This window comes from Cibotium barometz, chromosome 6 (assembly GCF_041138505.1).
Source record: "Cibotium barometz isolate CiBa-2024 chromosome 6, ASM4113850v1, whole genome shotgun sequence".
In the NCBI taxonomy this organism is placed as follows: domain Eukaryota; kingdom Viridiplantae; phylum Streptophyta; class Polypodiopsida; order Cyatheales; family Cibotiaceae; genus Cibotium; species Cibotium barometz.
The window spans coordinates 44,827,072-44,971,250 of NC_141051.1; positions in this window are offsets into that span (position 1 = coordinate 44,827,072).

Below are 144,179 nucleotides of genomic sequence, written 5' to 3' on the forward strand. Positions count from 1 at the left end.
TGGGTGACCTCCACCATGTCAATGACATGGATACAAGAGCGAATAAGAAAAGGTGAAAGGAGAAAGGGTACAAGTTACATGTGAGGAGTTCGAGCTCAATCTTGGGTGTGACAAGGAGGTAAGATATGGCATGGCCCACACGTCCAGTATTCTATGTGTCACATATCTACAACATCCCTCTAATGTGAGGTCCCTCTAAGTAGAAGAAGACCAATGCAGAAGCAAAGATGATGTCACAACTAAAGGATAGTGGGTGATGAAGGCTCATGTCGATGTGAGGTAAAGGCACTCTAAGAGGTAGTAGTGGTGGGCAGCGCAAGGTGAAGTGGTGCTGATGTCGATGATGGTGTAGACTCTCATGAAAAGGGTGTTGTTGTACCTGAATGGTGATGAAGAATAGAGATGCCTACCATCCTAAGTGGTGGCTGTGCAAGCTCTAGTAAGACAAGGGTGATGCAATACCTGAGTGGTGGTGAGCAGAGAGGGATGCCGTCCGGAGTGGTGGAAGTGGTACAAGCTCTGGTGACAAGGGTGCTGCAATACCTGAGTGGTGGAAGAAAAATCACGTCCCTCCTAAATTATCAAAAGAGGTATTATGTGGAAAGGGACTTCTAATACGTCTTGATCATGCCCAATGAGAGAATTTAAGTATTTTTGTGATCTACAATTCAGAATATATGCAAAAATAGATTGAAGAGAATGATAAAGAATGGCAAGAGAATATGCGAATAACGTCGAAGAGGAAACGGGTGACCCCCATCATGTCAATGACATGGATACAATAGCGAATAAAAAACGGCGCAAGGAGATGGTGCTCAAGTTATGCATGAGGAGTTTGAGCTCTCTCGGGTGTGACAATGAGGTAAGATATGCCATGTCCTGCACTTCTAGTATTCTATGTGCGTGCTTTTGTGATGTTAATATTCTCTATGCTTGGGACTTTAGGTTTGGGAATATAGCAGTATGTGGGCCTATGGACAAGATCTTCGAGTCAAAAGGATTGATGATATGTGTCTTACTCAAGACTCGTGCATTGTTGCATCATTTCAACAATAATCTCGTGCAAGTGTCTGTGACACAAATCTAGTCGATGATGAGCTAGGTTATGTCGAGGATCTAGAGAGAATATATGAAGTGAATTATTGTTTTATGAAATGGGTATAGTCATTCTAGAAATTTATTCTTTCTCTCACATGGTATATTTGGTGCTAATTCGAGAACATGTTTATTATAGGTCATTTTGAAGGCTCGCTGGTTCCATACACAATACAGAGAGGCAAAGATGTTACCATGAAAAAAGAGCCCATGGGTTTTTTGTCTATCAACTCCTCCAAGTTGCTACGAGGTAGAAAATAACCTTACCTTCTTCTAATGCATTGTGAACAAGTATTCTTTTACAAGAATCCAAATGGCAATCGATGGTGGCAAATTGTGCAAGTCAATCCTTAAGGTTGATAGATTTTTGATAGCACACTTTTCTCCAAGGATAACAACCATATTGATATCCATGAAGATACATCATTGTCCAAGGAGGCATATACACATGCCAACCTCACTGTGATGGTGCTTTCGCAAGGAGAAAGACAAAGGAGCATCTAATGTGAAAAGAGAGTAGGAAGACGAGGACGAGGGGGATAAAGACCTACCTGAGTTTGGCAGCATTGAACAGGCAATTGAGCTTGTAACCTCAACTTTCCCTATACTACCTCGGCTTGACCTAAGAGGAACTACAAGAAGCAAGCAAGGACAACGATGAACCACTCTTTTACATTGACATTTTTCTCGAGTCTATAATCCTACTTCCTACCCTCCTACATTGAGATTAGATAGGTGAGTGAATCTATATATAATCGTGAGTGAACATATGTATAAGAGCCCTCTAATGTGAGGTGACTTTGAGTAGAAGAAGACACTACAAGACAATGCTGCCATACACGCATTTCATACACGCGATAAATTACGAGCGCGTGTATGGTCGCGCCTGTATTTGAATAGAATCGGGCTCGTGTATTTTATCATTTAAGTTCGCGTGTATATTTGCATTTATCAACGCGTGTATAAACGCGTTTATATACATGCATTTATACACACTACCATACACGGATTAATACACGCTACCATGCACGGATTAATACACGCCACTATACACGGATTAATACACGCATGGTAAAGAAAAACTGAAAAAAAACTGAATTCCTTTATAAAATTAAGAACTATTTTCTTTAAACCATCTCATAGTACATTACAGTATACATCATTACACAATCCCACTACATGCATTTACAACAATGAAATATATTCAAAAATAAATCATGCATATGAGATGATAGAAATGTCATCAATTTAGAACATACAGTGATGGATTGGTTAGGGTTCGATCTCATCTTCAATAAGATCCATCCTTGCCAAACGATCAACATCAATATCCATTTGATCAATTTGTAAGGCTACGATTAAATTTATTCCACTATCGATATTCTGTACTCCATTGATAATGGTATCGATGTCCTGATCATCCTCATCAACATCACCATCATCCTCAATGGTAGGGTCATTCTCATGATCATGAGAAATGGCACGCTCATCCTCATTATTATCATGATCATCTCTTATTTCTTGATCATCGATCACAACATCTTCATTGGCATGTTCGACATCATCTTCATTGCGGCTTGTTACATCCTCCATATGCTCCATATCAGTGAATGTATTATACATCACTTTGGAACGTGGTGCAATAGGGATGACGTACCACCATTTAATGTCATGCACCATTGGTAGATAGATAACCTACTCAAATACACATAGTACAGTAATTAATTAGCATATCAAAAGTCAAGGGGTACGCGAGCTTAGATATATATGTACATGAAACACATTAGTAAAAAAATGCATACCTGCTCACATTGTTGTGGCAATACGAGCCTATCTTTCTTTGTTTGCCAAAACTTTGTAGAGTCAATAGTTACATAGCCACTTGCATGGCGTTTTATCGTTGCATCAGGCCCTTTTTCCACCACGTTCATTTGCCATTTGACATCCAAAACATACACAAAGAAGCGACGAAAGTCAAGCCTAAATATGTCTTGGATTATGCCACAATAATCATCCATTTTTCCATTAGCTCCCTCAAAGCTACTAATGACACCGCAATCTTGTGTATTTCTCTTTTCATCAATTCTTTGTGTTCGAAAATGCTTGCCTTCACACCATATAGCATTGAACATAGTGCACTGGACCAAAATAGAAGCAATATTTGTGTAAGCAATGTGAATAAATATTAAAAGCAAATCACTTACAACTAATGCAAAACATTAGTTCTATGTACCTTTAACATGCATCCTCGTGCATACTCCCATTCTTCCGCCGTGATATGCAGCCCCTCGTCGCTCTCTGCTCTCTCCATTTCCTCATGCAACCAATCAACATGGATATCATTCGGAAGTGTTGCTAGATGCTTAGGGTACGCCTTCCGAGAGCCATGTTGCCTCCGAAAGAGAGCTCTTTCTGCTTGCCTTTTTGTCTTTGCATCCTCATATCTTGTAACCCATCTGCTCATCACATCACTATTAAGGATACAAGTGAAATTGAGATCATCAATCAATGTTCTGTCAATTACTTTACTCTGTCCTTTTCCTTGAGGCACAATAGAGGTCATCCTCAAGTCCTCTTCATTGCTCCATAGTCGTGGCAAAGAGCTGTCCACCTGACCAAGAAATTCTGAAATATATACAAGAGACTCTTGTATCAACCAACCCTCGGCCATGCTTCCTTCAGGCCTTGCACTTTGCCTCACAAAGTCTTTTAAGGTGTTCATGAAGCGCTCTAGGAAGAACATCCAACATGCATGCACAGTACCACATAAAGCGATTTCGTCCACTAAATGCACAAGATGTCCCTTCTTGATCGCCATTGATGGTGGAAGGTTGTAATTCACCAACACAACTGGCCACACGCTATATGCGGCGCTTTTGAAACCAAATGGATTCACTCCATCCATACCTAGGCCAAGTCTCAAGTTTCTGGGCTCTGTTTTAAAGCTGGGCCACTCATCTTCAATATGCTTCCAAGCAGGAGTGTCTGCGGGAATTCTCCACATGCCATCATCCGATCGATGTGAGGAATGCCATGACATGAGCTCTGCTATGGATTTGCACTTGAACATGTGTTTGATGCGAGGAATTATAGGAAAGTGTCGCAAGACTTTACGAGGTACATCAAAACTCTTCATATCTGTTCTATACCTTGCTTCACCACAAGTGGGACAATGTCGAGCCTCCTTATGAGTCCCACGAAAGAGAATGCAATCATTGACGCATGCATGTATGCGATCATAATCCAATCCTCCAAGAGATGTCACATAGCGCCTTGCTATGTCTCTTGAGGTGGGTAGTCTATTTCCCTTTGGAAGCATGTTTGATAATAGCCTGCATCCAATATCATCAATTATAATTAGTCTTAAATCTTAAACCTTAAACCACTAATTCAAATTTGTAAGTTAGAATGCTTACTTCAATAATGCGTCAAGACTTGCATTGCTCCATCCATAAACTGTTTGTATATTGAGTAGTTCAAGTGAAGCACGTAAAACAGAGAATGTGCACCCTTCAAACACCGGTGTCGATGAAGCCTTGTAAAGATGCTCTTGTTCCATATCATCGTCGTCCATACCTTTGGGATCATCCTTAAAAAGATTCCGCACCATATCATCAAGCACCTCCTCTTCCACAACTTCGTGGGGTGCAGGGCTATTGTCGTCCCTTTCCCACTCATCTCTGACAATAGATCCCAAAGCTCCAGCATCATCTCGTCGACGCTTTGCGTGCTCTCGTCGCGCGTAGGGCACCATGTTAGGGTGTGGTACTGCATCCTGCTTCAATTAGAGTTTATATATTACAACTCTATTAATTTAATTTGGATACCATGAGTCATTTGAATACCATCAATTTACATCTACTCACCTCTAAACCTGTTTGATTCCATTCTCCATACATGGAGATGTGATTCAAGGTAATTCGACGTGCTCGTACAATGCATCCTTGACATCGATTACACATACATTTGATCCGTTGTCCCAACCACACATCGCGATTACGATGACGCATTGTCTCATCTTCCCCAGAACTGCTTGAAGAGGTTGATGACATCCTATGTACAAACCAAAAAACACAAAATCATAATATGTTTTTAATGAAAGTATAAAAATCGCGTGTATTAACGCGGCTATTTCTTAAAAATTACGTGTATTAACGTGGCTATTTCCTAAAAATTGCGTGTATTAACGCGGGTAATTCCTGCAAAACGCGTGTATCATACACGCGAACATACACGCGTTTATAAACGCGACGGTCTGTTTAAACTAAAAATAGCCCGCCTTCCCCAAATATAGATTTTGAACTAACATATCAACACTGCTTTCGTTTTTGCCTCTTCCAACAGAAACAAAACCTAAGTGCAAGGAGGGAGCAGAGAAGGAGCACACACGGGAGGAAACCGAGCAAGAAAGAAGACTCACTTTTTCAGAGGTGAGTCAGTTTGTCCTTTGTCTCCTTCCTCAGATTTGTTTATGCTATTTTCTCTTTGCTTTTTGGGTTTGTCTCCGTCGTTTTGCTTCTATGCACACGATTGGGTGAATGATTCTGACAGGGGCGACAGTGGACCTTTTATAAGGACACTTTGTCGGAGGTCGGTCCCTTTGAAAAAAAATTTTCTGCAGGTCGCGTGTAGAAACGCGTGTAAAAGCGCGTGTATCCTGTCTGCAGAATCTGTTCACGCGGATATACACGCGTTTCTGGACGGATGTATACACGCATTTTTTGACGGGTGTATATACGCGTTTTTGCACGGGTGTATACACGAGACTGCGTTTCCTGTTTCTATGGTTTGCACACAACACAACTGACTTAAATGATGATATTTGTGTGAGTCAAGAGACAGCCCATGATGTACGTGAGGATTATTTTTGCAGGTTCTTCATCCGATCCATTTGCGTACAGCAATTGGCTGATGGAGATGCTGAATCATTTTGGGTGCCATCCTGGTCCAGTTGAGCTTACAGAGTATATATATGCCCATCCCCCTCCTTCCCTGCCTGGTGTCTATACCCCTACCGTGAGTGTCCAGGGCACTCCAGTGCCGTCTATGCCTACGAGTCCGACGAGACGGCATGCAGCTTCTCCTCTTCCACGTCCACCGAGGAGACATACCTCGTCCCAGACACACTCACGCACACCCTCACAGCCACCATCACGTGCTCCCTCAGAGCCACCGTCACGTCAAGGCTTACAGCCACCGTCACGTAGACAATCCCCCAGTCGTGACTCCACCCGCACAGCAGTAGGAAGAGTGGGAGTGGAGGATGCGGCGGGTGCTTTGGTGGGGGAGGTGGGGGAGGTGGGGGAGGTAGTAGGGCACGTGGTGAGAGAGGAGATAGAGAGAGAAGAGTTAGAGGAGACAGTTCGGAAGAGGAGGAGATGAGAGAGGTGGAGAGAGTGATCTGCTATGATGTGACGGATAGGGGCGGGATAGTGATGGATGCGAGGGGGAGGGAGGTAATGGAATACATGCGTGGGGTAGTATCAAACTCATATAGAAATTGTTTTATTAAATTTAAAGATCAAAATAGCCGATTAGTTGGGGAGGTGATAGAGGCTGTACATAGTCGGTACCCCAATCCCCCACATGCTACATTCTCGGATGTATGGGGAAGGACGCGAATAAGGGAGATCTTAAGTAATAAAAGATCTCACCTTAAAAAACTCGCGTACAATGACCGGCTAAATGTAGCTGCGGGTGGCTATCCTGCCGAGAAACCTGCCTCCTTCCACTGCGCACAAACGCGAGTGGAAGGAGGCAAAGAAATGAGCAGAGGGTGGCGTGAAGAGCAGGCAGCATGTGGAGGCACGACGGATCCAGATGGAGACCATTGGATCTTCGCATTTCGGATCTGGCGACGTCGAGTCATGGGAGGCAGAGTTCGTAGGTATCTTGCCACTTTATTTGATTGTTTACTTAATTCATTGATTCTATGATTGTTTTAATCTTACAAATTGTGTTGATTATGATACAGCGACGGGTTACGGGGAGGAAGCCCACAACCCACGATACTGCGTATGCTCGCCGGCATAGCAGACGTGACACGTGGGCCATCTTCAGAGCCGAGGGACGTATTACGGACGCGCAGTTTGAGATGGCCATGAGACCATACGGTCGACAGGTACTTGAAAATTCTAAACGAATGATTTTGGTTTATTGAATTACATATATATATACTTATATACTATATTATACTTGAACAGGCACAAGCTGCTGATGATCCACCCGCCGCCACTGCAGAGGGTGGACGTGAGCACTACTAATCGGACATTCCAACCGATGTGAGCTCATCTGAGCATGGAGGGAGCACCGAGTCATCATCTGGGTCTAAGTAGTACTCAGACTTATAGTATCACATTCCATATTGAGGATGTGGCTATATATATTTTTTTGTAAACTGAAGCCATGGGCTACTTCGAGATATGGACTCCTTGTATATATGTGTGAAATTTTGATAGTAATATTGAATCGTGAATCGATAGTATTATATTCATGTCTGTCTTGAATCGTGTATTGACAATGTATGCATTCATGTCGTTCTTGTCTTAATCTCCCTCGTGCATATGTTCTTCGTGGATGGTCTAATGCACCAAAAAAAAAATCCAGAGAGTGTTATTGGGTGTTGGAATGCTGGAACAGTATTCAGGCACCAAATAGCACTCTCTGGATTTTTTTTTTGCTCTCTGTTCGCGTGTATAAACGTGTCAGAACTGCTAAAAATCGCGTGTATATACGTGGATAATCTGTAAAATACGCGTGTATAAACGCGTCAAAACTGACAATTGCGCGTGTATAAGCGCATCTAAATTAAAGAAACGCGTGTATAGACGCATGTATCAACGCGTCTGAGTACATCTGAACTGAACAGAACGCGTGTATACACCCGTGTATAAGCGCATCTGGGAGGTCCTATACACGCGCTTTTACATGCATGTCTGTGGCCGCGATGATACACGCGCTGATACACGGGCCCGCTACTTTTTTTCACAAGTCATTTTTAGCGGCTAGGAGTGCGGGTATGAGCCCGATCCCTTGTAGTGAGACTAGTGCTGCAGAAGAAAATACTATGTCAAAGCTGAAGCAAAAAGCTGAAGCAAAGTCGGTGATGAAGGCTCCGTCGATGTGAGGCAAAGGCACTCCGAGGTAGTAGTGGGTAGCGCAAGGTGAAATGATGCTAATGTCAATGCTAGTGCAGAATCTGGTGACAAGGGTGTTGTTGTACCTGAATAGTGATGAAGAGCAAAGAGGGCTCCCATCCCAAGTGGTGGTGGTGCAAGCTCTAGTGACAAGGGTGCTACAATACTTGAGTGGTGGTGAGGAGTAGAGAGGGATGTTGTTTGGAGTGGTAGAAGTGTTGTAAGCTTTGGTGACAAGGGTGTTATGATACCTGAGTGGTGGAAGAAAATGATGATAAATTGTAACAGAGAGTGGGTTGTTGTCCCAAGTGGTGTACTGCTGATAAAACGATGAGGTGTTGTACTATGTAGAAAAGAGTGGGTTGTTGTCCCATGAATTAAACATAAAAAACGTTGATGTGCTTTGTGTAGCAGAGAGGGATGTTATCCCATAAATGAAGGATAAAAACACTTATGTGTTGAGTGTAGCAGAGAGGGTTGCTATCCCGTAAGCTGAGGATAAAAATGCTGATGATCTTTAGTAGCAAAGATTGGGTTGTTGTCCTAAGGTATGCTGCTAAATGAAAATGCTACAGATATGCTTTCAAAACGAAGAAGATGTGAGGATGTAGGGAAGGCACTGGTAGCAGCAACAAGAGCAGCAATAGCCTCACACGAGACAAAATATAAGGCAAAAACTAAAAACTCAATGTACTTTTCAATTCTGCATATGGATTGCTATAGCGCTTCTTGAGAAGAGGACAATGAGCTGGTCGTTTTGAGTACTAGAACACCGAAAACAGACACCATATGTAATAAGTATGACCAAAAATGTATCAGATTGTTGTCAAAAATAGAAACACTGTATCACACCAATGAGAGGTTTCAACCCACAAAATGATATTGATTCTATTCAGAGATACGACAAGATGACAAATTGGTATAATGTGATTAGAGAAAGCTTATGGGTGTCCGAGGCACAGGATTCCTTGCCTACAAGCCAACAGGTATCTAGACGTAGGTAGGATAGGTCAGGCTAGCCAATGCATGCTAGGTGCTACCTAGGCATGCCGATTACTTTCAATGCATGCTGGAAACTCCCGACATGCACTGGCCAAGTGCTACATAATTATGTCAGTAGCTATGTGTTGTTGAGATATCGAGCTCAACTAGTGCTACGGCGAACATTGATGACCCGCCGCCTAGGGCAATTTTAGATTACTAGAGACTGGCATAGTTATAGCACCAGCTCATTTAGTCAGATTCACATCATTATGGACCGACCCTTGTATGTTGTAGTAGTTGAGTACTAACCCATATAGTGTGTACTCTTATGTTTACATTATGTTGGTTGAGTAGAGAAGAAGAAGATAGAAGAAAATTCAGCTATCCATCTCTCTCATGTGTCTTGATCTCTCTTGTGTGTGTGTGTTTCCTTGCTAGGGTTTGAAGCTCTCCTTCTCCCCCACATTCTCTTTATGTTATCAGAGCCTGGTTTGTGTGAGAGCTAAGGAGGCAAGCAAGAGGCAAGAACAAGCAAGGAATGAAGCAGTACTACATGGGTAAGAGCACCATTATCTCTTTTCCCTTCTTGGTTTAGGTACAAGACCCCTCAATAGCTCTGGGAGCTACACATCTCCGATTGAGGAGTTGTCTTTGCAGGGGCGAAGCTATAGGACAGGTATATTGTACTATAGGATAGGTTTTTTTTGCCAGATTCATGTTTCGGGCACGTTACAAGCCCCGTCTTGTCGTTGTAGGGTATTTTCAGTAGTTTTTTTGAAGTTTTGGTAGAGAGCTGTCTTTGCTCAAAATCTAGTTATTGCAGTGCAACAGTGCATTTTGAAACTGCAAACAGGGTTTGCACATGTATTGTTGATACTAGGTGTATGTACATGTACTCTGATCATATTTGGTGACACAGGCTGTGCTGAAGTACTGCTACTACAACAGTTACAAGAGATACTACTATATTACAGGTTGCATATAGAAGTTGTTTGTTTGCAAGTTATTTGATTGCTACAGGAAAACACGTCTAACGGAATTAATCAGATCGTTAGTGATAATCTAGATAAGAATAACTTCCATGCTTGGAAGTTCAGAATGACCAATTTCCTAATGGGTAAAGGATTTTGGGAATATGTTCTAGAAGAAGACAATGAGGATCCTCCAGAGTTATCTGAGGAGAATGCAACTCCTGCAGATATAAAGGAATCCAAGGATTGGAATCAAGGTGTAAGAAAAGTCATGTACTGGCTTTGAATTAGTGTCACAGACACTACGATAGAACACATACAGGATGCAAACACTCCGGTAGTTGCATGGCAGAATCTGGTTCAGATGTTCCAGACAAACACAAAGGTAAGGAATTTGCAGTTAAAGAAAGAGTTGCATACTATGGAAAAGAAAAGCATGTCCATCAATGATTATGCCGCCTTAAATATTAAGGGCATTATTCAATCCCTTGGTTTTATCAATGTATCAGTGGAGGCTAATGATTTGGTGAGTGTCTGTCGGAATGGGCTTGGCAAAGAGTACAAGCCATTCAAGACCTCCATTGCAGTTAGGGAGAATATTCCCAACTTTTAGGACTTGATATCTATGCTAATCATAGAAGAAAAGGCTTTAGGTGAGGATTCCTCTTCACATACAAACATGCCTTGTACTCTAATTCAAGTAGAGGCAGAGGAAGAGGTTGTGGTTGAGGCCAAGGTGGTTGGCCGACAAGGAAATTAGAATTCTGCACAACAGTCCAATGATTCACAACAACAATCATACATAGGTGGACGAGGCCAGTCTAGAGGCAGGGGGAACCAAAGAGGCCAATGTGGTTGGCAAAGAAATCAAAATGCAAATAGCATAGAGTGCTATTATTGTGGCAAACCAGAACACATGGGAAAGAAATGCTACAAAAAGCAGAACGACATTAAAAGTGGAAAGTTGCAGCAAGGAGACTATGCATCATCTAGAAAACATAGAGGTGATGACAGAAGTGAGCAGCTGTTTGTGATGCAACACATGCTTAATTTCATAATAGGTGATGTGTCAAGATCTCAAGATATATGGTATGTGGATTCTGGTGTCTCTAACCACATGATTAGTCATGCTAAGTGGTTTAGAGATATGCACAAAATGGAAAAACCAAGTTACATAGAAACAAGTGATGATAATGTGCATCCCATTGTGCATATTGGTAAAGTGCCATTGTCTATTCAGGATGGCAAAATGAATTACTTGGCTGATGTACTTCATGTTCCAAATATTACAAAGAACGTGGTTTCTGTTGGATAGATGGTTGATCAGGGTCTCCTAGTGAGGTTTAATCCTTAAGAATGTTTTGTGAAAGACTTCAAAAATAAGTGTCACTTGGTTGCAAAGGGTAACATAAATGACAGGATGTTTACTTTGGATGTGAACATGCCTGAGATAAAGGCAGCCATGTTTGCACATGAAACAGGTGTGTCATTATAGAGATATTCACAAATGGCACAAGCGCATTGGTCATGTGAATGTACAGCGACCGAAGTCTATGCAGGCGCACAATATTGCAGGTTTGCCAAAGTTTTAGGTTGATGGTAATCATAAGGTATGTGAAGCATGACAACTTAGTAAACAGGCCAAATGTGCTTTCCCACATGAAAAGCATGTCAGTGCAAGACCATTAGATGTCATATATTCAGATGTATGGGGACCAACAAGATTGCAACAATTGAGGTTGCATGTACTATGTTACATTCATTGATGACCACACTTTGATGACCACACTAGGAAAGTGTGGGTTTATTTCATGAAGAAGAAAAATGAGGTGTTTTCTCACTTTCAGAGATTTAAAGACTTGGTGGAGAAGGAAAAATGCATGCAAATAAAATGCCTAAGATTAGATGGTGGGGGGAAATATTTCTTCAATGAGTTCAGCGATTTCCTGAGAAAGTAGGGAATCAGGTACACTCCGCAAAACAAAATGGTGTTGTAGAAAGGAAAAACAGGCACATTGCATAAGTGGCACGTGCCTTGATGGCTAAAAAGAATATGCCACATTACTTTTGGGCAAAAGCAGTAGCAACTACTATATGTACATTATGAACAGGACAACCACTGTAGTTGTTCATGATATGACTCCTAAACAGAAGTTGTGAGACAGGCATAAAACCAGATGTGTCTCACTTGAAAGTGTTTGGGTGGTGTATTGCATATGTACATGTTCCTGATAAAGTAAGAACAAATTTGGATCCAAAGGTAGATAAATGCATCTTCATTGGTTATGCTATGGATCAGAAAGGTTATAGATGCTATAACCCTACCACTAGAGATATGGAAGTAAGGTTATAGATGCTATAACCCTACCACTAGAGATATGGAAGTAAGCAGTGTTGTTATCTTCAATGAGATGAGTAGCTGGTATGCACCAGTGTTTGGGTGGTGTAATGCATATGTACATGTGTTCCTGATAAAGTAAGAACAAATTTGGATCCAAAGGTAGAGAAATGCATCTTCATTGGTTATGCTATAGATCAGAAAGGTTATAAATGCTATAACCCTACCACTCGTGAGATGGGAGTAAGCAAGCAGTGATATTGTCTTCAATGAGATGAGTAGCTGGTATGCACCACTAGTGAAGGCAATAGAAGATGCATATGTAAGAAGTGTTGATGTTGCACCACATGTAGAGTAGCAATCATAGGTGCTGAGTGGACCTGGGGAGTTCTCGAGCAGTGGATCCAATGTTAGCCCATGGTCAGGCAGGTTAAGAAATGATGCAGGTACACATGTATCACAGAAAGGGAAGGAAAAGGTAAATCAAGATTTTGTGCCTGATCTATCTCAGCAAGTGACTCATATGTGGATGGTGACTCTAGTGGCTCTGAGTAGAGCCTTCATAAGGAGCTTGGCATTCTGCCTGTGATTATGCCTAGTGTAAGGAGAAACACGGCTGTTTTGAGGACACCTAGCCAATGCATGCCAGGTGTCTGAGGCACAGGATCCCTTGCCTACAAGCCGACATGTATCTAGACATAGGGAGGAGAGGTCAGGGTAGCCAATGCATGCCACGTGATACCTAGGCATGCCGATTACTTTCAATGCATGCCGGTAATGCCCGACATGTACTCGCCAGGTGCTACATAATTATTTCGTTAGCTATCGGTTGTTGAGATATCGAGCTTAACTAGTATTATGGCAGACATTGATGACCCGCCTAGGTGATAGTGTGACATGAAAAATTGACATCTTTCATTTTCAATTTTGTGCATATTTTGATGGTTTCTCAATGGTAATAAGGTGGAAGCTTATCCAAGAAGATTGCGACGTCCACAATGGAATAATGGCGTGGTGATACGGCGGCTTGGCGACTACCTTGATAACAACATTCTATCTTCAAATATAATGGTTTTACTTGATTTAGGGTGCACACATTGTAAATGCCACAAGTATGCTTGATAAATACTTTGGTATGGTAGATAGGCTAGTGATGTGGAAAATAAAAGTGGGCCTTCATGCTCACATGGACTTTTATTGTATTATTAATATGGTATTCACCATAAGGCTACAAGTTGGGGAGTGTGGAAGGCATGTGGAGGAGTGTGTGTAGGTGCATAATTGGGAAGGATTCTTATAGAATGCCTACATGGAAGAGGATAATTCCGCCATGTGTAAGTGGGATCTCCACATACATGCCACTTAGACTTGGCTATTATCTCATCACACTTTCAAAGTCAAAAAGTCTTCAATTTAATAATTAATAGAAGACTTAGCCTAAGAGAATAATTGATGGTGACATCTACCCTTATGTCACTGAAGGGTTGAAGATTTTTATGTTGTAATTTGTAACAATGGAAGAGAGGGTGATTCTCCACCTATAAAAGGAGCCCTCCTCTCCCTTTCAAATCAAGGAATGAGCCTCCTCAATTGAGCATTTTGTGTCATTGCCATTCTCTTATCTTTCAAACCCTTATTTCAAATACTCTCTTTACAGGTGAATATCTCATTTAGCATTAGCTCCTCATGCTTAACCCAATTTTGGACCTCTTTGATGATTCATGATAAGTGGGATAAGGAGTTATTATCTTGGTGGGCCTCTGACTTCTCAAGGTATCCCTTGCCTTATTGCCGCCCTCCTTTGGAGATACCAATGGTTTTAGCGGTAATGAGCATGTGGAAAGACTTTGGGGACCGTAGGTAAATCTTTACGATTGTCCGCTGAGCAATGTTAACCCTTACCCTCTAGCTTGAATCATGAAAGAGATGAAAGGCAAGAGGCTATGTGTTTCATGCAAAGAGAGGGAAGTGCAATTTTTGTGGTCCAATACCCAAATTTCAACCCGGTAATTACTCATCACTCGGGTATTGATTCATAAAATTGATCATATGGCTAGGAAGCTCTTTATATGCTCTTTCCACTCGTGTAACTAATTTCTTAATCCTTTACTTCATTGATGATCATAATTTCTCCCAAAGTTGCTAACTTTTAAGCAAATTTTGGCAGTTTTATAGTCTTGTAGTAAAATGCTCATAACTTTTCGCTCGGTTACCTGTTTTTGAAAGTTTTTATATAGGCGCGAAGCTCTCTTCAAGCTCTACGCATCTATCTAATCCTCTCTTGCACAGCCTATATGGATTTAAAATTGCAATTCTCTGTGTATCTTTTTTTTATATAGAATTTTGGCAGTTTTATAGTCTTGTAGTAAAATGCTCATAACTTTTCGTTCGGTTGCCCGTTTTTGAAAGTTTTTATATAGACGCGAAGCTCTCTTCAAGCTCTACGCATTTATGTAATCCTATCTTGCACAGCCTATATGGATTTAAAACTGTAATTCCCTGTATATCTCTATTTTTATAGACTTTTGGCCATTATTTCTTCTTAATCATGATTAATTCCTCCTAATCTCTTATCAAAAGGTAAACCCCATGTGTCTTATCCTCTTGTAAGTGATTACTATATTCATTTTCTTTAATATGTTCCGTCCAAATCGCCCAATTCGAACGGATGAACCTTACCAATATTCCCCGTATGTTTCCATTCACATAATCCTGAGTCGGAAGATTTTCTTCCAACAAAGAATCGCCCTCTTGTTTGGAGCTGCAAGACTAGCAGAAATTCTTGCTTCTCCTGAGCCTTTCATCTTTCTTTCCATGAATTATGATCTCACCTTTGATGTGTATATCTTTATCTTAACCTAGGGAGAGAAAGGGAGGTGAGGAGGCTGTGAGGTTTCATACAAGTGTGTTTTGACTCTAAGAAGTGACCGAAGTCCAAACCCCAACTTCGTGTCACAATAGCTTCCACATCTACACCACTGGCATGGTTAGTGAGATTATGGATAATATGCGGCCAATGGGATGATAGGCTATGTGAGAAATTTTGGATTACTAGAGACATGCATAGTTATAGTGCCAGCTCATTTAGTTGGATTCACATCATTATGGACCACCCTTGTATGTTGTAGTAGTTGAGTACTAATCCATATAGTGTGTACTCTTATGTTTATGTTATGTTGGTTGAGTAGAGAAGAAGAAGATAGAAGAAAATTCAGCTATCCATCTCTCTCGTGTGTCTTGCTCTCTCGTGTGTGTGTGTATTTGCTTACTAGGGTTTGAAGCTCTCCTTCTCCTCCACATTCTCTTTATGGTATTAGAGCCTAGTTTGTGTGAGAGCTAAGGAGGCAAGCAAGAGGCAAGAACAAGCAAGGAAGGAAGCGGCACTACACAGGTAAGAGCACAATCATCTCTTTTCCCTACTCTGGGAGCTGTAGGAGCGAAGCTATAGGGAAAGTATATTATACTATAAGATAGAGTTTTTTTGGCTAAATTCGCGTTTCGGGCATGTTACGGGCCGCGTTTTGTCATTGAAGGGTATTTTCAACAGTTTTTTGGAAGTTCTGGTAGAGGGTTGTTTCTACTCAAAATCTAGTTCTTGCAGTGTAGCAATGCTTTTTGGAAGTGCAGACAGGGTTTGCACATGTATTGTTGATAATGAGTGTATGTATTGTTGATAATGAGTGTATGTACATGTACTATGGTCACATAACCTGCAAACAAACTTCTATATGCAACCTGTAATACAGTAGTATCTCCCATAGCAAATGTAGTAGTGGTACTTCAGCACAACCTGCAGGAAAACACGTCTGACAAAATTAATCAGATTGTTAGTGAGAATCGGGATAAGAATAACTTCCATGCCTGGAAGTTCAGAATGATCAATTTTATAATGGGTAAAGGATTTTGGGATTATGTAAAGGGAGACAATGAGGAGCCTCCAGAGTTTTCTCAGGAGAATGCAACTCGTGCATATATAAAGGAATCCAAGAATTGGAATCAAGGTGCAAGAAAAGTCATGTACTGGCTTTGAGTTAGTGTCACAGACACTATGATAGGACACATACAGGATGCAAACACTCCAGAACTTGCATAGCAAAATCTAGTTTAGATGTTACAGACTAACACAAAGGCAAGGAATTTGTAGTTAAAGCAAGAGTTGCATACTATGGAAAAGAAAAGGAATTTGCAGTTAAAGCAAGAGTTGCATACTATGGAAAAGAACAGCATGTCCATCAATGAATATGCCTTAAATATTAAGGACATTGTTGAATCCCTTGGTGTTATCAATGTATCAGTGGAAGATGATGATTTGGTGAGTGTCTGTCGGAATGGGCTTGGCAAAGAGTAAAAGCCATTCAAGACCTCCATTGCAGTTAGGGAGAATATTTTCAACTTTCAGTACTTGATATCTATGCTAATCATAGAAGAAAAGACTTTAGGTAAGGATTCGTCTTCACAAAGCACGAACACTTCGAAACATGCCTTCTACTCTAATTCAAGTAGAGGCAGAGGTAGAGGTTGTGGTGGGGGCCAAGGTGGTGGCCGACAAGGAAATTAGAATTCTATACAACAACAATCCAATGATTCACAATAATCATACACAAGTGGAAGAGGCGAGTCTAGAGGCAGGGGGAGCCAAAGAGGCCGATGTCGTTGTTGGCAAAGAAATCAAAATGCAAATAGCATAGAGTGCTATTACTGTGGCAAACCAAGACACATGGAAAAGGAATGCTACAAAAAGCAGAATGACATTAAAAGTGGAAAGTTACAACATGTTAACCTATGAGACGGACATTGAGACGTACTATGTTTTACATCATTAATTTAAATATTCTGAGTCATGGGCCGGGCTTGTCGGCACCATATGTTAAGGATAAAGGGATTGGGTGATCGCCGATGAGAGGCGCACCTTGAATATCAGTAAGGTAAGGGTTAGGATCGACCGACCATGTATGGACGCCCATGTGTGAACGGCCAAGTCACCAATAAGAGTCAAATGTAATCCTAAAACTCTCATTCTCATGTGTTGAATACAAGAGTGCTCTTGCCTGATCCTCTTGGTTTCCTTCTTCTGCGTGTGTGCAAGAGAGAGAGAGAGTGAGAGAGCAATCGAGCACTGTGTAGCGGCACGGCGGCGGCGAGGCGGTAGAGCGGCGACGGCGGCTCCTCCTTCACGGCTGCGACGCGGAAATCCTTCACGGCGACGGTTTGAGCGGTGAGTGACACACCTTTGCATTCTGTTTGAGCTTCCTTTCCTGGTTGTATGCTTGTAGCCATTCGTGGCTCGCATACGATGTTCGGCAAGTCTTGAGCTACGACCTGTGCGGCAAAAGCACACATTTTTGGAGCCGCTGCCGGGGAGATGCCCTGCACCAAGCTCCAGTTTGCAGCTCGGGCTGCTGCGTGAAGTGAAATTTACACTATAGGAAAGGCGATTGTGTGTTTGTGGTTGAGGTGTTTCCGTGTTCTGCAATCTGTTTCTGCAATTTGTCTTCTGTATTTCTGTTTCTTTTGTTATTTTTCTGCTCCGCGTGTGGGCGCGCGTTCTACTCTCTGGTTTTCTGCGTGTGAGGGGCTGAATCCCCAGGCCTGTGTGCAAATTGCGCTGCGGCGGCAAAGTCTGAAACCTAGAAAGAAACCCTAGAAAACTTATCCCAAACCAAAAAAAAAAGAAAAAAGAAAAAATTAATTTTAAAAAAATATAAAAATAAAAAATAAAAAATTAATTTTTTTAAAAGAAAAAAACCAAACGTGTGAAGAGGAAAGATTTTTTATTTGGAGAAAAAAAATTTGAAAAGAAAAACCCCCAATTGACCCCGACCCCGCCGGCCCCGGTCTCGGTCTTTTGATATATATATATAGGAGAGTGAGCCTCCATAGCTTTCTTTCAAGTGAGAGCTTATGGGAAGTTGAGCCCTATATGTAGCCCACTTCCCAAGGAGTGAAGTGAGCATATGGGATAAAGCCTTCACCCTTTCCTCCACAAGCAAATAGGCCTTCACCCCTTTCTCCACAAGAAAACAGACTATTTTGAGGACCACAGGAGCTTTGGATAGGCGAACACCGTGCTGTAAAGCATGCTAGGACCCTTTAAATGATACGCTCATTTTGAGCTATCACACGTCCTAGTTCAGGTTCGACTATAAGTAAGGGGGTTAGAAACAGGTTAAAAACAATACAAAAACAAGTAAAAACGGGGTGTGAAACACCTAAGAAACCACTTGTGTGGACTTCAAGGGTAGTTACCAACGCCCGTAGGGTACCCACGTCACATGCATCTACGCTCTGGTCGGGTGCTAGAGTCTGAGCCACTAGAAAGCGTTTCAGTTTACGCAGGCTCACACCATCCCTCCACGTTAGCATCTTGGCCTTCCGCTGGAACCCAAGGAAGTGCAACCCAAGATCCACGAATAACGGCTAGTGACTCGTCCTCTGACTCAGAAGCCATGGAAGGGCACCCTACCAAGAACCCTGAGGAGACAAGCCAAAACATGCTAGTTTGGGCCCCTCAACCCGGATCTAGCATGTTTAGTCGTCTAATAGAGACCTTTAGTAGAGCTACACGCTCTGAACATGTGACAAGCGAAGTAAATGAAGAAGGAGGGGTAGTGGATTCGCCATTCACATCTCATGTAGACCCTACCCTCCCAAAGAGTGTCCATGTGGATATTCTACCCACTTCGTTTAATGAGGGCCCTACTGAGCTACCACCTTCCGATGCTCTTCCTAAAGTAGAGGTCTCTAGAAGCCAATCCATAAGAAGTGACATTACGACCACTTCAAGAGAACCGTTTGGCACACCAAGTCTAGATGGGATATTTCTCAATGAAAATTGGGAATATGATCTACACACAGAGACTTTAGCTGACCTATACACGGGTTACACATACCATGTAGGTTGTTAGAAGTCCTACGATCTACATCTAGCGCCACTAATCTAGAGGAGCAACAACAAATGATATGTGAGGTTATTCATAGAATTATCCAAATTGAGAGGCAAAATAGGGGAGTGAACTTAGTTTCCACTGGCCCTATGAGATTTTTGGATACGGGCAAGGCCAAACAACCAACCCTATCACAATTGGAGACTCCCTCGGTGAGTCCCATAGACCCTTTGTATGTTGTTTCGCCTAGAGTCTCAATGCAGGTTGAGCCCACGAGCAGTAACTTTAGCTTTCCAACCTTGGCTCAACTTTCCATTAAGGAATCCACAATGCCTACCCCAATGATGAGTATGATGGAAGGCGCACCTGTTACCGCTATAGTTAGTACGACGCCGCTACCTAGTGGAACAGTACCTACAACAGTGCATGCGAGTGCCTATCAACCATATGTACGTATCGCTACTCATGCTCATGTAGCTCCTACGCCTCTTAGTATGCCAATGGCGTATGCTCCACGACCGCCTTATCACAACCCTTATCCAAGAGGAGCTAGGCCTAATCACATATCACATCCTACATCAGCTGCCTACATACCAAGACCAACGCCAACTCCTATCAACCAAGCTATCCCAGAAGTGCCTCCACCAGCTATGCCTGCTCACCTAGGTGATCTCACAGTGTTTGCTCAGACGATCGGGCTCAGATGATCGGACGATCTATTGCAGAAAACATGCGGGGCATGCCTGAGAGAGAACCCAGAAGCAAGGCGGTACAAGTGGCTAAGCTCACTCAGAACTTCATTGGTAACGAAGATGTGAGGAAGCACATTGAAGTCTTTGAACACGTGTGTGATTCCTTGGAAGAACACAATGAGCTGCATAAGTGTAAAGCCTTAGGCTTAACCTTGAGTGGGAAGGCCGGAGATTGGTATCAAACCTTAAGGGTTGAAGAGCGTACTCACTACCCCACTCTCAAGAGATTGTTCTTAAAAGAATACATACATGAGGGTGTGCTTTGGGAGTAGCATCTCAACTCCAAAAAGCTGAACGCGAGGAAGGGGAGTCAGTGAGAGACTTTATAAGTCGATTGAAGCATCTAAATTCTCGCTCCACTCCCGACGAGATGAGCGCTTCAATAATAACCAACTGCTCGATAGATTCATCCGAGGATTGCGCCACGAGGACATATACAATGGCTTAGTCATTAGAGGTCTTACAACGTGGGAAGCAGTCACTGCCAATGCAATCCAGTTAGAAGACAACTTGATGATTGCAGGTAGAAAGGTGTCTTCGGAGACAAAATCCGTTAGTTCGCAAGTATCTGGGCACGAGCCAATGACGGTAAAACCTATTGCCAAGGAGCCCAAGATATCCGAAATGTCTGTGACCGACCTTACTCTAAGGCTCTCCAAGAATACTTTAGGGGTAATCGAGCTCCTCAAAATAGCCATATGTACCCAAGAAGAGAGCAACAATGGTGTTCGGTTTGCTTAGGACCACATAGCACGAGTGAATGTCACACATTCAGAGTCAAATTCAATGGGAATTGCAATGCATGTGGTAAGTATGGCCATCAATCTAAAGATTGTCTAGTACTTAAGCGAATGTTGGCAAATCAAGCACCACTAGCCTGGTCAAACACACCTCAAGTACCCGCGCTGATGCCTGCACCACCTATCGAGCAACCATCACAGCACATAGTTCCAAGGAACCCGAATGTAGTCCAGTCTGTGCCGTTACCACCGCCAGTGCTAGGACCACAACCTCCACATCCAAGGATTACCCCTGTAAACAAGATGGGTTGTGAGTCACATAGTGCGTGTGGGGATTATGAAGAGGAGATAGAGTCCACTGCTCCATACGGGATTGATACGTTTGAAATGACTCCTCAGTACTACATGGAGGATCATTTCGGGCAAGTCAAGCCTGTATATCAAGCGGCTGCTCTCGCCACAAGAGGGCAAAACCTTAATACCTTGGCGAGGAGACCACCTCTTCAATGCTACGAGTGTGGTGGACCGCATCATGTAGCGGAGTGCCCTAATAGGCTACAGAAGATCGCTACTCAGATGCAACCAAATCAAGGGAGCACATCGGGAATGCCAGTACTTACATGTAATTGTTGTGGCATAGATCATTTGATTACTCAGTGTCCACATAATCCTAATGCACCCAAGATTACGCCATTGAATTTGGTTGAGGTCACCAACCAGGCACGAGGAACCATACCTGCCGTACCCGCGAATGCAGTTACACGGTCAATGCTTCAAAATCAAAACTACATTCTCAAAGAGAGGGATACTGCATCGATTGCTCGAGCAAAGAAAAAGAAAACGCGGCAGAAGAGATCGCTTAATGCCACGAGCTCCAAGCCTAGTTCAAAGACTAACATAGGGACAGGAGATGACCCCGTGTATATGAATGATCCTGAAGATGATTCCGATTCAATAGAAACCATGGGGACCGAAGCCACTACCTTAAAGGAGGAACCCACTCGGGAGCTCAACGAAGGAGAATCAAGCGAGTACATAAATAAGGGGAAACATAAGGAAACTTCCTCGGCCCCACAACCAAGTCAGTTAATGCCCTCTCGACCACCCAAACTAACTGAGACTCCCCAAGACAAGCCACGTGGGCCAAAAACCCTCAAGAAAAAGATTAGAACTTATCCAAACCCAGTTGAGGAGATTGAACAAGTGCAACACTTAAGGGGTTTAGTGGAAGAAACACAAAGAGAACTGGAGCCAAACCCGAGAAAAATCAAAATTCCAGACACAGTGTTTCCTACGTAAGTTCAGCCTCACAGGAACCATAAACCGTTAGCTATACCTAGTATCATTTGGGAAGAAAGTGAGGATAGGACATCAGGAAGTGGGCAAACACCCTTTTTGCTTGAAAGAATGTTTAGTGAGGGAATGCCTGACCCCATCGAAGAGGAAGTGATTCCATCTTCACCAGTCCCTAGTCAAGGGGCGATGTCTCGAAAAGTACTGTTGAATGTGTCTAAGCTAATGGATTTCATGTCCTCTGAAATCAGAACCACGATCATATTTAAATTATACGGAGATCCTAAGCTATTCTTAGCTCTTCAGGCATTTCTCAATGGAGAACTAAAGGCGGGGCTACCACAATTTGCAAATATGGATAGACCCGACACGCTTCAAGATGAAGGGGAACATTGGGATCTACAACCCAACCTAGATGAAGACTCGGTCGTTGAAATACCTGTGAACAAGTTGGGACAGTACTTTGAAGGTGACGAATCTAATGCCACCCTCCCCATTACTACCAAGGGATTAACTCTAAAGGGAATCCTTGATGGTGGTGCTGGAGTGAGCATTGTGACTAAAAACTGTTGGGAATCTATGGGGAGACCTCACCTCGAAGTCACAAACATAGTGGTTAAGATGGCAAACGGAACTATTGCTTAACCTATTGGAATGTTAAGGGACCTTAAGATCAAGGTTCTGGGGTACAAGGTAAGACATATCTTCATTGTAATGGATTTCTCCAAGCATCCTATGTCATATCAAATGATCTTAGGACGTCCTTTCATGAGGGAAGCACAAATGGTGCATGATTGGTTGAAAAACCATGTCTACCTACAATTCCAGGACTCTGTCATTCGAGTTGATCTTGAGAATGGTCGTGCACATCCTTTAGGAAGCAATGTTATCATTAATAATTGATCGGATACCACTATTCACTCCGCCCCATTAAGGTATTGCTATACATGCAAAAAAGAGACTGATGATGGGAAAGATTCTCCTTATATGGATGTCCTACCGGGTATGACTGAGTCGGATAACGTGGACTGGGTACACCTAGCGGCAACCATAGACACATGGGGAAATAGAGGCACAAGTTGGGTAACACCTGAGGGGCAAGATATTCCACCGTTAGTGCCAATAAACATGATAGGTGTTATGCACTTGACTCCTGATGGCGAGAAAGCGACAGACTCCACTGACACTAAAAGTAGCGAAGACTCTGACCAATGTAACTCTGAGTCGTTTGAATCTCAAGAACAAACTGACTCTGAGCCTGATGATGGGGGGGATGAATCAAATATTCACCCAAATGTGGAAGCAAGGTGCTCAAGGCCTAGCACAATGACCTCCTACAGTTCATCTGAGAGTGAGGGGGACACAAGTGAAGATCGACCAAGTGAGTTCGAATCTGATAAAAATAAAAATCAAAAACTTGGTAAGAAGAAAATGACACATAAGCGCCAACGCTATCGAGCTAATGTACGAACTGCAATACACAAGGAGAGATCCACTACAGAATGGCTTAGTTATGTAGGAGCTATTGACGCTCATCGGAAGTTAGTGGATAATTGGGGACAATACCTCCAAAGTGTCATGTGGTGTATTCCGCAACCTCATGACGTTGCCCAATTAAAAATCGAAGAGAAGCCAAAACTAAGTCGTACTGCAAGAAGGCGGCAAAACCAAGAGTTAGCTTAGCAACAAAAGGAGGCAGAATTAAAAGAAAAAAACCGAGCACAACAAGAACCAGTAGACTTACACCCCGCACCCGAGCATTTCAAATCATTCACCACAGGGGAACGTAAAGTGGTCTACACAAAAGCCCAATGAACGCCTACCAATGGGAGTAGCGGTGTCTACGATGGCCCTGCGATAGTTAAGGAGATAGACTTAGCAGATCCAGGTGAGGAGTCTAAACCAGTTTTTATTGCTCAAGACCTCACCCAGTCAGAGGAAGCTGCACTTATGAAGCTTCTTAAAGAATTCAAGGACATATTTGCTTGGACATATCATGATATGAAGGGTGTTCCACCCTCTGTGGTGCAACACACAATTCCAATGATTAGCACTGCTAAACCAGTCCAGCAACGTCCCTACCCAATGAATCCTAAGTATGCAAAGATTGTACAAGAGGAAATTGAAAAGCTTGTAAAATGTGGATTCATATACCCTATTGAGAACTCAGAATGGGTTTCTCCGATAGTCATCGTACCAAAGAAGAATGGGAAACTCAGAGTGTGCGTTGATCTCAAAAAGGTTAATGGAGCCACTAGAAGGGATCATTACCCCTTGCCATATTCTGAACATGTCCTTGAAAGAGTGGCAGGCAAGGAGGCATATAGCTTTTTAGATGGGTACTCGGGTTACAATCAGATCACAATTGCAGTCAAGGACCAAGCTAAAATAGCATTTATCACGGAGTTGCGAGTGTTTGCCTTTCGCGTCATGGCTTTTGGCTTGACCAATGCACCTGCAACATTCCAACGATTGATAAACATGGCCTTTAAGGAATATCTAAGGGACTTCTGTGAAGCTTTCTTAGATGATCTTTGTGTTCATTCCTCTTGGGACGAGCACTTGATGTGTTTACAAAAAATATTTGAAAGGTGTAGATTATATCGCATCTCATTGAATCCTTTCAAATGCCAATTCTGGGTTAAACATGGAGTTATCTTAGGCATATAGTGTCCAAAAATGGGATTTCCACTGACGAGAGTAAAATCAAGGTCATTTTGGAACTACCCCCACCCACCAACTATTAGGGAGTCCAACGCTTTGTGGGCCACGTTGGTTATTATTGAAGATTTATTCTATTCTTCGCCGAGATAGCTCGACCATTGTATAAGCTTCTCATCGAGTTTTTTTGGACCGAAGAATGTGACCGTGCCTATGAGCTATTAAAGAAGGCCTTGGCGAGTGATCCAATCTTGAGAATGCCTAACTAGGATTTACTCTTCCATGTGCATATTGATGCATCAAACTTTGCTATTGGGTGTGTGTTAACTCAACCTGGAGAACACGAGCTAGACTACCCCATTAGCTTTGCCAGTCTCGCCACTTGAACGATGCTAAGATGAACTACACTACTACGGAGCGAGAAGGGTTGGCAATGATATATGTAGTAAGGAAATTTCGTTATTACCTCCTTGCCACCAAGTTTGTTTTCTATGTGGATCATCAAGCATTGTTGTATCTGGTAAACAAACCATGCTCCACAAGAAGAATCACACGATACTATTGATTCTTCTTGATTTTGATTTCACTGTTGTTGTGAGACCTGGAAAAAAACATGTTATGGCTGATCATTTGTCTCGCATACCTAATGGTGAGGCTCCTACGGGGGTTGATGACTTACCTGACACTTCCCTGTTCATGGTGGAGACAATGCCTGAATGGAGTGAGAAGATTGTTAACTTTTTGGTTAATGGCTTTCCACCCAAGGAGCTTCGTAAAGATCTAGCTCGAAAGCTGATCAAAGAATGCGAACCCTATTGCTTGATAGCCGAGACTCTTTATAAAAGAGGAAAGGATGACGTTCTTAGGCATTGTGCCCGAGAGGATGAGTATCTATACATTTTGCAAGAGGCACATATGGGTGTAGCCAGTGGTCACTTCTCAGGAGACTTAACTGCGCGAAAGATCTTACAATCGGGGTATTGGTGGCCCACTATGTTCCAAGATGCATCACTCTTTGTGAAGGGTTGCGATGAATGCCAACGATACAAGAAACCCCAGCGGAAAGATCAGATGCCCCTACATCCAATCAAAGTAAACCAACCATTTGAAAAGTGGGGTTTAGACTTTGTAGGTCCAATTAGCCCAACGGCCCACAACACACAATCTCGCTATATTATTGTGGCCACGGACTATATGACCAAATGGGCTGAAGCTAAGGCGACACGTAAGGCAAATGCAAGGACAACAGCCAAGTTCCTCTTTGAAAATATAATCACACGCTTCGGTGGTCCTTTTGAACTTGTGAGCGACAATGGTACGCATTTTATAAATGAAGTGATTAAGGAGCTCACAACAAATTTCATGATATCCCATCATAAATCTACTCATTACTATCCGCAAGCGAATGGCCAAGCCGAGAGTATCAACAAGACCATAATCTCTGTTTTGACAAAGACAATTGAAGCTCGGAATCTAAAGCTTACAACAGCTTTATGGGCCTATCGTACTGCGTACAAAGTGGCTATTAATTGCACACCATTCAAAATGGTATATGGCCAAGAAGCGGTCAGGCCGTGGGAATTTGTCATTCCTAGTCTTCGTGTTGCTACTCAAGAGGGTTGGGATGGTAATCCCTTAGTAGAGCGTCTATATATCCTTGAGCGGCTAAACGAAGAAAGACAATTGGCTATATACAATGCCCTTATGGAGAAGGATAGAAGGAAAAAATGGTTTGATCACCACCTGAAGGACAAGGACATCAAGGTTGGGGATAAAGTCCTGATGTATGGAGTGCGTAACGAAAAGAAGCAGCTCAAATATGCTGGTAAGGGACCGTATACAGTATGTGAAATTACCCCGCAAGGTACCATCCGAGTGGAGACTCTCGACGGAGTTGAAACCATTGGATTCCTTAATGGGAGTAAATTCAAAAGGTACTATAACCCCCTGAACCAAGAGGAGTTACATGCAATCCATCAAAAGAAGGCAGCTAAAGAACAAGCTGAGCTTAAAAAGATACAAGCAAGAATTGAAGCCAAAGAATGTCAACAGCGTGCTAGGCACCAACGAGAAGCCAACTTGGGAATTACACAAGCATTTTTCGAGAAGGCAGACGAGGATTCACTGGAATCTGACCCACCTCTAAGATACCCAATTGAGTTACAGAGTCCTTACGGGGAGGTGCTGTATAATGCATTATTGGATATAGGAGCTCAACACAATTTGTTATCATATGGCGTGTGGTGTCAACTTAGAAAACCACCTTTATCCAAGAGTGCTATCCAAGTTCAAGGAATCAACAAGAAGAAAACCCCTGTCTCAGGAATTCTGCACACTCCGATTGCCTATGACAAGGGGACCGTAATTCAAAGTTTTTTGGTTATGCCTGTAGGTACCATGGAAGGCACTGTAAACTTAGGGCGCAAATGGATGATGGCCACCAAGTGCAATATCGATTGGGCAACCAGACGAGTCACAACACAAGAACCAACACTAGGTCTGACTGCTCAAAATCCCGCACCTAAGTCATCCACTCAAATGTTAGATAATGAAAAATCACAAAGTCCAGTGGCAAAACCATCTTTGATCGTTTGCCACCCCTCTAACGCTTCAACGCCAAGAGTGGAAACGTGCAGGGTGGTCTCTAAAGCTCCGCTTACTATGCCAAAAAATACATACAAATGGGTCCCAAAAGCTTTGTTAACAGCCTACTTCCCCTGCTCAATCTCGTTCAGACAAGAAGCCTCGAAAGAAAATAGCTACCCACCCGAGAAAGGGCAATGTAACATCACGATGGATCCCTAAAAGAATTTTAGTAGCCCAAGGGTACTACGAGGGGAATGACCAGATTTGGGTCCCTAAACATAAGCTGAATCCCTCTACATCACCTGTAAAACCTTGCAAACCAATTGTTGCCACCCCAATGACAATTCAAGATCGTGGTAAGGGAAAGGTAACAGAGTGCTCCACACCACTTCTTCCAGAGTTAGTTTAGATTCCCAAACGATATCGATCATTACCACCTAGCTCAGGAAGGGGGGAGCCACATGAAGCTTCTAGCTCCTCATGCCAGGCACACGCTGATATAGAAGTTTCTACATGCTCTACACCTACTCTTGTCAACACCCAACAAAAGACCGATGAGTCTACGTCTCCCCTTGTAATAGTATCGTCGGAAACCATTTCCTCCATTCGTCAATGGGAGCGTACACTAACATCTCTGCAATTGGATGTGGCCACAAGGGTCATAAAAAGCTATCTGCCCATATCACAACCTATGACCCATTGGACAAATTGGTTCCAAGAGGCTGCAACATCATTGCAAAAAATATGATCTACCCAAGGAAAGGGGGAGCATGTACTCACGCTTGACATTCTAATGCTTCCTCCTTAACCTTCTCCCCTGACCATGTAATTGCCAAATTCAAGGGGATGTATATGTATAGCTTCATACACAGAAAAGAAAAGAAAAGCAAAAGCAAAAAATAGTAAAAAAAGAAAGAGCACGTTAAGAGCAGAAATATCCGTATATACAATCAAGAACTAGATTGACCTATCATAAACCTACTGATGCTATATCTGTGTTTGCAGATATGGCAGATGCACGATCATCATACACTTCATCCACTCCCACCTTTGGTGAGAGGTATCATCTGTACCTTTCTCAGATATTTCACATGTGCTATCCTGTAATTGAAACTAAATGGGATCATATAGATGTACTAGCCAGAGAGGAAAATGTTGAGGAATTAGAATGGCTAATTCACCTATTGACCATGACTGACCCCCTACTCCGTAGAGGACATATCCCCGATAGCCCAATGCTTTCCTTTTCCACAAGATGACTATCCTCGCATGGTTACATTCTTGATGAGTTTATGTGGATGGGAAAATGAAAAGGAAATATCTGACAATGATGAATGGACGGATGAAACTCATGGCACTACTGAGATTGACTTTATTTATTTGGATGATGCGGATAGAGGCTCAGCCTTAGGGCTAGAGCCAAGACTCTACAACATCCTCTTACCTTATCCTCAGTAGTAGTGTGGTGATTGGTAGGTAGGTTAGTGTTTCAAGTTTTTTCTAGTTTGGATTCCTTAAATGAGTCTTTAAATTTTCACACTGATGTGCCTCTCGAGGTATAGTGCTTGTTAGTTGGTTGTACAGGTGGAAAAGTTTGAGGTGGGTTCGCTTTCAAGTCTTGAGATAGCCGCAACGCTCATACATAAATATCTCATCAAATTGCAGGCATTTTTCTCATCGAATCAAGGAGATCTCCAAAATACAGATGTAATTCTTCCATACCCACTCTCTTTCGTTTTTACTATTCAATTAATTGCATGAACTATAATGCATGACCACATGGAAATTGTTAATGTACTACTTAGTTTTTGGAGTTGCTTGACGTGCTAGTGTAAATCATTAATGAGCTTAACTTTATTGGATATATTCCTAGGCAGCATGACGTCTTTAGTTAACCTTGGAATACGATTGTCTGAGGTATAGGGTCAAACCATCTTAATGTTTGACACCTGGCCATGTGTGTGTCGACCTCTAGGACATATCTTTTACCCCTTTGTCGAAAGGATGCAAGACAAATTATAGTTCAAGAGCGAAGATCAAAAGAAATAAATTTTTAAAAAAAAAAGCCTACAATAAATGGCAATACAAGTCTATGATGTGCTTTAATGTTGGCCTATCGCCTTATTGATACTTGGTAGGCGAGGAGTATTCTACTCCAAACAGATGCCTTGGTTGGTAGGGGGTAGCGTTGCCTAAGATGAACTAATAGATTCCTAGATAATGCCTTGTGTTAAACATGGTACCAGGATCGATGTTAGTTTTGCCTTAGGAAGGTCGCCATTGTGTGTAAAAATTGTCATGTGCATAAAAAAATAAAGGCAAAAGGCTCCTGTAACTCTGATGTTTCTTGTGTCCCTAGGCTCGCAGTATTAACTTGTTCTTAGAGTAGACACAGTGTGGTCATCTGTTTATTTATTAAGCTTGGTTATTTTCCTTGACTTAGGCCAGTTATAAATCTTGATTAACCTTTGACACCTTGCTAACTCTTGATTTACTTTCAATAATTTTAAACTCCTGTTAATTTGCTACACTAGCTCATTCATGTGACCCCTTAAACTAAGTCTCATAGCAACATCCATTGTGGTCTAACATGCGTGAATTTATACACTTTATATCTTTTGAATTCCAGCATACTTTCACTCTACTTCCCTATTTTGCAGGACGGTCTACCACAACAACCCTATCGAGCTTACCATACCATAGCTTCCGAGGATGGAATCTACATCAGGGAAGGGGGGCATGTTAACCTATGTGACGGACATTGAGACGTACTATGTTTTACGTCATTAATTTAAATATTCTGAGTCATGGGCCGGGCTTGTCGGCACCATATGTTAAGGATAAAGGGATTGGGTGATCGCCGATGAGAGGCGCACCTTGAATATCAGCAGGGTAAGGGTTAGGATTGACTGGCCATGTATGGACGCCCATGTGTGAACAGCACCTATAAGAGTCAAATGTAACCCTAAAACTCTCATTCTCATGTGTTGAATACAAGAGTGCTCTTGCCTGATCCTCTTGGTTTCCTTCTCCTGCGAGAGAGAGAGAGAGAGTGAGAGAGCGATTGAGCACTGTGTAGCGGCACGGCGGCGGCGAGGCGGTAGAGCGGCGATGGTGGCTCCTCCTTCATGGCTGCGACGCGGGAATCCTTCACGGCGGCGGTTTGAGCGGTGAGTGACACACCTTTGCATTCTGTTTGAGCTTGCTTTCCTGGTTGTATGCTTGTAGCCATTTGTGGCTCGCATACGGTGTTCGGCAAGTCCCCAGCTACGACCTGTGCAGCAAAAGCGCACACAGCAGTAGCAAGGTAACTATGCATCATCTAGAAAACATAGAGGTGATGACAGAAGTGAGCAGCTGTTTGTGATGAAACACATGCTATAAAAAGTAGAACGACATTAAAAGTGCAAAGTTGCAGCAGCAGCAGCAAGGCAACTATGCATCGTCTAGAAAACATAGAGGTGATGACAGAAGTGAGCAACTGTTTGTGATGCAACACATGCTTAGTTCCATAATAGGTGATGTGTTAGGATCTCAAGATATATGGTATGTGGACTCTGCCACCTCTAGCCACATGATTAGTCATGCTGAGTGGTTTAGAGATATGTAGAAAATGAAAAAACTAAGTTACGTAGAAATAAGTGATGATAATGTGCATCCCCATTGTGCATCCCCATTGGTAAAGTGCCATTGTCTATGTAGGATGGCAAAATGAAGTACTTGGCTGATGTACTTCGTGTTCCAAATATTACAAAGAACCTGGTTTCTGTTGGATAGATGGTTGAGCAGGGTCTGCTATTGAGGTTTAATCCTCGAGAATGTTTTGTGGAAGACTTCAAAAATAAGTGTCACTTGGTTGCAAAGGGTGTTACATAAATGACAGGATGTTTACTTTGGATGTGAACATGCCTGAGATAAAGGCAACCATGTTTGCGCATGGAATAGGTGTCATTATACATATATTAACAGATGGCACAAGCACATTGGTCATGTGAATGTACAACGACTGAAGTCTATGCAGGCCCAAAATATTGTTGCAGGTTTGCCAAAGTTTAAGGTTGATGGTATGCATAGGTATGTGAAGCATACCAACTTGGTAAACAGGCCAAATGTGCTTTCCCACATGAAAAGCATGTCAGTGCAAGGCCATTAGATGTTATACATTTAGATGTATGGGGACCGCCGACCAAGAGTGCAACAATTGCAGGTTGCAAGTACTATGTTACATTCATTGATGACCACACTAGGAAAGTGTGGGTTTATTTCATGAAGGAGAAAAGTGAGGTGTTTTCTCTCTTTCAGAGATTTAAAGCCTTGGTCGAGAAGGAAAAATGCATGCAAATAAAATGCCTAAGAGTAGATGGTGGGGGAAAATATTTCTCCAATGAGTTCAGTGATTTCCTGAGAAAGTAGGGAATCAAGAGAGGCAGTTTATGTGCAATTACACTCAGCAAAACAATGGTGTTGCAGAAAGGAAAAATAGGCACATTGCAGAAGTGGCATGTGCGTTGATGGGCTAAAACGAATATGCAACATTACTTTTAGGTAGAAGTAGTAGCAAATGCTGTGTACATTATGAACAGGACAACCACTGCAGTTTTTAATGATATGACTCTTGAACAGAAGTTTACAGGCATAAGATCAGATGTGTCTCACTTGAAAGTGTTTGGGTGTATTGCATATGTACATGTTCCTGATAAAGTAAGAATAAATTTGGATCCAAAGGTAGAGAAATGCATCTTCATTGGTTATGCTATGGATCAGAAAGGTTATAGATGCTATAACCCTAGCACTCATGAGATGCGAGTAAGCAGAGATGTCTTCGATGAGATGAGTAGCTGGTATGCACCAAAAGTGAAGGCAATAGAAGATGCAAATGTAAGAAGTGTTGATATTGCACCACATGTAGAGTAGTAATCACAGGTGCTGAGTGGACATGGGGAGTCCTCGACCAATGGATCCAATGTTAGGCAGGTTGAGAAATGATGCCAGGTACACATGTATCACAAAAAGGGAAGGAAAAGGTAGATCAAGATTTTGTGCCTAATCTGTCAGTAGGTCTCATATGTGGACGGTGACTCTAGTGGCTCTGAGCAGAGCCTTGATAAGGAGCTTGGCATTCTGCCTATGGTTCTGCCTAGTGTAAGGAGAAATAGGGCTATTTTGAGGACACCTAGCCAATGCATGCCAGGTGTCCAAGGCACAGGATCCCTTGCCTACAAGCCCACATGTATCTAGACGTAGGTAGGAAAGGTCAAGGTAGCCAATGCCAGGTGATACCTAGGCATGCCGATTACTTCCAATGCATGCCGGTAACTCCCGACATGTACTTGCCCCAAGTGCTACATAATTATTTCAATAGCTTATATCGGTTGTTGAGATATCGAGCTTAACTAGTATTACGGCGAACATTGATGACCCGCCTGGGTGATAGCTTCCACATCTACACCATTGGCATGGTTAGTGAGATTATGGGTAATATGCGGCTAGTGGGATGATAGGCTGTGTGACAATAATTTTGGATTACCAGAGACTGGCATAGTTATAGCACTAACTCATTTAGTTGGATTCACATCATTACGGACCCACTGATAAAGTAAGAACAAATTTGGATCCAAAGGTAGACTCATTTAGTTGGATTCACATCATTACGGACCCACTGATAAAGTAAGAACAAATTTGGATCCAAAGGTAGAGAAATGCATCTTCATTGGTTATGCTATGGATCAGAAAGGTTATAGATGCTATAACCCTACCACTCATGAGAGCAGAGATGTTGTCTTTGATGAGATGAGTAGCTGGTATACACTAGTAGTAGTGAAGGCTATAGAAGATGCAGATGTAAGAAGTGTTGATGTTGCACCACATGTAGAGTAGCAATCACAGGTGCTGAGTGGACCTGGGGAGTCCTCGAGCAGTGGATCCAATGTTAGCCCATTGTCAAGCAGGTTGAGAAATGATGCAGGTACACATGTATCACGGAAAGGGAAGGAAAAGGTAGATCAAGATTTTGTGCCTGATCTGCCAGCAGGTCACTCATATGTGGATGGTGACTCTAGTGGCTCTGAGCAGAGCCTTGATGAGGAGCTTGGGATTCTGCCTGTGGTGGTTATTCCTAGTGTAAGGAGAAACACGGCTGTTTTGAGGACACCTAGCCAGTGCATGCCAAGTGTCCGAGGCACAGGATCCCTTGCCTCTACAAGCCGACAGGTATCTAGATGTAGGAAGGAGAGGTCAAGCTAGCCAATGCATGCCAGGTGCCAGCTAGGCATGCCAATTACTTTTAATGCATGCTGATAACTCCCAACATGTACTGGCCAGGTGCTACATAATTATTTTGGTAGCTATTGATTGTTGAGATATCGAGCTCAACTAGGATTACGGCGGACATTGATGACCCGCCTGGGTGATAGCTTCCACATCTACACCACTGGTATGGTTAGTGAGATTATGGGTAATATGTGGCCAGTGGGATGACAGGTTATGTGACAGGCAGTTTTGGATTACTAGAGACTGGCATAGTTATAGAGCCATCTCATGTAGTCGGATTCACATCATTATAGACTGACCCTTGTATGTTGTGGTAGTTGAGTACTTACCCATATAGTGTGTCCTCTTATGTTTGTATTATATTGGTTGAGTAGAGAAGAAGAAGATAGAAGAAAATTCAGCTATCCATCTCTCTCGTGTGTCTTGCTCTCTCTTGTGTGTGTGTGTTTGCTTCATTAGGAACTCAATGGAGTCTTTTTGGGCCCTTTTATTTGCCATTGCCTAATGGAGGTGATTAAGAAATAGACAAATAGGGTGGACTGAAACCAATGGTTTGTAAGAGCCTAGAAGGTAGTGGTCAAACTTAGAATAATAGGCTAAATAGGCTCTTTTTTAATTTTTAAAGTCACCTAAAAATCAAAAAATTTATATATATATGAATTTTTCCTCTATTTTTTATAAAAAAGGATAGCTGCATCCATCATTAAGTAAGGTCTCTAAAGTGATAGAGGCCCAAAAACGAGCTCCCATCATTATCTTGCATTCAATGCACATTCCCCTTCACTTTCCACTATCCCTCTATCCCATCTTCCCTCCAAAACACTCTCTCTTCCCCCTTTCTCATAGCAGGGCGTTTTTCACTCTCTAGACTACTTCTTTTAGCTATCTACCTCTTGGTCTACCTCTCTCTTCACTCACAAACCTAGATCTATAGCTATGGAAGCTTGATCTGCAACCTCCTCTCAGAAGCTATGGAAGTTTGATCCTCACTTACATTTCCTTACTTCATCCTTCTACCTTGTCCAACCTCCTTTTACAGAGTGTAACAGCAGAGCCAAGCTATGGAAGCTTGAGTTGCAAATGCTTTGGCTCTCATAATCTTACTCATTGTCTCCTCTCACCCCCTCTAATATCCTCTTTCAAAGTGCAGTAATAGCACAGCCAAGCCCTTGGAACTTGCTCTACAGCTCCTTCTCTTATATGTACATCTCCCTAGTCTAAGTTTTTTCCTCACCATTCTATTTTCCCTTTGCCATCAAGGTTTATAATCTCCCTAATATATACATATGATATCTTCTTCTAAAGCTCGAAGGCCTCCGATCAGTATTCAATCTCTCTCCTGTAGTAGCAGTGGTCAAGATGAGGATGGGCACTGGAACATCAAACAGTATGAGAAGTGGAATTGGATTACAATGCAGCCTAGTACAAGAGGAACCCACAAAGTGTCAAAGTGATACGTTGATATACAAAGTCACCATTGGAAAGGGCGGATATTGGAGCTCAAACAAGATCGTGATGGAAAAAAACTAGCCAAGGTCCAACATGTTTACAAGGCAACAGAGCTGACACTATAGCAGACCATGACCAACGTCAATGATTTCCTGCAAATTGTAAGTCATTTCACCACTTTATATTCTTGTTTTTAAATCAATTGTGTGCTAATAATGGTATACATAGCACTTCTTTGATTGTTCTTAGGTTCCTCTGCATAGATATTTTTCCCTCAAACTTTGGTGAGTGGGAGCCTATGGATGCAATTTCAGGAACCTTTGAAGCATACCATGTGGAGCTTGGTAGTTTAATCTTTGGAGGGTGTCCAGCTGCACAACTTCTTGCACGAAACATCTTCTTCTATGAGGATACATATGTGGTTCCCACGACACCAAATGGTACTGGAAAATTAGTTCCAGAACCTACACCAACTCTCACATCTATTGAATGGCCAATTCCAAACAATGCTTCAGTGGCCATGGCAGATCGAAAGCAAGGTGCAAAATGCTATGAAGTGCACATATGGATCTCACAAAGCAACCATAACCTGCTTCATACCTCTACACCTCTTTATGTACCTGTTCCATACAAGTGACACACATCGCACCCCAAATTTATGGATTGCAAAGGGGGAGAGAGCTCTCACTTGTTTCTTATCACCTGCATGGGATAAAAAAGTTGTTCAATACAATGGAGACACCATCAGATGCGGAGTAATAGTTAAGAAGGTTGTGATGCGCTACCATATTACCAAGCAGCAGTTGTCCATTGTGTTTCCTTACAGGCGATGGAAGCTTACAAATGGAGAATGGGAGGCATTAGACTCCAACACAACCTCTACAGAACAGGTTGTGCTACATATATCCATGCAAGGTGGGGATGTAGAAGATGTTGCTGTGAATGATGACTGGTCCCTTGCCAACTTACGTGACTACTTAGTTCTTTGATTCTCACTGATGAGTGGTGATTTTGCTTTGATAATCAATGGAAGAGTAGTGCACAAAAGGCAAGAACGATCTTTTCTTTGTAGAGAAATTACTTTCCCTGGCTGTGTAGCCACTGGGGATATGTAATCTTGGATTGAAGTAAATACAATTTCAAGTTTTTTGCCTCACTATCTTATTAAGGTTTTTCAATTGTCTTGTGCAAGTTTTATTTTTTTGTGATAGTGTAAGGTTGGTCATGAAAAGATGCAGGGGGGAAGAGAGCTTGAGCTCTTGCAAGCACACACACACTCACAAAACCCTAATAGAGAACACACAAGGTGAGAGTCTGAAAATCTTCTTCTTCTCTACTCAACACTCAACACACCATATACAAGATAAGAGTACACACAATATGAAAGGTACTCAACCAAATACATACACGGGTTCTCTATAGTGTGAACCCAACTAAATGAGCTGGCGCTATAACTATGCCAGTCTCTAGAATGGCTGTCGCACAGCCTGTCATCCCACTGGCCGCATATCACCCATGATCTCACCAACCATGCCAGTGGTGTAAGTGTGGGGCCTATCTCCCAGGCGGGTCATCAGTGTCCACCGCCTCACTGGATGAGCTCATGAAAAACTGGGTTCCTGGCCAACTCTATACTGCTAATGTTGTCACAGAAAATGACAACTTGTCTATCCACTGATAGACCCAAATCTGCAAGTAGCTTTCTCAACCAAGCTACCTCACATGCTGCCATAGCAGCTCCTCTGTACTCGACCTTTGTACTGGATAGAGCAACCGTAGGCTGCTTCTTACTGCTCCAAGTAACAGCAGCACTCCCCAAAGAAAACATGAATCCACTGGTAGATCTTCTATCTGAGATACTACCAGCCCAATCAATATCTGTGTACCCATGTACACATATCTCTGTCCCAGTCTCATAGAATAGTCCACAATGCAAAGTAGACCTCACATACCTCAGTATGCGTCTCAATGCATCCAAATGCGGTTTCCGTGGAACCTACATAGACTGACTCACCAACCCAATATCATAGCTCAAATCTGGTCTCGTGATCGTCATGTAGATCAAACTTCCTACTATGCACCTATACATAGTAGGATCCTCCAAGATCTCTCCTGAATCTGCACTCAACTTGCCATTCTGATCCAATGGCACGGAAATAGGCTTACAGCCTATCATACCATACTTGGACAACATGTCCAAGCCATACTGTCTCTACAGTAATGCAATACCATGTGGTGACCTAATCACCTCAATGCCCAAGAAATATCTGAGCTCCCCCAGATCCTTCATCTTGAACTTCTGTCTAAGCAAGATCTTTACATCAAAGATCTCTGCATCATGGTCCCCCATAATGATCAAGTCATCTACATAGATGACAACAAGCACAACCCCTCTATCACCATGTCTCACATACAGCGAGAAATCTGCATTGGCTACATGAAAGCCAATAGTGACAAGATATTCAGAAATCTTGTCAGACCATGCTCTTGGTGCTTGTTTTAAGCCATACAAGGCTTTCTTCAACCTGCAAACATGCTCGGGGTGACTCACATCCTCATAACCAGGTGGCTGTAACATATACACCTCTTCTTGTAAATCCCCATGCAAGAATGCATTCTTTACATCCATCTGATGTAAAGACCATTGCTTTGATGCAGCCACTGCTCTCACAACTCTCACTATTGCCATCTTGGCAACTGGGCTGAAAGTTTCCTCATCATCAATGCCATATGTCTATGCATATCCTTTGGCTACCAATCTAGCCTTGTACCTGTTTATGCTTCCATCACTGTTATGTTTTACTTTGTACACCCACTTGCATCCAATGGCTTTCTTGCCTTCATGCAATTGCACTAAATCCCAAGTCTCATTTCCATATAGTGCATCCATCTCCTCATCCATAGCTTTCTCCCAACACACATTTCCAACAGCCTCGTCAATGCATGTGGGCTCAACAACCTGCACAACCTTTGCCATATATGCATAGTGATGTGCCACATAACTATCATAGGTAAATCTCTGCACAGGATTTTTCACTCTCCCAGATCTTTGCAGCTTTTCATTCATGGCTTCCATAGCCTTCTTTACACTAGGTGTTCTCATAGCTGGGATCCCAAGCTCCTCATCAAGGCTCATATCTGAGCCACTAGACTCTCCATCAAAATGAGAATGCCCTGCAGAAATGTCAGGCATACCAAGGGGCTCAACCACTTTCTCTTTTCCTTTACGTGATGTACTAATCACATTCGCAGGACTGGTATTATGACGCAGCCTACCACTCCATGGTCTATCAACAACTAATCACATTCGCAGGACTGGTATTATGACGCAGCCTGCCACTCCATGGTCTATCAACAACATACCCACTAGACGAGGACTCTCTTGGTCCACTCAAAGACTGTGATTGCTGACCTGCATTCTGTGTAACCACACTTCCACTCACATCAGCCCCAATAGCTTCTTTTTCAGCAGCATACCAGCTGCTCATCTCATCAAATACAACATCCCTGCTTACCCTCAACTCACGTGTAGCAGGGTTATAACACCTGTATCCCTTTTGCTCAAGGGAATATCCAATAAACACACATTTTTCAACTTTCGGATCCAGCTTAGTTCTCAGCTCATCTGGCACATGCACATATGCAATGCATCCAAAGACTTTCAGATGAGACAAATCTGGTTTTCTGCCAGTAAACCTCTCCTCTGGAGTTACATCATGTATGGCTGCAGTTGGAGTCCTGTTCATGATGTATACTGCTGTAGAAACAGCCTCAGCCCAATAGCTATGCGGCATATTTTTCTCTTCCATCAATGCTCGCGCAATCTCAGCAATGTGCCTGTTTTTCCGCTCAGCAACTCCATTTTGCTGCGGAGTGTATCTGCATGTAAACTGTCTCCGAATACCATTCTTCTTCAAAAATTCAAAGAATTCATTGGAGAAGTACTCTCCCCCTCCATCTGACCTTAAGCACTTTACATATTTTCCTATTTGCTTTTCAACCAAAACTCTGAAATTCTGAAAGTGAGTGAACACCTCACTCTTCTCCTTCATGAAATATACCCACACTTTCCTTGTCTGGTCATCAATGAATGTCACATAATACTTGCAGCCTCCCATAGACATGGTCTTCGTAGGACCCATACATCTGAATGCATAGCATGTAGTGCATTTTTGCTCACATATCTATTATGTGGAAATACATGCTTTGTTTGTTTTCCAAATTGGCATGCTTCACATATTCTCTGCATACCTTCCACTTTAAATTTTGGTAGCCCTGTCACAATTCCTTTTGTCTGCATAGACTTCATTCTCTGCACATTCACATGTCCAATTCTTTTATGCCATATGTCTGTGTCTGCAACAATTCCTGAACCATTTGCAAACATCGCAGCACTCATTTCAGGCATGTCTACATTCAACGTAAACATTCTGTCCACTCTATTGCCTTTTGCCACCAACCTGCACCACTTGTCTTTAAAGTCTTCAACATAACAACCATCAGGGTTAAACCGAACCTATAAACCCTGCTCAATCATCTGGCCAACTGAAACCAGATTCTTTGTTACGTGAAGTACATCTGCAAGATACTTCACTTTGCCATCCTGCATAGACAATGGCACATCTCCAACATGGGCAATTGAATGAGCAGTGTCATCCCCTGTTTCCACAAAACCTGGTCTTTTCGGGTTTTTCATCTCCTTGAACCACTCCCCATGACTTGTCATGTGGTTCGAAGCACCTGAATCCACATACCATACATCATCTTTTTGTGCTGCATCAACATTTTCAGACATGGCATTCACGACATGCTGCATAACAAACAACCTTTCATTATCCTCATTATTTTTGCTTGAGGATGCATAGTTGTTTTGCTGCACTTTTTCATTTTGCATGTCAGCCTACTTCTTATAACATTCTGCCTGCACAAGTCCAGGCTTACCACAATAATAGCATTCACGTGCATCATTATACTGCCTTTGCCAATTTCCACATCCTCTTTGACTCCCCCTGCCTCTGAATTTGCCTCTTCCACCTACGTGTTGTTGTTGTTGTTGTGTATTTTGGGACTGTTGTTGTTGTTGCTGCTGGCCATAATTCTGATTACCTGTTCGGCCACCTCCTTGACCGGGTCCACAGCCTCCTCTACCTCGTCCTCTTCCTGAACTTGTGTAGAAGGCCTGTTGCTCTGAATTGTTTTTGCTTTGTGAAGACTGTTGGTCTTCACCCAAGCTCTTCTCTTCTATAATCAGCATAGACACCAAATCTGTAAAGTTGGGAATGTTTTCCCGAGCCTGAATAGACTTCTTGAACGCCTTGTATTGTGGCCCGAGACCACATAGACAGACTTCCACCTTATCATCATCATCTACTAACACACCAATAGATGCAAGGGATTCCACAATACCCTTTATCTTCAATGCATAGTCATTCACAGACATGCTCTTTTTCTCCCACAGTATGAAGTTCATTCTTCAACTGTATCTTACGTGCCTTGGTATTTGTTTCATAGAGCTTTACCAAGGTGTCCCATGCCTCCTTGGGGGATTTGGCATCCTGAATGTGCCCAATCATGGTGTCCTGTATACTAATGGAGAGCCAATACATAACTTTCCTGGCTCCTTGGTTCCAGTCTTTAAGCTCTTTCACATCTGCAGCAGTCCGATTTATGTCCGCCCGGTATCTCCGGTGCCTCTTCATGCTCACCTTCTATGTAGTCCCACTAGCCCTTTCCCATCAGGAAATTTGTCAACCTGAACCTCCAAGCATGGAAGTTATTCTTATCTAGCTTCTCAGCCACAATCTCGGTTATCCCATCATTTGACATCTTGCCAAACACAATTTTACCAGAAACAGTACTCTGGTTTGTCCTGCACAAACGGCTGTATTTCCTGCAGCGGTATTGTAGTACTCTCAAGTACTCTCAAATGTCACAACTAGTGACTTCAATGTGCATACATACACCCAATGGCAACTGTTGACCTCTTTGCAGCACCCACAGTGTCTGCACAGTCAATCTGTCTTCCTGTAAAACATAGTTCTGCAGAGGATCGATGACTTACCCGCAATGCTCGAAATCGCCTGCTTTCTGAAAAACGGAGGTCGAGACGCACGCGAAACGTGTTTTCACCCTAGAAAATTCTGTCCGATAGGACACTGTTCGATAGGACAGTATAGTTGCCCTATAGCTTTACTCCCGCGAAGAAAGCTACTCAATCAGAGATCGTTTGCCGGTGCCTCACGTAGAGCTCCCGAGACAAGGGTGTAGTCACCAACACAAATAGGAAAGAGTAGTTGAAGCTCTTACCCTCGTACCGCTTCCTGTGGTTCTCTTGCTTGCAGCTCAGCCCTTAGCACGAACCAGGCTCTCATACCATGAAAAGTGCAGGGGGGAAGAGAGCTTGAGCTCTTGCAAGCACACACACACACACAAAACCCTAATAGAGAACACACAAGGTGAGAGGCTGAAAATCTTCTTCTTCTCTACTCAACACTCAACACACCATATACAAGATAAGAAAAAACACAATATGAAAGGTACTCAACCAAATACATACACGGGTTCTCTATAGTGTGAACCCAACTAAATGAGCTAGCGCTATAACTATGCCAGTCTCTAGAATGACTGTCGCACAGCCTGTCATCCCACTAGCCGCATATCACCCATGATCTCACCAACCATGCCAGTGGTGTAAGTGTGGGGCCTATCCCCCAGGCGGGTCATCAGTGTCGACCGCCTCACTGGATGAGCTTGATATCTCAACAGGTCACACAAGCATCTGTGGCTTGAGCCAGTAAATTAGAAATGACCTTGTGATGGAAGGATACGTTCTTGCTTTTGCATACCATTTTTTTAAAAAAAATTTATACTTTAAAATTTTAAAAGTTTTTAAAAATTTTATAACAAGGTCGCCCATTTATAAACGATACTTTACTCATTTTCATCAATTAACAATTACCGTTCTCTCCTAACACTTGCTCTCAATTTTGCACACCTTTCTGTATCACACACTCTCTCTTTCTTGCAATCACTCATAGTCATGGCACCTCTACTTGACGCACTTATTTCACAGCTAGGAAAGCTTGAGCTACTTCATAGGGTTGATGAGATCGTCCCCCTACATTTGAGGGAGCAATTGATGTGCGTGCAACAATGCATCTACATGCGGATGCTTTTACAGATGTCATTGAGTATATGGATCAACACATCAGCACGTACTCCATCATGTTTGAGGGTGACGAGGGCCTATGGGTTCCGGTTGACCTCATCAAGTACATATTCAGGGAAGACAAGAATTTTAAATTTCGCCTATCAAGGTTTTTAAAATCCCTCACAAATACAAGAATGAGGAGGAAGACTTGCTCTTGGATCTACAAATGGGCAACATCGGCACTTCCTTCATGAGCTGGGACATGGTTTTGGTCCTTCTGTTACAAGAGGGTGTGGCAAAAGAAAGTGGCAAGGAAAAACAAAAGTGCAAAGCAAAGCTATTGGAGCAGGTCCAAGAGGCCCATGCTGAGGAAGAGAATGTTACAGAACAGTGGGAGGCCTCAATGGCATTGGTGGCTCTACAAGAGAATGTCCCCAAGGAGGTTTCGGACCTACTTCTAGAGGGCGATGAAGTACTTGAGGAGGTCCTAGACCTTGTTGTCATGTCTTTGCATCCAATCATTATTGATGGGAAAGAATTTTTGTTTCTGGATGACATTGCAAAGACACTCGAGTTTTGCGAGGATGAGGCACTGTCTATTATTGCCACCATGAATGCTGGGGGTCAAGACAAAGGGAAAGTGAAAATCTCTTTTGAAGATGAAAACCTCACAAAAGCGCTTGCATACGATATTGGTAGCAGTTCCTTGGAAGATGTAGTGGCCAAAGCACTTGTTGAAATAAAGCAAGATGTGCAATTCTATGAGAGCATACCTGCCTTTGAACCACACATGCCCTTGATTGCTGGCGATGCTCAAGACCAAGAAAGCATAAACTTGACAAATGAGCAACTAGTTGCAAGTGACGATGCAACTGAGGTATGTCCTAACTTCTTAGTTGTAAAGCAAATGATTTTTAGTTGTATCATTTCACGCTTCCTAACTTCTATATTGACATGTTGATAGACTACTTTTGAAGTGGACAAGTTTGCTATGCACGTAGGAGGAACGCGGCCAAAGTCAGAGGGTCAAGATGCATCTCTTTGGCACTACATACCTACCCTCAGAGCCGACATAGTGCGGGTTTTTCATTTAGACTATTCAGAGATGGCCTATGCCGAGCTCCTAAAATGTAAAGCACTTAGTGCAGTCTTGTCGGAGGACCCCTTAGCCTCAAACATAAATAAATGTATTTTGGTAGCTAGGGAAGCTGCCTTGTATTGCTTTACGGGCAAGCATCCCGGCTCAGTTTTAAGCCATTGTGCCCTTTCTCGGGCTCAAGGAATCAACGAGCCGAGTGATATATTCCAAAAGCTTAGGCCAGAAACCAGCCTCTAGAACTCTTGTTAAGATTCTAGAAATGGGATTGATCATGGTGAAGGACATAGATTAAGCATAAGATTAAGGTGGATTAAACCACACTAAAAACTCCATGAGAGAGAGAGAGAGAGATTGCACACTCAACACTATTCCCTTGTATTGCATATCACAATGAACCATACAATGATATAGGCTCTCTAGCCTTATCCCACTTTACACATCATCATCCATGTGGCAACTCCTTTTCCACTTCTTGTGGTCAACTCTCACACACCATGCAATATTACATGTGGCATTCCTATCTCACCACAATATCTTGCACCTCTAGGATGCTTTCCCACATACACACATACACACAATATCTTGCACCTCTAGGGTGCTTTCCCACATACACACAACACCACGATTACATCTCTCAACAACTCTCTCTCCTGAGCTCTTCCAAGAGCTTATTAAAAAGATGTAATGCAAACTTCTCTTCCAAGTTTAATAAAAAAATTTTGTTGTGCATTGTAAGTTGTGATTTTTCCTGGCGTACTTGTGATATACCATTTCAAGCCTTGCAATTTCAAGCTTTTGTTCATGTATTAATAGAAAATATTGTTTAGGATTCATTTTAAATGTGATCGTGATTAAAAAAAGTATTCGGGATTGGGTTAGAGCGATACGAAAAAATGTTGTATTTATAGATGTATACACACTCACATATATGTATATATATGTACATATATGTATATATATGTGTGTGTGTGTGTGTGTGTGTGTGTGTGTGTGTGTGTGTGTGCGCATATATATATATATATGTGTGTGTGTGTGTGTGTGTGTGTGTGTACCTATATATATATATAAGATTTTCGGGCTATTAATATATATATATATATATATAAGATATTATAAGATTTTAGGGCCCTTAAGGCACCTAAAGGGCCCTATAGGCATCCCAAGACCAAAAAAAATCAAAAAAATATTAAAAAATACCCATGTGCGCCACAGCGTTGTCGTGCCACGGCACGTCTATGGTGTGAAACCATGCATGTGAGGCTATTAAATGCAAATCTAGATGCATGGATTAAGTGCCTGTGTACATATGGGATGTATGGCGTGTGGAGGGTTTTGCTTTTGAGGGCGTCACCAGGTGTACAGGTGAAATGGTTTGGTGTTGAGCTTGTTACAAGCCTGTCCGGTGAGAGGTCAGCTGGGGATGGTTTCAGCTGCTCCGTCGTCTGAATTTGTGGGCGCGTCCAAATACAATGGGCACTCGTGAGTCAGTATTTGAAGGCATGAGGCATGGGCAATTAAAGAGGATGAGGCCAATATGCCTTGACATGGTGTGAAATGAAGGTACGGTGGCCATTATTGAAATTCTAAAATATATATATGGTATAATACAAACATGGCTAAAAAGGGAATGGCCACGTAGCAGCCAAGGGAGCCGCCAGTATGAAGTTCGCGAAGGTGGCCGCCGCCTTGTAGGCAGGCTGGGGAATTCTGCAGGGAGAGACGGTTTAGTGGCCCCCCCGTGTGATAAGGGTCGAGGGCACTAGGTGGAGTACGCAGGCGCAAAGAAAAGGACAGCTGCAACGACGACAGGTTGGTGAGCAAAAGCCACCGCAGTGCTGCTGGAGGAGAGGCCGACGTGTGCGCTGAGGGGAGACTCTCTGGTGGCCTAATAGCTGACTGGTACAGCTGCAACAGAGAGTGCCGAATTTGAAAAGATATACAAGTTGACAGTGACTGTCGTCCCGACTAATCAACCAATGGTTAGAAAGAGGGTATGACCAGTGAGCAGAGAAGGGAGAACTACCTATGTAATGTGACTTATGTCACCAACAGTGAACTTGGCTTCGACTATCTGCGAGATAACTTGGCTGGCCTGCTGAAAAGCCAAGTGAACAGTACTATAAAGCTGCAAAAATAGCTTCAGCTTTTGCACGGGATATTCACTATACTGTTGATGAGAAGCAGAAGTCGATACTACTGACAGAGCAAGGCTACGAAGATGCCGAAGAGATTCTGGATGTGAAGGACCTCTACGATCCTCGAGAGCAGTGGGCATCCTACCTTCTAAATGCAATCAAGGCCAAAGAACTGTTTCTGAAGGATGTCAGTTATATCGTACGGGGTAAAGAAGTTGTGATTGTTGATGAATTCACGGGCAGGGTCATGCAGGGTAGACGATGGAGTGATGGTCTACACCAGGCTGTTGAAGCAAAGGAAGGCTTGCCCATTGAGAATGAGACCGTGACTCTGGCCTCAATCAGTTATCAAAACTTTTTCCTGCAGTATCCGAAGCTCTGTGGAATGACTGTACAGGCTTCCTTATCCTTAGTTTGAAGGAATACATTAGAATTATTGGAATGTTCTTATATGCAGATGTCAAAGCCACAGTGGTGCAAAGTTGTGAGGTTGATGCGGGTCCTCCAAGTGGCAAATATTGTTGATGTGTCTATGATCCGAGGGAATGCAAAGTGAATGCATAAGCCTTGAAGGCTCAATATTGTGAATATGATGTGATGGTTCATAAAGCTGAGGTCCTATGTTATGACATGCTATGATGATGTCATCTTTGTCTTTGATATGGACTATGGTGCCAATGCTGGCCGTGAATCTTGGATGTAAATACCTATGAGATGTTTTCCTGGGTTTTGATGTGTTGAGTTTTATGAATCAAGCTAAGTTAATGCCAGTTTTTGGCTTGGATCATGAGGTTTTCGTTAGCTTTGACTACCCATGTATTGCTGAGTCTTAAATTTATGATGGTTCTAGCTTTTGCGGGTGATACCCCTTGAAGTTCAACCACTTACTCTCACAGCCAGAAGCCTCGCGCTTTCCCAGCGACACCGCCCACGTCACGACAGCTTTGGTGAACCCGACGTGAACCCGCTGGGGTGAGAGTACGTAGAGATGGCTAGCAAAATGGAGCATTTATATGCAGAAATGAAAGAGCTTGAAGAGCGGTTCAGGAAGATTGAAGAAGAAAAGCAAATTCAGGAAGCCGTGGAAATTGGGATGCAATTGGTATATGACAGGGTCAATATATTTGATGGTTACGATCCAGAAAGCTATCTAAGGTGTTACGAGACACAGATGAAGGATAAAGGGGTTCCAGAAAACATCTTTTGCATACCTTGTAAGTCCTGATTTAAAAGATGAAGTGCTGGAACTAGCAGAGTATCACTCCAAACGATGGAGTGATTTTGCAGATGCACTTATTTATGTGAGTTCCAGGTATAATGTGAGCTGTGATAGTGTTCCAGCAACAATCAGAGCCAATTTAGAAGCCGTTGTTGATGCATGTCTTATGGAGGACAATCAATTGCTATTCAAGGCTGATACAGAGATTGTGGAGGCTGTTTATGCTAAATTGGGATTGCAAAAAGCCATTAGTGAGCAACAAGGCCTTCACAGTGCAAAAAGGGATGCTTTGCTACAGCCTCATAAAGATGCAATGGGTGAACTGTGCAAGTATAATCTGTTTTCTGAGGGTGCAGACATACAGGGTCCTATGATCATACCACATGATGTATGTATGCCTATGCTTGAGGAGACACTTGATTCAGAGAGCTTCAGGACAGGTGTTTCGAAGGGTATTCCTCAGGTGTCGTATCATATGTGTGAAGAACAGCAGGAACCAATGCTTCTTGTTGAAAGTATGATTGCAGAGTTTGAAGATCTAAGACAAGAAGAAGATGCTATCATTACTGCATTCTTATCTGGTTATGATGCTTATAAGCAGGATGATGTACATGAATATGCAGACGGGCCACAAGTATGTGTGATTGATTTAGAGGGGGTGAGTGATATGGGTGATTCCAACAGTGATGTTGCTTCTGAGGCTGGTTGCCAAGGTTCTTTGGATTTGGGTTATTCTGGAATGCTAACAGGGTGTTCCAACAATAAACAGGGTGATGCTATGTCATCAGTGTCAGGGTTACCTTGCAACCACATTTGTGAGCAACAATCTCGAGCTTGGAAGCCTGTTTATGATGATGATTTGGAGAGGGAAATTGAATCTGTCTTTTTGGATCATGCAGGGTTCAATGATATACAGATTCAAGGGTACTTGGGTGAGGGACCCATAATTCTAAACCCATCTGCAGACAGGTATCAAGAAATACTGAGAGATAACATGCATGATACGCAAAGTGTGGTCACAGAGCCTCAAGAGGCTGCATATGAGCAACCAAATGGATATAGCTATGGGGGTATGAATGTTCATGATAATCAACATGTGGGATTGCAAGATGATAATGGCTTCAATGTGATTGATCCTGGATTGGATGCTATCCTAGATGATGCATTGGATGATTTCATGGTATATAATAGATCCCCATCAGCTTTGGGCTCTTCTATGCTTGAAGCTAGTCAACTGTTGGTTGCAAGTGAGGATGTGCAGGTGTTATGTAAGCCAAATGATTGTGATAAGATTGATCCAGAGCTGGAGGCTATTCTCGATGATGCCTTGCTGGACTTTGTATGTGTTGATGCTTTTCCGTCTTTGGATGAGAAGAATGAATGTTTGTCAGTGGGTGAGCTGGATCCGGGCACAGTAGATTTGGATGGGATGTTACCAAGTGTGTATTCTATGCTGTTAATGCAGTTGTTACTTGGTGTAGCCGTACAATATGTGGTGCAAAGGCATCAAACATGGCCTGAGGAAAATTTTGAAGCAAATCATTTTGAAGAGCATCCCACTTTGAATGATGAGGATAATTATGCATATGCAGACAATCTAAGAGAGGATAGGGCTTCATATGAGCAAAGGATATGGCACATATGCCAAAAGCGATTGGTATTTGATCCAGGTGGGAAAGCAGAACCATTCAGATGTGATTGCTGATGCTTGTACATATACCAATGTTGGTGTGCAAATAATGCCTGGGCAGTGAGTTCCAGGACCTGTGTGGCACATACCAGAGGATGTGCAGGTTTAGAGGGGGTGGATGTCGTGCCACGGCACGTCTATGGTGTGAAACCATGCATGTGAGGCTATTAAATGCAAATCTAGATGCATGGATTAAGTGCCTGTGTACATATGGGATGTATGGCGTGTGGAGGGTTTTGCTTTTGAGGGCGTCACCAGGTGTACAGGTGAAATGGTTTGGTGTTGAGCTTGTTACAAGCCTGTCCGGTGAGAGGTCAGCTGGGGATGGTTTCAGCTGCTCCGTCGTCTGAATTTGTGGGCGCGTCCAAATACAATGGGCACTCGTGAGTCAGTATTTGAAGGCATGAGGCATGGGCAATTAAAGAGGATGAGGCCAATATGCCTTGACATGGTGTGAAATGAAGGTACGGTGGCCATTATTGAAATTCTAAAATATATATATGGTATAATACAAACATGGCTAAAAAGGGAATGGCCACGTAGCAGCCAAGGGAGCCGCCAGTATGAAGTTCGCGAAGGTGGCCGCCGCCTTGTAGGCAGGCTGGGGAATTCTGCAGGGAGAGACGGTTTAGTGGCCCCCCCGTGTGATAAGGGTCGAGGGCACTAGGTGGAGTACGCAGGCGCAAAGAAAAGGACAGCTGCAACGACGACAGGTTGGTGAGCAAAAGCCACCGCAGTGCTGCTGGAGGAGAGGCCGACGTGTGCGCTGAGGGGAGACTCTCTGGTGGCCTAATAGCTGACTGGTACAGCTGCAACAGAGAGTGCCGAATTTGAAAAGATATACAAGTTGACAGTGACTGTCGTCCCGACTAATCAACCAATGGTTAGAAAGAGGGTATGACCAGTGAGCAGAGAAGGGAGAACTACCTATGTAATGTGACTTATGTCACCAACAGTGAACTTGGCTTCGACTATCTGCGAGATAACTTGGCTGGCCTGCTGAAAAGCCAAGTGAACAGTACTATAAAGCTGCAAAAATAGCTTCAGCTTTTGCACGGGATATTCACTATACTGTTGATGAGAAGCAGAAGTCGATACTACTGACAGAGCAAGGCTACGAAGATGCCGAAGAGATTCTGGATGTGAAGGACCTCTACGATCCTCGAGAGCAGTGGGCATCCTACCTTCTAAATGCAATCAAGGCCAAAGAACTGTTTCTGAAGGATGTCAGTTATATCGTACGGGGTAAAGAAGTTGTGATTGTTGATGAATTCACGGGCAGGGTCATGCAGGGTAGACGATGGAGTGATGGTCTACACCAGGCTGTTGAAGCAAAGGAAGGCTTGCCCATTGAGAATGAGACCGTGACTCTGGCCTCAATCAGTTATCAAAACTTTTTCCTGCAGTATCCGAAGCTCTGTGGAATGACTGTACAGGCTTCCTTATCCTTAGTTTGAAGGAATACATTAGAATTATTGGAATGTTCTTATATGCAGATGTCAAAGCCACAGTGGTGCAAAGTTGTGAGGTTGATGCGGGTCCTCCAAGTGGCAAATATTGTTGATGTGTCTATGATCCGAGGGAATGCAAAGTGAATGCATAAGCCTTGAAGGCTCAATATTGTGAATATGATGTGATGGTTCATAAAGCTGAGGTCCTATGTTATGACATGCTATGATGATGTCAGCTTTGTCTTTGATATGGACTATGGTGCCAATGCTGGCCGTGAATCTTGGATGTATATACCTATGAGATGTTTTCCTGGGTTTTGATGTGTTGAGTTTTATGAATCAAGCTAAGTTAATGCCAGTTTTTGGCTTGGATCATGAGGTTTTCGTTAGCTTTGACTACCCATGTATTGCTGAGTCTTAAATTTATGATGGTTCTAGCTTTTGCGGGTGATACCCCTTGAAGTTCAACCACTTACTCTCACAGCCAGAAGCCTCGCGCTTTCCCAGCGACACCGCCCACGTCACGACAGCGTGGAAATCTGTATTTCGACCTGGTCAAACAGGCGATTACCGCGCCGTAGCGCACATGGCATTTTTTTAATTTTTTTTTTGTGTCTTGTGAGGCTCATAAGGCCCTCAATAAGGGTCTCTAGGTGACTTTATAGACTCTACCTTTTTTGTATATATATGTGTGTGTGTGTGTGTGTGTGTAAATATATATATATGTGTGTGTGTGTATATATATATATATGTGTGTGTGTGTGTATATATATATATGTGTGTGTATATATATATATATATGTGTGTGTATATATATATATGTGTGTGTGTATATATATATATATATGTGTGTGTGTGTGTATATATACATATATATATATGTGTATATATATATGTGTGTGTGTGTGTGTGTGTGTGTGTATATATGTGTGTGTGTGTATATATATATATATATGTGTATATATATATATATGTGTGTATATGTGTGTGTGTGTGTGTGTGTGTGTGTGTGTGTTTTTTCCTGTGTGTATAGTGCTTTTATATTTTTTTTAATGAAATGTTCATTAGCACTGAGCATACAAAAAAAATTGGACTCAATAAAGAATTTAACACAACTCAAAAAGCTTCCATTAATGTTTGAAAATGTTACAAAGGATTTTGGGAACATTACAAAAGTTTGTAGGGAGAATTACAAAGTGGGTTAGCCTATTGAGGTAGAAGGCTATGCTCTAAACGTAGGCGTAGGGCTAGGGCCATATCTATAGGCTTCAAAGTGACTCTCTTGGCATGTGCCATCTTCAAAAACGGAAACTACAATATCTTCAGCAGCTTCTTGAAGAGCTTCAAGAGATGTGCTCTGTATGCGGTCAGCCTTGTCAGTAAATTTTTCCATTGTTTCTCTCACCAGTCGTCGAGAGAAGGTGCCTTGGGGATGAGAAGATCTGTGCTTTTTTTATATTTCCTAATCTCTCGTAGCGTGATTGTCCCTGGCCTCCATTTTCTCTTCTTCTTTGTAATCGGTGGAGGTGGTGGTGGTCTTTCTCCCACAGTGGTTGTTCAGACTTGAACTTCTTTTTCTTTTGTGCACGCTCTTCCTCTTCTAGCTGGTCTCGAAACTTGCCCTCCATTCTTTTGCCACACGTCTTGACTGGACGTCTGGATGTTGTGGCTGCTTGCGGCTGTGCTTGGCTTGCCCTCCTTGCGTCCTCTTTGGGCTGCTGTCTCTTTTGCATTTCTTTCTCCCAAGCCGCCCTCACAAGAGCAAACTCTTTGTCAATGATATCTTTCGTGATGCCATAGGACAAGAGCTCGACCTCCCTGTTTTGTAGGATAACCTCAGCTACTCTAGGGTGTCGGCCTCAATATAACAATCTCGGGTGGTTGCCCTTGACCTTCCTTGACTTCTTTTCGATGCCGCTCTTCTTCCGCTTCTCTACTACGCTCTGCTTCTTCAGCTTCCTTCCTGCGCTGCGCTTCTTCGGCCTCCTTCCTGCGCTCCTCTTCTTCTCTCATCTCCTTTGCCTCTTGCTCTGTTACTATAGGTAGATTTGTCCTTTTTTTTGTAGTAGGTAGTGGGCCGAGTTGATCGAAAAACTGCTCGTCTTGCTCCTGTTCTTCTGGCATGGCCTAGGTATGTACGTGTGCGAGAGATAGTGGGAGAGCAAGAGAGAGTAGAGCACAAAGAAGAAAATGAAATGTGGTGGTTATAAATGAAAAATGACTTAAATATGTCTATAAATATATTTCTTAAAAACTTTTAGAAAATTTAAAAACACAAAAAGATTATAATCAGAGAGTTTAAGCCCATGAGGAACCGCACCGACGCTTGCTTGCAACCCACTGCCGTAGTCTCTCCCTAGCATTTGATCAGTTGTATCCTTCAGTTCTTCTTGCATTAACAGTTTTCATTATTTGACACCTAAGAGACAAATTACCGCGAGATTTTTGCCTTTTTTTGCCAACCAGAACGCGATAGAACTAGTTGAACATTTCATGGAGCGCATTACTCTTGACTTTGCAACCACCATGGCGAGTGCCCTTAAAATACACGGCCTTTGCTTGGTTATGTGATTTCTCCATGCCTTGATTGCTCCAAAGTGCTAAAGAGCCATATCTATCGAGAAAGTATGGCCTATGTGCATACAATAAATGTTGCATAGAAAATTACAAAAAGTCAACAAACAGTATGAAGAACATACTACAAGGACACAAGAAATATAACATTACCATGTAGTGAGTAATGTGTGTTTCTCCCCATGCCTCGACCATTTCTTCTGTAAATCTACCAGTGGCTTGTTTAAGTGCCTCAATACCATGGTCATCTAGGTGAGGTCGCTCTAGAAGATCGACCATTTTATCACACGCCTCCCATACACGTGCACGTTTTAGGCCAAGCCTGTCATCATTTCCTCTATATGTTGTAACATCACATATCTTCTTCTAAATTTCAAAGTTAGTGTGGCTATGAGAACCCAAGTGGTTTGATAGCAAGTGTCTTACCTTTGATCCACCCATCACATATCTTCTTCCAAATTTCAAAGTTAGTGTGGCTATGAGAACCCAAGTGGTTTGATAGCAAGTGTCTTGCCTTTTATCCAGCCATGCAAATTTTATTAGGGTTGTCTTGTGTAGGGTTTTATTTTCTGTCCTTTGTCAAGACCACTGCTCTAGCATGTAGTCCAATAGAGGAAAGTACACCCTCTAGTGCACGTATTGACTCTTCTCGTCAATCTTCGGGCTCCATGTTCCAGACATAGTTTATGTGGAGCATCAATAGCTTATCCAAAATCCTGAGTCTTGCATGTAATGTGCACACATGCACTTGACATAGTGGAATGTCCAAGATTGGGTTCCAAGCATTGTCCTCTTGGTCATGACTAGGTGGCTTGCTCTGGTCACAACTTAATATGCCATTATGCCATACCTTTGATCCTTTCCTCTATTCAGCATCAAAAACGATTGCTTTTTTTGCACCCAACTGTTTTTGACTTTTGCCTTTGCTAGGTTGTTTCCCTTTTACTTTTGCCTTTGCTAGGTTGTTTCCCTTTTACTCTTGAGTCTACTGCTGTCTTGGAATGACAATAGTAAACACATGAGAATATAGTATTCGCACCTGTTTTACAACCCAACATACACTTTAAGGTTTTTAGATCGCCACCCAAGTGCTATTCAACGTTAAAGCAGCCTACCTCGGGAACATGAAGCTTTTGACCATTGACCTGACAAGAGACGACATGTTGAATGTCAGACCGTTCAAAATACCACCTCGAGGTATCATGGTTCTCTTTTGGGAGGACCCATGCTGCTTGCCACCAGATGTTCTTCTCTGATTGAATGCCGTAGTAGTCTTGCTTATGCCCTTGACCCCTATTATTACTGTCTTGACTTGCATCCAACTCTTGGGTCTCTAAAGGCTTTCCTCTAAGTGCTCGGCTCATCAAGGTTAAACTAACACGCTCCAGTCTTTGACCTTTAACCACTTGACATTCATCTAGCTTCAAGACAAACACGGCATTTCCACATGTCTCTTCAAGTGTGAGGCCATAGTACTAAATCATTGCTTTTTGTAGCACTTCCATGTCAATGTAGACATTGTTATATGCATTGTATTCAAAGGGTTTGTTTGTTGGCATTGGCATAATATCCTCCACCCACTTGTACCCATTAAACATGGATGCAATATCACCATTAGCACACTTCTTTGCCATCTGTAAGCTATAAAGTGTTGGAAGCAAGGATTGCGTAACTCCGTTTGCTTGCAACCCTAAAGTGACTGACCTGTACATTGCTCTGTAACCTTTCTGGCTAATACCTGCTGAGTCACATATATCAAGCATCTCTTTGGGTGTGACAATTTCTTTGATTTCCTTCAAGAAATGTCGACGAAGGGTCTCCCGCAGCTTATCATTACCAGAACCTGTTATCATTTCCATGATATCCTTCTCCTGAAGGACATGCTGAAGAAGGGAGACATTAACATTGTCCTCAGCGTTGTTACATCCTAGTATAGCTGTTGCACATGCCCTACAATCGCAAGAGTCACCCATGAGAGATGCTTTATTCATTAATTGCTTCTCAAAGTTGCTATAATTCCTACAAAAATTTTTACCTGGTTGTTTGAATACGCCTCTTGCATGCGCCTCCTGTCTAGAAAGTAACCCAACAGCTTTACGTTTTCTTTGCCTAGCGTGATATCCAATGGGAAGGTGAGTGAAATGGTGAACACGACGCTGAAGATTACGAGTGGAGTGTTGAAGACGAACATAATTATCGGTAAATTGATCCATTGTGCACACACGATCCGCTAAATTATTCTTCTGCACCTCAAGCTCCTCTGAGAGCTCTTTAATCCTCTGCATCAAACTATTGATCTGCTTAGTCGATGCCGCTTGAAGCTGGTCGAAGGCAAATTGTGTTTGCCTCTTTCCAACTGCCTCATCTAGCCACAACATGTGTAATCTCCTACAATAGCCAAGAAGGCCATTGAAACCATCACCAACAAACTTCAAAAACATTATAATGCTTTTGAATGGTGGAGGGGCACCAGATATTGGATCTGGTGGATAAAGATTTCCATCAATCCAAAGATCAATGGCCTTTGCTCCTTGCATTCAAAGCTGATCGTATGAAATATTGGGTGCAACATGCCTACTGCATAGGGTTGCGTATTCTGTCTCCAAATCAATCTGAAGGCGAAACTTAGAAGGCTTATTGGTGATGTCTTGTAGTGCCATCTACAAGAAAGTAGGCTTGTAAGCTTGGGTTGAATAGGAGTGGAAGGAGCAGGATATGGAATCAAAAAATAATGGGAAGAATGGAGATGAGGGTTGCTTCTCTAGAGCTGCATTGTGGATAGAGAAAAAAGCCGCAAAGGGAGCTAAAGAAACATAGAGAGGGTTGGCAATGGTGAGAAGAAAATGCAAAGGAGACAACGCATCATGGGAAGCTTCTTTAGTGCAAGCTATGGCTGCTAAGCACTATAGAGAGAGAATACATCATGGAAAGGTTCTTCTGTGCAAGTCATGGCTGCTACTGTGGGTTTGGAGAGAGAGGACCAAGTATTGTAGAGAGAATGCTCATGGTAAGCTTCTTCCTTGCAAGCCATGGCTACTACTATGGGTTTGGAGAGAGAAGGCTCATTTAGGAGTACAGATCTGCTAGCTATGGAGAGAGGACCAAGTATTGTAGAGAGAATGCTCATGGTAAGCTTCTTCCTTGCAAACCATGGCTACTACTGTGGGTTTGGAGAGAGAAGGCTCATTTAGGAGTACAGATCTGCTAGCTATGGCCTTTGGAGTAGAGAAAGAAGCTTTTTTCCATAGAGAAGAAGTGCAAGGCATTTTAGAGAGAGGATGTAGAGAGAAAAAGAGATCTGGTGCACACACAAAAAAGGGGGGAAAGAAAGTGAAGAATTTTTGGAATGTTTGGAGTTGGAAAAGGTAGAGAGAGGCTATGATAACTGGCTGACAGCCCAAAAGTAAGCTTTAAAGTCACCTAGGTGGCCAGATCTAAGAAGACCTCCTTTTTTTCATTTTTCTTATTTGTTGTGAAAAATCAAATATATGCTTTTAGGACTAGGCCTCTCGGCTTGGTCAAAGATGGATTAGAATTTTAAGCATTTCACTAAACATCCAAATTAAAGGGCCCAAGAAGACTCCATTGAGTTCCTAATGGCTAGGATTTGAAGCTCTCCTTCTCCCCCACATTCTCTTTATGGTATCAGAGCTTGGTTTGTGTGTGAGATCTAAGGAGGCAAGCAAGAGGCAAGAACAAGCAAGGAAGGAAGTGGTACTACACAGGTAAGAGCACCATCTTCTCTTTCCCCATTTGGTTTAAGTACCTCTCAGTAGCTCTGGGAGCTACACATCTCGGATTGAGGAGTTATCTTTGCAGGAGCGAAGCTATAGGGAAAGTATATTGTACTATAGGACAGAGTTGTTTTGGCCAGATTTGCATTTCGGACACGTTTTACGGGCCCCGTTTTGTCACTGTAGGGTAACTGTTTTTTGGAAGTTTTGGTAGAGAGTTGTTTCTGCTCAAAATCTAGTTATTGCAGTGCAACAATGCATTTTGGAAGTGCAGAGAGGGTTTGCACATGTACTGTTGATACTGGGTGTATGTACATGTACTCTGGTCACATTTGGTGACACACATGCTGTGCTGAAGTACCGCTCTACTACAACAGTTATAGGAGATACTACTATATAATAGGTTGCATACAGAAGGTGTTTGTTTGCAGGTTATTTGATTGCTACATGAAAACACATCTGACAAAAATAATCAGATTGTTAGTGAGAATTGAGATAAGAATAACTTCCATGCTTGGAAGTTCAGAATGACCAATTTCCTAATGGGTAAAGGATTTTGGGATTATGTAGAAGGAGACAATGAGGAGCCTCCAGAGTTATCTGAGGAGAATGTAACTCGTGCAAATATAAAGGAATCCAAGGATTGGAATCAGGGTGCAAGAAAAGTCATGTAGTACTGGCTTTTAATTAGTGTCATAGACACTATGATAGGACACATACAGGATGCAAACACTCCAGCAGTTGCATGAAAAATTTGGTTCACATACAGGATGCAAACACTCCAGCGGTTGCATGAAAATTTTGGTTCAAATATCTAGACTAACACAAAGGCAAGGAATTTGCAGTTAAAGCAAGAGTTGCATACTGTGGAAAAGAAAAGCATGTCCATCAATGAATATGCCTTAAATATTAAGGGCATCGTTGAATCCCTTGGTTTTATCAATGTATCAGTGGAGGATGATGATTTGGTGAGTTTCTCTCGGAATGGGCTTGGCAAAGAGTACAAGCCATTCAAGATCTCCATCGCAGCAGTTAGGGAGAATATTCCCAACTTTCAGTACTTGATATCTATGATAACCATAAAAGAAAAGGCTTTAGGTGAGGATTCGTCTTCACAAAGCACGAACACCTCGGAACATGCCTTCTACTCTAATTCAAGTAGAGGCAGAGGTAGAGGTTGTGGCCGAGGCCAAGGTGGTGTCCGACAAGAAAATTAGAATTCTGTACAACAATAGTCCAATGATTCACAACAACAATCATACACGGGTGGAAGAGGCCAGTCTAGAGGTAGGGGGAACCAAAGAGGATGATGTGGTTGGCAAAGAAATCAAAATGCAAATAGCATAAAGTGTTATTACTGTGGCAAACCAGGACACATGGCAAAGGAATGCTACAAAAAGCAGAACGACATTAAAAAGTGGGAAGTTGTAGCAAGGCAACTATGCATCGTCTAGAAAACATAGAGGTGATGACAGAAGTGAGCAGCTGTTTGTGATGCAACACATGCTTAGTTCCATAATAGGTGATGTGTTAGGATCTCAAGATATATGGTATGTGGATTCTGGCACCTCTAGCCACATGATCAGGCATGCTGAGTGGTTTCGAGATATGCAGAAAATGGAAAAACCAAGCTACGTAGAAACAAGTGATGATAATGTGCATCCCATTGTGAATACTGGTAAAGCGCCATTGTCTATGTAGGATGGCAAAATGAAGTACTTGGCTGATGTACTTCATGTTCCAAATATTACAAAGAACCTAGTTTCTGTTGGATAGATGGTTGAGCAGGGTCTGCTAGTGAGGTTTAATCCTCAAGAATGTTTTGTGGAAGACTTCAAAAATAAGTGTCACTTGGTTGCAAAGGGTAACATAAATGATAGGATGTTTACTTTGGATGTGAACATGCCTGAGATAAAGGCAACCACGTTTGCACATGGAATAGGTGTCATTATACATATATTGACATATGGCACAAGCACATTGGTCATGTGAATGTACAACGACTGAAGTCTATGTAGGCCCAAAATAGCAAGTTTGCCAAAGTTCAAGGTTGATGGTATACATAAGGTATGTGAAGCATACCAGCTTGGTAAACAAGTCAAATGTGCTTTCCCACATGAAAAGCATGTCACTGCAAGGCCATTAGATGTTATACATTCAGATGTATGGGGACTAACCAAGAGTGCAACAATTGCAGGTTGCAAGTACTATGTTACATTCATTATGAGTCATGACCACACTAGGAAAGTGTGGGTTTATTTCATGAAGGAGAAAAGTGAGGTGTTTTCTCTCTTTCAGAGATTTAAAGCCTTGGTCGAGAAGGAAAAATGTATGCAAATAAAATACCTAAGAGTAGATGGTGGGGAGAACATAATTTCTCCAATGAGTTCAGTGATTTCCTGAGAAAGTAGGGAATCAAGAGGCAGTTTATGTGTAGGTACACTCCGTTTGCAGAAAGGAAAAACAGGCACATTGCAGAAGTGGCACGTGCATTGATGGCTGAAAAGAATATGCCACAGTACTTTTGGGCAGCAGAAGCAGTAGCAACAGCTATGTACATTATGAACAGGACAACCACTGTAGTTGTTCATGATATGACTCTTGAACAGAAGTTTATAGGCATAAAACCAGACGTGTCTCACTTGAAAGTGTTTGGGTGTATTGCATATGTACATTTTCCTGGATAAAGTAAGAACAAAGTTGGATCCAAAGGTAGAGAAATGCATATTCATTGGTTATGCTATGGATCAGAAAGGTTATAGATGCTATAACCCTACCACTCGTGAGATGCGAGTAAGCAGAGATGTTATCTTTGATGAGATGAGTAGCTGGTATGCACCAGTAGTGAAGGCAATAGAAGATGCAGATGTAAGAAGTGTTGATGTTGCACCACATGTAGAGCAGTAATCACAGGTGCTGAGTGGACCTCAGGAGTCCTCGAGCAGTGGATCCAAACAAGCGGGGAGTATCTTGTTACCATTGGATTTCAGATATCCAATGCAAATTTTTCACTACATGTAAAAAATACAGATAGAGGGATTATGCTATTAGTCATCTATGTGGATGAATTGATTATCATTGGTGATAATGATGCAGACATATATGATGTCAAGATGCTTTTGAAGCAAAAGTTTGAGATGCATTAGGGAGAAAATGGACTATACACTGGGCCCTTTACTAATCAAAACATCAGTGCTAATCAAGATATCCACCAATGGGCCCTTTACTAACCAAGATATCACCAATGGGAAGGGGGGGAGTGCACATTCTATCCATTAGCTTTAACTATAAAATATAGGGTAGTTATTACATTTCTTGGCCTTGTCCCCCTATCTTCCACCTCTCTCTAGAGGTCACACCAAAGTTCAAGGCAAGGGTCAAATCTCCTTTTTGAAATGACATGGGCCAACATTTTTAAATAAAAAAGTGCAGCTCGGCCAAAAAAAAACCCTAAAAATTTAAAATTTTGGTTTTCCCTCCAAAAAGGTGTTTTTACCTCAAAAAAGGCTATCTAATCATTTTTCAAGCTCATTTGAGCTCTTAATCTCTCTCTAATCCTCTTCTACAAGCTTATTTAATCTTCTATTATTACATAATCATCTCTAAAGATACTATACTCTCCCTAATCTCATCTTGCTCTCTCTTTCTCACCCATACCAAACTTTAATCTTCTATTTCTTCATAATCTTCTATTTATTTAATCATTTCTTAAGCTGTTGTGCCCTCTCTTTTCCTCACTCTTCTTCACCCATACATCTCATTATGCCTACCTCTAGTAAGAGACCAAGTGATTCCATCTTTGAATACCTTCTCTACAACACTATAGATGATGAAGGTCAGTGGATCGGGCATCCATTTAGGGTAAAAGATTGGGTTAATATGCAACCAAGTGCCACAAGTCCACATCGCGTTCTTAACCGGTGTTTTGGAACACCATTGGAAGGGAAGGATTCTTCATTTCAAGAAGGATAAGAATGGAGAAATCAAGGCAATAATACAACATGTCTACATGGTAGATATGTATCTTCCTCCTTCCATGGAGAGGAATAGGCTTCCGTGCAACTGTAAGTATGTGGTTATATTTTTTTTTGGAAATGACTTGTTTTGTTTTACTAATTATGGTATGTGGGTTGCAGACATTTTTCCACAAGCTATATTGAAGAACAACCTTTGAGAAGCCTCACTGGTGTGTTTAGTGCTTTTCATAGTACAATATGTGAGCTTATGTTTCCAGGTGAGAATCATAGAGCCCTCTTCAACAAAAATATATTCTTTTGCACACACTCTGACAAAGTCCCTTCTCGGCCTACGGAATATGGTAGCCTTGAGGAGATCCCTATGGACTCTTTAGATAGTGTAGAGTGGCCAATTTCAGGATAGGTGGAGTGTTAATGCTTTCAAAAACAAGATGTATTATGGCATACACTCCTCCTTAAAATTATCCAAGGCCTCTAAGTCTGTGGGGCTTAGATGGTTTGCCCTAATCTATCTATTTGTATTTATGTTCTCTAAAGTTTCTCCACAACCCACCCCAACAATGTTCATTTGTAAGAAATTGAAAATTGAACAAATTAACAATGTCTAGGGAATTGGATGGAATATTGTGGAGGGGTTTCACACAAAGGGGACATCTACTCATGTAAAGTGGTGCCTTCAAGTGGGACCTTTCGATACTTGAAGACTCGTCAGCTTATCCATTCGATTTTTCTATGAACGATGGATGAAGAAGAATGGGGAGTAGGTTCCCTTCAAGTGAGGGTGTGGATACACCCATAGATGTATTTGTGACTCTTCCTGATGGTTCAATTGAGGTCATGAATGCAAGCAATGAATGGATCTCAGGAGATGTTCGAGAGCATTTTCTCATTCTGGGATTTCAAGATGTCTAAGAAGAAAGAATCAAGATTGGCCGACAAAGGTGAGCTTTGATATTTGTAAATTTACATTGCTTTGTGTTTTTTTAAATATGTTGTTTTATTTATTACACTTGAATTTTATTGTTTAGATTGGAAGACGTTTGGAGAAGAGCTTAACATTAGGGGACATTTGAACATATTTTGGGCCTTTTGCTAATGAAAGTAATTAGCAACAACGGACCAATAGGAATAGAGGATTGTGCACATTTGGAATACTAGGAAGTAGGTAGGGGGACTAGGGTTTTAGTACTAATAATTACACTTGTCCCTCTAAAAAAGCAGGGGGTTTAGGGTAGGTATGGTACCACCATTTTTGTGGCTCAAAAGTCATTAAAATTTTGAAATTTTTGAGATTCCCCCAAAACTCACTTTTCTCCCCAAAAACCCATCTCAAATTTCATTGTAGTCAAAAATTTCATTTTCAAGTCCATTTTCCCTCTTGAATTCCTCCCTTCCTCTTCCATCTCTATCTCATTTTCCCAACCCTAATGAAACCATCAAGTCCAAAACCCTAACCTGCATAGCATCTTTGCATTTTCTTTTTGTATCTCATTTTCCCAACCCTAATCTCACTACTATAGCTTCACAATTGATATGACTGCACCACAAAGAAGACCAAAAGATGAGATTGAGGAGATCTCACTGTACAATAAGAGGGACGATGATGGTGCTTGGGTTTTCCCTAATGAAACCATCAAGTCCAAAACCCTAACCTGCATAGCATCTTTGCATTTTCTTTTTGTATCTCATTTTCCCAACCCTAATCTCACTACTATAGCTTCACAATTGATATGACTGCACCACAAAGAAGACCAAAAGATGAGATTGAGGAGATCTCACTGTACAATAAGAGGGACGATGATGGTGCTTGGGTTTTCCTCTGCAGTCTACTGCTATTAGTCCGCACTGAGTTCGACGACAAGATAAGATGGAGCTTCATTGGAAGGTCATTTAGAGGGATTCAAAAATTTGAGCAATGGAGACTTGGTGGCCATTGTACAACATGTGTACATGGGACAAGACATACATCTTCGTAAACAAACTCGATTCCCATGCAACTGTAAGTATCATAGGGAAGGAAGGAGATTTGTGATATTACGATGGCTACATCCTTCATGTTTAATGATCTTATTTCTGGGTTGTAGATATTTTTCCTTCCAACTTGATAGAGGAGTAACCATTATGAAACCTTACCCGGAACATTTCAAGCACTTCATGCAGACATTGGTGAGGCATTATTTTCTTGTAAAACCAATGCAGACATTCTTAAGGAAAAGATCTTCTTTTACCGGCACTCCTATATGTGGTGCCAATGCATGACGGTGGGTTTGGTGGGTTTGGTAAGGGAGAGATCATCACATCTCTCTTCTGTTGAATGGACAACTCCTGATGCTTGGACGATTATGTTTATTAAATCAAAGATGCTTTGTGACATACAAGGATCTTTGAAGTTTATAAAGCCATCTCGATCTATGGGTCTCAATTGGGTATGTCCAATTCATCTTTTTGTTAAGATGTTCAATCAATTTTCTTTCTCACAAACACTTACCATGTTTGTGTGCAAGAAAGTACTAGGTGATGACATGGTTGCCTTGCTTGGAGAATAGTGGGACATTATGGAGGAGCATCATAAGAATTTTCTTACCATGTTTGTGTGCAAGAAAGTACTAGGTGATGACATGGTTGCCTTGCTTGGAGAATAGTGGGACATTATAGAGGAGCATCATAAGGATGATACATTCAAGTGCAAAATAGTAGAGTCTAGTGTTACGTTTGAGTATCTTAAAGCTCGTGCTACTTTATACGTTCCCTTTTATTAGGAATGGTGGATGAAGAAAAATAGTAGTTGGATCCCATTGCAAGCAAATGAACAAGTTGTTTTGCCTCTTGACATATGCATTAGGTTGCCCAACGGTGTGGCAGAAATTATAAGTGCAAGCAGGCATTGGAGCCTACTAAATATTAGGGAGCACCTCAATATCATGGGAAGTGAAGATATAAGTGGGGCATAGTTCAAGGTGAAGAATAGAAAGATTCGAATGCGAATGGAGTCGAAGACCTTAGTAGATGCTGATTGGGAATATGATTGTATAAGCATGACTTAATAAGAAAGCTTAATGAAGTTTGTTTACTCTTTGGATTTTGTAAATTTATGTATGTAATTAATTAATGAAAATTTTTGTCTTGTAGTTGCTGTGTCTTTGTAATTTTTTAGGTTGTTCTTTTAGAATTAGAATATTTAGACCTCTTTTTATGAATACCTTTAAGAGTTCTAATATTTTCCTTTTAGAGATGTACTCAAGTCACGAGATGAAAATTATGGCACATCTCAAAACCATTACAAACTCAAGTACAAATGTGTTTTAAGTAAAAAACATCACAACGTAAGGAGAATTTACATGCAAGATTATAAAATTAAAAGAAACATTACAACTATTTACAATGATAAATATGGAGGAGAAGGAAGCTTTCTATTTTGTCTCCATCTCCTTTGGTTTTGTCTCCATGTCCCCCTTTGTCTTCTCTGGTTTTGTAGCCTCCTTTTTCTCCATGTCCCCCTTTGTCTTCTCTGGTTTTGAAGCCTCCTTTGCAAACTTGAACTTGAGTTGCTTCTTAGCTTTCTTGCCAACACCCTTCTTGTCACCTACTTGAGGACCACTTTTCTTTGAGGTATTTCCTGTTTTAGTACCTTTGGTTTCTTTATGTGTGCCTTGTTGAGGAGCACCCTTGGTTTCTTTTTGTACAATTCCTTGTGTAAACATAAAATGCTTTATAGGTGAATGTAAAAGCATTTTCTTCTTCTTCTTAGATGGAGAGGTTTGCCTTGGCGGTGGTGGAGAATCTAGATCATTTGGAGTAATTGAATTATTCAAAATTATACTGATAGCTCTTGCACGAGCTCTCCACATCCAAAACTCGTGAGATCCAAGAGTCCGTCAAATTAAAAAAAACTTTTCAGATTTAAGAACCAAGAACAATAGGAAATAAGTTCAAATATTAAGTAAAGATTTACTACAAAAAAAATAGTGGGTATTTAATTTAACCTACACTGCTATCAATCTCGGTATATTTAGATAAAAGATATTTCCACACATTGGCAATAACATGCTATCCACATGAGGTAGAATCTTTTTGTAAATCCACTGGTTGATTCAAAAACTTATACTCTGCCTCCTTTTTATAATTTGGATATTCATCTTCAATAGCTGCAATAGCTCTCTTACATGCCCTATGAAAAATCAAATTTGAATATAACAAAAAATAAAGAATAAAGCTCAATATTGAAGTTATCAAGGATAACTACTTACAATTTGAATATAAGGAAAAATAGAGAATAAAGCTCAATCTTGAAGTTATTAAGGAGAACTTACAATTTAAGGAGAACTTAAATTTAATATGCGCATGCATGCGAGTTAGACTATTCATGAAAATAACATTCCTTCTAAGAAGATTAATGACACAAGCACTCCAATTCCCACTGGAAAAAAGAAAAAGATATAAGAAAGCAAATATCGTATGTCAAATATTTACAAAACACAAAGGAATCATCTACATGGCAAAACAACAAAATAAATGTTCTTATTTCTCGTTCGCTTGAAATAGGATGCCAGCTCAGAAGCCTTCTTCTTCATATCAATCAATGCAAGCGACACTAAGGGATCAAAAATGAATATTTGCTTGACTTGATTTGGAAGCAATTCCTTTATAAGTGCCCTACAAGAGTCAATGAAGGAATAAACAAAATATGAGAGAATATTAACATACGAGAAAATAAACATATAAGAAAATATACATATGTGAAATGTAATATCTTATGCACAAGAAAACAACACTGTCATTGATCTCCCTATACTTCTACAAGCATGTAGAGGTCCCAAGGTGCAATATAGAGATAGTCTTCCTCCACTGTCCCAACATTGCAGATTAGCTGCCCTGTTACTCGGACAAGCCTCTGGGTATTTGCCTTCCTAACTGCACAAGGATCTCTAAGCTATCACACACATGTGAGACCTTTTCAATCACCTCCTTTGATTTCCTTTTCAATGCTGGGGGAATTGCAAGGATATCAAAGGCTCTCGTATCCCTCATTGGAAGAGATGAAGAAATTTATCAAACCTGTACCTCACCCTGCTAACAAGTGTCATGTCTTTGTCCCCATCAAAGTGACTCTTCTTGCATGGGCAACACATATGAAGCTATCATTCATGAAGTCTATAAGAAAATCTTCACAAACTTCTTGAAGACATGCCAGTGCACTGCTCTGCCATCTATAATGTCTTTGCCCTTTGTTACTTTCACTAACTGTTCTTACAATTCTAAGGAATGGTGCCCTAGGGATGAGTAGATGTGTAGCCTCCTATGCTTGCCTAATCTCCAACCTCGGGGGAGTCACTCGTATAAATATGTAAGTATCACGTGGGTTCAACAGAAGGACATTTTAAATATTTAAAACTTACAGAAATATATTTACAGAGGGGATTTATTTATTGTATTTTAAAAAAAATTTACGGATTTGAATAGGAAAGGATACATTATATTCACTAAAAAATTCACAGATAAGGGACTTTTTAAATAGGCCTTGAACGTACGTGATATAGAGGATTTACATATAGTGACCCCCCGAGTCTCCAACAAACAATTTCTTTTGTCTCCAGAGGAAAGTTCTTGCCTTGGATAAATTTTTTTTGCCCTTTACTTGTTTATTCTCTAATGGTTGCTTTGAAGTGGTTGCCTCTGGCTCCTGCTCTGGCTCTTTTTCTGGCACTGAATCCTTAGGAAGAGAGGGATGGGGATCGGGTTAAACATCCTCATAGTCTGCTTTGTACGATCTATACTGCAAGGAAGCCACGGTGCGATAGGAGAGATCAGATCGTGCCAGATGTGTCTACTCGCACCATGGGAGGAGGGCAAGAAGGCATTGAGGGTGAAAGGCTAGCCGTCCACGATGCGATAGAAGGTTCTAGAGCCTGTTGTCAGATGTGTCTACTCGCATCGTGGGAGGAGGTTGCTTTCGAGGGAGGACATGGTCCACAATGCGAAATGTGTGATTGGAACCTACCAGAGGAAGTTGTTTGTGCCGTCGAGGGAGGATGCTATCCACAGTGCGAAAAGCATGCTGACTGCTTGACGGATGGTAGTATTCGTGCCGTAGATGGAGATTACGGAATGGTACCTAACAAAACTTGCGTGCCGACGATTTTTTTTTAAATATTTTACCCATTTTATAGAATGCATGTCATCATTACAAGTGTGACATAAGCCCTACAATGTGTCACTCCAGTGATGATGTCAGCTCTACACGTGGCACTCTTGTGATGATGTCAGCCCTACACGTGGCACAACGGCACGATTTGTTGATGTCATCCCTACACTTCCATCGTACATGTATGACATCAGCCCTAATAAGATCTATATATATTTGTGCCTTGTTTAAATTTAAATTTTTTTTGTCCTTTGCCTCTTCTACACGTGCTTTATAGTTCTGTTACTGTGCGATAAGAGGGTTTGTTTTATAGTTGTTTCTTCATCCTCACACCGTGGATTGGCTTCCCTCGTGTGTGTAGTTCACCGTGCGATAGAAAATTCTTCTTCTTACTAGTTATTTGTCATTACGCCGTGGCCAACCTGGAGAGCAGGTGATTCAAGTGGTTCACTCCTATGATCCTTTGGAAGATGTAGAGGCACTTGAAGAGGTAAAAGATGAGCCTAGTGCCAATGAGAACCTATTTGATTTATTAAGGAGAGATGGACATGATGAGAATCTTCCAGATGTTGAGCCTATATTTAATGTGCTCTTTAATTTAGAACAAATAGTTAAGGACATGGCAAGCTCCATGTTAGAGAAAGAGTGGGAGGCATATAGTAAATTTGTTAGTACATAAATTATAAATGAGGGATCATCACAATATGTTCACATGTCTAGCTTTGCCCTATCCTCATCTGAAAAGAAGAGCATCTCAGGCAGGTGGGATGCCTATTCAGAAGATAAGAGGATAAAGATATGTCTTGAACACTACCCTCTTCACAAGAAAAAGTGCAAAGTTCTTGAGGACTACTTTGGATTTGTGGCTTATCTTTTTCTTTATGCAGACAAAGAGGACTACATAAAGGATGAACTGGAAGTTTAGAAGGGTCAAAAGGTTGCACAAGCTTCATTTGTCATAGAGATTGAATCTAATGATGAAGTTATGGACCTCGTTTTTGGTGATGAGGAGAAGCTTCTAAGCACAAGTTTTGATGTGGCAGATTTTAAGGCATCCACTGTTATTGAGGGATCATCTGTGCATGGAGAACACTTGAAATCAAACTTCATCCTCCCGGGGGGCTGCCCTCCTTTCTTATTAATGGCAAGAATTTTATTCTTCTCTCCCACTTACAAAAGCTTTATAATTTAAGGGAGGATTATTGCCTTGAAATGATAGCATATGGTTGTGAAGCTGCTAGGGGTTTACTGGATGTGGAAAATGAACATAAAGAGGAGTTTCTGAAATTGAACATTGAAGTGACAGAGACCTTCATTGAAGCCCCTAGAGCCATGTCATGGTGCTTTGAAAAAGCCAAGGAAACTGAATCTTCTCTTCCCACAGAGCTAGAATTTCAAAATCTTCAAGAGGAGTTAGGAATTACTGAAATAGGAAGAGAGCCCTTGCCCACCCTTGATCAAGGAAATGAAGAAGGCTCCATCAACCTTTGGGATGCATCAAAGTTGGGAGAGGATGAGAACTAGAAGGTAATTTATCTATTCTTGAGTGAATTTATGTTTTGGTATTGACTGAATTTATGTGAAAGCTTATTCTTTGTTTATTGCAGATTGAGCTTGATGATGCCAATGGTTTCCTTGGACGTGGAAGAGTTGGCCAAGATGTTTCTCTTGCACACTACATCCCATCTATTTGACAAAGAAATATTTATTGTCTACCACATAAAATATTCTAGTGATGATGGCACTATCTAGACATACAGGCTATTCCTTTATCCCTTACAATACACATAAGGTCATGCTGATAGAGAAGTGTGCTGCTATTCGTATCTTTGGATACAATACAAGATTTTGGCCAAAACAAGATACTTCCTCTATTATGCTAGGTATGCTCTAGGTGCTAGACTAGAAGATGTAAATGCACTGAAGGGTTATAGTCGTTTTTGCATTATAGAGAAAAAATTCCTAGTGAAGAGGAATAGTAAGTACATAAGAGACTCAAGAGCAATTAAATATCTTGTCATTGTAAATATTTTGTTATATCTTTTATGTAATGAAATGATACAAATAAGTTTTAATTACAAGTTTGTATTAAGAAAAAATGTTTACAACACTTCAAAATGTTATAAATTTTGCATATAAAATTTTGTTACACTAAATCCAAATTCTTCCTTCTCGTCTTCTTGATGATCTCCATGTCGCATGGCGTGTTGGTCCTATTCTAGCTTTCCACTTCAGTGATCTCCTCATTTTGGCTTGATTTCTTGCTACCTTTGCTAAATCGCTCGTACAAGACTTTTCCATTGATAGTTTTTGCCCAAAAGTATATCTGTAGAACCAATTGAATATTTTTTTGAGGTAATTTATACGATTTTTTCCTCCTCCATGCCCGGTGTTTTTGAAATATACTCCTCTAGCTCGGTAGTGAGATTTTTCCGTTCCTTGGGTGCTCCACATGTCAAGAGAACCTCTCATTAATTTAACCATCTTATTAAAGTTTGACCCAAACTTTCTCACATAGAACTACAAGGCTTGGATTGGTGAAGTCAAATTTTGTTCATTTACACAAATCCTTCCACAAGTCCCAGGACATTGAGTCCTTTACTTTTTCTGGCCTCTCTAGAAAATGTCTTGCGTTATATTGTAAGATTCCTCCCCCAACCCCTTTTTGATGTCTAGTATCTTCCCCTGTAATCAATCCCTCTTTAGAAATATAAAGGCCTTGTTCTAACTGTTTTAGCCTAGAGAGAGAAAAATATGCTAGAGAGAGAATATTCAGATTATGAATATTTTTGGATAGAAAATTAACTCATCTTATTAAAATAAGTTCCCCTGAAATAGAAATTCAAAAATAATTTTCCAATGTGCAATTGGAATTAATTGGAAATAAGTATAAAGAACCTTAGTCTAAGGGTCTAGATTTTCAGAAACTTTTAGATTAAGGTCCAATTAAGGTTCCTATGGGCCAATAGCATCAATCCATGTGTAGGGAGGAGATAAATCCAATTTGTAAAAGAAGATACCCAAAAATGAGTAAATGCTCACATAAGATGAAGAGTTGAAAATGTACAAGATTTATTAGTAAAAAAACTATGAGCAATATTAAAAATATGAGATATTTTGGGTATCCAAAAATGAGTAAATGCTCACATAAGATGAAGAGTTGAAAATGTACAAGGTTTATTAGTAAATAAACACATATGTAAGGAAGGGGAGTTCTTTAAAGGAGGTGCATATTTCACATAAGATGAAGAGTTGAAAATGTACAAGGTTTATTAGTAAATAAACACATATGTAAGGAAGGGGAGTTCTTTAAAGGAGGTGCATATTTCACATAAGATGAAGAGTTGAAAATGTACAAGGTTTATTAGTAAAAAAACTATGACACATATGTAAGAAAGAGGAGTTCTTTAAAGGAGGTGCATATTTCACATAAGATGAAGAGTTGAAAATGTACAAGGTTTATTAGTAAAAAACTATGAGCAATAAAATTTTGACACATATGTAAGGAAGGGGAATTCTTTAAAGGAGGTGCATATTTCACATGCTTGAATGAGTTTTAAACTCAAAAATAATGTGATATTTTTATCTCTCATCTCTCTTGAACCAAACTAAATCAAAATGGAACCAAACCGAATCAAAAAGTAACCAAACTAAGTCCAAATCTAGTCCAAATTCAACCAAACTGACTTGGAAAATTCTAGAATCAGTTTGTTTGGTTAGGAGCTCAAATTTTCCTATAAATAGAAGCCTTCCCTTGTTGAAAAAAATATAGTGTCTTATGCTTTGTCACTCTACTCCACCTAAGCCAAAATATATAGTGTCTTATGCTTTGTCACTCTACTCCACCTAAGCCAAAATATATAGAGTCTTATGCTTTGTTACTCTACTCCACCTAAGACAAATTAGATAGAGTCTTATGCTTGTTACTCTACTCCACCTAAGCCAAAATATAGAGTGTCTTATGCATTGTTACTCTACTCTACCTAAGCCAAGAGTTGTGAATTCTTTAATAATTCACTAGTTTTTGATACTTCTCTCTTTCTTCAATCCCCATTGGTGGCTCCATCAACATACTAAACCAATTGATTGGTTGGGGGCCTCTACCGTGAATAAAGAATCAAGCAAATTATAAGGTAAGTATATTGAATTTTGATCTTTCTATAATTTCTCAATGATTCTCTCTTCTCAACCCCTCTCAAGCTTGAGAAGTTGAATTGGTATGGTTTTTTAAATGCTATTGAAGTTAATTGGTGAATAGTAGTGAAGAGTTACATAATTTAATAAATGCTATAGAAGTTAATTTCCATTTATGTTTAAATTCTAATGGTTTTTATGTAATTTCTCTCTCTCACTCAAGAAATGGTCATACTCATGAACCATTCTTAATCCAAATGAAGCTTTTCATAAATCATTTCCTTAATCCAAGATTAAGCTATGCTTGAGGCCAAATTAATGGCTTTTTGCTATGCTTTTAGTTTATGCACATTGATGCTTCAATCCATTATGGATTGATGACCCAATTAGAGACCATTCTAATTGTTTTCTTAATGATCCAATTAGAGACCATTATGGATTGATGATCCAATTAGAGACCATTATGGATTGATGATCCAATTAGAGACCATTCTAATTATTTCTTTAATAATGAGCTTTATCCCTTAGAAAAAAATTGAGATTTATCAGTCATAGTAGCGGAGCTATGGCAAAATTTTTATAGAAATTACGCATAAAATAAATTCATTCAAAGTATAAAAAGAGGAATTCCTACCATATTCTAGGAACTATCATCCTAGATTAATTAAAAGAATTTTATTATGCATGGAGATGTGGATGTTGCATGTAGATGTAGATGTATGGATGTGAGTGTGAATGTGGAGGTGGATGTATGCATGGGACGTGGATGTATGCATGTAGAAATAGATGTGTAGATGAGGATGTAAATGGAGATGTGGATGGATGCATGTAGATGTAGAGGTATAGATGTAGATGTGAATGGAGATGTGGATGTATACATGTAGATGTGGATGTGGAGGTGGATGGATGCATGTAGATGTAGATGTATAGATGTAGATGGGAATGGAGATATGGATGTATGCATGTAGATGTAGTTGTGAATGGAGATGTATATGTATTCATGTAGATGTAGATGTATAGATGTAGATGTGGATGTGGATGGGGATGTATGCATGTAGATGTAGGTGTATAGACGTAGATGTGGATGTAGAGGTGGATGTATGCATGTAGATGTAGATGTATAGATGTGGATGTGAATGTGGAGTGGATGTATGCATGTAGATATAGATGTATGGAGGTGAATGTGAATGTGGATGTGGATGTATGCATAGGGATATAGATGTATGCATGTAGATGTGAATGTACGCATATAGTTGTGGATGTATGGATGTGAATATACGATTGTGATGTGACGGAATCTGAAGTGATGAGATGGAAATGATGTGATGGGATGAGTATACATATAAATGGAATATGGAATAAGTAATGTAGATTGAGGAGGGATAATGTGGAAAAATGAAAGTTAAAATAGAAATTGTATTGTAAACTGTTTGTAAATGCTGTTTGTAAATGCTGTCTGTAAATGATTGTTTTATGTCAAGAATGCTGGGGGGAGCATTTTGACCGTCTTGTGATTAAGGTCGTGATGAGAAAGTTGCAACTGCTGACGGGGAGTCAATGAAGGACGTCTCGCGTAGCAAGGTCGGCCGAGGTCTTGACCAGCCTCGGTGCGATTAAAATGGTGAGCTTCCGGTACGGTGGATGAGGGGCCAAGGAAGCGGCCTATGCGTGAAGCGCTAGGTTACCTGCGAAGGATCCTAGAGGGTGCTGACCATACGGTGCTCGGGCTCTGGGTCGCCTAGGATACCCACGCGTGCGTCGAGGAAGATATTGGAACAGAGTTAGAGTTGTTTTCTGAAATCGAGCATGGATCTGGTTGATTGACCTTGCTGGTCTTCAATGGATGAGTCCATGGCTCCTTATATGGATCTGTTGGTTGATCTTGCTGATCTTCAACGAGAGTCCATCATGTTAAGTGATTATATTGCCAAGTATTATGGGCTAGGAACTATCGAAACGCCTCCTGAGCGTTCTAGTTGCCAATGATGCCATAGATACTCTGATGAAGGAATGATGGGAAATTAAGAATCAATTGGATAAATTGGAAGATGGTGATCAATGATACTATGGTTTTATTAAAGGATTGTTTTAAACTGGTTGAATCTGGTTGAAAAAGGCAATTTCATATTGGGTGTGTGAGTGGTGTGACTAGTTTTATTTTGCATGAACATCCGGCTAGGGGGCCTTGGAACTCTTTTCCTTGGTACCCGGGACAAAACCTAACCAAATTTTTAATTGGATCCCATCACTACAGTGGTTGGGCGGTTGGCTAACCCATGGGATTGGATGGGGTTAGGCTGGACTGATGGATCCGTAAATCGAGACTCAAACCTTTGTTTTTACGATAGAAAAAAATAAATAAATCCCGGACAGAAACTGTTCTATGGATAGGAATCAACGGCTGTGCCTCTTGAATGGGGAAAAAAGCGTTGATCCCAATGATCCAAGTGCAAGTTTCTTCCTTGAACTGACTAAGTATCTTATAGATGTAATCGGATCATCTCGATCAGAAATGATCTTGACTACCTTAGAGTAAAAAGTTATCCTGGTGGAATCGCCCGTGCTTTCCGGTAGAGGAAGTTTTTCCGGGTTCGGTTTTGGAACAACCGACGGATTAGTCTCTTATCCGGATATCCGTGGGCGAGGCCCCGAGTGTGGGACCCCTGTCCCGCGCGAGAAGCGCTACTTCCGCTGCCAGTACCTTGAATCCGTTGCTCGGTGGGAACAGGGATCTTACAGTTGGTATCAGAGCATTTGGTTAATAAAGATCAACTGAGAAGACAAATATGTCAAGAAATTATCAAGAAACACCAAAAGGTTATAATTGTGTGATATAATTCATACAATTTGATATTCAAACTGAAATTCATAATTTGGTAATCGGTTCTTCAGATGGAAGTACCGCAATTATATAGAATCCCTGACTTGCTTGAGGCCTAGACATGATAGTACTTACCTTATAATTCCAAGGGCCGTGACTACGCGTATATACCGAGAGTATACTGCAGCTCTTTACTGACAGTATATACGAGTAAATCTAAGACTTGAAATTATAAGCGTTAATGCTATCTAGATGATGATTTCGAATGTGATTGATATGATTTGTAATTCTGTTTGAGAATTGATAAATTGATTTGGATTCTGATTGAAAATGCTGATTGACAATGCTGATTGAAAAAAAATGTTGATTTTTAAAAATTAGTTGAAATATAATGAAACCACAATGAGGGGGAATGGGACGAGTCCCTGTGATGATATTCATAACTAGAATGATGATAACAAATTCAGCAAATCACTATGAGATTAGTGAATTGTGCTGTCAGATTGCTACTGTTAATACTTGACCGGTAGATCAAGTTAAGGGATGCCAAATTGAGAACTTGCTTGACTGAAATTTCCGTGGGGAGGAATGTTCCGAAGGAAACTTTTCGGTCTAATGGACCATTATCATGTTAAAGATATAAATGATATGATCTGAATGAATTGTTATTTAATAATGAGTTCTATATAAGGGATATTTATCCCAGTGTTCTGTTGGGTTGACCAGAATATAAGGAACCCCAGAATAAATTGGATCTTAAGAAAAAGAGTTGTCCTCTACTTGGCGAGATGAGGACATCTCGCATTTTTTTAAGTGGGGTAGAATGTAAGATTCCTCCCCAGCCTTCGAGGTATACAGGAGTAAGAATCTCCCTTTCTGATCTTATAATTATTCCCTCTCTAAAATAAAAGAAAGTTTCTGTTTAAAAAAGGAAGACCCTTTCCCTAGAATACTTCTCAGGAGTCCCACCTGTTTTAAGGATTTAGAACAATGAGTTCAGAAGTGAGAATCGGTGTTTTGGATACCAAGGTTTTGGCTTTCATTCGAGTACGGCCCAAAAGATGTTCTTTATCTCTTAGGGAGTATAAGAAGTTATCCCCCAGATATTGTGACCCTTATATCTGAATTCAATGAAAGTAGGTGACTTAGCCTACAAGCTTCTTTTATCTCCTCATCTCAAAATTCTTAATGCCTTCTATAGAAAAATGTGTCAAACACAAATCATGGAAAGACGATAAAACTTCAGTGACAAGTTACCGTTGGCTTCTAGGTTACGCTAGCTCCTTCCTTTATATAAGTCGTAACTTTTACTTGTCGCTCACAGTAATCTTACTCCTATCAATCTCCTTTCCTTCTTAATCTCCTTCATGGCTTGGCAACAAGAACTAGTTTTATCCATGATGATTTCTCACCTTCAAGACGCAAGAGAGTCTATGAAGAAAGACTTTATAGAACAGTATGAGCGCTCACTTTTTCCTCATCTAGGAACTTCTGTAGCGCAAACCAAATGGCGGACCTATCAAAACATAACTAGGGTAACACCCTGGGGTCAGCAGCACTTTCGTAACAATGTCCGCTTGGCCATGGTTATTGAAGCTTTGGGTTTGGGTCCCCGGTACTACTGCGTCATGAGATCAAGACATCTTGGGTTTTCTGAGCGGGTCTTCTTACTGGCGTGTTTTCTTCCTCATGAGAAGATATGCCTTTACCCCGTTTTTGGCTTGCCTCTCAGAGGTCCTTTTGTTAGATCACCTCATACCACTGAGATAGGTGCGGCAATAACCAGCAGAATCATTCCCATAGATGAGTTACCCTATACTTGTGCAGCTTGTAAGGACTGCTTTTGTGACCATATGATGGACGGGCTTATGGAAGTGTAAAGAGTTCTTCTATCTTTACTGTATAAGTTCCGAGAATGAATAAAGTTTAAATCTTGTTCTTATTTTGAATCTTGCTCTCCTTAAGACTTTTCTTGGTGGTTAATCTTGATTAAAATTTTTCTCTAAATCTCATATTTGTGCATCTTGTAAAATTATCCCAGTTTGCGAGATGAGGACATCTCGCATTTTTTAAGTGGGGTAGAATGTAAGATTCCTCCCCCAACCCCTTTTTGATGTCTAGTATCTTCCCCTGTAATCAATCCCTCTTCAGAAATATAAAGGCCTTGTTCTAACTGTTTTAGCCTAGAGAGAGAAAAATATGTTAGAGAGAGAATATTCAGATTATGAATATTTTTGGATAGAAAATTAACTCATCTTATTAAAATAAGTTCCCCTGAAATAGAAATTCAAAAAGAATTTTCCAATGTGCAATTGGAATTAATTGAAAATAAGTATAAAGAACCTTAGTCTAAGGGTCTAGATTTTCAAAAATTTTTAGATTATGGTCCAATTAAGGTTCCTATGGGCCAATAGCATCAATCCATGTGTAGGGAGGAGATAAATCCAATTTGTAAAAGAAGATACCCAAAAATGAGTAAATGCTCACATAAGATGAAGAGTTGAAAATGTACAAGATTTATTAGTAAAAAAACTATGAGCAATATTAAAAATATGAGATATTTTGGGTATCCAAAAATGAGTAAATGCTCACATAAGATGAAGAGTTGAAAATGTACAAGGTTTATTAGTAAATAAACACATATGTAAGGAAGGGGAGTTCTTTAAAGGAGGTGCATATGTCACATAAGATGAAGAGTTGAAAATGTACAAGGTTTATTAGTAAAAAAACTATGACACATATGTAAGGAAGAGGAGTTCTTTAAAGGAGGTGCATATTTCACATAAGATGAAGAGTTGAAAATGTACAAGGTTTATTAGTAAAAAACTATGAGCAATAAAATTTTGACACATATGTAAGGAAGGGGAATTCTTTAAAGGAGGTGCATATTTCACATGCTTGAATGAGTTTTAAACTCAAAAATAATGTGATATTTTTATCTCTCATCTCTCTTGAACCAAACTAAATCAAAATGGAACCAAACCGAATCAAAAAGTAACCAAACTAAGTCCAAATCTAGTCCAAATTCAACCAAACTGACTTGGAAAATTCTAGAATCAGTTTGTTTGGTTAGGAGCTCAAATTTTCCTATAAATAGAAGCCTTCCCTTGTTGAAAAAAATATAGTGTCTTATGCTTTGTCACTCTACTCCACCTAAGCCAAAATATATAGTGTCTTATGCTTTGTCACTCTACTCCACCTAAGCCAAAATATATAGAGTCTTATGCTTTGTTACTCTACTCCACCTAAGCCAAATTAGATAGAGTCTTATGCTTGTTACTCTACTCCACCTAAGCCAAAATATAGAGTGTCTTATGCATTGTTACTCTACTCTACCTAAGCCAAGAGTTGTGAATTCTTTAATAATTCACTAGTTTTTGATACTTCTCTCTTTCTTCAATCCCCATTGGTGGCTCCATCAACATACTAAACCAATTGATTGGTTGGGGGCCTCTACCGTGAATAAAGAATCAAGCAAATTATAAGGTAAGTATATTGAATTTTGATCTTTCTATAATTTCTCAATGATTCTCTCTTCTCAACCCCTCTCAAGCTTGAGAAGTTGAATTGGTATGGTTTTTTAAATGCTATTGAAGTTAATTGGTGAATAGTAGTGAAGAGTTACATAATTTAATAAATGCTATAGAAGTTAATTTCCATTTATGTTTAAATTCTAATGGTTTTTATGTAATTTCTCTCTCTCACTCAAGAAATGGTCATACTCATGAACCATTCTCAATCCAAATGAAGCTTTTCATAAATACTTTCCTTAATCCAAGATTAAGCTATGCTTGAGGCCAAATTAATGGCTTTTTGCTATGCTTTTAGTTTATGCACATTGATGATTCAATCCATTATGGATTGATGACCCAATTAGAGACCATTCTAATTGTTTTCTTAATGATCCAATTAGAGACCATTATGGATTGATGATCCAATTAGAGACCATTATGGATTGATGATCCAATTAGAGACCATTCTAATTATTTCTTTAATAATGAGCTTTATCCCTTAGAAAAAAATTGAGATTTATCAGTCATAGTAGCGGAGCTATGGCAAAATTTTTATAGAAATTACGCATAAAATAAATTCATTCAAAGTATAAAAAGAGGAATTCCTACCATATTCTAGGAACTATCATCCTAGATTAATTAAAAGAATTTTATTATGCATGGAGATGTGGATGTTGCATGTAGATGTAGATGTATGGATGTGAGTGTGAATGTGGAGGTGGATGTATGCATGGGACGTGGATGTATGCATGTAGAAATAGATGTGTAGATGAGGATGTAAATGGAGATGTGGATGGATGCATGTAGATGTAGAGGTATAGATGTAGATGTGAATGGAGATGTGGATGTATACATGTAGATGTAGATGTATAGATGTAGATGTGGATGTGGAGGTGGATGGATGCATGTAGATGTAGATGTATAGATGTAGATGGGAATGGAGATATGGATGTATGCATGTAGATGTAGTTGTGAATGGAGATGTATATGTATACATGTAGATGTAGATGTATAGATGTAGATGTGGATGTGGATGGGGATGTATGCATGTAGATGTAGGTGTATAGACGTAGATGTGGATGTAGAGGTGGATGTATGCATGTAGATGTAGATGTATAGATGTGGATGTGAATGTGGAGTGGATGTATGCATGTAGATGTAGATGTATGGAGGTGAATGTGAATGTGGATGTGGATGTATGCATAGGGATATAGATGTATGCATGTAGATGTGAATGTGTGGATGTATGCATAGGGATATAGATGTATGCATGTAGATGTGAATGTACGCATATAGTTGTGGATGTATGGATGTGAATATACGATTGTGATGTGAGGGAATCTGAAGTGATGAGATGGAAATGATGTGATGGGATGAGTATACATATAAATGGAATATGGAATAAGTAATGTAGATTGAGGAGGGATAATGTGGAAAAATGAAAGTTAAAATAGAAATTGTATTGTAAACTGTTTGTAAATGCTGTTTGTAAATGCTGTTTGTAAATGCTGTCTGTAAATGATTGTTTTATGTCAAGAATGCTGGGGGGAGCATTTTGACCGTCTTGTGATTAAGGTCGTGATGAGAAAGTTGCAACTGCTGACGGGGAGTCAATGAAGGACGTCTCGCATAGCAAGGTCGGCCGAGGTCTTGACCAGCCTCGGTGCGATTAAAATGGTGAGCTTCCGGTACGGTGGATGAGGGGCCAAGGAAGCGGCCTATGCGTGAAGCGCTAGGTTACCTGCGAAGGATCCTAGAGGGTGCTGACCATACGGTGCTCGGGCTCTGGGTCGCCTAGGATACCCACGCGTGCGTCGAGGAAGATATTGGAACAGAGTTAGAGTTATTTTCTGAAATCGAGCATGGATCTGGTTGATTGACCTTGCTGGTCTTCAATGGATGAGTCCATGGCTCCTTATATGGATCTGTTGGTTGATCTTGCTGATCTTCAACGAGAGTCCATCATGTTAAGTGATTATATTGCCAAGTATTATGGGCTAGGAACTATCGAAACGGCTCCTGAGCGTTCTAGTTGCCAATGATGCCATAGATACTCTGATGAAGGAATGATGGGAAATTAAGAATCAATTGGATAAATTGGAAGATGGTGATCAATGATACTATGGTTTTATTAAAGGATTGTTTTAAACTGGTTGAATCTGGTTGAAAAAGGCAATTTCATATTGGGTGTGTGAGTGGTGTGACTAGTTTTATTTTGCATGAACATCCGGCTAGGGGACCTTGGAACTCTTTTCCTTGGTACCCGGGACAAAACCTAACCAAATTTTTAATTGGATCCCATCACTACAGTGGTTGGGCGGTTGGCTAACCCATGGGATTGGATGGGGTTAGGCTGGACTGATGGATCCGTAAATCGAGACTCAAACTTTTGTTTTTACGATAGAAAAAAAAAATAAATCCCGGACAGAAACTGTTCTATGGATAGGAATCAACGGCTGTGCCTCTTGAATGGGGAAAAAAGCGTTGATCCCAATGATCCAAGTGCAAGCTTCTTCCTTGAACTGACTAAGTATCTTATAAATGTAATCGGATCATCTCGATCAGAAATGATCTTGACTACGTTAGAGTAAAAAGTTATCCTGGTGGAATCGCTCGTGCTTTCCGGTAGAGGAAGTTTTTCCGGGTTCGGTTTTGGAACAACCGACGGATTAGTCTCTTATCCGGATATCCGTGGGCGAGGCCCCGAGTGTGGGACCCCTATCCCGCGCGAGAAGCGCTACTTCCGCTGCCAGTACCCTGAATCCGTTGCTCGGTGGGAACAGGGATCTTACATATATCCACCCGAGGACATTGAGTCCTTTACTTTTTCTGGCCTCTCTAGAAAATGTCTTGCGTTATATCCACTCATTGACGCCTATTGGTCCACTTCATGATTAATGCCAGAGGTCTTCTTGTTAACAATAATCTGCACATTGCCGCCATGGCATCCAATTGAGTTCAGTAGTTTCTCTATTTTTTGAAGAGCTTCATGTTGTCTTTCCTTACATAGTAAATGCATAATCAACGTGACACTTGAGTAGACGATCAAACACATGCATGAATGCATGCAAATTACAAAAGTGGACATTCTTGAGTTTGAATGGAATTACAGGATTCCATTTGGGGTCTCTCAAATGCCTGTTTGGCTCAGCTAGCATGCTAGCACACAAGACACCACCAATCCAATTGCCAACATTGTTATCCACTATGTCATTCTCATCATCTTGATTCTCTAGCTTCCTCTTCCTTCCTACCTTCTGTTTCTTTTCTCTCACCATTTTCATGCACCATGGACAAGGATTTGGGGTGTTAGCACCTTGTGGTGGACACCCAAGAAGGCACTTTATTGTCTTCAAGTCACCTCCTAAATTCCAATCTATTGCATAAGTTCACTTACCCTCCACTTCTAATTTTTCCCCTTGAATCTGTTCTTTAATGACATTGGTAATCCATGGTATCCTGTCAAACATCCAAGCTAGCACTTCATGTGTCTCCTTCGGTACTTCAAACGCCCCAAGCCACCATATCTCTCTCTCTTGGATTGGACACTAAAAGAGGGAAAACTTAACTTGTAAACCATCTCCCTATTGCTTGTCTGATTGTTTAGGTTTTCATTAGAACCTTCCAAAGGTAACTTAGTCTCCTCAGTCATATTGATCTCACTCTTTACATATGCCATTGCCTCATTCATAAGTGTGATACTCATTCGTTCTAACCTCTTACCTTTTACAATCTGACACTCATCCACTTTCAACACAAAAGTTACCTTGTCACCTTGCATGACAAACAAAAGTAGATAAATTTTAGTACTTGGAAGATTTTTTTAAGTTCGCAAAGAATGTAAAACATTACTTACATTGTTTATGCAGTCCATAGAATAAGATCATAGCTCTCTGAAGACGTAGATCAACAAATATATTGTTGAACTCATTGTAGGGATACATAATATTATCATTTGTGCTTCGTTTTTTCCCCCAAGCTCCAATGGTTAATGTATCATTGATGCAATAGTACTCTCCAATTTTGCATTGCACACCATCATTGCATGTCCTCTTTGCTAATATTATCTTTTTGGGGACAGGAAAAATATTCCTTGTGATGCCTTGTTTGCGGAGTGTATCTTTTAGCAATTGATAGAGGGCTTGATATCCTTTTGTGCTAATGCCCACCTCATCCCATGCATTCTAAACCTCCTCAATGCTTAGAAGATTGGTAATGTCATCCATTATCTCATTTACGAGAACTTGTTGTATCTTCTTGTGGCGTAGGTCTCGACGAATAATGGAAAGAATGTCACGCCTCCTCACACAACTACGTAATATTTCTCCAAAATCTTCAGGACCATTATCACCACATGGTTCTTTCAAAATGTTCCTATCACAAACCAATAAAGATTACCAAAAAAGCTTAATCTATTGCTTATAACAACCACAACAACCAAAAATTCCTTAATCAAAAAATAAAAAACAACCACAACAACCAAAAATTTCTTAATCAAAAAATTAAAAAACAAACCTTGCTGCATGAATTCTTCGCTTTGCGAGCACCACCACCAACTATGAGTTTTTGAATGTTATTGATTATCCTCTTTCACTCTATTGCTCCCACTTCATGTGAGAGATTCTATCTTGTAGCTTTATAATGCGATCCTCTTTCTCTTTGTCTCTTTTCTCTAGCTCTACAATATTATTTTATGCATCTTGTAGTGCATGTTGTGCACTACTAAAAGTGCTTTGTAAGCTTTGTGTTTGTGAGGAGGAATTCGACTCTCCATGCATCGCTCATGCTTAGCCTTCTACAATATCCAAGCAGCCCATTCTCACCCTCTCCAACAAACCAAATAAATGAAGGGATATCAGTGAAGGGTGGAGGACAATGAGAAGAAGGATCATTAGGATATAAATGTCAATCCAAATATCCACATTAGTCCGACCCTATTGTCTTCTTGCATGCTTCTCATGTGCATTCAGATGCTCTTTTCTTGATTGGTGCATATTCATTCAATATGCGAATATGCAATTCCACCTTCCACACTCTTGTTGAATCAGGAATTTTTGTCATAACCAAAATGGAAGAGACTAATCTGAAGTGACTCAAGGTTGTCCTACTGTATTCACAATAGGGCTATTCTATTGTGCAGAAAGGAGAGAAAGAGAGAGAGGGAGATAGACCCAGGGTTGTCCTATTATATTCGCAATAGGAGAAGAGAGCTTGGAAAAAAGGGAGAGAGAGAGAGAGAGAGAGAGAGAGAGAGAGAGAGAATCTTATTGCAGAGGTTGGTAGAAAACGTGATTAATAATAGTAATGATTGAAAGAAACAGAATGTGGGGCAATTTCAAATATTACTATTAAAATGGAGTAAATAAGAATGAATGTGTGGGTATCAGTGATCTTAGTAGGGGGTTTTAATATCTAGAAAAGAATCCTAGTTCAAGATTTAGAGAGATCCCCTACTTTTAGACCTAAAGGTAGGTGTCATTATGAGCTTTGTCTCCTTAACCCTCAATAAAATTAGTCTTAATTCCTTAAAATTAGGGATCCATATATAGGGCCTTTTTTATGCTCAAATGCCCCCTAATGAAGGTTTGCAAAGACTAGAGTAACGGTGGATGAAAATTTCAACTTTAGAATTAGTGTCGCAAGTCGTCGACAAGGGGCTATTTGTCTTTTATTATTATTAAGATGGTTTTGTATCAAACCTATTATAAAATGATGGTTCCTTGTGAATGACCACTTAATGTGTTCTATCTTGTCGATTTAATTTATATTTTTTTATAAATTTGGGGTTATTTACTCGTTACTTATGTTATTATCTCTCATTTTCTAACACTTTGTTTTGAAGTTCATCTCTCTTTCACCCCTCATCTCTCCATTTCTAGCATTCATCACTCCCTTTTCCAACATGGACCCAAACATGGCATACGAGAGGTTTCTCGAGTTCTTGAAGAGGACTGAGTGGCTTGACAGAGAGGAACTTTTCCTCATCTTCTCTTACGAGATTGACTTCGGAACATCCATCCTCTTGGCAGAAGAGGACTACAGAGGTACTCTTGACTACATGGAGGAGTACATGAGGCCTTGGACTGTCAAGCTACCACAGGAGGATGGTGATTGGGTGCCATGCAATCTCCTCTATGATATACAAACAAGAATGACACGAATGCCCTCAGGCGGTTACAAAAAGTCCAAGATATTGTGCTCCTTGATGGTCACTACAAGCAAATCACCAAGGAGGAGATGCTTACACTTCAGATGGGGAAGATTGGCCTTGATTTCCTCTTTTGGGTTGCCACCTTCATATACCTTTGTGGTGAGCAAGACTCTGATGAAGAGGTAGAGGTTGAGGATGTCTCAATTGGAGGCATGGTACAAGGAAAGGAGGAGGATCCTAAACCTGAGGTCCTCAACCATCTTGTTGAGGCCGTTATGGCTAAAGATCTCCTCCTCCAAATTGAGGCACTTCAATCTGGTGAAGCGTCTTTGACAAAGGCATTAGTGCCATACTCTAGAGAGACAAGTTCCTCAGCCACAACAGAGGGTGGAGAAGAGGTGGGGGAGGGTCGTATAGAGGGTACCCTAGATGTACGAGATGTGGGAAAGGGAAAGGAGGCTATACATGAGATGCCAGAGCTTGAGCTTAGTAAGCTCAACTCTATGGTGATTGAAGGGGAGGAATTCCTCTTTTTACATGACCTAGAAAATGTCTACAAGCTCAACCAAGCCGAGTGCCTCTCCTTGTTAGCTGTGAATGATGAATTTCCCATTGCCAACAAGGGCTCAAAGGCTTTGCAAACAAGGGCTTGTTCTGGTGCAGGGTGGTGTGCATAAGTCGGTGATGATCTTAAAATCAGCTATTACAAAGGCTGATTAAATCCTTGTGACTGAGGAGGAGTTTAGAAAAGCTCAAGAATAATTGCCGCCAACCATAGAGTTTGAGGACGCTACATTAGTGTCATTGGAGGAACACAAGTCCTCCATTTACATTTACAAGTCTGAGGTGGTTAGCTCTGATTTCAAAGACACGGTAAGATAAATTATGTATGAATCTAATAAATATAGTTGATAACACTACTAGATTTCCACTAATTCTCTTTCTTGTGTGCAGCATAAAGGTGGCACACGTGAGGGTTTTGGAAGAGATGCTGTGTTGGCCCATTACATGGATCGTATTGTACCTCAACACCTTGTTGTGGTGCACAATGCATTCATCCCCATGGCAAGCTTCTACATGTTAGCCCTAAAAGTACTTAGCAAGATCCTATGCTTGTCAATGATTCCAAGAAACGCTAACAAGATAGTGCTCATCAACAAGGCTATAGCGTACGCTGCCTTCCAAGGGGGTTATGCTTCTAAAGTGCTTGCACACACTGCATTTGCGGAGAGTATTGGTGAGAAGAACCCAGATTGTGTCGTCAATGCCATATTGTCAAGGACCCTTCCACTTAGCAACAAGAAGAGGTGCAAGACTATAGCTAGGCGTCTCAAGAACATTACGAGTTAGCTTGAGAATTTAGATACTATGTTCGACAATCAATATAAATACTTTTTATTCATACAAGTGGGTTTTTTATCCATAAAGTTTGAAGAATATAAGTTTTCATGATATGAGAGAGAGATTGAGAACCATTGTGGATAACAATGGATTGCATGCATGTTTAGTTTGTGGTATTAGTAATGATTAATTTGGGCTAACTTCCCATGATGTCCCCCCATGTCCTCTCTGACCACAATGACTGTGTAGTTCTATCCGATTTAGCCAACACCCAATTCTAATTGATAGTAGCAAGGCCTACGTGAATGTGAATGTGACTACTTGTAAATGCTTGTACATGACAATTGGACGCCACCAAATACAAAAATAGCCCCAACCTAAACAGGGTAACTTTTGCCCAGACAAGCTTACTGTCTGGGAAAAAGTCACCCTGTTCACGTTGGGGATCCTTTTGTATTTTTTAGCCTTCAGTTGTCATTTATAAGAATTCATATAAGATTTTCTATAAATTAGGTGCTTAAAATTAAAGATATATAGTGCCTTTTGAGAGTTCTTACACATGGAAGGAGAGAGTTTTTACATGAGTATAGTTTTATCTAATTTTGCGATACTTAGCTTTAATTGATAGTAAGGCCTATGTATATGTGAATATGAATACATATAAATGTTTGTACATGACAATTAGAGGCCACCAAATACAAAAATAGCCCCAACTTAAACAGGGTGACTTTTATCCAGACATGCTTGTTGTCTGGGACTCTGGGCAAAAGTCACCCTGTTCAGGTTTAATAGGGGTCTATTTGCATTTTTTACCCCTTCAATTTTCATGTATAAGCATTTATATAGACCTTATTATAAATAAGGTACTTAAAATTAAAGATATATACTGCCTTACAAAGTAGTATTAAGATCATAAAAGATGTGCCTTCACACTGGGCCTGATATCACCTACTTATCATACATTGCAAGTTTTGCTATCACTAAGAAATTTACAACTAAATAATATTTAAAAAAATTAGTACATATGGTTGAGAGGAAGGTTTAAAAAGGTAAAAAGACCCACAACCTGAAACAAGGCGACTTTTGCCCAGACAGGCTTCCAATCTGGGCAAAAGTCACCCTGTTTAGGTTGGGTTTTTTTTCTTTTTTAAGCCTTCAAACTATACATACTAATAAGTGAAATATACAAATCACCCTTGTAAATGAAATATACAAATCAAATACATTTAATGTTTTTAAATACAGATACACATGCAATCAAGGCCTTGATGGCAACTTGAGAAGCACTAAAAAGAGAATATATTAAGTGAAGCTTTACATTGTCCAATCATGTACATCATAAGGGAAAATATTCAGAGATTATCATGTCAAATGGTGTGTGCCAGCTTCATCTGTTTACACATGATTGTAATCCACTTTGCATATCCACTTTGCATGGATTGCACACAGGTTACAATCTTCAAATATGGTGACCAAAAATGCCTCGGATTGCAGCCAAGGCAAGGCTTTGCATCCTCTTGTCTCAGCCCCCTAAATCATATAGTATCTCTTTGACAAGTTGTGCCAAAGAAGCTCTCGGTATGAGGAGGTTGACACTCTTCTAGAACCTCCAAATCTTATTTAGAGCTGCCATGCCATTACATTGTTTCCTCCTTGGGGCACGAGGAGAAGGGTTTCTTGTGGGTGGTCGAGGAGGACGTGCATGAGCACTCCAATCTCATGCACACCGAGAGGATGATGGAGCTCCTTCATCAGCTGCTACTTCTGTTTGCTGCTACTTTCGTTGTTTGCTTTTGCTGCCACCTCTTCTCGTGTTGCACGGATGCATGCCTCGATGCAAGCTCTTCCCCCCAGTTGTGGAACATATTGGGGGGATAGGAATATCAGCCCATGGCACTCCATCAGGGTCAACATCACTCCCTGTCTCTCGATCAGGGTCAGTGGTAGTGGCCGGGTCAGTGATGTCTGGATGAGGGGGAGAGGGATGTGGAGGTAGCGGTGGAGGACGATACAATGCATATACAATGTGCTATGAAAAATGTCGAAGTAAGAAATTATGAAGACAAATGTTACGGAATTATTTAAGAAATTTCAATGGTAATTAATGAACGGTGATAATTAAGATGAGAATATCTTACCATGTAATATGTAATGGAGGTATCTCCCCAACTCTCACTAACAAGCATGATGAATTCTATCATATCTATTTTGAACACACTTTGTTCTTCTTTGAGTTGTTGTGCTCTTTAACATAGTTGTCACAACCTTATCAAAGTAAGCCCACACCTTCTTTTGCTTGTTTTTTAGAGCTGGATCCTTGTCAAGATCTGTGGTGCACTTGCAAAGATCTTTCCAATGCTCCCATCACAAGCTCCTCCCTTGATCGTTCATAGGATGCAACAATCGCCTCGCCTTTCCACGACTCATTGACACTTGTTGAGCAACAATATGATGTGCCCCAGACTTCTTAAGATCTTTCACAATCTTTACATTCCCGCCATGCATTCCTAGAGAGTTGAGGAGCTCCTCCACTTTCTTTTATTGCTTTTCTTGAACGTGAGGCTGGTTGCATAGTGAAGAATGCATAGTCAATGTGAAGCTTAAGAAACCTATCAAAAATCCTCATCATGGCATGAAATATGCAAAAGTGTATACTTTTCATTGGGAAAGGAATAATTGGTCCCCAATTTCTATCCTTTGTGTACCTATTGGGTGTTGCATCTAAATCGAAAGACAAGATCCCCTCCACCCATCGGAGCTCATCCTCGCTATCTAGCTTGAGAATTGACCGCTTCATGCACAATGGACACGGATGGAGGCATTGTGCACTATTGTCACAATTACACATGCATTTTATGGTCTTCAAATCAACACCTAGATGCCAATCCACATGAAAGGTGCCCACACCATCCACTTCAAGCTCCTCCCCATTCATCTGTTGTTTGATGACTTCTAGAATTTGAGGGCATCTTGAAGCATCCAATTCAACACCTCAGTGTTCTCCTCTGGAACCTCAAAGGCTCCAAGCCACCAATTATCCTTCTCATATTGAACACTGAAAGAAGGGATTTTATCCTTGTCCTTTGCATATAATAGCATTGCTTCATTCATATATGTGACTCCCATTCACTCTAACCTTTTCTCTTTTACTAGTTGAGCCTCATCCAACTTCAGTATAAGCGATAGGACTCCCTCCGATTCTACATATCACATCAACCAAGCCAAACAACACATGTAATTCATATCATTGATAAGGTAAATTTGCAAGTTAAACAATAAATGCTCAAACCCAACCTTGATGTGAAGCCTTATAGAATCGGATCATATGTCGTTGAAGATTCTTTAGGTCCACAAAGAGCTTGTTGTTGTACTGTACTTCAAGCCTATCCTTGGACTTAGGATCTAAAACCATTGTTCCTTCTACATGTATATACTCACCAAGGATTGATTTAACATCTGCATTGCTTGCCTTCTTTTCTAATGATCCTTTGTAGGAAGAAGGAAGACAGTGCCCTTGAATCCCTTGGGCACAAAAAGCTCCTTTGATGACTCCATAAACTCCCTCGTAACCATGGTGGCTGATGTCGGCTTCATCACATGCATCTTGTACATCCCTTGAACTAATCAGCCCCTTGGTGTCTTGCATAATGTCCTTTGTTAACCACCTCAACGACTATCTTGTACTTTGGATCACGGATGATTGATGTTATCTCTTTGTTCTTCATGCAGGCTTTGAAAATGTGCATAGTATCTCCCACACTAGATGCATCAGCTAAGAAATTCCTGGGACATAACGAAACCACCATTAAATCTATCAGGAAAAACCTTTAAATTAACACATACATAAAAATTACAAACAAAAAATTCCATGGAATCATACCTTGTTGCCATGACCCTCCGTTTCCTTATGCCACCTTGGACCAAAAGATTTTGAATATTAGAAAGCTTTCGTTTACGCTCATGTGCACCAATTGGCGTGTGCTTCAACCTCTTTATTTTTCTTTGTAACCTAGAAAATTTATCTCTTTGATTATTTATGAGTGTTTCTTATTCCTTATTTTTCATGTCTAGGTCATGTGAATCTTTTTTCAAATCTTTAATACTTGATTGAAGACTTGAATTAATTGAGTATAAGTATTGGTTATGAAGACCACCACGAATAGAAAGTCTTTTACAGTAACCTAAGAGCCCATTTTCCCCATCACCTACATATCGAACAAAACTAGTCAAATCACAAAATGGTCGACTGTACAAGGTCAAAGGATCCTAGGGAAAGAGATTCCCATCCACCCAAAGATCAACATTCTTCTTCCCCTCATTTATTAGTGTGGACATGGTTGAATTAGGTAATGGTTGCCTAACATATGGATGTTTTGCTAGTGCATAATCTTCATCTATATGAATGTGAATGTCTACTTTACACTTTCTACCATTCGTAATATCATCTAAAGGCATGTCTAATTCAAGATGACAAAAAAATAAGATTAATAGAAGATTAGAAAAGAGATTTATATTAGAAAATAATATTCTAACATTTGGAATAATCCTAGAGAAATATATATTAAGAATATATCTATCTCTAGAAAAGCTATTTTTTATATTCCAAAAATAAAGATTTCTATCATGATTAGGAGAGATGATAAGAATGAAACGAGTGGGGTCGCACTAAATGACATCAAAAAATTACATTAAATGAGATAAGGATTTGAAAATGATATTAAAAAATGATCTTTTCAATATATATATATATATTTAGGAGCAAAGTTTTAAATGAAAATACACTAAAATGTGAAAAGTATCAAAAAGTCACTATTTTTCGTGGCCTCAAAAAATGCCCTTTATTTTGGGATATAAAATATTAGAATGCATCTTGTAATCATTAGATAGCATAGCAGTTAGGAAGATATGACAAGAGTGAAGATTCTCAAGAAGTTATGAAGATATGACAAGATTGTTATGAGGTAGTTATGACTAAGAAATGATATAAAAATTTCACTTTTTGGGTTTATATATGTATAAGGAAAGTTTTTTTGATGGAAAAACTCAAAAAATGAAAATTTTAAAAAAATCAATTTTTGGGTCCTCCTTATGGGCATGGTGATGCAACTTGCGTTCTATTTTTGGTTGGTAAAAAATATTAGAATACACCTTGAAATCATTAGATATCATAGAAGTTAGAAAGATATTGTAAGATTCCTCCCCCAACCCTTTTTGATGTCTAGTATCTTCCCCTGTAATCAATCCCTCTTCAGAAATATAAAGGCCTTGTTCTAACTGTTTTAGCCTAGAGAGAGAAAAATATGCTAGAGAGAGAGAATATTCAGATTATGAATATTTTTGGATAGAAAATTAACTCATCTTATTAAAATAAGTTCCCCTGAAATAGAAATTCAAAAAGAATTTTCCAATGTGCAATTGGAATTAATTGCAAATAAGTATAAAGAACCTTAGTCTAAGGGTCTAGATTTTCAGAAATTTTTAGATTATGGTCCAATTAAGGTTCCTATGGGCCAATAGCATCAATCCATGTGTAGGGAGGAGATAAATCCAATTTGTAAAAGAAGATACCCAAAAATGAGTAAATGCTCACATAAGATGAAGAGTTGAAAATGTACAAGGTTCATTAGAGTAAATAAACAAGGTTCATTAGTAAATAAACACATATGTAAGGAAGGGGAGTTCTTTAAAGGAGGTGCATATTTCACATAAGATGAAGAGTTGAAAATGTACAAGGTTTATTAGTAAATAAACACATATGTAAGGAAGGGGAGCTCTTTAAAGGAGGTGCATATTTCACATAAGATGAAGAGTTGAAAATGTACAAGGTTTATTAGTAAATAAACACATATGTAAGAAAGGGGAGTTCTTTAAAGGAGGTGCATATTTCACATAAGATGAAGAGTTGAAAATAACAAGGTTTATTAGTAAAAAAACTATGACACATATGTAAGGAAGAGGAGTTCTTTAAAGGAGGTGCATATTTCACATAAGATGAAGAGTTGAAAATGTACAAGGTTTATTAGTAAAAAACTATGAGCAATAAAATTTTGACACATATGTAAGGAAGGGGAATTCTTTCAAGGAGGTGCATATTTCACATGCTTGAATGAGTTTTAAACTCAAAAATAATGTGATATTTTTATCTCTCATCTCTCTTGAACCAAACCAAATCAAAATGAAACCAAACCGAATCAAAAAGTAACCAAACTAGGTCCAAATCTAGTCCAAATTCAACCAAACTGACTTGGAAAATTCTAGAATCAGTTTGTTTGGTTAGGAGCTCAAATTTTCCTATAAATAGAAGCCTCCCCTTGTTGAAAAAAATATAGTGTCTTATGCTTTGTCACTCTACTCCACCTAAGCCAAAATATATAGTGTCTTATGCTTTGTCACTCTACTCCACCTAAGCCAAAATATATAGTGTCTTATGCTTTGTTACTCTACTCCACCTAAGCCAAAATATATAGTGTCTTATGCTTTGTTACTCTACTCCACCTAAGCCAAAATATATAGAGTCTTATGCTTGTTACTCTACTCCACCTAAGCCAAAATATAGAGTGTCTTATGCATTGTTACTCTACTCTACCTAAGCCAAGAGTTGTGAATTCTTTAATAATTCACTAGTTTTTGATACTTCTCTCTTTCTTCAATCCCCATTGGTGGCTCCATCAACATACTAAACCAATTGATTGGTTGGGGGCCTCTACCGTGAATAAAGAATCAAGCAAATTATAAGGTAAGTATATTGAATTTTGATCTTTCTATAATTTCTCAATGATTCTCTCTTCTCAACCCCTCTCAAGCTTGAGAAGTTTAATTGGTATGGTTTTTTTTAAATGCTATTGAAGTTAATTGGTGAATAGTAGTGAAGAGTTACATAATTTAATAAATGCTATAGAAGTTAATTTCCACTTATATTTAAATTCTAATGGTTTTTATAATTTCTCTCTCTCACTCAAGAAATGGTCATACTCATGACCCATTCTCAATCCAAATGAAGCTTTTCATAAAGCTTTTCCTTAATCCAAGATTAAGCTATGCTTGAGGCCAAATTAATGGCTTTTTGCTATGCTTTTAGTTTATGCACATTGATGATTCAATCCATTATGGATTGATGACCCAATTAGAGACCATTCTAATTGTTTTCTTAATGATCCAATTAGAGACCGTTATGGATTGATGATCCAATTAGAGACCATTCTAATTGTTTTCTTAATGATCCAATTAGAGACCATTATGGATTGATGATCCAATTAGAGACCATTCTAATTGTTTTCTTAATGATCCAATTAGAGACCATTATGGATTGATGACCCAATTAGAGACCATTCTAATTGTTTTCTTAATGATCCAATTAGAGACCATTATGGATTGATGATCCAATTAGAGACCATTCTAATTGTTTTCTTAATGATCCAATTAGAGACCATTATGGATTGATGATCCAATTAGAGACCATTCTAATTGTTTTCTTAATGATCCAATTAGAGACCATTATGGATTGATGATCCAATTAGAGACCATTCTAATTATTTCTTTAATAATGAGCTTTATCCCTTAGAAAAAAAAATTGAGATTTATCAGTCATAGTAGCGGAGCTATGGCAAAATTTTTATAGAAATTACGCATAAAATAAATTCATTCAAAGCATTAAAAGAGGACTTCCTACCATATTCTAGGAACTATCATCCTAGATTAATTAAAAGAATTTTATTATGCATGGAGATGTGGATGTTTGCATGTAGATGTAGATGTATAGATGTAGATGTGGATGTGGAGGTGGATGGATGCATGTAGATGTAGATGTATAGATGTAGATGTGAATGGAGATGTGGATGTATGCATGTAGATGTAGATGTATAGATGTGGATGTGGATGTATACATGTAGATGTAGATGTATAGATACGGATGTGGATGTGGAGGTGGATGTATACATGTAGATGTAGATGTATAGATGTAGATGTGGATGTGGAGGTAGATGGATGCATGTAGATGTAGATGTATAGATGTAGATGGGAATGGAGATATGGATGTATGCATGTAGATGTAGATGTATAGATGTAGATGTGGATGTGGAGGTGGATGGATGCATGTAGATGTAGATGTATAGATGTAGATGTGAATGGAGATGTGGATGTATGCATGTAGATGTAGATGTATGGAGGTGAATGTGAATGTGGATGTGGATGTATGCATAGAGATGTAGATGTATGCATGTAGATGTGAATGTACGCATATAGATGTGGATGTATGGATGTGAATATACGATATGCGATGTGAGGGAATCTGAAGTGATGAGATAGAAATGATGTGAAGGGATGAGTATACATATAAATGGAATATGGAATAAGTAATGTAGATTGATGAAGGATAATGTGGAAAAATGAAAGTTAAAATAGAAATTGTGTTGTAAACTGTTTGTAAATACTGTTTGTAAATGCTGTTTGTAAATGATTGTTTTATGTCAAGAATGCTGGGGGGAGCATTTTGACCGTCTTGTGATTAAAGTGGTGATGGTAAAGTTGCAACTGCTGACGGGGAGTCAATGAAGGACGTCTCGCGTAGCAAGGTCGGCCGAGGTCTTGACCAGCCTCAGTGCGATTAAAATGGTGAGCTTCCGGTACGGTGGATGAGGGGCCAAGGAAGCGGCCTATGCGTGAAGCGCTAGGTTACCTGCGAAGGATCCTAGAGGGTGCTGACCATACGGTGCTCGGGCTCTGGGTTGCCTAGGATACCCACGCGTGCGTCGAGGAAGATATTGGAACAGAGTTGGAGTTGTTTTCTGAAATCGAGCATGGATCTGGTTGATTGACCTTGCTGGTCTTCAATGGATGAGTCCATGGCTCCTTATATGGATCTGTTGGTTGATCTTGCTGATCTTCAACGAGAGTCCATCATGTTAAGTGATTATATTGCCAAGTATTATGGGCTAGGAACTATCGAAACGGCTCCTGAGCGTTCTAGTTGCCAATGATGCCATAGATACTCTGATGAAGGAATGATGGAAAATTAAGAATCAATTGGATAAATTGGAAGATGGTGATCAATGATACTATGGTTTTATTAAAGGATTGTTTTAAACTGGTTGAATCTGGTTGAAAAAGGCAATTTCATATTGGGTGTGTGAGTGGTGTGACTAGTTTTATTTTGCATGAACATCCGGCTAGGGGGCCTTGGAACTCTTTTCCTTGGTACCCGGGACAAAACCTAACCAAATTTTTAATTGGATCCCATCACTACAGTGGTTGGGCGGTTGGCTAACCCATGGGATTGGATGGGGTTAGGCTGGACTGATGGATCCGTAAATCGAGACTCAAACTTTTGTTTTTACGATAGAAAAAAAAAATCCCGGGCAGAAACTGTTCTATGGATAGGAATCAACGGCTGTGCCTCTTGAATGGGGAAAAAAGCGTTGATCCCAATGATCCAAGTGCAAGTTTCTTCCTTGAACTGACTAAGTATCTTATAGATGTAATCGGATCATCTCGATCAGAAATGATCTTGACTACGTTAGAGTAAAAAGTTATCCTGGTGGAATTGCCCGTGCTTTCCGGTAGAGGAAGTTTTTCCGGGTTCGGTTTTGGAACAACCGACGGATTAGTCTCTTATCCGGATATCCGTGGGCGAGGCCCCGAGTGTGGGACCCCTGTCCCGTGCGAGAAGCGCTACTTCCGCTGCCAGTACCCTGAATCCGTTGCTCGGTGGGAACAGGGATCTTACAGTTGGTATCAGAGCATTTGGTTAATAAAGATCAACTAAGAAGACAAATATGTCAAAAAATTATCAAGAAACACGAAAAGGTTATAATTGTGTGATATAATTCATACAATTTGATATTCAAACTGAAATTCATAATTTGGTAATCGGTTCTTCAGATGGAAGTACCGCAATTATATAGAATCCCTGACTTGCTTGAGGCCTAGACATGATAGTATTTACCTTATAATTCCAAGGGCCGTGACTACGCGTATATACCGAGAGTATACTGCAGCTCTTTACTGACAGTATATACGAGTAAATCTAAGACTTGAAATTATAAGCGTTAATGCTATCTAGATGATGATTTCGAATGTGATTGATATGATTTTTAATTCTGTTTAAGAATTGATGAATTGATTTGGATTCTGATTGAAAATGCTGATTGAAAATTCTGATTGAAAAATGATGATTTTTAAAAATTAGTTGAAATATAATGAAACCACAATGAGGGGGAATGGGACGAGTCCCTGTGATGATATTCATAACTAGAATGATGATAATGAATTCAGCAAATCACTATGAGATTAGTGGGTTGTGCTGTTAGATTGCTACTGTTAATACTTGACCGGTAGATCAAGTTAAGGGATGCCAAATTGAGGACTAGCTTAACTGAAATTCTCGTGAAGGAATGTTCAGAAGGAAATTTTTCGGTCTAATGGACCATTATCATGTTAAAGATATGAATGATAAGATCTGAATGAATTGTTATTTAATTATGAGTTCTATATAAGGGATATTTATCCCAGTATTCTGTTGGGTTGACCAGAAAATAAGGAACCCCAGAATAAAATTGGATCTTAAGAAAAAGAGTTGTCCTCTACCTTGCGAGATGAGGACATCTCGCACTTTTTAAGTGGGGTAGGATGTAAGATTCCTCCCCAGCCTTTGAGGTATACAGGAGTAAGAATCTTCCTTTCTGATCTTACAGTTACATTAGGGAAAAACGGAGCTCATTTTGGGACCCTGTAAGAAATTCACTATTTCTCGATTTATTTCTCTCCTAAAAGATCTCAAAAATAATAAAATATGGAAACGTGGCTCAGAACTGTCAGTAAGGACCACTGAACTGTCAGTTCAGAAAAGAATAAGATAATCTTTTATCTAACTAACACGATTTTGCATTAAATATCTCCTTAATTTTTTTTGTTTCTCGAAGATTTCGCATCTCTTTTGACGACGTGTGCAGGCCTCTCATAAAGAATCCATCACTGAACTTAATGATTGTATGGATACCGCCACACTTCCACAATTCATGTTACAAAAAGACTATGAGATTGACAAGCCAACTTTGCAACCTCAGAAGCACAAAAATGGCCGATACTAGTGAAGTACAATCTCAGAAGAAGCGATTATATCATCTTCACATCGACTTAGAAGAACAATATGCTCCAGCACAAAAAAGACGAAAGGATACGGTGCTAAATGCTCAACAACGGGAAAATATGAGAAGAGAAGGGCTCCAACATATTGACTTATGGTGTGATGGAAGTATATATCCAAAATGTCTAGTACAAAACTCTACACCTCCATTTGTCAATCCAACCACACTATTGAGGTTTGCGGGCGATGGACAAAATGGACTTCTTGGTTATATTTCAGCACAGTCTGCATTTGCAGAAACATATAAAACAATGTACCTACAAGAAAAGGGAGCCAGGATTCAAGAGATAGCTATTCGTGCAAAATTGGAGCAGCAAATGCAGAATGAAATTGAGGAGCATTCAAAGAGTAAAAAAGAGTTAACAAGATCAAGAAGGAAGAGAACCATGCTTGGAGACAGACAACGAAGTAGGAAGATTAAAAACATTGCAAATTTGAAGGCTGGGACTGGTGGATGTAAGCGAAGAATTCAGGAAGCAAGGTTAGTTTGTAATTTTTTATTTTTTAAACTCAAAAATACTCTCAAATGACTATGTATTTTGTCCATTAATGCAAAACAGGATTGGAAGTGTTGAATAATATAGGCATATTGTGTTGTTACTATATTGTTACTATAGGAAATTATTGGAGCCTGCAAAAGAAAATATGGATCCCAACCTTCTTCCAGTTAAACAAATGAAAGGATTGCTTTCTTGTGGTGTAGCAAAAGGTTTGATTGAAGAAAAAAAATACAAAACAATCAAACGCAATGTTGTAGAGGACTTTATATCCAATAATCAAGTTGATGGTACTACAATCCAAGAGGCTCTTGATGTTAGTGGAGTTAGCAGGAAGGGATATAGTTCGATTTTCCATGCGATATCCTCAACTTTGAGAGATCAAAGGATTAAACGAGTTTTACTGCCAAATCCAGCAACAGTGTGGAAGATAAGAGGTCATTTGAATGAAAGTATAGATGAGTTTATTGGACCATATATCCATATTGAAGATATATTTCATGGTGCTAAAGGAACCACCGTGTATGACCCTTGGAACAATATATTTGTAGATCTACAACAACTTCAAAGAAGAATGGTCGAGTTTTATGGAATCACATTTGAAGAGTGCAAAGGCATTTTGAAATTTGTTATCAAACTGGATGAGTGTGAGGTTGTAAAGGAAAAGAAAATGGAAAGGATTACTATCACATTGATGAATGGAGCACTTGATACATCATTGAATGAAGCGAGTTCGAAGTATTTTAGTGTGCAGTCAGAGAAACACATATGGTGGTTGGGCTCATTCCAGGTATGATCATTTTTTATTTCGTACTTGATTTTAGTCAATGTTTTCAAATCTTTTATAGTAAGACTTTTGTTTTGTATAACCACAGGTAAAGACAGAAGACCATGAAACACTGGATTGGGTGTTTCACCACACGGAAATACCAAGAATAATTAAAAGACAGGTGCAGGGAGAGAATCTCCATGTTGCAGGAAAAGGTGATTTTCAAGTAGAGTGGCACATGGCGGGGGATCTTAAAACACTTAAGTGCATGTATAACGTTAGTAAAGGAGGTAACTCAAAGTCTCCTTGTCTTTACTGCAAAGAATCAGCGCAAGTAATGGATTCTAAATGGTGGAAGAAAGCACCTAATAGAGATAAAGTTGACCCTGACTTCAAGGCCATTCTTGACATTCCACTATGTAATGTTCACATATGCACATTGCACGCTCTATGTCGAATTATTGAGAAATTGGTATTTTTGTATATTGGATTTGCTTGGAAACTCCGTCCCGAAAGAAATAGAAAGGATGCTCTTCATGCATTGGAAAAAGTGTTATCCAATATAGGTCTGCATGGAGGTGATGTTCATATCACAAAGGATTTTAAAAAGTCTAGCAATGGCAAGGAGGTACCAATCAAGCCCTCTATTGGTGGTGTTAAGGCAAGAAGATTCTTGTCTCGACCCAAACACAATAGTAAGCAAGTAAGGCAAGGTAAAACAGTTTCAAGGATTAGTTATGGATTGTGGAAGCAAGTCCATAATGCCGTGAAAGATCATGAGGCAGATGGGGAAGCACGAAATGTGAAGGCAGAGGTGTGGAGGTCTCTTGATCAACTCTTCATGTTCTGTGACAATGTAACATGGACAAAGAGTGATTACAAGAACTTTGAAGAGGCAATAAAACATTTTGGGAAGTCAATGAAAGACGCATGGACAGCCTGCAATATAACTCACTACATGGTAAAGTGATGTCTTCTTTTTTTTACTTAAGTGTGATCCTCTTTTCTTTTATAACTTACTATGCATTCTTATGTCTTTGTGAAAACAGCATATCATCTACAACCACCTTCCCTATTTTGTCAAAAAGTATGGATGCCCAGCAATTTGGTCTACCCAAGGCATGGAGAAGTCTCACTACATGGCACGTAATGCATTTTTCAGACACACACAACACTATGGAGGGAGTCAAAAGGCAAATAGTCTGAAGGAAGTCTTCCAATGGTTTTACCGAGGCATTCTACAAAGGCTGCATGCTAAAAGAAAAGTTGCTAGCTCCAAAGTCAAGCTTGCTTTTATTCTAGCCCAAAAGCAAAGACGAAGACAAACTTTGGACAATTCAATGGCAGCAGAGAGACATAGACAGTGGAGGGATTCGAAGATATTTAGAAACCATAAATGGACAAGTAAACATGAATAGCAGTTTGTAACTTATTGGTGTTATGTCCACATGTTTTCAAACTCAATCAATAGATTTTTATTCTGTGGAACAAGTGACTCTTGGTGTAATGCCTATATGTTTTGAGACTCCATCAAAAGTAAGTCTTTTGTGAAACATGTGATCTATATTAACAAGCATCAATACATCCATATATTAACACACAAAAAATTCAATCAATACTACTTAATTATGCTAGACATACTGTTGATCCTTACCAATAAAATACTGAGTGTCAAACACTTTTAGAAGCTTTTGAGTGTGGGAAGAGTACTGAAGTGTCTAAGGACAAGGAACTGATGAGGATCAAAGACTTTGTACAAATCAGTTCAACTTCAACATAATGTTTGTGCTATATTTGATGACTAAATCCTATTACTCCCAAGGCTTGCGAGTCGGAACTCTCTTTTTGAACTTGATTGGACTCTTTTTCTTCCTTATTGGCTTGATGTCGACTTTCTGTTTATCAATGCTTGCCTCTGTTGCTTGTCTGAGAGGGGTATCCTTGTCTTCAGCTATCTCCACATGTTCTTCTTCTTGGATTGTGTGGCCTGATGCAATCATGGGTGGCTCTCGAAACCTTATGAGCTTGTGTTTTCCATAGCCCTCTAGACATTTGGGCTCCTTAACACCACATGCTAATGCATAAGAAGTGTAAGACAAAAAGTAAGAGGCCCGAGAGGCCTGCTTATTCACATAATCCCCAAATATATCTATGGCGGACAACCTCTCTATTAAAATGATCTTTTCCTTTTGCCATGGAAGATCATGTCCACCTAATACCCTAGACAAACATTTAAAGAAGTAAACAATGGCTTCTCCATTGTTGCTCAACTGCCTATGGTAAATCAAGATCTTAGCACTACCTAGATCATGAATATAATGAGCTAGGCTTGACATTTTGCCAAACCCAGCTGGCCTGCTTCCACTTGATCTCTGGAGGAATGTGTCATCCTCAATTTGTAGCTGCCATGTATCAAAAGATTATAGTGAGACAATGATACATAACTACAAAACATTTAAACACAACATAAAGTATTTGATTTGAAGTAATAATATCATACCCTCTCATTTTCATCAGCAACAAGAAGTTCATCTTTCCAAAGATTTATTCCTCTCCCCTCCAGTCCAGCCTCTTCTTTAAGTTTTTCCTTATGAAGTGATGAGAGATTCATAGCTTCCTGGGTGAGCTGGAAGGCAGCTTCATCTGGCTCTTGGAAACTTTCAGCCTCTTTGAAACAAATAGTAAGGGCCTCTGCAGGATCAAAGGTTGTTTCCAAAGCTAGCAGTGAATGGTCATCCTCTATGCCAACCTCCTTGTCAAGCCTTGAAGCCTGGGCAATAAGGGAAATGGCATAGTCCTCCCTCAAATTGAACATACACTCTATATCATGGAGGAAAACATAATCTTTACCACCAATCAAGACACCTGGAAGCATGGGCACTGCATAGTTGCTGCTCTGAACATCAAAGTCTTCAACTGGCTGTGCTGCCCTAAGAGTCTCAGTCCTTAGCTGAACAAGGTCAAGAGCAGCCACTTGCAGCCCCTCATCCTCGAGGTTGATATCTTCTTCCTGATCTGCTATATCTGTTGCCATAGGAATATCCTCTTTTACCTCTGCTATAGATATATCTTCTTCTTCAGTCTCCTGCCCTTGCTCTTCTAGAGATTGCTGTTGGAAGACAATGTACATAAGGAATGCCATGTTTTCCTCAAGCACTCTACACTTTCTGGTGTGCAAGTTACAACTGAATTTATATTCCTCAGGCAGGCTGTCAAACCTTCTATTCACATGGTACCTCAGCTTGTCAATGGAGACAATATGATTTAAATGCACAAAAACCTTTTCACCTTCCACAATCCTTCCTGCCTCTGTCAGTTGTTTGAAGGTATCCCAATGGTCTGAAAGGAAATCTCTGTGATGGTCCAAAAGAGAGCTCATAGTGAACTCCCTGTTGAAAATACTGTGGTATATGTGGAAGTTCCTTTGAGCCTTGCACTTGTGAAGAAAGTCAAATAGGAGCAAATCTGGAGATTTGTCCTCTTCTGGTTCCCTTTGTTTTGAAAGGGAAGACTCAGCTTTCTGCTCTAGTCTCTTGCTTTTGCCTGAAGCAAAATTTATATAACATGAATTCTATATGCTCACATATGCAATCAGATAATGTATAGGATATCACCAAACAAAACTCTTCATCAGCACACATGAATCACCTGGTGATTGCTGTGGTCTGAGTACAGCAGCAGAGAAGTCCAACTTCCTCTTGAAAGGAGGGGCCTGAGGATCAACTGTTCCAAAGCAGAAACATTTCTCATCATCAAGAAAGACATCTCCATGGACATAGAAAGCAAAACAATGAGCAAACAGTAAAAACCAAAAGAGACACAAGACTTTGCAACAAAACGCGATGCAGATCCATTTGAAAAATGTAAAGTGTTCTCCTCGCATTTTATTGCAAATTCTGAATTTCTACTGACATCCATTTCCAATCTAATGCTAGGGATATCTCACAATGTTCAGGACAATAAATGATGCAAGGAGCTATTCCCCAGTGCAAAAGAGATTAAAAGAAGGAGAAAAAAGAAAAACTAGAACAAGTATCAGAATTTGTAGCAAAACGCGATTTGGAGCATTTGGAAAATATAAACCTGTCTAATCGCATTTTGTTGCAAAATTCTATGTCCTACTCATATCCATCTCTAATCAAATCCTAGGGTGATCTGCCAGATTTCTAGGCACTGAGATTTAAGAATTCTACAGATGGAAGAAACATATGTCAGAAAACATTGGAAATGGTATATATCTCTGACCTTTCTTTTCCTCTTCCATACTGATGAAATAGCCCTGGAGATTGTCCTGCTCTCTTCCAAAACTGAGCTGTAGCACTGGTAACCTGGAGATCTGGTAATGGTAGTAGTCTTCAGACAGGTTGCAGAGTGGATGGAGTGTGTTGGGTAGAAAGTGGTCAAGGTGGGAGAGAAGAGGATGATGGGAGGGTGCTGGCAGGGATGGAATACGGGGAGGGAAAAGTGTTAATGGATCTAATTATGAAATCACGATTGGCACAATTTCCAAGGCAAAAAGTGACCCACAAATTTAAAATCCCAAAAGATTTGGTGGGACCCACACGTGTTAAAAAACGACTATATCTCACACGTGTGGTATTAATAACTCCATTATTTGTATTTTGTAATAATCTACTCTCCTAACTCAGTTCTCTTGCATCTCTACCTCTCTACTCCACAGCATCAGCATCCAGACCAGCAGCAGAGATTCATACCCAGCACAGGATACTCATCATCAGCACAGAACACTTGCAGATAGCTTCCAGGTTAGTAAGAAAATCTTTTTCCTCTTCTTCTTGTTTAATAGTATATTAGGGAAAGGAATTGATTGATGTGATGTAGGTTACATATTATGATAAATACTATATGCATTTTTTAGATTTTCTCCACTGCATGTAGAAGTAGGAAGACTTTTTATTTGGCCCTGTTGAATGAGAGTTTGATCACTTCTTGATGTCTATATGCTCAATCCATGTTGCACCAAGCTGCATACACACTGAAATGACTAAATGCATGATCAAGTATGTTGTCTCTAGGATTTGCAGCAAAACGCGAGGAGGGTATTTTAGAAATCTCAAAATAGTGCAAATCGCATTTTGTTGCAAATTTCAAAAATCTTCTTCATCCACCCATTTCAAGCCTGCATAGTTCTTCTATAGACACAATACATATAGTTTATAGTTGGAAAGATAGAGAATTCATCATATGAATGCAAAAGCATGTTGTTTCAAGCATTTGCAGAAAAACGCGATTTTGAGCTGTTACAAATTTCAAATGTTCATAATCGCCTTTTGTTGCAAATTGTTCAATTTTGCTTCATCCAAGTTGTCATCACCTTCTTTAATCATTCTATGTTCTCTATGTTTCTAATCTTTTACTATTGTTTTATATGGACCTTTTCAGAGTGATGGCAAGAACCAAGGCAACTGCAAGGAGGACTGGCAAGGGGCCAGGGCTTGCAGCAGCAGCAGCTGGGCCTGATGTCAAGGAATCTAGTGTGCCTACAAAAGGAAGAGTTGCACATGGCAGGAAGGGGAAGCCAATGAGCATGCTACAGCAGAAGTCCAAGAGGTTAAAGCATTCTGCTGGTGTGCTAAAGGAGATCAGGAAACAGCAAAAAGCTATAGGCTTTGCAATCCCCAAGGCACCTTTCCAGAGGCTAGTCAGAGAAATTTGTGATAGCTGGCACCTTGGTTTCAGGTGGAGCAGGACTGCCATTCTTTCCTTACAGGAAATGGCAGAGGATTACCTGGAGAAGTACTTTGAAGATGCAATGCTTGTAGCAGCCCATGCTCACAGGGTAACTCTGATGGCCAAGGACTTCAACACATTGTCCAGAGTGAGGTGGAGGTATGACAAGCTGGTCCATCCTGTGGAATGGCAGGACATAAAAATGAGAGACATATTATTAATTCCACCTACAAGGAAATTGAAGGCAGACAAGGTGAAGGTTGTTGAAGTGACCCACTCAATGAGCACAGAGGGAAAGCTGCTTATGAGGAGTCACTGAAGCAGCAAATAGAGGAATCCAAGTCTGCTATAAATGTGGAGACTGTACAGATGGAGCTACAGATACAGAGAAGGTTGCAGGAGCTGGGCCCTAACATAGTTGTCCATATTGAAGATGATTTTTCAGAGAATAATTTTGACTTGACAAGAGCATGCTTGGCAGCATTGGCTCATAAGAATGAGTATTGCTCAGATACTATCATTCTTGCAATGCTCTAGTAAGTGTCTTTTATTTTACATTTGTTTGCAAAACAATCCTTATTGTACCTCCTCCCTTACACCTTACCTTAATTATTGTTTTGTCCAATGTAGCATGATGAGAAGCTGGCTGAACCATGCTGTACAGCATACAGTTTATATTATTGATCCTGCAATTTCCTTCAAGTTGAGAGATCCAAAGGAAACTCCTATGGATATTTCCAATTGGTTCAGACACTGTGATTTTGATCATGTTGATATTTTGCTACTTCCATACCATAACAAGTATGTGTGTGGCTGCTTCTTTTGGGATTTTCCTTCAAGATTGAGTACTCTTGTAGCCTTTGATTTCTTAATGCTTTTTTCCTTATGCAGTGACCACTGGAGCTTTGCTTCTATTGACATCCAGCAGAAGCAATGCTTTTTATTCAACTCTCTTAGAAACACACACAGAGAGGTTAAATTGTAAGTGGTTTGTGTGCTATTTTTAACTTTAAACTTCATTATTTGGATTTAATGCACACTAACTGAATTATATGTATTGCAGTTGTATTAGAAGACTTCTAGATGCATTGGATCAATGTCCTCCTAATGTCAATCTTTTGGATTCAATAGAGCCAATAGATTTAGAGGTAGAAAGTTGCTCCCTCTACTGATGTCTATTTCATGCTATGCCTTTGAACTTATTGAATAATTTTATTTTGTTCAGACATTAACAGTTTCTAACATATCTTTCCAACTATCCAGACACCACAACAAGATGATTCAAGTAGCTGTGGCTGGAGAGTGCTGATTAGTGCCAAATATATACTTTCAAGCTATTTTGAGATAGGACAGCCAGAGCTTGTAAGAAAAAATAATTTTCATTTAGCTTCAAAAAATTTGATATTGGTACAAAGTGTTCTAAATCATCATATCTCATTGCAGATGAGAGAAGATAGCTTCAACTCGAGCTATGTGTATAGTTTCAGAGCTGATATAATTTGGAAGTTTTTGAAGTATGCCTTCCCCAAACCTATTGTACCAGCTACTGTCGAGTTAGGTGAGAGCTCTAAAGTCCGAGAAGGTGTCATACACCTTGATGACACAGATGATGCAGATGTGGTGCCACAAGAACAAAGACCTAGTGCTGATGAGGAGAAGCCACAAGAACAAGGACCTGTTGCTGCTGATGTTATTGAGGAAATGATGGAGCAACAGCAAACAGATGCTCCAAGGGTAGTAGAGGAGACAATGGAGCAGCACCAAGAGACTGTACACGACAAGATGGAGCAACAGAAAGTAGATTCTCCAAATAAAGATGATACGGTGAGCTTGGACCATGTAGAGCAGCCTCTAGATCAACCTGTAGATAAATAGAAAATTGTTGTCAAGAATATGTTCTACATATGTAATTAAACACTTCTGTACAGAATTTTACATTTCTGAATATAATACCTTTGTTTATGGAGTCTGTGTTATCTCAATTTTAAAATTTTCAATGTCTTTGCATTTTATTGATCTCTCTCTTCTTTTGAGCACCTGCAAAAAAGTAATATGAAACAATAGGGTAAAGTAAACTAATAGCAGTGCTTAATGAGACTAGGATAAGTCACATGGTATACCTTCTTATTGTTGTAGATAAATAAAAAGTCCTTTGAAATAGAACCTTCTGTCTCAAATAGAATGTCATTGCGCAATTGAGCTAGGGAGCAGCATTGTCTTAATGTGATATTGACTAGCACATCACCATTCTCAACAACATCAATATCAAGAAGTTTATTTTCTGCACCAAAAGAATCTTCATCTTGATCCATAGGGACTAGTTTTGTACCTAGCATTCGACTGCGCTTATAATAAAAAGAAAAAATGAAATTTTGTGATGCAACCATGTACTTCAGTTGCATAGAAGGTTGGACAACCTCACAAAACACTGAACTACATGTCTTCTTATCCCAACCTTTATCCAAAAATTGTGGCATGCATGCCAGACTTGTTGCTTTAACTGTGAACATTGTTTTTGAAACCTTCACTGGAAAGGTATTAAACAAGTCTACAAAAACTGTGAGAGGCATGCACAAAGAAATTTTTATTATCCTTGTGGCAATATTGGGCCTAAGAGCTTTCTGTACTTCTTTGAAAAGCTTGGCTCTATATGCCTCTGTAACACTAAAATGTGGGAGAGGCCAATCCACTGAATTCCATGCTGGAAGGTCTTGTTTTCTTAACACACCATGTGTGTTTGCATTGTCCAGCAACTGATAAAAATGATCAGTAAAAAATATACCGGATTGAGCTAGCTCTGTTGCACATCGACCTTCGTATTGTTGTTCTCCTATCGATCCATGCAAAACATCTATAAATCCCAGAATACAATCGATGTTTTGCCATGTCTCATACGATGAAGGGTATAAATCTGGAATAAAATAACACAAGAATATCAATAAGCAAAGAAAGAAAGCTTTGTCTTAAAAATCCATGCACCTCATAAAAAACAAAACCACAATAGAAAAATATACAATTAGGCCTGTGTTGCGGAAGATCATTTGGATAGTCTCGCAAGACAAGTTCTTTATGCATGTACACATGCTGAATCAAAACTTCTTTCACCGATATCTTTCCTCTGGTGATTTTAAAATCTCGTACTCTTCCCTTCCATGATGCCAAGAAAATATTTTTTGTCTGGGGTCTCTTTCTTTTACTAGGTTGCATGAGCACCCATGCTCCTTTCGAAACAGTAAACCTTTCCCAAGTTCCTTCCGTTTTGACTGTACTTGAATTCTCTACCGAAGAAATAGAAGAAGCAGGTCGACGGGGTAAGGATGTGTGGTATAATTCTGCCTTCATAGCATTATCATCCACAGAGCGTCTTCCACAAGAACGACCATAGTTTTTATTCACCATGGATACCTTGTGAATCTGTAACCACAGCAAAGTAATGTAAACAAGATAACAAAGTGAAGTTTCAAGTAAGAGAAAGTAGGCAGACAGATAGTTGACAAGAAACATCTTACTCTAAGCCAAACTGGATCAAGGGAGCAGTTTTGGAAAAGAAGAGGTTACTGCACAATGAGGTAGTGGTGTAGAATGGTAGACCTTTCGAAGGAAAGGCAGCACAACAATTCAAAGTTCAAAGGGAGGTGGAAGCGGGAAGGCCCTTGTCAGAGAAAATGTCAGACTAGATTCTATCTTCATGTCCAAAGATCTTGTGAGAATAAAAAACCAATCTCCACATTAATGTAGCACGCTTGTACCTACATAAAATATTGTTTCTTTTATCTATTTTCTTTTATTTTTGTGAATTTCCAACGTTACGTTGGCCCTCTGTTCATTGGTTGAGAGCTTATTTTTCCAAACCGTAAAAGGCCCCAAAATGAGCTCCCTTTTTCCCTAATGTTCCCTCTCTAAAATAAAAGAAAGTTTCTGTTTAAAAAAGGAAGACCCTTTTCCTAGAATACTTCTCAGGAGTCACGCCTATTTTAAGGATTTAGAACAATGAGTTTAGAAGTGAGAATCGGTGTTTTGGATACCAAGGTTTTGGTTCTCATTCGAGTACGGCCCAAAAGAAGTTCTTTATCTCTTGGGAAGTATAAGAAGTTATCCCCCAGATATTGTGAGCCTTATATCTGAATTCAATGAAAGTAGGTGACTTAGCCTACAAGCTTCTTTTATCTCCTCATCTCAAAATTCTTAATGCCTTCTATAGAAAAATGTGTCAGACCCAAATCATGGAAAGACGGTAAAACTTCAGTGGCAAGTTACCGTTGGCTTCTAAGTTACGCTAGCTCCTTCCTTTATATAAGTCGTAACCTTTAACTGTCGCTCACAGTAATCTTACTCCCATCAACAATCTCCTTTCTTTCTTAATCTCCTTCATGGCTTGGCAATAGGAATTAGTTTTATCCCTAATGATTTCTCACCTTCAAGACGCAAGAGAGTCTGTGAAGAAAGACTTTATAGAACAGTATGAGCGCTCACTTTTTCCTCACCTAGGAACTTCTGTAGCTCAGACCAAATGGCGGACCTATCAAAACATAACTAGGGTAACACCCTGGGGTCAGCAGCACTTTCGTAACAATGTCCGCTTGGCCATGGTTATTGAAGCCTTGGGTTTGGGTCCCCGATACTACTGCGTCATGAGATCAAGGCATCTTGGGTTTTCTGAGCGGGTCTTCTTACTGGCGTGTTTTCTTCCTCACGAGAAGATATGCCTTTATCCCGTTTTTGGCTTGCCTCTCAGAGGTCCTTTTGTTAGATCACCTCATACCATTGAGATAGGTGCGGCAATAACCAGCAGAATCATTCCCATAGATGAGTTACCCTATACTTGTGCAGCTTGTGAGGACTGCTTTTGTGACCATATGATGGACGGGCTTATGGAAGTGTAAAGAGTTCTTCTATCTTTACTGTATAAGTTCCGTGAATGAATAAAGTTTAAATCTTGTTCTTAATTTGAATCTTGCTCTCTTTAAGACTTTTCTTGGTGGTTAATCGTGATTAAAATTTTTCTCTAAGTCTCATATTCATGCATCTTGCGAAATTATCCCAAGTTGCGAGATGAGGACATCTCGCGTTTTTTAAGTGGGGTAGAATGTAAGATTCCTCCCCCAACCCTTTTTGATGTCTAGTATCTTCCCCTGTAATCAATCCCTCTTCAGAAATATAAAGGCCTTGTTCTAACTGTTTTAGCCTAGAGAGAGAAAAATATGCTAGAGAGAGAATATTCAGATTATGAATATTTTTGGATAGAAAATTAACTCATCTTATTAAAATAAGTTCCCCTGAAATAGAAATTCAAAAAGAATTTTCCAATGTGCAATTGGAATTAATTGGAAATAAGTATAAAGAACCTTAGTCTAAGGGTCTAGATTTTCAGAAATTTTTAGATTATGGTCCAATTAAGGTTCCTATGGGCCAATAGCATCAATCCATGTGTAGGGAGGAGATAAATCCAATTTGTAAAAGAAGATACCCAAAAATGAGTAAATGCTCACATAAGATGAAGAGTTGAAAATGTACAAGGTTCATTAGAGTAAATAAACAAGGTTCATTAGTAAATAAACACATATGTAAGGAAGGGGAGTTCTTTAAAGGAGGTGCATATTTCACATAAGATGAAGAGTTGAAAATGTACAAGGTTTATTAGTAAATAAACACATATGTAAGGAAGGGGAGTTCTTTAAAGGAGGTGCATATTTCACATAAGATGAAGAGTTGAAAATGTACAAGGTTTATTAGTAAATAAACACATATGTAAGAAAGGGGAGTTCTTTAAAGGAGGTGCATATTTCACATAAGATGAAGAGTTGAAAATAACAAGGTTTATTAGTAAAAAAACTATGACACATATGTAAGGAAGAGGAGTTCTTTAAAGGAGGTGCATATTTCACATAAGATGAAGAGTTGAAAATGTACAAGGTTTATTAGTAAAAAACTATGAGCAATAAAATTTTGACACATATGTAAGGAAGGGGAATTCTTTCAAGGAGGTGCATATTTCACATGCTTGAATGAGTTTTAAACTCAAAAATAATGTGATATTTTTATCTCTCATCTCTCTTGAACCAAACCAAATCAAAATGGAACCAAACCGAATCAAAAAGTAACCAAACTAGGTCCAAATCTAGTCCAAATTCAACCAAACTGACTTGGAAAATTCTAGAATCAGTTTGTTTGGTTAGGAGCTCAAATTTTCCTATAAATAGAAGCCTCCCCTTGTTGAAAAAAATATAGTGTCTTATGCTTTGTCACTCTACTCCACCTAAGCCAAAATATATAGTGTCTTATGCTTTGTCACTCTACTCCACCTAAGCCAAAATATATAGTGTCTTATGCTTTGTTACTCTACTCCACCTAAGCCAAAATATATAGAGTCTTATGCTTGTTACTCTACTCCACCTAAGCCAAAATATAGAGTGTCTTATGCATTGTTACTCTACTCTACCTAAGCCAAGAGTTGTGAATTCTTTAATAATTCACTAGTTTTTGATACTTCTCTCTTTCTTCAATCCCCATTGGTGGCTCCATCAACATACTAAACCAATTGATTGGTTGGGGGCCTCTACCGTGAATAAAGAATCAAGCAAATTATAAGGTAAGTATATTGAATTTTGATCTTTCTATAATTTCTCAATGATTCTCTCTTCTCAACCCCTCTCAAGCTTGAGAAGTTTAATTGGTATGGTTTTTTTTAAATGCTATTGAAGTTAATTGGTGAATAGTAGTGAAGAGTTACATAATTTAATAAATGCTATAGAAGTTAATTTCCACTTATATTTAAATTCTAATGGTTTTTATAATTTCTCTCTCTCACTCAAGAAATGGTCATACTCATGACCCATTCTCAATCCAAATGAAGCTTTTCATAAAGCTTTTCCTTAATCCAAGATTAAGCTATGCTTGAGGCCAAATTAATGGCTTTTTGCTATGCTTTTAGTTTATGCACATTGATGATTCAATCCATTATGGATTGATGACCCAATTAGAGACCATTCTAATTGTTTTCTTAATGATCCAATTAGAGACCATTATGGATTGATGATCCAATTAGAGACCATTCTAATTGTTTTCTTAATGATCCAATTAGAGACCATTATGGATTGATGACCCAATTAGAGACCATTCTAATTGTTTTCTTAATGATCCAATTAGAGACCATTATGGATTGATGACCCAATTAGAGACCATTCTAATTGTTTTCTTAATGATCCAATTAGAGACCATTATGGATTGATGATCCAATTAGAGACCATTCTAATTGTTTTCTTAATGATCCAATTAGAGACCATTATGGATTGATGATCCAATTAGAGACCATTCTAATTATTTCTTTAATAATGAGCTTTATCCCTTAGAAAAAAAAAATTGAGATTTATCAGTCATAGTAGCGGAGCTATGGCAAAATTTTTATAGAAATTACGCATAAAATAAATTCATTCAAAGCATAAAAAGAGGACTTCCTACCATATTCTAGGAACTATCATCCTAGATTAATTAAAAGAATTTTATTATGCATGGAGATGTGGATGTTTGCATGTAGATGTAGATGTATAGATGTAGATGTGGATGTGGAGGTGGATGGATGCATGTAGATGTAGATGTATAGATGTAGATGTGAATGGAGATGTGGATGTATGCATGTAGATGTAGATGTATAGATGTGGATGTGGATGTATACATGTAGATGTAGATGTATAGATACGGATGTGGATGTGGAGGTGGATGTATACATGTAGATGTAGATGTATAGATGTAGATGGGAATGGAGATATGGATGTATGCATGTAGATGTAGATGTATAGATGTAGATGTGGATGTGGAGGTGGATGGATGCATGTAGATGTAGATGTATAGATGTAGATGTGAATGGAGATGTGGATGTATGCATGTAGATGTAGATGTATGGAGGTGAATGTGAATGTGGATGTGGATGTATGCATAGAGATGTAGATGTATGCATGTAGATGTGAATGTACGCATATAGATGTGGATGTATGGATGTGAATATACGATATGCGATGTGAGGGAATCTGAAGTGATGAGATAGAAATGATGTGAAGGGATGAGTATACATATAAATGGAATATGGAATAAGTAATGTAGATTGATGAAGGATAATGTGGAAAAATGAAAGTTAAAATAGAAATTGTGTTGTAAACTGTTTGTAAATACTGTTTGTAAATGCTGTTTGTAAATGATTGTTTTATGTCAAGAATGCTGGGGGGAGCATTTTGACCGTCTTGTGATTAAAGTGGTGATGGTAAAGTTGCAACTGCTGACGGGGAGTCAATGAAGGACGTCTCGCGTAGCAAGGTCGGCCGAGGTCTTGACCAGCCTCAGTGCGATTAAAATGGTGAGCTTCCGGTACGGTGGATGAGGGGCCAAGGAAGCGGCCTATGCGTGAAGCGCTAGGTTACCTGCGAAGGATCCTAGAGGGTGCTGACCATACGGTGCTCGGGCTCTGGGTTGCCTAGGATACCCACGCGTGCGTCGAGGAAGATATTGGAACAGAGTTGGAGTTGTTTTCTGAAATCGAGCATGGATCTGGTTGATTGACCTTGCTGGTCTTCAATGGATGAGTCCATGGCTCCTTATATGGATCTGTTGGTTGATCTTGCTGATCTTCAACGAGAGTCCATCATGTTAAGTGATTATATTGCCAAGTATTATGGGCTAGGAACTATCGAAACGGCTCCTGAGCGTTCTAGTTGCCAATGATGCCATAGATACTCTGATGAAGGAATGATGGGAAATTAAGAATCAATTGGATAAATTGGAAGATGGTGATCAATGATACTATGGTTTTATTAAAGGATTGTTTTAAACTGGTTGAATCTGGTTGAAAAAGGCAATTTCATATTGGGTGTGTGAGTGGTGTGACTAGTTTTATTTTGCATGAACATCCGGCTAGGGGGCCTTGGAACTCTTTTCCTTGGTACCCGGGACAAAACCTAACCAAATTTTTAATTGGATCCCATCACTACAGTGGTTGGGCGGTTGGCTAACCCATGGGATTGGATGGGGTTAGGCTGGACTGATGGATCCGTAAATCGAGACTCAAACTTTTGTTTTTACGATAGAAAAAAAGAATCCCGGGCAGAAACTGTTCTATGGATAGGAATCAACGGCTATGCCTCTTGAATGGGGAAAAAAGCGTTGTTGGCCACATTAGAGCCCCATAGGGGCCAAAGGTTAAGGGGATTTAGTGTGCAGTAATCTCTACTATTGAGATTCCACTTGCAAGGTAGTAGGGTTATTGGAAAACTAGAGGCTGACGGGTTCCTTTAGCACCCATTGAAAAGGTGGATGTTAAGTTATCTTTAAGGAGGAGTGATAAAGGAACACATGAGAGATGAATTTTGAAAGGACAAGGTGATGGGATGGTGGTGTGTGTTATTCCTTCATATTGCTTTTGTGGGTCTAGTTTTGTTGCCTTGTCTTCTTCTTATATGTTTGATGGCCGCCTCCACAATATTTATGGCCCCCCAACCAATGTCATGGGATGGGGCTCTTATACGTGTCACTTTTTAGTGATAGCATGAATGTATTAAACATCTTGGAAAATATTTGAATGAATGAGATCGATGACTTTGATTACCTTATGTGAATTTCTAGGGTCACTAAATGAGTGGTTGAGTACTTGATTCAAGAAAGCATGCCTTTAATGAAGGTTGGAGAACTAGGGATATGGGCTAGCAATTTTGTAGGTGCACATAATGTGTCAATGCTGAAGGTGTAATGTAGTCTATCTTTTGGGGAGAAAAAAGATTCAAATTTTGAAAGAAACAAGGCAAGCCACGAGGAGTAACACTCTGCCCCCCTCTAACCCCATCATGTGTGGGATTGAAATAATGAAATGTAATCCTCTCACATTTTTTATTTTAAAAAAGTCTTTATATTGTGACACTGGTGAGCCAGTGCATATCAGTAGAGATGTACCTAGATACATTGTAGTCAATGCTATTAGGTTGCGTCTAGTGAGGAGTTGCTAGTGAATTATTGTTGGCATAGGCGACGGCCAACTTAACATAGAGAATATATGTATTTATAGTATTTTTAGTGCAAATGGCTTTTGTAACAGGCTTCGATCCATGACATTCTACTAGTATGTTTATATTTGAGGTATCATATACCTTTGGGGTCTCATACAAGGTACTACTCCTTTAAAAATGTGTCTAGGATTCTTCTTTGCAATTGAAGTTAGTTATCTATTGGTGCTTTATCATTTTCTAGGTGGATCATGTCAAAGAAAATAGACACGTGGGAGATTCCACAAAAAACATTGGAGTGCATAGAGCTCCTATGCTTGATGGAAAAAGAGTTACCTACGTCCTTTTTTGACATCTAAGTCCATGTGCTTATCCACGTCATTGAGGAGGTGGAGCTTACTGGAGATGTAAGCACATGGTGGATGTTTTGGGTTGAAACATTCATTGGAGTCCTGAAGGGTTTTGTGCATCAGAGGGTAAGGCCCAAAGCATCTATGGCATAGGAATGGTTAGATCATGAGTGCTTGTGCTATCTCTCTGAGTACTTGTAGCTTGTGCTATCTCTCTGAGTACTTGTAGCTTGTTGATGCGGAAGCTCCCCCTGTTTGGATGGAAGAAGAATCAAGTAAATTATCAAAAGAGGTATTATGTGAAAAGGGACTCCCAATACTTCTTGAATTTAAGTATTTTCATGATCTACAGTTAAGAATGTATGCAAAAATGGATCGAAGAGAACGACAAAGAATGGCAAGAGAATATGTGAAGAACATCGAAGAGGCAACGGGTGACCCCCACCATGTCAAGGATCTGGCTCATTTTCCGCCAGCACAAATAGCAAAAAGATTTTTGCTTGCCTCAGGCCACTTACCACATGGCCCGCAACAGAGAGCAACCGTGACCAGTGGAGTCGAAACGCGCACTACATCCATAGCAAAAGGGATGTAGTTCCGACGCGTAGGTTGAGGGCTCATGCTAGGCTGGCCAGGACTAGTTACTAGTCCGCGGAGCCTGTACAAATTTCTTTTCAGATCTCCATACTTCCGTACCGTCACAATTTTATGAAAGGCAGGTTGTTCACCTTAGAGCGCTGCTTCGCCCAATTAAACTCTGTGCTTAAAGCCTTTATGCCTCCCTCTTTGCTTTAATCGATTTGTGCCACTTTACCCACTTCTGGATTTCAAGTGTTGAGGATAGCAGCCTCCCTGGCAAGAAACTAACATCCACATTGACTTTAATTCCAACCACCAACAAGCCTGGGAAGGAGCCAAGTTCCAACATAAGCCTTCTAGATGCTCTGATGCTCCAGCTCACTTGGGTCTTCACCTATAGAAGCTCTGCTCTGGCTCTAAATTCCCTCGGGCCTCAACTCAAGAGATTCAAATCTTCTTGTAGTTTCCGAACAGTCTCTGACACAGGTTCTTCCTCCTGAATTCATCACCAATCCATCTCTCTCTCGTCCCTACAGGTTCTTCCTCCTCAATTCATTACCAATCCATCTCTCTCTGCTCACCTAGAGTCTCAACTCCCTCTCCTTTGTATGTGAAAAATAGATGTTTTTTTCTTGCTTCCACCTATTGTGTACCATGTAGTCCTCAATTGGCAACAAAAACATACTTTCTATTCACAAGTTCCCCTTTCTTGCTCTTCCCCAAATGGTGGTGCCCTCCTCATGCAGCCAAATGGACTACCAATTATGTATCAACTGTGAATGTTCACACCAAGGCATTATTCCTATGCATACAACCAACCATGAGTGACCAATCTTAGCATCATAATACATCCATTCACTTATTACCATCACCCCTACATCAGGGACATGCTATGGCTACTCACAGTCATCCTCTCTCAAGCTTGAACTCTCAACAATCCTTTGCTACCATGTGAATAGATTCCATACAAATGTCAGATGAATACATCCATGTATCATCATCATGCATATCATCCACCACATCTTATTTTCAACACATGCATCTCAACCATCCTTTGCTACCATCATGTGAATAGATTCCATATAAATGTCAGATGAATACATCCATGTATCATCATCATGCATATCATCCACCACATCTTATTTTCAACACATGCATCTCAATCACCTGCTACCAAATATGAAACCATAAGGATCTAAGGGCTATAGCTACTCTTTCTCTTATTTACACCTTCCATGGGGTTTTTGTTGGGACTCTAATCCCTTTTGCAGGCATCTCCAAAATTCTCCTCACAACATCTATGTCGCCATAGGTGACCATGCACCTCGCCCAAATCACCTGTCGCACCCACCTCTCCCACTACTAAATTAACGACTCTGAGAAGCCCTCGAGCTATCACCACTTGAGTGACGTCATGAGGATGCCACATGCTAGGGAGATAGCACCACAAATGTGAGCAGGGTGCACTCACATTTGTGGTACCATCCCTAGCATATAGCATGTGTGATGGATTTAGAATTGCTCATGACATACATAAAATCGCTATCCTTCTGCTCTCCCCATGGTTTTAAGGCATCTTTATAGGTTTGGTTGACTAATTGACGGAAGGTAAAATAAACCCTCCACCCCATCTTGTCCATAACAGGCCCGCCCTATTAACAATCTAAAAATGGGATTGATCATGGTGATAAACATAGATTAAGCATAAGATAATTAAGGTGGATTAAACCACACTAAAAACTCCATGTAAAAACTCCATGAGAGAGAGAGAGAGATTGCACACTCAACAATAGCTCTATTGCATATCTCAAGTGAACCATACAACGATATAGGCTTTCTAGCCTTATCCCACTTTACACATCATCATCCATGTGGCAACTCCTTTTCCACTCTTTTGGTCAACTCTCACACACCATGCAATATTACATGTGGCATCCTTATCTTGCCACCTATCTTGCACCTCTAGGGTGCTTGCCCACATACACACAACACCGCGATTACATCTCTCAACACCGCCTCTTAATCGAGGTGTTCCATAACTCACCCAGCATCCATCACCCATATCAATGTAGCATTGCACAAACGCAATCGCTACCTCTCAACACACCCCCTCAATGATACATTGGAGTGTCCATCAACCAAACATGTGTGCCAGTATCTACCATCTTAGACACCTAGTCCATTTTGAGTCGACTCACTCATAGCGGAACCACTGAGTCCGATTTGAACATGGAAGTTTGGGTGGGAACCAACCCATGCACATGCATCGCTCATGCACACATCACAACAACCATTTTGAGCTTCTCGGTGAGCTCGGGCATGGTTACCCTCATACCATGGGTGAATACATATCTCTTTTTGAGCACGCAAGCTCGGGCATGGTTTGCCCTCATATACATGGGTGAAACAAATATAATCCTTTTTATGCGTGTGCAAGGGCAGGGCACCCATCAAATCCAATTGAGAGAGAGAAAAAAATTCCACGGCTTTATTTTTACAAGCCAATATTTGCCTATTATTTCAAGGCATAGGAGAGATACAACCACATTTTGGGAAATAAATTTTGAGCTCTCCCATGGTGCTTTTACATGTGACCACCGTCAAATATGGATACCATACATGTGGTTTTCCACCATGACCATAAAACTTGGTGATATGTTGACTCTCGACCGAGCACAGGTCCTCTGCAAAAACTGTATGCTGAGCTCTCTGCTCCATACCCTGCTGATCTCCTCCAAAGGGTGTCACAGCTGCATCTGTTGCAACTTTCGCCATCCTCTCAATGTGCCTGCTTTCTTTCTCTGCTCTGCTGCCTTTGCTTTAGCTGCGCTTCGTCTCTTAGCCCTGAAGTCTGCTAGTAGTAAATCAGCATCTAGAGCCCCATCACTCTATTGCTTATCTACTTCTGTCTTCAACTGTGTTTGTGCTTCATCTTTATGCTGCCGGTTTTCTACAGCTCATCTTAGCCATAGCTATCCGTCTGTTGCTACAGCTGTTTTGCCGCCATCAACTCCTCTACTGATGGAGCTTGTAATTTACCAAGACTGCAAGCTTGCATGTTCTTTTCTCAAAGCTTCCATTGGAAGCTTGCTTCAACTTTCTTGATAGCCTGCGTTCAGGCTGGATTCTAATAGCCATCAATACAGCCATTGTGAGCTCCCATTTGAGCTCCAAATATGCATGAATCCATTCAAGTTTCAGTCTCTTTGTCTCTTCTAAACCTCTCTCATTGAGGCTTTTCCCATAGCCATCAACATGGCCTTTCATGAGCTCCAATCTGCATGCTCCTCCTTTGTGCATGCAACCACTCAAGGGTGCTTCGCCATTTTGGTTTCTCTCAAGAAACCAAGGTGCATAAACATGTGGAAACTGCCAAGGTTTCCATCCCCTTCTTTGCTCTCCTTCATTGAGTAAACATCAACAAGTGCATCTTCTTCTTGATGCACACACATGTGAACTCCATTGAGTCCACCATCTCATTTGCCATCATCTTCACAAGCATGCACCTCCTCCACTCTTTGCCCAAATGCAAAGAACCATGGGATCTTCACATCCCTCAAATCAGTAACCCTTCTTCCATGCTCAATAACAAAAACTTGAGGAAAAATCACACTTTTACCTTCACAAAACTTTGTTGGCAGCTTCTTAATGATGACAGAAACTTCTGTCTCCAACTCCATTTGCATCTTCCCTTGATGCAAATCTTCTCTTTGTTGCAAAACTCCATTTGCAACTCTCTTGGGCAGCTTCTTTGATTTTTGATGAAGACTCCATAGTCTTCATAATGCTAAAATCTTGATTTTCAGCTTCATAGGTAGCTTTGAACTCCTCTCTCAAATGCAAATAGAGAACAATAATAGAGTGTGCATAATTTTTTTTTTTTAATGAACCATAATAACATGCTTAATCAAACAAACACACAAACAAGCTAATATACATAATAATCACCATAACCAAGAGCCCATTTGGCTTTGATACCATGTTAACAATCAAAAAATGGGATTGATCATGGTGATAAACATAGATTAAGCATAAGATAATTAAGGTGGATTAAACCACACTAAAAACTCCATGAGAGAGAGAGAGAGAGATTGCACACTCAATAATAGCCCTATTGCATATCTCAAGTGAACCATACAATGATATAGGCTTTCTAGCCTTATCCCACTTTACACATCATCATCCATGTGGCAACTCCTTTTCCACTCTTTTGGTCAACTCTCACACACCATGCAATATTACATGTGGCATTCTTATCTTGCCACAATATCTTGCACCTCTAGGGTGCTTTCCCACATACACACAACACTGCGATTACATCTCTCAACACGCCCTCCTCATCAAGGGTATAGTAAAGCATACCTCCCTCCATGGGCACGTGGTTTATTGCCATAGGTTAAGGTGACCGCGAACCTCCCCCAAAGTATCTGTCGCACCCACCTCTCCCACTACTAGATTACCGATGGCCCTAAGAAGCCCTCAAGCTATCACCACTTGAGTGACATCATTGAGGATGCCACATGCTCGGGAGATGGCACCATAGATGTGATCGAGGTACGTTGAGCACTAGGAGAAGCTAAAGGATGAGGAGAAGGGAAAGTGGAATAGTGAAGGGTAGGTAAAGTAGAAGTGAGAGGGTTGGGGAAGGTAGTGGGAGGCATGGAAACGGGTGACTGCAAAAGTGTCTGGCACATAGAAGGTGGGGGATAAGAATGAGCAACCTCAATTGCTCTACCACATACCTAGAGTTTAGCAGATTCCAAGCCACCTATACCTGCATATGTATTAATGCTTAATAGCTTATGCATAATGCTTATTGCATTAGGCACATGCATAATGCATTAAGCATATGTATAATGCATTAAGATTATTTGCATTATTTATTAAGCATATGCCTAATGCAATATGCTTAATGAATTACACTTAATGCATTAGTGCCTATTGCATTATGCATTACGCATAATGTATTAATACATTACACTTAATACATTAAACTCAATACATCATGCTTAATACATTATGTATTATGACTTAAAGCTTAAGCATATGAAATAATGCATTAAACATATGTATTAATACCTTAATCGCTTATGCACTAAGCATATGTATAATGCATTAAGCTTATTGCATTAAGCATATGCATAATGCATTAGGCATATGCTTAATGCATCATGCATAATACATTAAGCATATGCTTAATGCATTACGCTTAACGCATTAATGCATATTGCTTTATGCATTATGCATAATGCATTAAGTATATGCTTACATTATGAATTATGTATAATGCATTAAGTACATGCATAAAGGAATATTAGATTAAATTATGTATAATGCATTAAGTACATGCATAAAGGAATATTAGATTAAATTGTGTATTAAGTTTATGCATGATTTTATGTAATATTTTTATGTTTATATATAACGTTTATATGTTGTTATGTGAGCCATGTTTTTTATGTATATATATATAACGTTTACATGCATAAAGGAATATTAGATTAAATTATGTATTAAGTTTATGCATGATTTTATGTAATATTTTTATGTATATATATAACGTTTATATGTTGTTATGTGAGCCATGTTTTTTATGTTTTTATGCATATAGATGTGGCCATCATAGGGATCATCACCAAATGGACCAAGATTTGATATACGGAGGAACATCCTCTAGGACACCTCCCATACCCATGGATGACCCTGATTAGCAAAGTGTTTTAGAGGCACAAGCGGCTTGGAACCGGCTGAACTCTTGGTCCAGGGCTGAGTAATCGAGTTTCTTGGTCTTATCCCCTTCATTTTATGTGCCAAACACACTTCAACTATCCCATAGCCACCCATTTCCATGCATCCCACTGCCTTCCCTACTTGTCTCCCTTTTACTTTACCTACCCCTCACTCTTCCATTTTCCCTACTTCTCGTCCTTCAGCTCCTCCTAGTGCTCAGTGCACTCCTATCCCATATGTAGTGCCATCTTCCCAGCATGTGGCATTCTCACAATGCCACTCAAGTGGTGATAGCTCGAGGCATTCTTAGAACCGTCACGGTACTCTAGTAGTGGGGGAGGTGGGTGTGATGGATAGTTGTGGGTGTGATAATAATTATGGGGAGGTGCACGATTACCTTCACCTATGGTGATAGACAACGTGCCCGAGGAGGGTGGTATGATTTACTATACCCTCGATGAGGAGGAAAACCCTTTATGGGTGACACACGATGGAGGGTTTATTATACCTTCTGTGATTTAGTCAACCAAACCTATAAGGATTCCTTCAAACCATGAGGAGAATAGAAGGATAGAGATTTCATATATATAGTGTAGTGCATGCATGAGTGGTTCCCAGACCCAGCACACACGCATTTTTTTGATGAGAGTGGGCAAGCAATCACATAATAGAGATCCTAAATAATAGGAGGTCTCACACAAAGAGGTGTGTGAAAGATAGGACTACTTAATGTATAAAGCTTATGCTGCATAAAGATTAATATATATGGCATTTGCATTAAGATTTATGCATAAGGCTTTTGCATAAAAATATATGTGCTTTATTAACATATATATCTGCTTAAACTTGTACATTGTCTTTGCAACATAAGCTCAACTTTCCAATGCAAACTCAACTTCTCTTCTTCTTAAGGTGAGAGTACTTGTCTTTCATAGCTCTTTTCTTTACTTTTTTATGGTGCACCCCTAGGTGCTTGGGAGCATTATTTTTCATTATACATAAACTTTGCTTATGCATTATGTTTTCATGCATAAGGCTTTATGTAAAAGCCTTATGCATTAAACTTAAAGTATATGTCTTATATGTATTAAACTTAAAGTATATGTCTTATATGCATTAAGCTTAATGCATAAGGCTTTTGCATAAAGCTTTAATGCATAAGGGTTATGCATTAAGCTTTATGCATAAGTCTTATGCATTAAGGCTTTATGTAAAAGATTATGTTTTTATGCATAAAGCTCATGCATTAAGATTAAGCTTTAAGCTTTATGTAAAAGCTTTATTTATTGAGCTTATTCATATGTATAATGCATAAGTTTATGTATTATGCATTATGCTTAACGCATTAAGCATAAGTTTTATGATTTAAGGATACACCGTATACACATGTATGCTCTATGCACACTCTATGTGAGTGATGCATAGATTATGTGAGCATATAGAGTATGCATAGAGAATACACATGCTCTATGTGAGCTATGTATCTATATGTTTATTCATAGAGCATGTATTGCTCACATAGAGCATGTATAGAGCATAGACATGCTCTATGTGAGCTATGTGTGCATATGTTTATGCATAGAGAATGCATTGCTCACATAGAGCATGTTGTATGCTTCATGCGTAATGTTTTCATGTATAAAGCTTTTTTGATATGGAGTGCTATGCATGGATAGAGAGTATAAGCTTTTTGAGTCTCTTATGCATGTAGCATATTGCTTATGCTCTATTTTTCTATGGATAAGGTATACTCTCTATTTATAGAGTTTACATGTGTATATACATAGTCATCACAATGCTTGCCTAACCTCTTTATGTTAGAGTTCAATGGGAAGTGACATTGCATGCTTATGTAAGGAGGTATGGCAAGTATTATGAAGTGGGATCCTCTCACATATTAAATCATACATAGACACTATGCTTGCATGTATATAGATCATGCATAGAGTTTAAAGCTTAATACATTACTATTAGTACATTAAGCTTTTAGATGTGATGATCATGGGGATCACCAACGGATTAAGATCTAATATATGGAGGAGCATCCTCTTGTACACCTCCCCCATACTCATAGTAAAAGATGACCCTGATTTGCGTAGTGTTTCTGGAATTACACTTAATACATTATGCATATGCCTAATGCAATAAGCTATTAAGCATTAATACATATGCTTAATACATTATTACATATGCTTATGCATTATACATAATGTATTAAGCTTAATGCATAAGTGTTATGCATTAAGCATATGCTTAATGCATTATGCATAATGTAATGAGCATTAATGCATTAAGCGTAATGCATTATGCATTATGCATAATACATAATGCAATAAGCATTGATGCAATAAGCATAATACATAATGCAATAAGAATTAATGCATCAAGCATATGCTTAACACATAATGCAATAAGCTTAATGCATTATGCATATGCTTAATGCAATAATCTTAGTGCATTTTGCATATGCATAAGCTATTAAGCATTAATACATATGCTAAATGCCATAGTACATAAGCTTAATGCATTATGCATATGCTTTAAGCCATAACACATAAGCTTAATGTATTATGCATAATGCATTAAGCATAAGCAATTATGCATAAAGCATTAAGCATAAGTCATTATGCATAAGCTTAATGTATTAGTGCATTATGCATTAAACTTAATGCATAATGCAATAATACATTAATCATAAGATTAATGCATAATGCAATACATTAAGCATAAGCATTATGCATTATGCATTATGCATTAAACATAAGCATTATGCATTAAGTTTATGATTATGCTTAATGCCTTATTGCATTAAGCTTAACCTTATACAATAATGCATTAAGCATAAATCTTATGCATTAATCTTAATGCATAATGCAATAATACATTAAGCATAAGCTTAATACATAATGCATTATTGCATTATGTATTAAGCTTATGCTTAATGTATTATTGCATAAAGCTTATGCAATAATGCATTAAGCTTAATTCAATCATACATAAACTTAATGCATGAATGCATGAGCTTAATGCTTTATGCTTAATGCATGCATAAGTACTAGAGGCAAAAAAAACTCATGAAATAATCCTCAACACCCAAAGGTGCAAAAAAAAACAAATTTTGGTCAAGGGGATTGCCTCTTATTCTTTTTAGAAGATTATATGTGCTTGATATTATTTGGAGAAGATTATCTTAACCTAGCCAAAGAATGCCACTCTTTCTCTCTCTTTCCCCCCTCTCAAAAAAACTCTCTCTCTCTTTCCCTTACCCCTCTCTTCCTCTTCGTTGCCCCTTTCTCTATCCCTTACCCCCCTCCCCTCTCTCTCTCTATCCCTTACCCCTCTTTATCTCTTTCCCTTACCCCTCTCTCTGTCTCACCCTTAACCCTCATCATAGAATGTGGAAGATATAGAGTACATGCAAGTATAACCCGATGAGGTAGTATGATCAAAAAGTTGGAGATGTGCTACAACAAGGGAAACAATTCAATCAACCCATTTACAAGAGCACATACTAGAGGGTGTCGAGCCACACATACTAGAAAATACACAACCATATATACCATAAAATATAGAGCCACACATATTAGAAAATACACAACTACATATACCATAAAATATAGAGCAACATATACAAAATGATGCAATAGAAGACATGATTGATGCATTTTTTAAAGGAGAAATTCAAATAAATAAAGGACAAGAAAAAGCACCAGTACCAAATTTGGCATCAACTCCTTTGTACAAGGAATCACGAATGTTAAAACTTTCAGCTTGTATTTCTTTAATGAACTTGCAATCTATTTACAATTACATAAGTGTCTTTATTTAATGAACTTGAAAACTATTTACAGTTGGTCGAACACACAAGTGTCTTTGCATTATTCAAGTGAGTAAGTCAAATCTTGTTAGTGAAATAAGCACTTGCATATTTTTTAGTATTTTCCTAATTATACTCCAAAATCTTGTTAGTGAAATAAGCACTTGCATATTTTTTAGTATTTTCCTAATTATACTCCAAAACTTCTCATATGAATCATCCAAAACCTCTCATGTAAATCCTCCATCTATGAGGATCTCCCTAAGTAAAATCCATAAAAATGTTATGCCCAGATCCGTGGGTAAGGGAAAATGCAAGTGTGTGCAATGTATGCAACAGAGGCTGAGAGAGGATGCAATGTATGCAACAGAGGCTGAGAGACGATGCAATGTAGGTTTAAAAGAGAACTTAGGCTACTAATGAGAGAACTCCTAGGAAAAAAAGCGGGGCAGGTGATGGGGGAATTTTTCTGGTGAGCATTTTCTAGCAAGCGTTTTTTGGAATGGGGTGAGTAGATTCTAAAAGGATTCCCTTCCCCCTCCATCAAGAGAGAGGAAAAGAGGGTTGGAGAGAGATTCATGACATAGTTATTTGAGAGGGAGAGGGAGAGGGCGAGAGAGAGCTAGAGGGAGTTAAAGAGAGAAAAACATGACAACATTACATCCTCTACATCAAGGTTGCTTCAAAGTGAAAATAAAACCATGTTCATTCACATGCAACATTCAAATACAGAACTATTGTACATCATCATCTTTACTTATGTGGGCCTTTCTTGTCCTCCAGGGTGAAGGCACAAAGTAAGCAAATGGTGTTTGTACCCTTCTGCACTTTCTCTAGCAAGACACGCTCAGGCGCATCATCAATAAAACTATGGGCTTGTCATATCGCAATTAATCCCACCACTTTGGTCTTCACTATAGAAATATCATCATCATTACCATGAAGCGGAAAGGGTGTGAGACCTTTCCATGCTTGTGCACCTTCTACGGTCTTTTTCTTGAGCTCCGCATTGGTGGCCTCCCTCGCGATATGTGTAGCAACAATTTAAATGCTAATATTTGATGAGGCCATCACAAACAATATGAAGGAGCATTGTGAGTGGTGTACTCTACTAACATGGTTTAGCTAAATGGTGTACTCTACTAATAAGGCTTATCTAAATGGTGATTTACAAAGTGCAATGGAGTTTATCTCTATATTTAGAGTAATGGGAGAGGTGTACTCTACTTTTGCAAACAACAAACAAAATAAAAACATATTTCTTCTTTTTAAATGTCAATAATAAAGGCATCTTTCCTCAAATTTCTATACCACAACAATAAAGGCATCGTTTTATACTGCTGGGGGAAGAAAGAGTATGTATTGTTTTTTTTATACATGTAATTTTAGATAAGGATTTATGTGCTTTGTGGCCCACCTTGCCTCTCTCTTCTGTCTCTAACTCATCGTTCCCCTCTCATTTCCCTAAGATTTCTAATTGTTTAATGCTTGTAACATGAATACCATTCATGTTAATAGACGACCATGTTTTACAATACCATGACTACTTGAAAATGCTTTTACAATACCATGCCTACTTGAAAATGCACAACCCATAGCGAGATGGGGGAGAGGAGAGAGGGGAGGAGAGAAAGATATTGCACAATCAAATTCCAAAAATACTACAAGACATGTGCAATTCCATGCATTCAATGGCCTATGAGACAAGGCATTATAGAGTTCCATGTCCGATAGGATAGGTTGGTGGATGAAAATATTCTCGTTCTAGTTCAAGCCAAGCACACACAAATAAATGAAGTACAAGTGCTTGCATGCAAGATACGGTTTCTTAGATTCTCTATGTGCAAAATCTGGACACGTATAACATGATTTGTCTTTCACATGCACATCATGTTTTACAGCATGTGCATCATCCCCGTGTGATTCGATCTTGAAAATTTCATGCTTGTGCTCTAGTCTCTGCTTTTACTGGGATCAGATGGGCAACTTTGGTTAGTATATCAACTACCACAAAAATGGAGTTGTAACCTGATTGCACTGAAGGTAATCCAGTAATAAAATCCATACTGATACATTCCCACTTCATTTGGGAGATGTCCAATGGATGTAACTTCCCAGGCATTTTTACTCTCTCGGCTTTGACTTTCTGGCATGTCAGACATTGACGTACATGATTCAGTACATCCTTTTTCAGACCAGGCCAAAAGAAGCTTTTCTTTACAGACATGTAGGTTTTGATGAAACCTGGATGTCCTGCTATAAGGCTGTCATGGGCTTCATTCAGAATTTTGTCCTTGGTTCCCTCATCATTGGGAATGCATAGCCTACGATTATAATACATAATGCCATCATCCAGGCTATACCCTTGAACTTTGTTCAACTCCTGTGGAGTTTTGCTTTCCTGCATAAGTAGGGTAGCAATAGGGCCAAAGAATCTATCCTGCATGATCTTCTCACTTGCTTGAATAATCAAAGGATTTGATATTACAGTAATTGTAAGCAAGGAGGCTTTTTTGCTGAGGGCATCTGCTACCACATTCTCTTTGCCTAGGCGGTACTTGATTTCAAAATCAAATTCCTGCAAGGTCTGCATCCACCTTCTTTGGCACATGTTGAGATCCTTCTGAGTGAAGATCCACTTTAAGCTCTGATGATCTATCATCAAAGTGAATCTTTGTCCCAGTAGGTAATGTCTCCACAACTTGAGGGCATATACTACTGAAAGTAGTTCCAAGTCGTGGACAGCATAATTCCTCTCATGCGTTCTGAGTTTTCGGGATTCATAGGCCACTACATGATCTTCCTGCATAAGTGCACCTCCCAGGGCAAAACCACTTGCATCTGTTTACTACCTCAAAGGGTAGAGAGAAATCTGGCAGCTTCAGAATGGGACTGGTTACCAAGGCGGTCTTCAGCTTATCAAAAGCACTCTGACACCTGGCGGACCACTGAAATGGGGTATTCTTTTTGAGAAGGTTAGTCAGGGGGGAAGCTATGAGAGCATACTTTGGTATAAAAATCCTATACCAACTAGTCAATCCCAAGAATCCTCTGACTTCTTTCACTGTCTTTGGTTCAGGCCAATCTATGACTACTTGGACTTTTGCAGAATCTGGAGAAATTCCATCTTTGGATACTAGAAAGCCCAAGTATTCAACATGGTCGGCAGAGAAAGTGCATTTGCTCTTTTTTGCAAAGAGTTGGTGCTTCCTTAGAATCTCAAGAACTCTTCTGATATGAGTCTCATGGTCAGCTGCATTCTTTGAGTAAATCAAAATGTCATCAAAGAAAACTAGAACAAAATCATCCAAGTATTTTCTGAGGATGTCCTGCATTAGGCGATTGAATGTAGCTAGGGCATTAGTTAATCTGAATGGCATGACAGTAAATTCATAATGCCCATAGCGAGTATTGATGGCTGTTTTTGGTATATCTTGATCATTGATCCTGATCTGTAATACCCAAATTTGGGATCTATCTTTGTGAAGATCTGGGCTCCATTTAGCCTATCCAAAAGCTCATCAATTCTTGGGATAGGATACTTATTCTTAACTATCTGATTTTGACCTCTGTAGTCCACACAGAGTCTAAGCGTTCCATCTTTCTTTTCTGAAAGAGAACTGGCGCACCCCAAGGTGAAACACTGGGTCTTACAAACCCTTATTCTAAGAGCAGCCTAAGCTATTCCTTGAGTTCGATGGCTTCAAGAACTGGCATTTTGTACGTGCGTAGGGCTACTGGTGGCTGAGCTACGGGGGTCAATTCAATCACATGATCTACTTCCCGAATTGGAGGCATTTCAGTTAGTTCTACTGGGAATAGATCATCAAATTCACTTAACCATTCTGGTTCTTTAGCCTTAAGCTTTGAGTCTACTGGGTTCATTTTGACAACATAAATTTGCTGCTTCTTCCTAAGTCCTTTCAGTAACCTGGAAGCTTTTACTAACTAAAGGTCTGAGGATCCGAAAACTCCAGTTCCTTGAACTTTGTTCCCGTGAAGGTCATGGTACCATCTAGTTTGAACTGGATAAGATATGTCTCATGGTGAGTGAAAAGAGTCTTCCCACTGGCCAATTCAACTTGCATAGGTTTCCCTGATTTTTGTTCTAAGACTAGCTTACGCAAGCATCCAGGGGAAATGAATGAATGAGAACTGCCTGAATCAATCAAAAGCTTAAAAGGCTTACCCTAATACTCTGCTGGAGTATGGATGACGGAGAATTGCTGGTTAGGCCCTTGATTTTCAATTGCAGCATAGATCTGCCCTCTTTCCTCTTCTACTACATCTAAAATTATGACCGCTCTGGCTGCTGCAGTCTGAGGTGGAACTCTTTCTCTTTGATTGCCCCAATTCTAGGAAGGAGTTATGAGATTACTCTAGACAGAGACAGATGGCTGAGCTGGAGTTCTTCTGGGGTTACCCTGGCTTAGGCGAGACAAACCTTGATTAGACTGGTATGAAGGGATTGGTCTCTGAATTTGGGATCCTTGACTTCCCTGTCCCCTTGACATGGCAGGAGTCGGGCAGTCTTTTAACTGGTGACCAAAACCCTCGCATCCAAAACATCAGTTTTCAGTTCTGAGCTCATCCCTCTGATTTCTTGAAAGAGGTGGGGCTCCTGAGAAAGTATTCTGGGGGAAGGGTCTTCCTTCACTTCTAAATCTTCCTGCATCCTGATTCTGATTCGGGCCTTGCTGCCTCTTTGGGGGTGGAAAGTTTGAAGTACTTCCCTGGGCTTGGAATCTTTTAAAGTTAGAGGGTGCAGGCTTGGAATCTTTTAAAGTTAGAGGGTGCAGGCTTTGGCGGGACCTTTACTACAAACGCTTTGGCAAAATCTTTTACCATTCTTACTGCTTCAGCCATGTGTTGAAATATCAAGCTCGTCTAGTGAGGCAGTGGACACTGATGACCCACCTGGAGGATAGGCCCCACACTTACACCACTGGCATGGTTGGTGAGATCTTGGGTGATATGCGGCCAGTGGGATGACAGGTTGTGTGACAGTCATTCTAGAGACTGGCATAGTTATAGTGCCAGCTCATTTAGTTGGGTTCATACTATAGAGAACCCTCGTATGTATTTGGTTGAGTACCTTTCATATTGTGTGGACTCTTATCTTGTATATGTGTGCTGAAGAAGAAGAAGATTTTCAGCCTCTCATCTCGTGTGTTGTCTATTAGGGTTTTGTGAGTGTGTGTGTGTGCTTGCAAGAGCTCAAGCTCTCTTCCCCCCTGCATCTTTTCATGGTATCAGAGCCTGGTTCCTGCTAAGGGCTGAGCTGCAAGCAAGAGAACCACGGGAAGTGTACGAGGGTAAGAGCTTCAACTACTCTTCCCTATTTGTGTTGGTGATTGTGTTGGTGACTACACCCTTGTCGGGAGCTTTACGGGAGGCACCGGCCAACGATCTCTGATTGAGGCTTTCTTCGTGCGGGAGTAAAGCTATAGGGCAACTATATTGTCCTATCGAAAACACGTTTCGGGTGCGTCTGGACCTCCGTTTTTCAGAAAGCAGGCGATTTCGAGCACTGCGAGTAAGTCATCGATTCTCTGCAGAACTCTGTTTTAAGAACTGCAGGAAGACAGATTGGTGCAGACACTGTGGGTGCTGCAAAGAGGTCAACAATTGCCATTGGGTATATGTATGCATATTGAAGTCACTGGTTGTGACATTTGAGAGTACTACAGTACCGCTGCAGAAAATACAGTAGTTTGTGCAGGACAAACCAGAGTGCTGTTTCTGGTAAAATTGTGTGTCTAGCAAGATGTCAAATGATGGCATAACCCAGATTGTGGCTGAGAAGCTTGATAAGAACAACTTCCATGCTTGGAGGTTCAGGTTGACGAATTTTCTAATGGGAAAGGGCTATTGGGACTACATAGAAGGTGAGCATGAAGAGGCACCGGAGATACCGGACATAAATCCGACTACTGCAAATGTGAAAGAGTTTAAAGACTGGAACCAAGGAGCCAAGAAAGTTATGTATTGGCTCTCCATTAGTATATAGGACACCATGATTGGGCACATTCAGGATGCAAAGTCCCCCAAGGAGGCGTGGGACACCTTGGTAAAACTCTATGAAACAAATACCAAGGCACGTAAGATACAGTTGAAGAATGAACTTCATACTGTGGAGAAAAAGAGCATGTCTGTGAATGACTATACATTGAAGATAAAGGGTATTGTGGAATCCCTTGCATCTATTGGTGTGTCAGTAGATGATGATGATAAGGTGGAAGTCTGTTTACGTGGTCTCGGGCCACAATACAAGGCGTTCAAGATGTCTATTCAGACTCGGGAAAACATTCCCAACTTTACAGATTTGGTGTCTATGGTGTCTATGCTGATTATAGAAGAGAAGAGCTTGGGTGAAGACCAACAGTCTTCACAAAACAAAAACAGTTCAGAGCAACAGGCTTTCTACACAAGTTCAAGAAGAGGACGAGGTAGAGGAGGCCGTGGACGCGATCAAGGAGGTGGCCGAACAGGTAGCAGCAGCAACAACAACAACAGTCCCATAATACACAACAACAACATCAACAACACACAGGTGGAAGAGGCAAATTCAGAGGCAGGGGGAGTCAAAGAGGACATGGAAATTGGCAAAGGCAATATAATGATGCACATGAATGCTTTTATTGTGGGTGGTAAGCCTGGACATGTGCAGGCAGAATGTTATAAGAAACAGGCTGACATGCAAAATGGGAAAGTGCAACAGAACAACTATGCATCCTCAAGTAGAAACAATGACGACAATGAAAGGTTGTTTGTTATGCAGCATGTCGTGAATGCCATGTCTGAAAATGTTGAAGCAGCACAAAAACATGATGTATGGTATGTGGATTCAGGTGCTTCGAACCACATGACAAGTCATGGGGAGTGGTTCAACGAGATGAAAAACCTTGAACGACCAAGTTTTGTGGAAACACGGGATGACACTGCTCATCCAATTGCCCATGTTGGAGATGTGCCATTGTCTATGCAGGATGGCAAAGTGAAGTACCTTGCAGATGTACTTCACGTTCCAAACATAACAAAGAATCTGGTTTCAGTTGGCCAGATGATTGAGCAGGGTTTGCAGGTTCGGTTTAACCCTGATGGTTGTTATGTTGAAGACTTTAAAGACAAGTGCAGGTTGGTTGCAAAAGGCAACAGAGTGGGCAGAATGTTTACGTTGAATGTAGACATGCCTGAAATGAGTGATGCGATGTTTGCAAATGGTTCAGGAACTGTTGCAGACACAGACATTCGGCATAAAAGAATTGGACATGTGAATGTGCAGAGAATGAAGTCTATGCAGACTAAAGGGATTGTGACAGGGCTGCCAAAATTTAAAGTGGAAGGTATGCAGAGAATATGTGAAGCATGCCAATTTGGAAAGCAAACAAAGCATGTATTTCCACGTAACAGATATGTGAGCAGAAATGCACTAGATGTTGTGCATTCAGATGTATGGGGTCCTACGAAGTCCATGTCTATGGGAGGCTACAGGTATTATGTGACATTCATTGATGACCACACAAGGAAAGTGTGGGTATATTTCATGAAGGAGAAGAGTGAGGTGTTCACTCACTTTCAAAATTTCAGAGTTTTGGTTGAAAAGCAAACAGGGAAAATGTAAAGTGCCTAAGGTCAGATGGAGGGAGAGAGTACTTCTCCAATGAGTTCTCTGAATTTTTGAAGAAGAATGGTATTCGGAGACAGTTTACGTGCAGATACACTCCGCAGCAAAATGGAGTTGCTGAGCAGAAAAACAGGCACATTGCTGAGATTGCACGAGCATTGATGGAAGAGAAGAATATGCCGCATAGCTATTGGGCTGAGGCTGTTACTACAGCAGTATACATCATGAACAAGACTCCAACTGCAGCCATACATGATGTAACTCCAAAGGAGAGGTTTACTGGCAGAAAACTTGATTTGTCTCATCTGTGGATGCATTGCATATGTGCATGTGCCAGATGAGCTAAGAACTAAGCTAGATCCAAAAGCTGAAAAATGTGTGTTTATTGGATATTCCCTTGAGCAAAAGGGATACAGGTGTTATAACCCTACTACACGTGAGTTGAGGGTAAGCAAGGATGTTGTCTTTGATGAGATGAGCAGCTGGTATGCTGCTGAAAAAGAAGCTATTGGGACTGATGTGAGTGGAAGTGTGGTTGCACAGAATGCAGGTCAGCAATCACAGTCTTTGAGTGGACCAGGGAGAGTCCTCATCTAGTGGGTCTGTTGATAGACCATGGAGTGGTAGGCTGCATCATAATACCAGTCCTGCAAATGTGATTAGCATATCATGTAAAGGAAAAGAGAAAGTGGTTGAGCCCCTTGTATGCCTGACATTTCTGCAGGGCATTCTCATGTTAATGGAGAGTCTAGTGGCTCAGATATGAGCCTTGATGAGGAGCTTGGGATCCCAGCTATGAGAACACCTCGTGTAAAGAAGGCTATGGAAGCCATGAATGAAAAGCTACGAAGATCTGGGAGAGTGAAAAACCCTATGCAGAGGTTTACCTATGATGGTTATGTGGCACATCACTATGCATATATGGCAAAGGTTGTGCAGGTTATAGAGCCCACATGCATTGATGAGGCTGTTGAAAATGTGTGTTGGGAGAAAGCTATGGATGAGGAGATGGATGCACTATATGGAAATGAAACTTGGGATTTAGTACAATTGCCTGAAGGCAAGAAAGCCATTGGATGCAAGTGGATGTACAAAGTAAAACATAACAGTAATGGAAGCATAAACAGGTATAAGGCTAGGTTGGTAGCCAAAGGATATGCGCAGACATATGGCATTGATTATGACGAAACTTTCAGCCCAGTTGTTGCCAAGATGGCAACAGTGAGAGTTGTGATAGCAGTGGCTGCATCAAAGCAATGGTCTTTACATCAGATGGATGTAAAGAATGCATTCTTGCATGGGGATTTGCAAGAAGAGGTGTATATGTTGCAGCCACCTGGTTATGAGGATGTGAGTCACCCCGAGCATGTTTGCAGGTTGAAGAAAGTCTTGTATGGCTTAAAACAAGCACCAAGAGCATGGTCTAACAAGATTTTTGAATATCTTGTCACTATTGGCTTTCATGTAGCCAATGCAGATTTCTCGCTGTATGTGAGACATGGTGATAGAGGGGTTGTGCTTGTTGTCATCTATGTAGATGACTTGATCATTACGGGGGACCATGATTGTAAGATTCCTCCCCAGCCTCTCAAAATGTCCAGCATCTTCTCCTGTAATCAATACCCTCTTCAGAAATATAAAAGATCTTGTCTCTGCCTGTTTTGACAGAGAGAGAAAATATTCTAGAGAGAGAATATTCAGATTTTGAATATTTTTAGATAGAAAATTTTCTCATATTATTAAAATAAATTTCCCTGAAACAGAAATTCAGAAAGAACTTTCCAATGTGCAATTGGAATTAATTGAAGTGGGTATAAAGGACCTTAGCCTAAGGGTCTAGATTTTCAGAAATCTTGGATTATGGTCCAATTAAGGTTCTTATGGACCAATAAGATCAATCCATGTGTGGGGAGGAGATAAATCCAATTTTATAAAAGAAGATACCCAAAAATGAGTAAATGCTCACATAAGGTGAAGAGTTGAATATGTACAAGGTTTATTAATAAGAAACTATGAGTAATTTTAATAATATGAGATATTTTGGGTATAATGATTCCATTTTGACACATATGTAAGGAAGGAGAGTCCCTTCAATTCTCACATAAGATGAAGAGTTGAATATGTACAAGGTTTATTAGTAAGAAACTATGAGTGATATTAAAAATATGAGATATTTTGGGTATAATGATTCCATTTTGACACATATGTAAGGAAGGGGAGTCCCTTCAATTCTCACATAAGATGAAGAGTTGAAAATGTACAAGGTTTATTAGTAAAAAAACTATGAGTAATATCAAAATATGAGATATTTTGAGTATAATGATTCCATTTTTGACACATATGTAAGGAAGGGGAGGGCCTTCAATGAGGCGCCTACTTCACATGAAAAAATTGAGTTTTTTATCATCAAAAATTAAGATATTTCATCTCTCCTCTCTCCTAATTCAAGTCTAGTTCCAAAAAGTTAGCTTAACTGACCTAAAAATGGTCAAAAATTGACCAAACTGACTTGGAAAATTCTAGAATCAGTTTGTTTGGTTAGGAGCTCAATTTTTCCTATAAATAGAAGCCTCCCCCTTGTTGAAAATATCACTACTACATGTTAGCCTAATACCGGCGCTTATACCGACGCTATTTAACGGGGTCTAAAAAAGCCTCGTCATCGGTATAAGCGCCAGTATAAGCGCCGGAACCGTAGCGTCGGTATAAGCGTCGGGTAATAATACCGGCGCCTATACCGGTCAATATACCGACGCTCACCGGGGGTAATACCGACGCATAAAACGGCGTCTATACCGGTGCATATACCGTGTTATATATCGGAGTTAATACCGGGATATATACCGACTTTAATACCGAAATATATACCACTGTATATACCGACGTCAATACCGGGGTATATACCGACGCTGTAGCAAAAAAAAATTTTGGGCAGAATAGTGCTGCCTGGCTGTTGCCTAGCTGCCTGCAATGAGCAGGATCAACAACAGCAAACAGACAGCACCATTCTGTCTAAAATAGAGTACAAAAACAACCGTGCTCGTTTGCATATTTTCCTGATCGACAAACAAGAAATTAAATTAAACATTAATACTCAAGAATGTTTGATCATATTTCATTAGTTTGAAGGTCATCTTACATCATGGTAATGCCTCCCAATTAACGGTCTCTCCTTCTTCTTCAAGCATCTCAAACAAGGCCACAAGGCCATGTTTGTGAGCGTACTTCTCCTCTCGCCTACTTGGTGCGCGATTCATGGCCAACTCCTGCACACACGATTAACAATTATAACTTTTAGAAATCAACATTTAGCCCACATACATACATTTAAATAAATAAAATTGCTACAAACACTTACGAATTCATGGCGCATGGTTTCGTAACCACCACTCCCGAGATGAGAAGCCCCTACTGTTTGGAGTCTTGCCCTTGCCGCCTCTCTTTGTTGTTGAAACCTGTCTGGTGTCTCGGTGAGCTCCTGAGCAATGGCTGCCCACTCCCTGTCATCTAGCCAAACAGGTTTCTCTTTCCCCTCTCTAAATGCGTCCCTCGCCTCTGACCTACGATGCCCCATCAAAATGCGAGCTGTATACTGTATCCACTCATTAGAGACGACATTCATAGGGTCAGATGGCTGGAACTCTTGCTTTATCTTTGTGTTTATATAATTTTTCTTCCCCTTGTCTTGCTGATCCCATTTAGTCATGACAGAGTCATGAAACTGTATAGTGCACAATTGTCGAATGCGTGTCTTCATTGCCTTCCCTGCACTATCCATTATTGGTGCCCCATCCCTAATTGTGTAAATCTTGCTGTTGTCATGGTCATGTGCACCCCAGGGAGTGGAAGGTGACCCTATGGGTGTGCTATCAACAGATGAGAGCGAAGGACGACGCTCACGTGGTGGTGGTGTCACAGCATCTGTGGCACTACCACCACAACAACCTCCCCCTGAAGACCTACTACGTGAGTGCCGTCTATGTGAAGAGGTGGTAGATCGAGCTGTAAGAGGAGTGGAAGGCTGTGTGGTATGAGGTGTGGGAGCTGTTGTCGTACCCACGGGTGTGGGAAGTGGCGTCGGGAAGCCAGATGGTGAGGCAGATGTCCCTGCTCCAGAACCCCAATAACTCTGAGCCATGGCTCTCTGCTCTGGAGTCATGGACGAAAGAAAACCATATAACTGCTGGGGACTCATGAATGCCCTGCGGTGTAGGATTAAATGAGAAATCTGGACTGTAGTCGTAGGGCGGTGAGTCACCCATGGCCTGTTGGACAAAAAACCATATGACAAACTTGTGCGAAATGAAAATTACACGGTAAACAATGAATGAAAGTACCATAAGACAAACATTAACAATGATAAACAACATTGGTAAAACTATATCAACTTGCTCCTACAGTAGTGATTATGATGGTAAACATTAACAATGGTAAACAATAAAAGGACCTTCAATGTCATAAAACCATTACAAATATGTCATAACTATTTGCATAATCATTAAGATACATCATTTTAAAAATCATTATCTATTCTATCATCCTCATTAAGATCAGTAGCCCCAAAGAGATCTATGTCTATGTACATTTCAGCATCCTCATCATTAAAAGTCCCTTGATGAAGGATGTCTTCATCATCTACGTCTTCTTCCTCAACTTGTTTTTCAGCTTCCTTGGTTTGCACCTCTTCATTTGGATCTTGCTCTAGTTGCTCCTCTTCATTTGCTTGCTCCTCTTCATTGTTGATATCGGCTTGTTCTTGCTGCTCTCCATTACCCTGTGCATCCACATCACCTTATTGTAGCTCAAATTCTTCAAAAATTTGCTTACTGCGAGGGGCGACTTGAACCACAAACAGCCAGCGTGGATCTTTTGGATCCGCTTTAAAGACAACCTGCTCACAATGCTCTGGGCGTACAAAAGTATCTTGCTGATTGGTCCATACCTTTGTGGAGTCCACTTGGATGAGGCCACTCTTGTCTCTACGTACAGTTGCATGTGGGCCATTCATGATTACCTTGAACCACTTCACATCAAAGATAAACAACTCAAAACTTTTGAAGCCACCACCACATATGTACATGATATAGGCTACAATTTCTTCCTGCCACCCTTATCCATATTGCATAACAAAAAATTCCTTCATGAAAACAAATGCCTATGTGGGTTGAAATTTACACCCATAGGCTATATGATGTCCTACTGAAAAAATATTTCAATTTTCTACTCTTTTAACATGATTAGGTTTACTCACAGCCTCCATAGTTAACATATTCTACATATATACATGAATACAAGTCTACCTTTGCACACCTATAAGTTGACCTCTTTAAACTCTTAACATTGGTTGTATATCATGCCCACTATCTACTTATAAATATAGAGTAAATAATTATGTCATGCAAACTTCTGAACCATTATGCGAGGGAGATTTTAAAAAATAGCATTTAAAGAGTCAAACGGGCTTCTTTTCCCCAGCCGTTGAGGGAGACTTGACAAATATTTTAAAAAGCGTCAAACGGGCTTCTTTTCCCCAGCCGTTGAGGGAGACTTGACAAATATTTAAAAAAGCGTTAAACGGGCTTCTTTTTCCCAGCCGTTGAGGGAGATTTTAAAAATAACTCATACATTAGCTTATCTCCTCTCCATACAAAATTAACTCGAATTTGAACAAGGATGGAGAGAGAAGCTATCTCTATTCATAAATAGCTATTTATAAAGGCCTTATGCAATAATCTAAATGCATAGTATAAGTATAAGCTTGCATAATAAGGCTGCAAGACTTATGCATAAGCCATATGCATAAGGCTCTATGCATAAGTCTTATGCATAAGCCATATGCATACGCTCTATGCATAAGCCTTATGCATAAGCTCTATGCATAAGTCTTATGCATAATAAGGCTGCAAGACTTATGCATAAGCTCTATGCATAAGTCTTATGCATAAGCTCTATGCATAAGCCATATGCATGTCTTATGCACACGCTCTATGCATAAGTCTTATGCATAAGCCATATGCATAAGCTCTATGCATAAGTCTTATGCATACGCTCTATGCATAAGCCATATGCATACGCTCTATGCATAAGTATTATGCACACGCTCTATGCATAAGCCATATGCATAAGTCTTATGCACACGCTCTATGCATAAGCCATATGCACACGCTCTATGCATAAGCCTTATGCATAAGCTCTATGCATAAGGCATATGCATAAGTCTTATGCATAAGCTCTATGCATAAGTCTTATGCGTACGCTCTATGCATAAGCCATATGCATAAGTCTTATGCACACGCTCTATGCATAAGTCTTATGCATAAGCCATATGCATACGCTCTATGCATAAGCCTTATGCATAAGCTCTATGCATAAGTCTTATGCATAATAAGGCTGCAAGACACATGCATAAGCTCTATGCATAAGTCTTATGCATAAGCCATATGCATAAGCTCTATGCATAAGCCATATGCATAAGTCTTATGCACACGCTCTATGCATAAGTCTTATGCATAAGCCATATGCATACTCTCTATGCATAAGCCATATGCATACGCTCTATGCATAAGTATTATGCATACGCTCTATGCATAAGCCATATGCATAAGTCTTATGCACACGCTCTATGCATAAGCCATATGCACACGCTCTATGCATAAGCCATATGCATAAGTCTTATGCATAAGCTCTATGCATAAGTCTTATGCGTACGCTCTATGCATAAGCCATATACATAAGCTCTATGCATATGCTCTATGCATAAGTCTTATGCATACGCTCTATGCAAGACTTATGCATAAGCTCTATGCTATAAGCCTTATGCACTATGCTAACCCTTAATCCCATCACCCAATGGTGTAATAAACATGATCTTGTTTTACATGGATAATAGATCTTACCTTGATAACATATATAAACTCTATGAATAAAGAGAATACCTTATGCATAGAAAAACAGAGCATAAGACTTATATGTTATATGTATAAGAGAGTAAAAACATTCAAAAAGCTTTCAACAAGAAGGCTACGCAAGCTCTATGTACAATGTCCATGCAAGCTTTCAAGAAACCTATGCATAGAGATTTTATAAGCTTGTAAGAAACCTATGCATAGAGATTTTATAAGCTTGCAAACTCTATGCATAAAGCCTATGCATAGAGCTTATGCATAGAGATTTCACAAGCTCACAAGCTCTATGAATAGAGTTTATGCATAAAGCTTGCAAGAAGGCTATGCATAGAGATTGCAAGCTTATGATAGGTTTTATGCATAGATATTAAATTAATCCTATGTGTAAGCTTACAAGAACCCAAAACTAATCCTAAACCATAAAACAGGGATGCAATAATTCATAGAAAATAGCATAAACAAGAAAAATCGAAAGAAGATCTACCTCTTTTTTGCAAAGCTGAAGGAGAAGATTGGTGAAAGATTGGTGAGGTGAAAGAGCTGCAAAACAAAATATTAAACAAACTAATTAGTAAATTAAACACAAGAAAAAGAACTAATACAAAACCCTAAAATCTCTATGCATGCATTAGGAGATCTATGCATACATAGAGAGCTCTCAACATGCATAGAGAGCCAAGAAAACACAAAACCCTAAACGTCCTAATTCTTAAATTAAAAAGTGAAAGCAATTGCAAGAACATATTAGGAGAAGGAGAAGAGGAGAAAAGAAGAAAGAAGGAGAAAAGAGGAGAGAGGAAAAAAGAGGAGAGGGAGAGAAAGAGAAGAGGGAGAGAAAACAACCTTCTCTAGCTGTAACGCGTCCTTCTCTGCGAAAAAATCAGAAAATAGGCTCTCGGCTGTGAAAAACTTACGAGCGCCGGTATATGCTACGGAATATGCGTCGGAATATACGTCGGTATATGCTACGGAATGTGCGTCGGTATATGCGTCGGAATATAGGCGTCGGTATACGCGTCGGGACACGAAAATTTGAAAAAACCCCGCCCTACTTGTCTCCTCCAACATTACGACGGACATACCGACGTTCGACATTTGCGTCGGTATTTTAGCGTCGGTATGCCCTCAAGCTCTTGTAGTGTATATAGTCTTTAAGGCATTGTTACTCTATTTCACCCAAGCCCACTATGAATTTATTAATAATTCATTAGTTTTTGACATTTCCCTCTTCTAAAGATTGGTTGGCCACTCTTGTCCAAACAAGAGTTGAACCCTCAAACCATCAAGCCAAAGGAAAGCTTTCAAAGTCATTAGTAAGTTGGTGATTCTTCTTTTCACTTATTTTATGATTTTTATGGCTTTAATGATTCTTATGTTTTATGTCTTCTCTAAAAATGTTATACCTCATTACAAAAAGGTATTTCCCTCTCTTTTCTAACAAAACCAACCATTCTCTATCCTAGGTGAATGGTTAATTGATTAATGTCAAGTTTTTATAATGATTATTTTATTATAAAAGTGTTACTTTTAGCATAATTGAATTTCATGCATAGAGGTATGCATAAAAGATGAATATTTTATTATAAAAGTGTTACTTTTAGCATAATTGAATTTCATGCATAGAGGTATGCATAAAAGATGAATATTTTATTATAAAAGTGTTACTTTTAGCATAATTGAATTTCATGCATAGAGGTATGCATAAAAGATGAATATTTTATTATAAAAGTGTTACTTTTAGCATAATTGAATTTCATAGAGTATGAAAAAAAATGATTATTATATTATAAAATTGTAAAGAAAAAATGATTATTTTATTATAAAAATATTACTTTTATCATATTGAATTTCGTACATAGAGGTGAAAATAAATAAATTATTATTTTATTGTAAAAATGTTACAAAAAAATGATTATTTTATTGTAAAAGTGTTACTTTTATCATATTTGAAATTTATGCATAGGAAGATGCACAAAAGATTGAATTTTAATTCAAAGTGTCATTCTCATTTAAAATGAATTTATGCATAGGAAGATGCATAAAAGATTGATTTTTTATTTTGAAAGTGTTAGTCTCCTTAAATGGAATTTATGTATAATTAGATGCGTAAAGAAATCTTATATCAATATAAGAATTCCATTGTATTCTATAAATAGATATGAGAAGGGATAGGATGTGATAAGAGATGTGATGTGATGTGATAAGATACTTATGGGATGAGTTAGGATGTGATAAGATGAGTTAAGATGTGATAAGATACATATGGGATGAGTTAGGATGTGATAAGAGGTGTATCAGATGTGATAAGAGGTGTATGAGATGTGATAAGAGGTGTATGAGATGTGATGAGATGTGATAAGATACTTATGGGATGAGTTAGGATGTGATAAGATGAGTTAAGATGTGATAAGATACATATGGGATGAGTTAATGATGTGATAAGATGAGTTAAGATGTGATAAGATGTGTATGGGATGAGGTAAGAAGTGTATGTGATGGGATAAGATGTCTATGAGATGAGTTAGGATGTGATAAGATGAGTTAGGATGTGATAAGAGGTATATGAGATGTGATAAGAGGTGTATGAGATGTGATAAGATGTGATAAGATGCATATGAGATGAGTTAGGATGTGATAAGATGAGTTAAGATATGATAAGATGTGTATGGGATGAGGTAAGAAGTGTATGTGATGGGATAAGATGTATATGAGTTGTGATAAGCCGAGAATGGATGTAATGAAAAATAATAGATGTGAAGGCATATGTGATTACATGAATGGGAATGTAGAAATGAATGTATAAATGTGAATGTGGATGTAGAGGTAGATGTATGGGTGTGAATGAGAATGTGGATGCGGATGTATACATGTAGATGTAGAAGTATGGATGTGAATGAGAATGTGGATGTGGATGTATACATGGAGATGCAGATGTATACATGTAGATGTAGGAGTATGGATGTGAATGAGAATGTGGATGTGGATGTATACATGGAGGTGTGGATGTATGCATGTAGATGTAGATGTATGGATGTGAATGTAAATGTGGATGTGGATGTATACTTGGAGATGTAGATGTATGCATGTAGATGTAGATGTATGGATGTGAATGAGAATGTGGATGTGGATGTATACATGGAGATGCGGATGTATACATGTAGATGTAGGAGTATGGATATGAATGAGAATGTGGATGTGGATGTATACATGGAGGTGTGGATGTATGCATGTAGATGTAGATGTATGGATGTGAATGTGAATGTGGATGTGGATGTATACATGGAGATACGGATGTATACATGTAGATGTAGGAGTATGGATGTGAATGAGAATGTGGATGTGGATGTATACATGGAGGTGTGGATGTATGCATGTAGATGTAGATGTATGGATGTGAATGTAAATGTGGATGTGGATGTATACTTGGAGATGTAGATGTATGCATGTAGATGGAGATGTATGGATGTGAATGAGAATGTGGATGTGGATGTATACATGGAGATGCGGATGTATACATGTAGATGTAGGAGTATGGATGTGAATGAGAATGTGGATGTGGATGTATACATGGAGGTGTGGATGTATGCATGTAGATGTAGATGTATGGATGTGAATGTGAATGTGGATGTGGATGTATGCATGGAGATGTGGATGTATGCATGGAGATGTGGATGTGGATGTATGCATATGTGTGAATGCGGATGTGGATGTATGTATGTGGATGTGGGATTGGAGGTATGATGTGGATGTACAAACATGGAGGTGAATGTAGAATAATGAACGTGAATGCGTATGGAAAATAATGTGTCGTCGATATGAGTAAATGGATGAAAATGAATACACATTGAATGGAATGTGGATGTGGATTGAGGAGGGAGAATGTGGAAAGACGAGAGTTCGATATAGAAATTGTATTTTGTGACTGTTTGTAAATGACTGTTTTATGTCAAGAATGCTGGGGAAGCATTTTGACCGTCTTGTGGATTAAGGTCATGGAGACCTAACTGATAAGTTGCAACTGCTGACGGAGAGTCAATAGAGGACGTCTCGCGTAGCAAGGTCGACCGAGGTCTTGACCAGCCTCGGTTTGATTTAAATGGTGAGCTTCCGGTACGGTGGATGAGGGACCAAGGAAGCAGCCTATGAGTGAAGCGCTAGGTCACCTGCGAAGGATCCTAGAGGGTGCTGACCATACGGTGCTCGGGCTCTGGGTCGCCGAAGATACCCACACGTGCATCGTGGAAGATATTGGAACAAGAGTAAGAATTGTTTTCTGAAACCGGGCATGGATTTGGTTGACTGACCTTGCTGGTCCTCAACGGATGAGTCCATGGCTCTTTTATATGGGTCTGTTGGTTGATCTTGCTGATCTTCAACGAGGATTCCATCTTGATTTTATATGTGAAAATATTGTCGGGTACTATGAGCTAGGAACTAGTGAAAAGGCCCCTGAGTGAACAGGTGGTGAGCGTTCTGGTTGCCAATGATGCTATAAGTACCCCGATGAATGAATGACTGGAAATAAGGATTCAACCAGAGACTTTGAGGATTGTCATCAGTGACATAATGGTTTTATTAAAGGATTGTTTTAAAGTCAGCTGATGCTGAGAAAAAGGCAATTTCATATTGGGTGTGTAAGTAGTGTGACTAGTTTTATGTTTGCATGAACTTCCGGCTAGGGGGCCTTGGAACTCTTTTCCTTGGTACCCGGAACAAAACCTAACCGAATTCCTAATTGGATCCCATCACTACAGTGGTTGGGCGGTTGGCTAACCCATGGGACCGGATGGGGTTAGGCTGGACTTATGGATCCGTAAATCGAGACTCAATTTCTGTTATTATGATAGATGAAGTAAATCCCGGATAGTAATTATTCTATGGATAGGAATCAACGGCTGTGCCTCTTGATGGGAAAAAAAGCGTTGATCCCAATGATCCAAGTACAAGTTTCTTCCTTAATCTGACCGAGTACCTTTATAGGTTCAGTCGGATCAGTTTGATCAGTAATGGTCTTGACTACGTTAGAGTAAAGAGTTATCTTGGTGGAATCGCCCGTGCTTTCTGGGTAAAGGAAGTTTTTCGGGTTCGGTTTTGGAGAAACCGACGGATTAGTCTCTTGTTCGGATATCCGTGGGGGTGAGGCCCCGAGTGTGGGACCCCTGTCCCACGCGAGAAGTGCTACTTCTGCTGCTAGTACCCCGAATCTGTTGCTCGGTGGGAACAGGGATCTCACAGTTGGTATCAGAGCAAATTGGCTAATAAAGATCGACTGGGAAGCAAAATATGTCAAAAATTTATCAAGAAGCACAAAAGGTTGTAATTGTGTGATATAATTCAAACAATTTGATATTCAAACTGAAAATTGGTAATCTAGTAATTGGGTCTTCAAATGGAAGTACCGCAATTGTATGGAACCCTGATTTGCTTGAGGCCTAGACATGATGGTATTTACCTTATAGTTCCAAGTATCATGACTACCCGTATATACCGAGGGTATAACTGCAGCTCTTTACCGGCAGTATATACGAGTAAATTTAAGACTTGAAATTATAAGCATTAATGCTATCGAGTTGGTGAATTCGAATGTGGTTGATATGATTTTTAATTCTGTTTGAGAACTGAAGAATTGATTTGGATTCTGATTGATAAATGATGATCCCTGAAAATTGGTTGAAATGTAATAAGCTGAGCGAAACCACAATGAGGATGAATGGGACGAGTCCCTGTGATGATATTCATAACTAGAATGATGATAATGATTTCAGCAAAAATCACTATGAGATTAGTGGATTGTGCTGTCAAATTACTATTGTTAACACTTGACGGTAGATCAAGTTAAGGGATGACAAATTGAGAACTTGCTTAACTTAAATTTCCGTGGAGGAATGTTCAGAAAGAAATTTTTCGGTCTAATGGACCATTATCGTGTTAAAAATATGGATGATATGATATGAATGAATTGTTATTTAATGATGAGTTCTATATAAGGGATACTTATCCCCGTATTCTGTTGGGTTGACCAGAATATAAGGAACCCCAGAATAAATTGGATCTTAAGAAAAAAGAGTTGTCCTCTACTTTGCGAGATGAGGACATCTCGCGCCTTTTTAAGTGGGGTAGAATGTAAGATTCCTCCCCCAGCCTTCGAGGTATGCAGGAGTAAGAACCTCCCTTTCTGATCTTATAATTATTCCCTCTCTAATATAAAAGAAAGATTCTGTTTAAAAAGGGAAGACCTTCTCCCCAGAATACTTCTCAAGAGCCCACCTGTTTTAAGGATTCAGAACGATGAGTTCAGAAGTGAGAACCGGTGTTTTGGATGCTTCATCAGTTAAAAGACTGCCCGACTCCTGCCATGACAAGGGCACAAGGAAGTCAAGAACCCAAATTCAGAGACCAATTCCTTCATACCAATCTAATCAGGGTCCGTCTCGGACAAGATTGCTTAACTCCATTAACTAGGTCCGACCCATTGATTAGGGTCGAGATGACCAGTCAAATGCTTGATGACATGAAGCAACAGATGCAGGCAATTCATAAAGATATAAAAGCTACCCAGGATCGACAGAAAAAGTATACAGATAAGAAGAGGACAGTCAAAAAATTCAAAGAAGCAGATATGGTCTTCATTCGAGTACGGCCCAAAAGAAGTTCTTTATCTCTTGAGAAGTATAAGAAGTTATCCCCGAGATATTGTGAGCCATATTTGAATTCAATGAAAGTAGGTGACTTAGCCTACAAGCTTCTTTTACCTCCTCATCTCAAAGTTCTTAATGTATTTCATGTAAGCCTTCTATAGAAA